Here is a 144,179-nt window from a genome sequence, read left to right on the forward strand (position 1 = left end):
TGCATCCCAGGAATGAATCCCACTTGATCATGGTGAATAATTCTTTTTATATGCTGTTGAATTCGATTTGCTAGTATCTTATTGAGAATTTTTGCATCCATATTCATCAAGGATATTGGCCTGTAGTTGTCTTTTTTTTACTGGGTCTCTGTCTGGTTTAGGAATCAAAGTAATACTGGCTTCATAGAATGAGTCTGGAAGTTTTCCTTCCCTTTCTATTTCTTGGAATAGCTTGAGAAGGATAGGTATTATCTCTGCTTTAAACGTCTGGTAGAACTCCCCTGGGAAGCCATCTGGTCCTGGACTCTTATTTGTTGGGAGATTTTTGATAACTGATTCAATTTCTTTGCAGGTTATGGGTCTATTCAAGCTTTCTATTTCCTCCTGATTGAGTTTTGGAAGAGTGTGGGTGTTCAGGAATTTGTCCATTTCTTCCAGGTTGTCCAATTTGTTGGCATATAATTTTTCATAGTAGTCCCTGATAATTGTTTGTATCTCTGAGGGATTGGTTGTAATAATTCCATTTTCATTCATGATTTTATCTATTTGGGTCATCTCCCTTTTCTTTTTGAGAAGCCTGGCTAGAGGTTTGTCAATTTTGCTTATTTTTTCAAAAAAACAACTCTTGGTTTTGTTGATCTGCTTTACATTTTTTTTAGATTCTATATTGTTTATTTCTGCTCTGATCTTTATTATTTCTCTTCTTCTGCTGGGCTTGGGGTGTCTTTGCTGTTCTGCTTCTAGTTCCTTTAGGTGTGCTGTTAGATTTTGTATTTGGGATTTTTCTTGTTTCTTGAGATAGGCCTGGATTGCAATATATTTTCCTCTCAGGACTGCCTTCGCTGCATCCCAAAGCATTTGGATTGTTGTATTTTCATTTTCGTTTGTTTCCATATATTTTTTAATTTCTTCTCTAATTGCCTGGTTGACCCACTCATTCGTTAGTAGGGTGTTCTTTAACCTCCATGCTTTTGGAGGTTTTCCAGACTTTTTTCTGTGGTTGATTTCAAGCTTCATAGCATTGTGGTCTGAAAGTATGCATGGTATAATTTCAATTCTTGTATACTTATGAAGGGCTGTTTTGTAACCCAGTATATGATCTATCTTGGAGAATGTTCCATGTGCACTCGAGAAGAAAGTATATTCTGTTGCTTTGGGATGCAGAGTTCTAAATATATCTGTCAAGTCCATCTGATCCAATGTCTCATTCAGGGTCCTTGTTTCTTTATTGACCGTGTGTCTAGATGATCTATCCATTTCTGTAAGTGGAGTGTTAAAGTCCCCTGCAATTACCACATTCTTATCAATAAGTTTGCTTATGTTTGTGAGTAATTGTTTTATATATTTGGGGGCTCCGGTATTCGGCGCATAGACATTTATAATTGTTAGCTCTTCCTGATGGATAGACCCTGTAATTATTATATAATGCCCTTCTTCATCTCTTGTTACAGCCTTTAATTTAAAGTCTAGTTTGTCTGATATAAGTATGGCTACTCCAGCTTTCTTTTGGCTTCCAGTAGCATGATAAATAGTTCTCCATCCCCTCACTCTCAATCTAAAGGTGTCCTCAGATCTAAAATGAGTTGTAGACAGCAAATAGATGGGTCTTGTTTTTTTATCCATTCTGATACCCTATGTCTTTTGGTTGGCGCATTTAATCCATTTACATTCAGTGTTATTATAGAAAGATGCGGGTTTAGAGTCATTGTGATGTCTGTATGTTTTATGCTTGTAGCGATGTCTCTGGTACTTTGTCTCACAGGATCCCCCTTAGGATCTCTTGTAGGGCTGGTTTAGTGGTGATGAATTCCTTCAGGTTTGTTTGGGAAGACCTTCATCTCTCCTTCTATTCTAAATGACAGACTTGCTGGATAAAGGATTCTCTGCTGCATATTTTTTCTGTTCAATATATTGAAGATCTCATGCCAATCCTCTCTGGCCTGCCAAGTTTCAAAAGAGAGATCAGTCACGAGTCTTATAGGTCTCCCTTTATAAGTTCGGGCACGTTTATCCCTTGCTGCTTTCAGAATTTTCTCTTTATCCTTGTATTTTGCCAGTTTGACTATGATATGTCGTGCAGAAGATCGATTCAAGTTACGTCTGAAGGGAGTTCTCTCTGTCTCTTGGATTTCAATGCCTTTTTCCTTCCCCAGTTCAGGGAAGTTCTCAGCTATTATTTCTTCAAGTACACCTTCAGCACCTTTCCCTCTCTCTTCCTCCTCTGGGATACCAATTATGCGTATATTATTTCTTTTTAGTGTGTCACTTAATTCTCTAATTTTCTCCTCATACTCCTGGATTTTTTTATCTCTCTTTTTCTCAGCTTCCTCTTTTCCATAACTTTGTCTTCTAGTTCACCTATTCTCTCCTCTGCCTCTTCAATCCGAGCCGTCGTGGTTTCCATTTTGTTTTGCATTTTGCTTAAAGCGTTTTTCAGCTCCTCCTGACTGTTCCTTAGTCCCTTGATCTCTATAGCAAGAGATTCTCTGCTGTCCTGTATACTGTTTTCAAGCCCAGCGATTAATTTTATGACTATTATTCTAAATTCACTTCTGTTATATTATTTAAATCCTTTTTGATCAGTTCATTAGCTGTTGTTATTTCCTGGAGATTCTTCTGAGGGGAATTCTTCCGTTTGATCATTTTGGATAGTCCCTGGAGTGGTGCCCACCCGCAGGCACTTCCCCTGTGCTGTGGTGTATAACTGAAGCTGGTGGGCGGAGTCGCAGTCAGACCTGATGTATGCCCCCAGCCCACCCGTGGGGCCACAGTCAGACTGGTGTGTGCCTTCTCTTCCCCTCTCCTAGGGGTGGGATTCACTGTAGGGTGGCGTGGCCCGTCTGGGCTACTTGTACACTGCCAGGCTTGTGGAGCTGGGGATCTGGCATATTAGCTGGGGTGGGTAGGCAAGGTGCACGGGGGGGGGGGGGGGGAGGGGGGGCAGGCTTAGCTTGCTTCTCCTTATGTGATCCACTGCAGGAGGGGCCCTGTGGCAGCGGGAGGGAATCAGACCCACTGCTGGAGGGGTGGCTCCGCAGAAGCACAGCATTGGGTGTTTGGGCGGACCAAGCAAGTTCCCTGGCAGGGACTGGTTCCCTTTGGGATTTTGGCTGGGGGATGGGCGAGGGAGATGGCGCTGGCGAGCGCCTTTGTTCCCCGCCAAACTGAGCTCTGTCGTCCCGGAGCTCAGCAACTCTCCCTCCCTTTGTCCTCCAGCCTTCCAGCTTTCCGAGCAGAGCTATTAACTTATGACTTCCCAGATGCTAAGCAAGTCCTGCTTGCTGCCAGAACACACTCTGTCCGGCCCCTCTGCTTTTGCCAGCGAGACTTGGGGTCTCTGCTTGGCCGGCGGGCTGCCCCTCCGCCCCTGCTCCCTCCCGCCAGTCCGTGGAGCGTGCACCGCCTCTCTGCCCTTCCTACCCTCTTCTGTGGGGCTCTTGTCTGCGCTTGGCTCCGGAGACTCTGTCCTGCTAGTTTCTGGTGGTTTTCTGGGTTAGTTAGGCAGGTGTAGGTGGAATCTAAGTGATCAGCAGGATACGCAGTGAGCCCGGCGTCCTCCTAAGCCGCCATCTTCCCAAAATCCTCTCAGTTTTAAATACGAATGCACACAATAACATACATTTAAAATAAAGTAAACAGGGGCGCCTGGGTGGCGCAGTCGGTTAAGCGTCCGACTTCAGCCAGGTCACGATCTCGCGGTCCGTGAGTTCGAGCCCCGCGGCAGGCTCTGGGCTGATGGCTCGGAGCCTGGAGCCTGTTTCCGATGCTGTGTCTCCCTCTCTCTCTGCCCTTCCCCCGTTCATGCTCTGTTTCTCTCTGTCCCAAAAATAAATAAAAAACGTTGAAAAAAAATTAAAAAAAAATAAACAATGTACTCAACTGAAAAGTGAAACAAAAAGATCCACAATCATAGGAAAAAAATTAATATACTTCACTCAATAATTGACAAGCAGAAATAATAGACCGATTTTGTGAAAAACGCAATAAAACAATCTACTAGAACTTTCAGAGCATTGTATTGAACAATGATAGAATACAAGACTTTTTCAGATAAATGCATAACTCAAAACAAAATGTCCCATAGAGTGAGTCATAAATCTCCTCTTAATTTCATTAAAGTTATCCAAAATATTTTCTATGACTAGAGTAGAAGTGGAAATTATTAACAAAATGACAAATAGAAAATCCTAACTGATGGGAGATTAGACAACATACTTGTGAGTAAAGCTTGTGAGTGAATAGCTTGTGAGTAAAGAAAAGGGAGTGAGGGGAAATTAAAACCAATTTGAGTTGATTAACATTAAGTTATGATATATCAACATCTGAGGGATGTACCCAGCAGTTTTTAGAGGAAGATGTGTTCCCTAAAGTGAATACATTAGCGAAAAAGAATGTCTAAAAGACATTCATCTAAGCATCCACTTTAAGAACCTTGAAAAAGAGGAAAATTCAACTCAAAAATAGTAGAAGAAAGGCATAAAACAAGACCAGATATCAGTGAAAACATTAGCTTCATCCCGGAATACTGGGGGACTCCTTTTTTTCATGTTTCGCATTCTCTATCAGGTTACCTGTGGAAGGTTTTCGTGTCAGTGGCTGAGAGTAAAAACAGGTAAACTCAATCAGGGAAGTGAATTTAAGTTTGTGCTTTAATCGTTTTTGCTATCATCCCATACTGTGTCTCATAGGCAAGCCAGAGCTCAAATGGAGAGATACTTAAAATTACCAGATAAGAGGGGCACCTGAGTGACTCAGTTGGTTAAGCGTCCCACTTCGGCTCAGGGCATGGTTTCACAGTTCATGAGTTCGAGCTCCGCATTGGGCTCTGTGCTGACCGCTCAGATTCTGGAGCCTGTTTCAGATTCTGTGTCTCCCTCTCTCTCTGCCCCATCCCCACTCATGCTCTGTCTCTTTCTCTGTCTTAAACATAAGTTAAAAAAAAAAATTACCAGATAAGAATGTAGATATAGGGAGAAGTAAAACATTGATGTCTTCAGGCAAAATTAACTTATAGAGTTAGATATCAATAGAATCCTTAGCAGTGGAAACGACTAGAAGAGGTATAGACTCTTCTGGAATGTTGGTAATATTCTGTTACATGACCTAGCTTTTGTTTTCATAGTTGTGTTAGTTTGTAAAAATTCAGTGAGCTGTATATTTGTTTGTATAAGACACACTTTTTTCACTTAAAAAAATCCCACAGTATTCTTAAATTCCACTTATGAGTAAATTATATGGCATTTGTCTTAAGTGTTGAATCACTAAATTGTGCACCTGAAACTAATATTACGCTGTATGTTAACTGGAACTTAAATAAAAACTTAAGGGGCGCCTGGGTGGCTCAGTCGGTTAAGCAGCCGACTGCGGCTCAGGTCATGATCTCGTAGTCCGTGGGTTTGACGCCTGGTTTGAGCCCTGGAGCCTGTTTCAGATTCTGTGTCTCCCTCTCTCTGACCCTCCCTTGTTCATGCTCTTTCTCTCCCTGTCTCAAAAATAAGTAAAACTTTAAAAAAAATTTTAAATAAATAAAAACTTTAAAAAAACCCATGGGACAGAAACTTAAAAATTGGATAAAAACTATAATTTAAAACATGATGTATTACCATGTGACCACAAGATTTATTCCTTTTAAAAATTTTAAATCATAAACCAAGTTGGTAAGGGTGTGGATGGGAAAGCTTATATGCTTCTGGTGGCTCTGTTCCCTGGTTAGAGATAAATTGTACAAATTTAGAAAGCAGATTTCTACTATCTGCTGCTATTACTGGGACATATCCCGTATGACTTTTTAACTTCATGCCTAGATATAGGCAAATGAACTTATTATATATATGCACTGAGTAATTTGTACAAGAATAGCCATGACTGAGTTACCAAGTAATAACTAAAAACTTGTAACATTGTAAATGTGCATTTAGGATCGATAAACTGTGATGTAATCCTACAGTGGCATTCTCTGTTGCAATATATGATAACAATAACAGATAATTGTAAAAACATATAAATTTACAAAGCAATTGTTTTGAAACAAAAATCCAGATCTAAAAGAGCATGTATTCTGTTGATTTCATTTCCATGAAGTTCAAAAGTCACCAAAACTAAACCAAAGTCTTAACAGATGCCTGCTGGGATGATAAAACTCTAAAGAAATGCATGGCCGTAATTACAATAAAAGTCAGCATACAGTTAACTTTGAGGGGTGACATATTGACAAAGGCCGCAAGAGGGTCTTTAATGGTGCTCGTAATATTTTCTTTTCTTGGTTGGAGGTTACATGAGTTTTACTTTGTGATACGTTGAAATTGATATTTTGAATTTTTCAATTTTCTCTATGTGTGTATTCTCTATGTGTAATTATTTCACAATTCAAATGGATAAAATAATACAAGTTGGTGATTGGCATTTTTTGGAAGAATAGGGATGCATTTGGATAGAGCTACTTGGATGACATGAAAGATACTGGTAACATTTTGTGTTCCAATATGTGTTCTGCCTCAAGGGTGTTTATTTTATTATTCTTCTCTTAAACATAAAATGTTCCTTATATACACAGGTTGGTGTGTATGATATATTTCGTAACGAAATAAAATTTAAAAGAGGATTTAGTCATGCATTTATAGGCTAAAGTATTCTTCCCTGCAAAATACTGCCATAATTCTGCAATTCCTCTGAAGTATTCAAATAATATAACCCAATCATTCAATTTATATGCAAGTTGAATAATTCTAATGGCATATATGCAAATGCAATTAAGAGTGCTCATATATGCAAATAACTGTAACTTCCAACTTGATAAATATTTCAGTAATTCCATAACAAGGGTAGCATTTTTCAGGAAATGATTGCCTATCACATCTTATTGAAATTTATTATAATTTAAAATATCACTTGTATATATATTTTGAGATGGTAAAGTTATTCAAGTTTTACTGGAGCCCTTCATACATCTTGCCACATTTATTACCCTAAAACTTGGAGGGATGGTCAGAACGATTTAGTTGTACAGTTAAATTGCTTTTCATTAGATCACAAACCTTAGCTGTACAACTCAACTCTCAGCATTTGACAAAAATCAGGTCCTGGTCTCTTCGTATCCCAATCTTTTATTTTTTTTTAAATAATACCCAGCACTTTTTAATTATGTTTTTGACTCTTTCCCATTGTTTTTGATGCACGTACTGAGACTTTAACCATTTCCTTCCTAACTTTATTTTTTCCTGTATTTCTGCTCTGTTTCTGATTTATTCATACCTGTGTTGTTTGTTTTTTCTCAAACCTTAGGCATCCTGGATATTTTTTCATGGTCCTGGATTATATATAAAACCCACGGAGTCTCTCCTTAGTGCTTTATCAGGTTTTATCTTGAGTGCTTCCAACAAAGAACAATAAGTTAGAAACAAACTTTTTACTTGCATCTTCCAATATTTAAACATAATTATGTGTCAAATTTTTAATTCTGAAAATTTTGTAATTATAACCCAGAACAAATTAATGTTCTACATTGTCAATAGGTTTTATATACCATGGGGAAAAGGAATAAGAACTAATAATAATAATAATAATAATAATAATAGAAAATGCTATGGATCAAAGTCTTTTCTGAAAATTTTAAATTGCACATTAACATAATAAAGTTTCAGAGAAATTGTTCAGCAAAGAAATCTGTTCACTTTGAACACAAGATTTTCTGAACTCATTAGACAAATTATTTGTTATTGCATAAAACTTAGTGATGTCCCAACTGATATACATTGAGTGGTAAATGCCGAGTTAAGTTTATGTACATTTTGAAGTACTTTTTTACTCTCTTGCTGATATTTCAAGTTCACAATTTGAACCATGGAATAGTGATTGTGATTCGATTAAAGCTCAGATAACTCATGTAAGGTTAAGCAACCATGTCTTTGGATCAAAGATCCTAACAGAATATAGTGAATTTTAAAATTTTTCATCAAATCTTATATTTTACAAAGTACCAAAGATTACGTTGTGTTACAGCCCAATCGCTGAGATACATACGGAGTGGCAAGAAAATCAGCTATCAGACCAGTTATGAGTATTGCTACAATCCGTTCTGTTTTGACAAATATAATAGAGAAAGAACAGGATAAGTTTTTTGACACAAATGCTAATTAACTTGCTCCACCCATAAAACCGAGTGAAAATTATAACACAAATTAAAGCAGCAATTAAACTAACACATACAATTATTCATCTTTGAAATGAACGAGGATGAAAGAGATGGGTCTTGCTCTTGATGCTCCCAGGCAAACTACTTACACGGTTTAAAAAATCAATTAAAAATAGTTAATAAAGTCTGAGTAAAATTAGAGTGTTTTTTTAAAGAAGAAATGGTCATGTACACTTGGTTTCCTTCTATGTCAATAAGTGATAAACAGCTCACCAGAAAGTGCTCTCTCTGAGGAATCAAATTAGTTTTGGCTTGCTGTTATTTCTCTAGGGTCTAGCAACGTTTTTTTGCACGGTGTAAGTGCTCAATAAAAATACAATGAATTAATGTGCATACTTGGTAGAACAAAGCAAATGACCAAATAATGTTTTAATGTTTACTTAGTATTTTGAGAGAGAGACAAACAGAGCACGAGCGGGGGAAGGGCAGAGGGAGAGGGAGACACAGAATCGGAAGCGGACTCCAGGCTGAGCTGTCAGCACAGAGCCCAATGCGGGGCTCAAATTCATGAACCATGAGATCATGACTTGAGCTGAAGTTGATGCTTAACTGACTGAGCCACCCAGGCTCCCCAGCAAATGACCAAATAAAACTACCTTGTTTCATCTATACTTATGATTCTACCATATGACACATTTATCAATAATCCTGATGAGTTACTAATAACCACAATATATGTGTGTGTGCATGAGTATACACACATACATACATATGTATACATATATAATCAACAGATTATTAAGAATATGATAAATTAATAAGCATATATGATGCATACAAATAGTAGTAAAGTTCTCTCAGGAGTGAACTGTTCTTACTCGGAGAAGGAAAATATGAAAAATTATGTAACTGATAGGAACTGGAATAGACCAAATGATCTAGTCTTACAAAACATTTTACAGTAAATTGATTAAAGATGTTAATGTGTGAACTGCAACAATGAACTTCTGTCATTCAGAAGTGTGACAGGCCAGCCTTAGAACAAAGACAGACATCACTAAAGACAGCCTTACCAGTGCCTACAGACTACACATAGATGTTCTGTCTAGTAAACACGAGTTTTGCTTCAGTGTTTCATGTTATGAAGAAGAACATAGAAACTGGCTGGCTTTTTGTTGGTTTGTTTGAATCCCATGCTCATTAATAATTGTTTGAATAGGGGCACCTGGGAGGCTCAGTTGGTTTAGTGTCTGACTCTTGATCTCGGCTCATGTCATGAGTTCAAGCCCCTCATTGGGCTTTGTGCTGCCAGCATGGAGCCTTGGGATTTTCTCTCCCTTTCTATCTGTTCCTCTCTCTCTCTCTCTCTCTCTCTCTCTCTCACTCACTCAAAATAAATAAATAAACTTAAAAAAAAGAGTTGTTTGAATAAACTGAGTTTTTGGATAGTTTGCCTTCAGGTAGACAATGCTCTCTTCAAATCAATGCAACATTTTGATCTTCATGAAATATCCATTTACAGATATCTGCATATCAGTGTTTGAAATCAGTGTTTAAATGATTTATAGCATTCTATTAATTCTAGACAGAGATAAGATTGAGTTTCAGACTACACATCTGAGAAACAGATCCTGGGATAAGATTATTGCACCAAAATAAATATTCCTGGGTATGGATTCTGACTAGACAACCAGCCAAACATCCCAAATGCCACCTCTCCTCTATCTCTGATCTCCACACTAAAGAATACTCCATCTGCTTCTGTGTATTTCTTAATCTTCCTTTTAAAAATAGGCTTTATTTTTTAGAGCAATCTTATGTACACAGACAACCTGAGCAGAAGGTACAGAGAGTTTCTATACACTCCTTACCTCCCACATAGCCTCCCCTACAAGCAACATCCTTTACCACAGGGGTACATTTGTTACAGTTAATGAAACTCCGTTGACACATCATTGTTACCTGAAAGTGCATAGTTAACATTAGGATTCACTCTTAGTGTTGTACATTTTATGGGTTTTGACTTATGTATAATGAGATGGATCTACCATTTTAGTTTCCTACCATAACGAATTGTTTCGCTGCCCTAAAAATCCTCCGTTTTCCACCTACTCAGTCCTCTTTTCCCCCAACCCCCGACCTTTCACAATCCTTAATCACTGAATCTGTCACTCTCCTCGTAGGTTTGCCTTTTCCAGAATTCCATGTAGTCGGAATCGTATAGTAGGTAGCCTTATCAAACTGACTTCTTTACTTAGTAATGTGCATTTAAGTTTCCTCCATTTTTTATGGCTTGATAACTCCTTTTTTTTCAGTCCTGAATAATATTCCATCGTGTGTATATGCCATAGTTTATTTGCCCATTTACCGCCGGAGGACATCTTGGTGCTTCCACTTTGGCGATTATGAATAAAGCTGCTGTAAACATCCATGTGTGTGTAGACGTAAGTTTTTCACTCATTGAGGTATATAACAAGGATCTCAATTGCTGAATCACGTTTAGAGTGTATTAGTTTTATTTATTTATTTATTTATTTATTTACTTTTAATTTTTTTTTTAACATTTATTTATTTTTGAGACAGAGAGAGACAGAGCATGAACAGGGGAGGGGCAGAGAGAGAGGGAGACACAGAATCTGAAACAGGCTCCAGGCTCTGAGCTGTCAGCACAGAGCCCGACGCGGGGCTCGAGCTCACGGACGTGAGATCATGACCTGAGCCGAAGTCAGATGCTTAACCGACCGAGCCATCCAGGCACCCCAAGAGTGTATTAGCTTTATAATATGTAAACATTTATTTATATCTCTAAACCTTAAAGAACTCAATAATAGTTTTCATATCACGGTTCACTAAACAAGAATCTTAAATATTATCCTATGGGTTTGACTTGGAGAAAGCAGGCTAATTTATTGCTTCATATTTTAATAATTTGTGATTTCTAATTAAGTCATAATCAGTATGGTTAGCCAGTGAAATCTATAGACATAGAATAAACTTTCTTATTATTTTTCTATGGTTCTAATTATGTTATATTCTGAGAAATCACAAATATATTTAAAAATTCTGACAAATCGTTGCCTGTCTTATAGCAACCTTCTCTCTCACCCTCCATGATAGCCCTTCCTTAAATTTCGATGGAATTATATTTAATTTTATAATTTATCAGGAACTTTACATCTTATTTGGAATTGTTGTATTTTTGAGAGAGAGAGAGAGAGAGAGAAAGAAAGAGAGAGAGGGAAAGAGAGAGAGAGAGGGAGGGAGAGAAAGAATCCCAAGCAGACTCCACACCCAGCTTGGAGTCTGATGTAGGGCTTGATCTCATGACCACAATATCATGACCTGAGCTGAAATCAAGGGTCGGCTGCTTAACTGATTGAGTCTCCTAGGTGCCCCTGGAATTATTGTATTATAATTTATTCTATTTATTCTATGTTTTCACTTAAAAAACTGTCCAGTAAAAACAAAAATTACCCAGTAATATAATGTGAATATCTTACCCTTTGCGAAAAATGCCAAAGGATTTTATGTTAATAGTCAATTGAATAAAACAGCTCAGGTAGTTATTATAGATACATACTGATATTATTGATAATTATCAACTCGCAATACGGCTGTGGCAACATTAAAAATGTACTTTTCAGATTTCCTACTCCAGGCAACACAGTTTGCTCACAGATCTCTCTGTCACCTGTTCTGGAGGCAACACTGTGGTCATACCAAAATCACGCTTGCCTAGATAGGTCTCAGGTGAGGACTGTGCAGGTCCATTTCTGCAGGATATAGAATTTCTATAGGAGGGGGGCTTTGACTAGAGGATTCCCCCATTGGTGTAGTCTTTCTTTGTACTGTACTACATAGCCTGAATATCTTCCCACCCAATCCTCCTTCCCTCTCACTCTTCTCTTAGAGATGTCAGACCTGCCTTGGGGTATGAAAGCTCTCCCTCCTACTCCTGCTTCTTTGATCTTACACTTATGCCGTATGCTGTGTTTATTACCACATTAGGCAGGGAGCAACACTCAGTCCTGATAGATTAGACAGATGCCCAGGAAATCTCCTTTAGGGAAAAAGCAATGCTTGCCAAATGGAAATAGGCTAAAGTAATAGGCAAAGTGCTTTCATTTCTAAGGTTCCAAGTTGAGGGAAGTTCCTAAGCTACAGTAAAAACTAAGGTAAGTATCTAGTGTTCTTTATGGCGCTTGATTTTTCCATATTAATATGTAATACTTCTTTATATATTTTATCTTATTGTACTTTATTTACAGTTCTGCATTAACTATTGTCACTAACATGGGTTGTTAATATCTTTCTCATATTTCTTTTACTCTCATATTTGGGGACAGTTCATGTCCTGTCTTACTGGTCAGCAGAAAACTGTAATATATGCCATCACCATTATATCATACTACATAGAATTTTAAGATTTATTATAAGTTTGAGGTCCTTTTTGAAATTTTAAATATGATATGGATTTGTAGACACTATTAGATATTTTGCATGGCTCAAGTCATAAATTCAAATTTCCTATTATTTTTCTATCAAGTTTATGAATAATTTTAACTAGAGACTTTCTTGTTTATAAGGCAAAATCTTAAAAATAACATATTGTCATTTAATTATGTATGTCAATCAGAATACAAAATAAATTACAAAAATAAATTAAATGTTGAAATGTATAAGAATCCATTAACCTCTAATTAAATCTTGGTGTGTTCATCAAAATAGTGCCTTAGTTTTAGATTAACTTATGACATAGGCTATGAATGTAACTCCTAAAATAAATGTAAAATTATGAAAGAATTTTTAGAGAATCTGTAGACTAATATGTAGATGAAACAATAAAGCTATTAAAAACTCTGATCAATTAGTGATACTGAGGAAGAGTACAGACTCCCCAAAATATACTGAGTGGTAAAGCTACTAACACAAATCTATCTCTGACAGAGCCTGGAATTCTCTATTTTTTTTTAGAACAATCTGTAAAGCCTATTGTTGAGATTTGTTACACTTTTTGGTCATAAACATGTCAATGGAAGTTATTTTGAGTATATTTTCATCTCCATGACATCTAAAATCAGAGGAGGTGTGGAAAGTGTTTGAATTCACTTCCATGTTTTTGCTTACTGTACTAATTACTAAATGTCACAATCTATTACGACAGGCTGAGGTGATAGAGGGGTGTGAGGCGGTACCTGGTGCAGGAGTAGGAGTACCTGGAGGTTGGAGAGTGTGACACAAGAAATCATTCAGGAAGAAGCTGAGGACAAATGTTTCTTATTTCAATAGTTAAGAGATTCCATTTCTCTCTTTTCTCCCTCATGTGTCTTTTGCTAAGTTTTATGTTAGATCCAGGATAGAGGAGCTCTATCAGTCATTTAGCTCAGATACAATATGGGTCAAATGGAATTTTGTGGGAAGAAACTATTAGACATAACACTGCATCGTACCTTTGAGAAAACAGGTTTAGAACCCAGCTAACATACCTATAAATAAAATTTTATAACAAAACCTGTCTACAAACTAGAAGTTGTTCACCTAACTAAAATAAATGCTGCTTTTCTTGAAGCAAGACAGGACTCTTCTAAACATTTTCCTTATATTTCTGGACTGTTTCAATATGTGTTGTGAAGCATCATAGATACCCTGAAGTATTATGAGAGAGTTATTCTCTCAGGATAATGTGGTTAGTGTGGGCTGCCATTGTGGCAAAATAAATGACACCAGAATGTACTGGCGTTTAAAACTGCAATAGCAAGGGTTTGCTTTGTAGCTATGATTCAGCCATACTGTACAAAATGAATGTCTATTCATTATAATTTCATTCAAAATAATATTTAAATGACAAAGGAAGACCACTTTCTAATGGTCTTTTCAGATTTAATCTGATGAATTTGAAATATGATTGCAAAGTAGAAGTATGAACTTTCTATTTTATTTGTAAGTTAATTTTGAGGCAGGACACACTGTCCCATTTCAATCTTTGTTTTTGAGATATAGCATCTTATATTTCAGTAGTACCATGGACTATTTCATGCCATGGGTGTGTTTAAATAAATCTCAGCTCATGAATGATTGATCTTAAAGAATTAGAAAACATCTCAAGTGTGAGCAATTAGATCTCTTTTTATTGTTGAGTTCTGGTTCAACAGGCATGAAATTCTAGGGCATGGATTATGAGTTATAGTACTCCAGGGTCCTTACTCCATTGGCAAATTCTGATGCTTTCAAAATGAAACACTAGCTTCATATTCACAATTCTCCTTTGTTCAATGATCCTTGTAATGCATTTTGATGTTTCAATCTCTCAAGTGTTGGTTGAGTCCAGGTTTAGAGAAAGCTATCAAAGTCGCCATAATTACTCCAAGAAAAAGATACCCAGTGCATTGTGCAAAGAAAGATGAAGAGGAATAGTTGATGCACAATTAGACACAATTTACATAGATAATCAACTTGCTGTTTTTAGTCAATTCTGAGTGTTATGCACACACTTTTTTTTGTCACTGAGTTTGTATATAACCATATGATTTTTTTAAAAAAATTATTTATTTATGAGACAGAGAGAGAAAGACGGAGCATGAGCAGGGGAGGGGCAGAGAGAGAGGGAGACACAGAGTCTGAAGCAGACTCCAGGCTCCAAGCTGTCAGCACAGAGCCCCACGTGGGGCTCTAACTCCCAGACCGCGAGATCATGACCTGAACTGAAGTCGGACACTTAACCGACTGAGCCACCCAGGCACCCCAGAATGTAATTATTTCTAACCAGTGATGTGGGAGAGGAAGAAATGTGTATCGCTTCTGGACCAGAGATTTTTTTTAATATTTTTTTAAGTTTATTTATTTATTATGAGAGAGAGAGCATGAGTGGGGGAAGGGCAACTAGAGAGGGAGAGAGAGAATCCAAAGCAGGCTCCACGCTGCCAGCCCAGAGCCCAATGTGGGGCTCGAACCTACAAAGCTGTGACATCATGACCTGAGAGGAAACCAAGAGTCGGGTGCTTCACCAACTGAGCCACCCAGTCGCCCCCAAGGCCAATTTTCTGGCCCTCTCTTCTCATATTACAATAATTGTGAAGCATGTGTCAGAATGAAATCTCTAAACAGCCTGATTTTGTGGTTTACAGCAATGAGCAGAGGCCTCTGCTGTCAACCCACACTAGGCATGTGGGATAATTAAGAAATAAACCTTTTTTGTTGAAGCTACTGAGCCCAGATATTAGGGTAGCAAAATTTAACCTATCCTGGCTAATTGAATGATGGGGATGGATATCTATATTATTATTAGGTAGCTATTATATAAAGAATAGTAAAATATTTCTCCCTCCAAAAATAAACGAAAAACTCTTTACTGGTTCAAATTTGTCACACCAATATTTTACACTGTCTAAAATTCACTCAACTTTTTCCTGACTGACCTGTAAGTCAGTGCAGTAGGCATTCGCATCAGGTTGAGCGTTCCTATCAGCTTATAGAAATACCAATAATTAGGTTAGATTCAGAAGAAAGTTTAACCCAAGCTCTTTATTTCACAAAGATTACTCAAGTTAAGCGATTGCCCCAGGTTACCCACAATAATCAAAATATGTGCTAAAAGCCCAAGTTTTCTGAAAACTTAGAAAACATTGGTCACATTTCTTAGAGCACATTTCCTTCATACCATCATCTAGCTGTATATGCGGAGATTGGTCAGGGAACCTTGTACAGGAAAGGGTATGTTGGCAGGTAAGAACTTTTAAAGAATGTATGTGAAGGTAGAAGAGAAAGAGCTATAGAAAAGGGAATGGTAGAACACCTCTATGTCACAACGCTTTGGAGCAATTCCCTGAATTTTTTATATGAAAATTACACAGTTATTGTTCCAAAGAGACTCAAAATGGTTGGCTATACAGTCCAGAAGTCATAGCTGTCATGAGTCACAACTTTTTTTTTTCAATCATTTAAATAGCTATTATAAGTATTAATCATATATCAAACTCAGCAGATAAATGTACACTTAAAGATCTTCAGGCAAAATTCTATTTTTCCCATTGATGATTTCTGGATGTTTGACTAATCTTTATTTAATTTTTCCCATTCAACATATCTGATGTATAACATTTTTTTTTTTTTTTACTGTGCTTCTGTTTCAGAAGAATGGATACCCTGATTCTTTCAAAATATCCTCAAAAAAATGACCTGGGACTCAATTAACATTTCTATTTTTTTTTTTTTAATTTTTTTTTCCACTTTTTTTATTTATTTTTTTGGGACAGAGAGAGACAGAGCATGAACGGGGGAGGGGCAGAGAGAGAGGGAGACACAGAATCGGAAACAGGCTCCAGGCTGGGAGCCATCAGCCCAGAGCCTGACACGGGGCTCGAACTCACAGACCGCGAGATGGTGACCTGGCTGAAGTCGGACGCTTAACCAACTGCGCCACCCAGGCGCCCCTCAATTAACATTTCTAAAAGTCACTGAGATTTTTTTAGATAAAATTCAATATAAATGCACCCAGTTAAATTTTATTATCATTTACCAGGATTGGATTACACACGGCATGGTATCTGTGCTTTGTTTATCTCTGTTTTAATAGGCATTTCATTGACATTTTGATAGACTCCTCCAGAGCTTGAGGTTATTAAATTCTGTGCTTCAAGTTATTAAAGTCAGAGCAATGCAATTAAAGTCACTCCTTTGATCGTGCATTATTCACTTATTTTTAGCTTTGGATATTACAGGGGAAAATTTTTAAAAGCCAAAGGTTCTAGATAAGTTTAAGGAGATATTTCTGAATAATAATAATAATAATAATAATAATAAATAATAATAATAAAGTCTATAATTATTTCTTTAAAACTGCTGTTTAGACATTTTGAAATGCAATTATCATTGATTGTCACCAAATTATACATATACGGGGCTGCCATTGTTCATACTTGCCTGTCTTCTTTCTGGAAAAGAGGGCAAAGTATGTGAAAAATATTGTTGAGAAATTCAGAAGTTTTATATCCTCGCAAACCTGGCAAGGATTCAACTTCAAATGAAGTTTATTTCACATTAAATTTGACTTTTATTTTATACGACAAAGATTATAGTTCATTCTGTAACAATGAAATGATGAGCTGACTCAAATTCATAACTTGTGTTAACAGCAATGATCCTAATACCTTTCATTTATCAAGAGTCTGCTCTATATCAAATTCTGTATTGTGAATTCTGTGTGTGTGTGTGTGTGTGTGTGTGTGTGTGTGTGTGTGATGCTTAAACCTAACAAGTTAAGATGCAAGTAAGATCATTTCCCCTCTATAAGTGAGGAGACTAATGCTTAAATTGGCTAAAATCATCCCACTAATAAAATGGCAGGGCCAGAATTCAAATCCAGCTTAAATTTCACTCCAGACATAGGTTATGATACTTTACTACCTTGTCTTATTTTTGCCTGTTTTAAAATTATATTTAAACATTAAAATAATAGCTAATATTTCTACAGCTATTACTTTGTGCCAGCCACTGCTTTCACTGATTCAAATGTATTAACTTATTACTTCTCACAGCATCCCTGTGTTATTTTATAGAATATGAATGATATAGAGAGGCTGTACAATTTACTAAGACAGGTAGTAAGTGATGGGGCCAGGATTCGAAAACTGATTCCTGAGTACAGGCTCTTAACCATCATATTTACTCTGGTTATCATTTTCATGAATGCAGGTGAGAGGTTCCTTCAAACATGATAATGTGCTGTATGAATATTCTATTTGTTCATCTTCTATCTTCTTGGTTTTAATCCTTCTAGACTTATTTGATCCACGTTTACCCAGCCTCTATGCTTCATCTTGCCTGCTAATTCTTCTAACACAGTGTTGACTTGAGGTCCTGTTTTAAAAACAAAAATGATTTTGAGGACACGTGACCCCTCAGTGAGTTAGTAAGAGTGTCATGAGTATGTAGCAATTTCTGCCAAGGATGCAGGAGGGTAGAGTTGTGGTTTAATTGTCACTTAATTCGTCTGATGGATATAAATCATTATCTAAATTTAAACAGAAGTGATTTAAGTAGTTCATATGTTTATCCTTGATAGTATTAGTTTAGCTCTATCTTGGCACTTCAGTTCTACATTGTAGGTGTCTACCTAGTCTTAAATATCTAGTTGGTTCCACAGTCTTTGTCAGGGTCTGCCTAACCGTCAGCCTCAGAAACTACTGTCCACTCTGAAAACCAATTCCTGTAAGAATGGAACTTTGCCTTCTCTGGACAATTCCACTGTCCTTAGCATGAAGACAATTGCCCTTCTCTATGATAACAGCTTTCCATGCTGAGGACTACTTGCTTGATCAATCCTCGATTCATTACTCTGTGTTTCACCACTCCCAAATAACATTCCTGACTTGCCAGGTTGAGTTTCCTCTGACAGCTCTGATTGTGGTCTCAATCTCATTGTTATTACAAGTGCTACTCAGATGACATAGTTTACAGTCATTTCTTCAATCTTAGCATAGGTTTTCAGACATCAGTAACTTGTCAGCGTCTGTTTTAAAACTTGCTGCTCAGACAAACTAAATATCAGTGCAGAGCCCAGTGATAATTTCTCAGTATTTCCTTGAACTTTATATTAGACTTTTATTGCTAAGACAAAAAAAAAATGGCATTAGACTTTGTAGCAGCCTATATCATTTATGGCTCATAATGAGTTTGCATTTAAACAAAATATATACAAGATTTGCTGTAGAGGCAAAAGTCCTCCCTTATGCATTTAGTTAATTAAGTTTAACACTAGATGCATATTAATACTTTCATAAATATTAAATATTAACAAATAATTATATTTGACTATTTTGATCTCATATAGTTTTTTTTAATGTGAATGTGTGAAATCTGTCAGCCACTGTATATTTGTGTGTTTCTACATTTGTGGGTTTTGCAAACGTATTGAAATTATTTTCCATTGAAATGGACAGGGCCAATTAGAGTTCTTTGGCATGACCCAAGACCCTTCCATCCAGCCTAATATTGTACTACAAATCAGTTATCTTTAAAATAAAAAAAAAAGGTTAAAGTTTATGTAGTTATTTTGAGAGAGGCAGAGTCAGCATGAGTGGGGGAGGGGCAGAGAGAAAGGGAGGGAGGGAGAATCCCAAGCAGGCTCTACACTCTCAGCATGGAGCCTAACCTGGGGCTCAAACTCACGAAACAGTGAAATCATGACCTGAGCCAAAACCAGGAGTCGGATTCAATTGATCAAACCTCCCGAGTGCCCCTCAATCAGTTATCTTTAAACACTGGTTGTCCACCAGGCCACTGGTTGCTAGTGATGTCATTAATACTAGTGAACAAGTATCCACTGAATGTTTGCAAAGGTCTCAGTCCATGAACATTCCCTCAGTTTATTTTTATTGACAAATAGATTTATTTTCTATTCAGTTACACATAATTTTCAATCTCAAGTTTCAAAACAAGAGGTCAATAACGGCCTCTTTCCTGGTTGACATGTAAATTATTTAACCTCATTTAACCACAAATGGGACAAAATGTTTTGGGACTTTTCAAAAAACATAATTGTGAGATCATTGATTAATTATATCTATCCAAATATGAAGTGAAGGAGAATGATTCTCTGTGGAATAAATCTTAAATAATTTACAATTCTTACCAGCCCCCATTAAGTAAAAGACACTTGGTGTGTGAACACATGTACAACTTATATGAAATTATTTATTACATTATATGAAAATTTATTTGAATATTCATTTTGGAGAATAGTAGCAATTCTTGTAAGATTTTCAAAACCAATGTGTCAAATAACATAACGAAGCTCTGTAAGGCTATTCCAAAAAAGCTCTCTGAATTTAGATCTTCCATTGTTTGCTAAATGCTAACATTCATATGTTATCCCATAGGATTTATTATCCTGACTATTTTCCTGACTGATTGTTGATATCACAGAGGGACATTCTATGAAATAGCTTGATGAAATTCATTATTCTAATATAGAACTTACGGTAAGACCATGTTTTTATATTTAATACATGTTATTTTTATGAGAAAGCACTAAATAAATATCTGGTAAGTCTTAAAATTTGAGTAACTGTGTTTCTCCTGGGTTAGAATGGGGTACTTGTTCGCTCTTCTTTTGTGAGTTTCCCAAATCTAACATATTTTTGCCACTTTCTTAAATGGCTGCTAGAAATCACAATTTCTAATTTTACCTATAGAAAATGTTCAGGAAGCATGGATTTCTGTCCAATTACTTCATCTTATATTTCTTCTTATCTTTTTTACAATTACATAGTCTTTCCATCACTTACTTCAGGTGCTTATGCATATTTTATCTGTGTTGCATTAAATTATTTATGGAACAAAGCAGAGTAGAAATAAATAATTAAGTAATTAGGCTAAGAAATAAATAAATGAACAAAGTGCCTATCATAGGCAAAGTATGAATCATGACGTTGGTCTGAATCAGTAATATTCAGCAAAATTTTCAGTGATTATGGAAATGTCGTATACATGGGTCTTCGAATATGGTATCCACTAGCTACACAGGACTATTTAAGTACTTGAAATGTTACTACTGCAATTGAGAAACTAGATCTTTAAGTTTTAGTAACTTAAAATTTTTATTTAAGTAGCCACATGAAGTCAGAGGCTATCATTTAGGACTTCACAGGAAGTCACAGCACTATTCATTTTACAGGACTTTAAAAATCATTTTTTGAAGCTTAAGAAAAAAATTTATTTTATTTTAGAGAGAGCATACGAAAGTGTGCATGCACGCGAGCAGGAGAGGGGCAGAGAGTGAGCCAGGGAGCGAATCCCAAGCAGGTGGCACACTCTCAGTGCAGAGCCGAATGCAGGGCTGGATCCCACGACCATTGGATCATGACCTGAGCAGAAATCAGGGGCCGGATGCTCAACCAACTGAACCACCCAGGTGCCCCTACGGAAAAATTTCTAAATAAACCAGTTTATTATATTTTTTTCAAAATATTGCGCCCCCCCAAATTAAAGGATTTGGGGGGAAAGTGTGAGTAAAAATGTGGTGTTTGTTAACTCACCTCTCTAGCAATGGATTATGTTCCTTGTCGGTCAGTTTGGCTGACTTGTTTCGTGTTATTTCAGTTTGGGGTTTGTTTGTTTTAATATTGACGGGAATACCTTCCTTCTCTATTTTTCTTGTGTTTATTCCTTCCTGGGGTTTGGTAAGATTTTCCTTTATTGTGTGGAACAAGCTCTGTCCTTCCTCTTTGTGAGGAGACTGAGACCTGGGGCTTGTCAGGAGCTAAGCATGCGCAAACACTTTTTGCCACATTTTTCCGGCCAACAACACTCTAGCCTAAGCCAGTGGCTCTCAAACTAGAGCATGCATTAGAATCACCTGGAGGGCCTGCTCCACTCCCCACCCCCCCATTCCCAGAGTTCAGATGTAGTAGGTCTGAGGCCTAAATATTAAAATTTCTTTTTTTTAACGTCTACTTATTTTTGAGAGAGAGAGAGAGAGAGAGAGAGAGAGTGTGTGTGTGTGTGTGTGTGTGTGTGTGTGTGTATGAGTGGGGCGGTGGGGAGGGCAGAGAGAGAAGAGAGGGAGACACAGAATCTGAAGCAGGCTCCAGGCTGTCAGCACAGAGCCCAACGCAGGGATTCGAACTCACGGACTGCAAGATCATGGCCTGAGCCAAAGTTGGTAGCCTCATCAACGGAGTCACCCAGGTGCCCCTAAATATTAACGTTTCTAACAAGCTCAGGTGATGCTGATACTGTAAGCTCCACTGCATTAGCTCCCTGCTTATAGATTTCACTTGCAGGCAGATCTGGCAGCCGGTCACTAATGCCATAAAGCTTTTCGAGTACAAGCAGAAAAACATTATAAACTGTGGGCTACCTGTAATCTGGTCCAAGTCTCTGTTCTCGAATTTGTACGTTATTTCTGGGAGGTGTCCCAGTAGAGTAGTATGCTTCATTTGACTGTGAGGTGTGTTACATGGAATATACAACCAATAGTAGTTACATTACAAAGCTGTGAGAGATTTGCTTGTATTTTTTTTTTTTTAGAATGTGGATTCAGTGATATCACTTAAAGGAAAATCTAATTATAATCATATTTTATTGAACATACTATTGTGTCAGGAGCTGTGTGAAGTCCTCTCTCTACGTGCATGATCATATTTAATCCAGGCAATGTTTTCTGGAAACACGTGTTTAGTATTTAGAGTTTGCCCAAGAAAAGAGCGTGAAGAGGCCATCATTTGCCTATGAGCAACAGCTGGAGGAAGCTGGGATCCAAGCTTTCGAGCCCACTTTCAGCTATGGAACAGGAGACGGATAAAGGTAAGCTTCCCAAGATCTATATAATCATTGTTGGGGTTTTTTCTTGACATATTGAAATATGACATTTAAATGCAGAGTTATTTGTGTGGACATTAAAGGTCTATGTTGACGCAGAATCAAAACTTTCCAAATATTTCCCTGAACTAGCCAGCAGTTCTTTCATAAACAAAGAGAAATACCTTAAATCGTTTGTCACTCTTAATAACTTCTCAATGTTATTAAACTGATATGTGAGTAAAAAACTCTTACTATCAAAAGAAAAATTTTTAAAAAGCCCTAGTTTTTCAACTGCTGTGTGCAAACACTCTTGCTCTGCAAGGGAATCAAATATGTAATGTGTTGAAATGTTAATTTTTTGCATCAAAAACTTATCACAAACATGTCTTGATCCCAGTTTTATCTTTATTTCTTTGGCTCCAACATGGAGAAGATCTCTAAAAAGGAGGTGTTTTTAAATTTCAGATGTTTACATTTTATTTTTTTGACTTAAAATTAGCCTTCTTAAGTAAATTAGTGGAATTTTGCTACAATATTTCTTAAAACATGTGAAATTATTTATAGTTTTATCCTTTTAATTGATGTTGCGTTACTACAACAAAATACAAAGCAGTTTTCTACATGCATCAGCTTTAAGGTAACCCTATTAAAAGTAAGATTTCATCTACATTTACACAAATATTCTGTATACTAGGTGATGAGATTATCTTCAAGGTGAATTTAGGAATGGAAATGTGGAAAAACAAAGTGGCTAATAATTCAAAATTAGCAAATGTGATTTTTCACATGCACTGTGAAGTATAATGCATAACAAATATTTGAAAGCAATTTCATGTAGGCATATCCTTAAAAAAGTAATTGAAACATTGCTTATAATATCATAAAACTGCAAACTTCATGATGCCTACCATTGGGAACCACTGGGAGTTGTTAAAATCAACGGTGAGATTTTATCAACTCATTAGGACTATTGAAGTAAATATGACTGTATATGTGATATGCAACATTGCAGTATAGTGCATATCATATGATACTTTTTGCAAAAAAAAATAGTATTCTGTAAGGTAGGTAGACAAATCTATCGTTTCTAAAATAATAGGCAGAAAATAAATATACGGTAACCTCCTAAGGAGAGAAATGGGACATGTGGGAAGAAAAAAAAACCCTTCAATTTGCATCTTTATAAATGTTGTCTTATTTCCCAGCAATTCAAAATGAATATCATGTCCATAAATACTTGACAAATCTGAGTTTTCCTCAATAAATTCCTATGATTGTAGTTCTAGGATATAAACGATACTGAGTAAAACATTCCTTAAGTGATGCTATACTGATTAAGCTACCACCAGTAAATACCTCCAAAAGAGAATTTGTCTGCACCCATAAAAAAGTTAATGTTCATTTCTTCCATTTGCTGTATGAAAAAATCTTGTATAAATGAATATGTTCATAAGTTGTGAAACTTAGGGTGGCTGAACAATTTTTCACATATCTGATTAATTTGCAGTTCTTCAGTAATTTGTCAATTTTTGAGATTGATTGAAAGAAACAATATGTTCCAAAAAGTTACGTACTAATTATATTTTGTTCTACTTAACATTTGGGAAAATGTAAAGCTTTAAAAAATTTTAACGTTTATTTATTTTTGAGAGATAGAGAAAGAGAGAGAGAGAGAGAGCAAGTGAGGGAGGAGCAGAGAGAGAGGGAGGCACAGAATCCAAAGCAGGCTCCAAGCTCTGAGCTGTCAGCACAGAGCTCGATGCAGGGCTCAAACCCACGAACTGTGAGATCATGATCTGATCTGAAGTTGGATGCTTAACTGACTAAGCCACCCAGGCATCCCTAAACCTTCTATAATGTAAAGAAGATACCTAAAACTAGGATTCTAAAAATGTATTAGTCAAAGGGATACTAAAAATAATTTACCCAAAATTCTTTGGGTTTAAGATTAGGAAAGTTATGTCCAGATAAGATGTAACAGCTCCTGGTTGTAGAAGTTGCCAACTACAAAATTAACACGAAGGCATGGCATCATGATCCATAATCTTTTGCCTGTACCAAGCTCTGTTTCTAGAATAACCATATTATCAAAAAATCTTAATCTCTAAGTAAATAGATGACAGGCTATATTGTGCATATGTCACCTTGTATTTTATTTTTGATGCCCTGAATGACTCTCTCTCTCTCTCTCCATATATATATGGAGAGAGAGAGAGAGAGAGAGAGCGAGAGAGAGAGAGAGAGAGAGAGAGAGCATATTGCGCAGGTATTACAAAGTGACATTCTCAAATGCTGAGCTTTCCTTTATCCTTTTTCTTTCTTTCTTTCTTTCTTTCTTTCTTTCTTTCTTTCTTTCTAATTAGTAGCTGAGCTGGAAAATGCAAGGTGTCAAATATGTGTTTCTTTTTTAATACTCTAAATAGAATAGCTTCATATTAATTACCTGGTAGAAACCAAGTATATGAACTGCATTTAAAAAAGCAGAACTCAAAATATTCTATATTTATTTTGAGAGACAATGGAAAGAACTAAATGAATCCAGAGTTTAGTTTGTGTATTTGCATGGAAAAGTGATACTGTGTTTTAAAATAATCTAATTTCATCTTAAATTACTGACAAGGTTTCACATTTATTCATACCAATAACAAAAGGCAGGAATATGAAAGGAGAATAAAACCCTGATAAACCAGAAGAAAACATTTTATGTTATTTGAATGGGAAATAATTGCAAGTAAGTTTAATACCCTTGAACTCTGTACTTTACATTTAATCAAGAGAAATAATATGAACAAACTTAAGCATTTGTGAGGCATCTTATAATATCAGTAGAGAGATTACTTTGGGCTTTCATCCTCTATGAGAAAATAGGTTGAATTACTTACTTGTATCTCACAATAATACAATGAAGGCAAAATTAGAGCCAGAAGGTCTTTGGTCATAACCTTGAATTGGTTCGGTGGGTTTTGCTTTGTTAACTTGGTATCTTCAGTCTTTTTCCTCACATAAAAACAATAGCTCTGTGGCCATATGCGTGTGATAACAAGGAAAAAGACTTTTTAAAAAATTACTATTAGTAGAAATTATGATACTAAAAGTACTTAATTTTGACAAAGCACAGTGCTGTGAGGCAGATATAATTATTCTCAATTTTTACATGTAGAACATGAGGTTTCAGGAGTTTGTGACTTGCCTTGTCTCAGATCCCTGGTATAAACTGAGTCAGTACTTAAATGTAGGTTTTCTCCAAATGCGTATGTCAGAGACATAATGGAAATATTTAGGTTACTTTTTTCTTTGTGAGTGGTAGGAACCCATCTTCCTAGCATATGTTAAAAATTGAGGCTTTTGTTGGCTCATAAATTGTAAGTAATAGATGAAAATTATTAGACTATAAGAAGTGCTAGAATAAATCTGAAAGTGACTCAAACACTTTTCTCTTCATTCACACACACAGAGACACATAGAAATGTGGTTTCATTCTCTTCCACTAGAAACTTTATATGGAGGAAAAAGGATAACACTGAGGATGTTTTGGGAATGAGCTTTGGTCCCAGGTTCTCAAAATCCTTCTTGTTAGTTAACAAATACTTAAGTCTAGACCCACTGCCCAGGGCATAGAAAGCACATCCCTGCCTTTACACACGTTCCTTTTCTGTCTTAGCAGCACTCAAAACTTAAGCAAAACCATTAAATAAGCATCTAGTTATGTATTAATTTTAAGAACATAAGTAAATATCTGTTCAGCGTCCTCTATGCAATCAATTCTAGGCTAAATGATTTGTATTTATAGTTCTAATTGTCATAAACACCCTGAAAATGAAGCATCTACCTTACAGATAAGAGTGGCAGGGGGTTGGGGGGGTGGGGAGAGGGGTTGAGATTTGAGCTCAATTCAATGAAAGCCCTAAGCCCATATTTCTATTTTACCTGCTAAACAGAGATTAGTGTTTACTGGGTTTATGGGTTGCTTCAAATAATCATTAGGCTAATTTTATTATTAACCGCTTCTCCACAAAGACTTTGGATTTTAAGCTTTTGAAAGAAAATGCATTGGTGTGTAAATTAATATCAAGCAAGATAATCAAGTTTTGCTGAACTCATTTATGGTATTTTTTTTTCTAACAGGTATACAAGTATATCAGAGAAGTTAGGATATTTTAGATTTTAAGATTATTTGAAAACTAAAGCATATCAATATGGTTATAGGAATTTCAGGAGGATAATTTTTTAAATTAACATTTCATGGGGCTCCTGGGTAGCTCAGTCGGTTGAGTGTCCAACTTCAGCTCAGGACATGATCTCATAGGTTGTGAGTTCGAGCCCCACATCAGGCTCTGTGCTGACAGCTCAGAGCCTGGAGCCTGCTTCAGATTCTTTGTCTCCCTCTTTTGCAGTCCCTCTCCCCCTCATGCTCTCTTTCTCTCAAAAATAAATAAACGTTTAAAAAATTAAAAAGATTCTCATGTCAGTAGGCTATATGTTCATTGTATTTTTAGCTACCATTTTTATTAATTATAGAAATATCCTTTCTAAATACAAAGTAAGAAAAATCTGTGGAGGGAAAATACACAGATGTTCAGTAACTCTAAGACAAAACATATAGGATGCAAAGATATGATTAGTATCAACATAGTTTTATAACCTCAAACACAATTGAAAAAGGAAATAGTACCTGCTGTGCCAAAAATTGTGATTCACACTTCTCATGCAGAATTTGTAATTAGATAATATTTTGTTTTGGTTGATTTTATGTTGTTGTAGAGGTAGTTTCTCCCCGTCTCCCCCCATCTCCCCCTCTCCCTTTACTTATTGGGTAAATAATCTCAAATGACACTCTTAATTTGGTTAGTGATTTTCTATTTTCCTAAATGTCTAGACCTAAGGGCAAATCTAACGAAGAGAATATAAATACTCTGTGAAATAGCATGCTTCCAATGTACTGATGGCTGTCTTCCACATGATGGGTGAACACTCAAGCCACTGGTCTGAGCCTCAGTTTCTGTGAATGAGGATGGCAATAGTTAAATTCTGTCTGGATATGTGTGCCAGGGTCCTAAATTGTGATGAAATTTTACTGGACCATGCTTTGCCTCTCTCGCTTAACTCATAACCGGCAATGTTGTAGCTAACACCTATTCCTCCCCAAATGAGCGGTAGATCATGGCAAAGTATGATAAAAAAAGATAGGCGCAAAGGGAGAGCTAGACCTTTTACCACTTTCAAACATAAAATGTTGGATTTGTCACCAATATGAATCCTGACATGTTTAGTTATGGGAAGAGAGAGTTTTTGTTTTTTTTTTTTCTGATCTATATGAATATCTTACTGAAAATGTTTGGGAAAGAGTATAGGAAGGAAGAAGGCCTCCTACTCCTATTCTGTTTCTAGTTGACTTCTTGTAAAGAAATCCTGTGGTTTTCTTATATTTTATGAGTACATTAGAGGGCTGCACAGTAGGGGCTCATGGGTGCCTTGGTCAGTTGAGTGTCAGATTCTTGATTTCTGCTCAGGTCATCATCCCAGGGTTGGAGGATTGAGCCCCGCGTGGGGCTCTGCACTGAGCGTGGAGTCTGATTGAGATTTTCACTCACTCTCTCTCCTCCCACACCCCCGACTCAGTCATTCTCTCTCTTTAAAAAAAAATGCTACACACTAATAGTAATAAATAGTAAGTTAAAACTTGAAGTCCTGAATTAAACCACTAAGAAAACCTACTCATTTGCCCTTTTGGGACAATCTTTTCATGTTTTTTTTTAAATTCACTAAAAGTACCTAATTGAAACTCAGGATTCTTCACAACCAACACAAACCCCTCAATGTGAGAAGCAGTTTATGACAGGGGACACTGTTATTTAGAAGCATCTTGAGTCCTACCCCTCCTTTTCCCCCAGCCTGCACTTTTCATGAAATGGTGGTCGTGAGATCACATATTTTTTCCCTTATTAGCTTATTTTTTGGAGGCAAAGGACTACAATTCATTTTTCCTTGATATAGGTATATATAGCTCTTGGTACACTTAATTTTTCTGCCTTGACCCAGCTAAATTCAAGAAGCATCAAGTCATATTTGTAATAATCAGCATAACCGCAGATACAGATTATGTATTACAATGTTCTTGATATTTGGGGAACTTATGTTTTAACTTAATATTGAATTCAGCTTGATATTTATGGTCTATTTTTAATCAATGCAATTTTTAAATTTAATTCATCAGCTTTGTGTCAGATTAATGAATTTCAAAGACTTACAAAGGGTCCATGACTCATAATACTTCTATTAAGTGCTTGCTTCAGGGTGATGATTCATGCTAAACAGTAGCAATTAGATTCTTTTGATTTTTGTGGAGTAAAGGTTGGAATTCATTCTCTAATAGCTACTTATATTTATTTACAGCTCTTTACAGCCATGTTTTTTACCAATCCAATTTTACAGATGAAGGATCAGTGAGGTTAAGTGCCTTGCCCAACACCACCCAGTAGGTGAATTAAAAGCTGAAATTAGAATTTCAAATTTCAGTCTCTCTGTGAGTCACTGAGCCATGCTACCTTGAAAAGCATTAAAGAATTTCTTGGAAAAAAAAATTCAAAACCTTTCAAATTTCATGATAAAATTTAAATATTTTCCAAGGAACTCCTTTATGATAACATTTAAAAGCTATAAATGTACATAATCAAATTCAGTATTAGGTGTTTTAATTAACTTATGACAGAATTGGGAGAAAAATATTAGTATAATTCTGACTATTTAGATTATAGAAACTTAATTTGTCTTTGTCTTATAAAGAAAATATGAAAAAAAAGAAAAAATATGAATTGTTCACAGTAGTCTATGAGGTTGGTAAGACTATAAATGTTCTTTATACCTAACAACTATGTTCAATTTTTATTAAATACATTTACAGTAGATTATATTATGATGAAAAGGATTCTAGGCTTGTAGACTGCTAATTTGGAGCCAATTTCCATCCATAAAATGCTAAGCATTAATAAACTGAGTTATAACCGATGACCTCTAATTAAATATAAATCATATATTATAAAGTACATGTAAAAGCTACTATGAAGTGAACTCATTTTTGTGTGAATAATTATATCCCTTAATGAATGACTTAATAACATGTAATACAATTGGGGGGAGAATTCCTACAGCACAATCATTGACTCACAGAAGATGAGCTCCAGAAGATATTAATGCCTTTTAATGGAATCTTGATTGTACAGCAGAGATAAAACATTTATTCATTCATTCATTCATTCATTCATTCAAGAGACAAGTTTTTGCCTTGATTGAGATGGCACATCATTCCTAGATAGACTGCCTCTGTTTTATTGCATTCCATGACCACACCCAATGTTCATTTGGTCCATTACACACAGAACCATATAATCTGGAACTAAGAGAAAATTTGTTTTCTGTTCTTTGTTTTCAGTGATGAACCAGAATTTCGAAGATATAGTTACCTTCTGTGATTATACAGTTAGTCTGCAGTTGTGTTATTTTCTGTAATCTGGGTCTATGTTCTGAGTGACTGCAGGGGTCATGATTCTACTAAGAGCTCACTTTTCAACTTTCTGGTCCTGTTTCTTCCAAAGAGGGAACTTGTTTTTTTTTTTTCCTTGAAGACTGTATATATGAGAGAGTGGTTTCAAACTTAGCAAGTTAATAAATTTCCAAATATGTAAGTTAGAAGAAAGAATTCCTATTTCATGGTATTGCCATAAGGATTACACGAGATGAGCAATATGAATTATCTTGCCAAAGGCTGGCTTTTTCTTAGCTCAAACTCATTAGAGCTTGGGTTTCCCATATGTTTTGTGTACTGCTGGCTTCTCATAATTTACTTTTTATTGTTATTATTAATATTATTATTAATTATTATTGAAAAAGCTGATCAGGGTCCTAAATGTCTGAAAAACTGTCAGAGTCACAGAGTTCATGTTGTTGCTTTGCCCACTACCTATAAAATATAAAAGGACTGGAGAAATAGCAGAGAATTAGTTCTTTGTTGTCACGAGAGGGTAAAAGTCCTAAATTAAAAGAATAATTAGTACTGTCTTAAAGCCTAAAAAAGATGCAGAAGAGAAACAATGTTAGATGGAGGTAAAACATTGGATATGTTTCACAAATAGTGTATTTATTTTTATACAATCAATATCAGCATACTATCAATTTTACTGGAATGGGAGAGATGTAGTATTGAATATCTTTTGAAATATACTCTAGTTATGATTGATACACGATGCATATTATGCATATACTCATGAAATCCCCACTAAAATCACTTAAGAGAATGAACATATTCATCAATCTGAAAAATTGACTCATGCCCGTTTATAATTCCAATCTTCCATTCCTCCTTGTTTCAGGAAATGACTAATCTGTTTTGTCTCTGCACATTTGTTTGCATTTTCTAGAATTTCATACACATTCAATAATTCTTCATGTATTCTTTCATTGAACATGATTATTTTGAGATTCACTGATTGTTCATGTCAGTAGGTCATTTATATTGCTGATTCATGATGGGTATTTGCATTTTCAATGTAGAATTACTAAAATTGTTTTTAATTTATCTTGTAAATAAAGTTGCTATAAACATTTTTATTTATTTATTTTTTCAACGTTTATTTATTTTTGGGACAGAGAGAAACAGAGCATGAACGGGGGAGGGTCAGAGAGAGAGGGAGACACAGAATCGGAAACAGGCTCCAGGCTCTGAGCCATCAGCCCAGAGCCCGACGTGGGGCTCGAACTCACGGACCGCGAGATCGTGACCTGGCTGAAGTCGGACGCTTAACCGACTGCGCCACCCAGGCGCCCTAAACATTTTTATACAGTCATTTTAGTGAACTTGTGTTTTAATTTCTTTGGGATAAATATTAAATAATGGAAGGACTGAATCATACGTGTATATTACCTTTTGAGGAAACTGTCAAGTAGATTTGCAAGGTAATTGTAGCATTTTTCCTTTCCACGAGCAGGTATAAGAGTTTTAGTTAGTCCACGGCTTTACCAACACTTGATGTATTGATCTTGTGAATTTTAGCTATACTAACACTCATGCAGTAGTTCAATATTTCATTATGGTTTAACTTCCATTCCTCTAATGATATTGAGCATCTTTTAATGTGTTCATTTGTTATCCATTTAGTTTCTACAGTGAAGTTTGCTCAAATCATTTGCCTATTTTCTAATGTGTTAGTAATATATTTCAAGAGTTCTCTCTGGAAATATTCTGGATATAAGGTGTTTTTTTTTAAATCATATAAATATTTTACAAATAATTTCTCACCATCTGAAGTTTGTCTTTTCTTTCACTTTATCATAGTGTTCCATTAGTAAAACATTAATTTTGATGAAGTCTCTTTTATCATTTCCTTTCTTTTATGGATCATGTTTTTGTCATGTAATGAAACCCGGCATAACACAAGGTTGCAAAGATTTTTTTCTGTGTTGTAGAAGCTTTAGAGAATTACATATTGCATTTAGGACTGTGATCTAATATGAGCTAAATTTTGAATATTGTTAGATATTTTTTGGGGGTATATGAATATCCACATGTTCTACACCATTTGTTGAAAACTCTGTCCTCTTTCTACTGAATTTTTTGCATATTTGTAAAAACTTATCTGTTCTTATATGTATAGGTCTATTTCTGGGCACTCTATTCTGTTTCATCAATATATTTAGCTCTCTTGTCCTGATAGTTATGTCTTGCAAACAAGTAATGGTTATCCTCCAGCTTTGTCTTTCTGTTTCTGAATTATCTTCGCTATTCTAGGTGAATATGATTTACATTTACATTTTAGAAATAGCCTGTCAATCTTACTATTAAAGTCATCTGGGGGTACCTGGGTAGCTCAGTCAGTTGAGTATTAGGGTCTTGATTTTTGAGTCAGGTTATGATCCCAGAGTTGTGGGATCCAGCTTTGTATCCGGGTCCACGTTTACTTAGCATGGAGCCTGCTTAAGATTCTCTCTCCCTCTTTCCTTCTGCCCCTTTGCCCCTCTCTCTTTCTGCCCTTCTCCCCAGCTTGTGTACTCTCTCTCTTTCTAAGATAAAAGAATAATTAATAATAATAGAAGTCATCCGGTTCTGGAAGGTTTTTTCTTAAGGTGTTCTTAATTACAAATTTAACTCTCTAAGAGATACCAATTTTTCACACTTGCTGTAGAGTGCTATATTAACTGAATTTGATGAATTAACTACATTAACTGATTTTTTGATTATATGTCCAGTGTTTTTCAGAGGCCACTCAATTTATTTTTGATTTCACTGTTTCCAGTAAGGAGTATGCTATTAGTTTTACTTTTTTTTTTCCATATGTAATACACTTCTTTCCTCTGGCTTCTTTTAAGTTGTTTTCTTTATCAGAGGTTCTGGTTTGATATGTTTCTTCTTTTTTTATTTAAGGAATAAATAAATATACTTATTCAGGTATTCTTTCATTTTTGTCAGCAACATTTTAAACAATTTGGTGTTCAGATAAAAAGATCTTTCACATCATTGTCAAAGTTGTCCCTAACATTTTATATTTTTATGGTATTTTAAATAATATTTTAAAATTTGAATTTATTATTATCTGCTGTTACTACAATAGAAATGCACTTGATTTCGAATATGTATCTTGTATCTTGCAACTTTGCTATACTCGCTTTTAGTTACAGTAGGTTTTTGTAGGTCTAATTGCATTTCCTACATAAATAATCATGTGGTCTGAGCATAAAGACAGATTTCATTCGCTCTTTCCAATACGGATGCATTCTTCTTGTCTGCTTTCTTGTTCAATTTAGAACCTCCAGTATAAGTTCTGTAGAAGGGATGAGAGGAGACATCCTTGTCCTGTTCCTAATCATAGGAAGAAATACTTTAAAATGTTTTCAGTACTTTCAGGACTTTAAACATGTAGGTTTACTATGTGCTATCTGTTGATGTAACTTTTTGGACATGTTTCTTGAGCTTAATAAATGTAATTTTAAATTTTTCATCAAATTTGGAAAACGTATGACCATTATTTCTTCAATTTTTTTTTTGTCTCCACTTTCACGGTTTTCCTTTGGGGACTCCAATTACACATTTACTTGCCTACTTTAATTTTCCCCAGAGTTCACTAATCTTAAGTTTTGTTTCATTTTGAGTTGTTTAGATTACTGTAGCTTCAGTTTCTTCTTTTGCAATTTTTGATCTGTTGTTTAATCTGTTGTTAATCCATAGCCACACCATGAAATAATTGAATAAAAATAAGAAAACAAACTGTAATGTAAGTGTTATTCCTTTGCCTTTTTCTATGGTTTGAAACCATGCCAAGTAATCTAAGGTTCTGTGTTTCTGCCTTTCAACAAACGCAGCCAAGTAATAACATTTAAAATGTTTTTGAAAACTATCAATGAATATATCTCAAGTAATAGATAAATATTGTTTTGGAGAGAATATGGAAAGAATATAAATTTCTACCTTTTAGTATCCACAGTAAGGTATCAATATTTGGATTATGGTAGGGAAAAGATGCCTTCAAGGTTTTCAACCCTGAGTTAAAATATTGTTTATTTTACAGCTCACAAAAAAAAGTAAGCTATATGTTCCTATCAAAAATTTACAGTAGAAAGAAGTTTTAGAACTTGCCCAATAGTACAATGAATACTATGCAATTGAAATTTAACAGGACTGAAATTCCCTAGGGAAAATAAGTTAGGGAAAATAAAGATACTTCATAATAAAAGAGATGTCGGGTTTGCTTCCATTATATGGAAGCTCAGTGTAGGGACACTAAAGTAAGAAGACAGCTTATTTTTGAGGCACAAAAAAGAAATAAAGATACAAGCCGACCAAGAGTATGTGATGGCTCCATAAAACCTATGAATTTAGTAGTCTTTTTTGTTGTTGTTGTTCTTTTGCTTCTTTTGTTTGTCTGTTTGTTTACTTCTGAGAGAGAAAGGGAGAGAGAAAATCCAAAGCAGGTTCCACATTCTCAGCACAGAGCCAGATGCTGGACATGATCTCACGAACCCTGAGATCATGACCTGAGCCAAAATCAAGAGATTGAGCCACCCAGTCACCCCTATTTTTTGCTTCTTTTTTCTCTGTTCTGATCTCTGAAAAGTAATTCAAAGTTGAAGATGACAGATGAAGATTTATTCATCAGTTCTTCATGCTAGGTAATAGGCAGGAAGAAGAGGGGGAAGGAGGAAAAGACCTCTTATGAGATTTCCTAGAAACTGATGCACAGCCTGTTCATTTATGTGCCAATGGTGAGAATTTACTAACCAGGCCACACTGCCTGCAAAGAAGGCTAGGATTTGCAGTTACAGCTAAAAAAACAGATATTCTAACACCAGAAAAGAGAACAAATATTGAAGTATGCTATAAACAGCCTCTGCAATAACATTTTTGGGGTAAAACACCATCTACACTATAGCCTTATTGTTTGTTTAGGGCATTTAACCTCAGAGGTCCTAATCCCCGGGATTATTCAAAAGAAATATGTCTTTCATTATATTAGCCTCCCTAGTAAGAGAGCTTTGTATGCTGTTTAGAGTGATGAACATCAGCCACAGTGAGGAGGCTTATTTTAAACACGAAATCTAGAACTGTTCTTTAAACTCCTTACAGATTTTAAGGATATGCTTTAAAAAACTCAATGCCATATCAATTATAAGGAAATATATGGTTATGAATAAGCAGTAAACTTTCATTATGAAATTCTACATACACATGTAATTTTCACATATACAGACATACACACAAACAAAAAAACAAGCGGGATTTTATTTTAAATCTAAGAGTTGGAGAGAGAAAATATATATTCTGTTTCTCAGCAGAAATAAAGCCTCCTAGTGATGGCCATTTATTGACCACCTGTTATACACTAAGCTAAGTGCTTCCCATACATTTATCAAATTATCGCCTTTAACAACCCTGAGAGGTAATTATGATGTTCATTTTACAAATAAGAGCAGTAAGGCAAAAAGGGATTGAACGTTTTCATAAAATAAAATGGAATGCCGTGCCTCCAAGTCAGCTGCCTCACCTATGAGTAGAAAGGACATTTTATACCTCCGAATTTTAAATTGAGTGCGTTCTAACACTTAAATATGTATTATTAAAAATAATTTGAGGACTTGACCTCAATTGGTAAAAATGTACTAGTTCCTTCAAACCATGTGAACACTAAAGGCATAGTTTAGAGGACTTTGTCTTTATTCTAGGAAATCTGAATTATGAAGATATTTCACTGAAATCTAAAAAATATATAGTATTTATTCTAGGACTTTTAACTTTCAGAAATTTTATGCTTTTTTTATTGAACTGGAAATCGAGGGGAGAAAATTCATTTACTGAGACTTACGGCAAGGCTATTTCAGAGAATGAATGAGAAGTGTGTTATGAAAATTGAAAATAAAATGCAAATGTAGCAAAAGTATACAATTTAGTTTGATTACAGTATAGGTCAGCTTGGCAGATGAGCTGCTTGAAATAGATGATCAAGATTGTGTGAGTTAATTCTGTGGCATGCTGAGACATAACTGGCACTGTTTCTAATGCCCTGCACCAGGAAGCACATAATTACTGCTGTTATTATGGAGGATGTGAATGTGGTCTCCTAGCAATATGCTAAACACCCTCTCTTTTGAGTACTTAAAGTGCTTCATCTGTTCCAATTGGTAAAGTTTTTACTTTCATCTAGAAAGCAGAAAATAAAATTTAAAAAGTAGTAAGAGTGCTATGGAAATCATATGTGTAATTAATATTTAATTCATCTATATATAATTTAATACTGATTATAAAGATTAATTCTTTATCTTATCTTTGGGTAGGGGAGTCTTCTGCTTTGTCAGTGCCTTCTATTGTGGTAGGAGTTCTAGGATGTATACTCTTAGGAAAAATGAATACTTTCATCTGGGATGAAAGTAGTCAGGAATATCTTTACATAATAATAATAATAATAATAATAAAGGTAACTGTTCCTTGTTTTTCATTTCTAAATATGTCCTACTCAAGAGGCACCTGGGTGGCTTATAGGGTTAAGCGTTAGACTCTTGATGTCCGCTCAGGTCATAAAATCACAGATTGTGAGTTTCCGCATTGTGTGGGCCTTTGCACTGACAGCATGGAACCTGCTTGGGGTTCTCAATCTCTCTCGCTGTTTCTCTCTGCCCTCCTCAGCTCTCGCTCTGTCTCTCTCAAAATAAATAAACATTTATAAGTAGATAAATAGATAAGCAATACATACATACGTACATAAATACATAAATATCTCCTAGTCAATAACACTCAAGTTAGTGTCCAAGGATCCTCTCACTGAGGCTTACTTATATAAATTACTCATGTCCTCCACATGAAAGATAGAGAAATCCCATGAAAGAACCCATGATTTAATGACTGAACTATTGCAATTATTTTAGCCTACTCAACTCAGGATTAAAAGCTGTTTCTTATTCTAATATAAAAATACTGAAAAATCATTGCGAAGACTTAATTTAAGGAGATTTTTTTCTCTGATTTCTTCTAGTTTTCTAGTTTTCAGTCTTTAATCCATTTTTTTTTATTATTTTGTTTAGAGTGTGTGACTAGGGAAGGGGTGTAGAGGGAGAGAGAGAATCTTAAGTGGGCACCACGCTCAGTGCAGTCAGATGCAGGGCTCCCTGCCACAACCCTGGGATCGTGACCTGAGCTGAAATCAAGTGTTGGATGCTCAAATGAGTGAGACACCCAGGGGCCCCTCTTTAAACCATTTTGTGTTGATTTTTGTAAGTCGTGAAAAATAGGGGTTTAGTTTCATTTTTTAAAATACACTGAATAAAAACTTGTCCCAGTGCCATTTATTGAAGATACCCAGTCTTTTCTCTAATTAATATTATTGGCTTCTTTGTCAAATATTAGTTGACCGTATATGCATGGGCTTATTTCTGCTGTCTCTATTCTGTTCTATTGGTCTATGTATCTATTTTTATGTTACTATCATACTGTTTTGATTACTATAGCTTCATAATAGAGTTTGAAATTAGAAAGTGTGATGGTTCCCACTTTGTTCTTTCTCAGGATTGCTTTGACTACTTACAGTTTATTCCATATACATTTCAGTATCTTTTTCCTATCTCTGTAAAAAATGCCATTGGAACCTTGATAGGGATTGCATAGAATTTATAAATAGATTTTTTTGTAGTTTGGATATTTTAATGTTAATTCTTCTTATCCATGAATATGGAACGTCTTTCCGTTTACATGTGTCTTCTTCAATTTTTTATCATTTTATTTCAGTGTTCAGTTTATAGATCTTTCCATTTCCTTGGTTAAATTTATTCATAAGTTTTTGTGTGTGTGTGTGATGTTCTTGTAAAGGAATTTTTTTATTTCATTTCCAAATAGTTTTGTTTGCAGTGCTTAGAAATGCAACAGAGTTTTATATCTTGATTTTGTAAATTGCAATATTACTGAGTTCATTCATTAGTTCTAAGAGTTTTGGGGGTGTCTTTTAGGATTTTCTATATGTAAAATCGTATCTGTAACAGATAATTTTACTTCTTATTTTCCAATTTTAATGGCTTTCATGTCTTTTCCTTGCCTAATTTCTCTGTATGGAATTTCCAGTAGTATGATAAAAATGTGGTGAGAGAAGACACCCTTGTGATGTTCCTATTATAGCAGGAAAACTTTCCACCTTTCACGATCAAGTATAATGTTAGTGTGGGCTTGTTATATGGCATTTATTATTTTGATCTGTGTTCCTTCTATGCCCAATTCATTTGATTTTTTATCAGAGAAGGATGTTGAATTTTGTCAAATGCTGTTTTCTCCATTTATTGAGATGATCATCTAATTTTATCTCATTCTGTTAGTGTGGTGTATCACATTTATTGATTTGTGTATAGTCAACTCTCCTTGCATCCCAGTAATAAATCTTGCTTGATCATGAATGCATGATCTTTTTAATGTGCTTTTCAGTTCTGTTTGTTAGTAGCGTGTTGAGAATTTTTGTTTCTGTATTCATCAGGGGTATTGACGTGTAGTTTTTGTCTTGTGGTGTCCTTATCTGAATTTTGCGTGAGAATAATGCTGGCCACACAAAATGAATATGGAAGTGTTTTCTCCTCTTCTATTATTTTTTTAGAAGAGCTTAAGAAAGATTGGTACTAATTCCTTAAATGTTTGGTAGTATTTAGCTGCTAAACAATCTGATTCTGGACTTTACTGTATTGGGAGGTTTTTGATGTGTGGATCAACCTCCTACAATATTTGTCTCAACTGTTCAGATTTTCTACTTCCTTATACTTGAGTCTTGGTAGTAAATTTCTTGGAGTTTTTCCATTTCTTTTAAGTTATCCAATTCGTTGTCATATATTTTTAGAAGTCTCTTATGAATCTTTATATTTCTGTGGTACCATTTAAAATGCCTCCTCTTTCATTTCTGATTTTATTTATTTGATTTTTGTCTCTTTTTTAGTCTGGCTAAAGATTGGTTAATTTTGTTGGTCTTTTCAAAAAAACAGCTCTTAGTTTTGCTGATTTTTTTTCTATTGTTTCTCTCATCTTCATTTCATTTATTTCTCCTCTAATCTTTTTTTTTTTTCTGCTGCTAACTTGGGTTTAATTCATTCTTTTTTAGCTAGTTCCTTGAAATGTAATGTTACGTTGTTTATTCAACATCTTTTTTTTCTTAAGGTAGGATTTACAGTTATAAACTTCCATCTTAGAATGCTTTTACAGCATCTCATATGTTATGTTGTATTTCCATTTTGTGTGTTTGGAGGTATTATTTTTACATTTCCAGTTTGATCTCTACTTTGACCCTTTGGTTATTCGAGAGTGTGCTGTTTAGTTTCCCCAGGCTTACGAACTTTCCAGTTTTTATCCTGTTACTGATTTCTAGGTGCATGCCTTGTGGTTGGTAAAAATATTTGGTATGATTTCATTCTTCTGTTTTGTGATCTGAGATATGATTTACTCTGGACAACATTTCATGTGTGCTTGACAAGAATATGTATTCTGCTGCTGTTGGTTGGAATGTTCTGTATATGTCTGTTCTGTCCATTTGATCTAAGTTATAGTTGAAGTTAATGCTTGTTTATTGATTTTTTTTTTATTTGGATGATATATCGATTGTTGAAAATGAGATATTAAAGTCCCCCACTATTATTGCATTTATGTCTATTCCTCCTTTCAGATCTATTATATTTGCTTAATATATTTAGGTGCTCTGACATTTGGTGCATATATAATTACAATTGTTCTTTTTAAAAATTTTTTTGACATTTATTTTTGAGCGAGAGAAAGAGAGTATGAGCGAGGGAAGAAAAGAGAGAGAGGGAGACACAGAATCCAAAGCAGGCTCCAGGCTCTAAGCCATCCACACAGAGCCCGACATGGGGCTCAAACTCACAAATCATGAGATGACCTGAGCCGAAGTCGGACACTTAACCAACTGAGCCACCCAGGAGCCCTTATAATTGTTATATCTTCTTGATGAGTCAACCCCCATGTCTTTACATAATGACCTTCTTTGCCTTATTACGGTTGTTGACTTTTCTTTCTCTTTCCACCGGTTTGAGTCGTATGTGCAAGACATCCGTGGAAACCATCTCCGGAAGACAGTGGAGCCACAAAATAGAAAGAGCTAGAATCCCTAAGTTATTGCTCAGAAGAGAGATCCAACAATACAGAAAATTCATTTTGAACTCTTAGGTACCCAGAAATAAATGCCTATTTTTTGTGAACTGAACTCCGTTGATCACAGCAGAGTTGCCCTGACTAAAGCACGTGTGCTTGTCCTACTCCTTGCCAGGGAGTCTGGGTTAGGGCTAGATGTGGGAGTCAGGCATAGATCAAGCAGTGAGAGGCATGTTTCTTGGCCACAATAATTAGGAAATTATCTGGCTCAACATTGCCCAGTTAGAACAATAGAAATTGTCTAAGAATGTATGAGATTTGGAGATAAAGAAGCCTTACAAACCAGCTCTTAGTATCAACAGCCAGCCCATCTCTTGCATGAGCAGCCAGCTCACCACTTGATGCGGTAGGAGAGCTGTCCACATGACCATGGAGTCTCTTCCCATTCGTGTCCTGAATAGTGTGCCCTCCGTGTTTCTTAGGGATTTTCCTTTATTGATTATCCTCTACCTCTTAGGCTCTTCAACATCTTTCCTTTCTCCATCACCATCTGTTAGCATTCAAATATTCCTCAAGTCTATTTTACCCTCCAAAACAACTAAAAAACTGTTTTCAACAATAAGATGATCTCTTTTGACTCAATTTTCATTTTATGTTACTCACAGAATACTCTCATACCCATTCTGTGCAACAATCCCCATTGTCACCCGTTAAGTATCGGGTTCCTAGAACTGCTCTACGGCATGGTCTGTGGCAAGGTAGAGCTTTTATTTTGAAAGCAAAATTTTCATGGAGTTCACAAGAACAAAGAAAGCCTAGATCTTTCATTCTCCCGTAATACCAGATGGAGGTGTGTTTGGGCCTGTCTTGATCTTTATCACACAAGGGTAAATACTTTGTCAGTTTGGAAATAAACTGCTTGGCAACAGGCGATGTAGATTTGGATACTAGTGTGTTAACAGGGGTTTTGTGGGAATGTATGCTGCTTAGCACCTGGAGTCCTTGAGGGCACATGAGACTTGACCTGCTTTGGCGGAGGGAAAGTTTGTTTCTATGGGAAGCTGTGTTTGGATGCAGATTATTTCCCTAGGCCAAAGGTGTGGGAGGGAAGCCTGTGCTCCATTCCAGGTAGCTCTTTATCTAGGCATCACAAAGGGAACCCCCAGGATAGGCAAGCCTATTCCTTGCATTATACTTCCAGAAGGAAGAGCCAGATAACAGTTTCACTTTTTTTTACATTTGCTTTCAGTTCCCCACAACTCCGAAACTCCTTTACCATATCATTCATACTTTCCCGTGGCTAAATCCAAATAACACTAAGTTCACATTAAACGTGCTGCTCGGATATTTTATATTGGTCCATTTAAACCCTCTTGATTTGATATCCTCCACAACCGTTAGCCTTACATATAGTTATATATTAAATATCCATGAGTCAAGTGGTCACAAAAGCATTTCATAAACCTGTCCTGGCAAGAGAAAAGTCTCAGGTCTCTGTCCTCTCAGGTGCTCTGATCACACCTTTATGAGGCAGGCACAAACATTCTAGAGCCTGATCCAGACCCACGACTGATCAGTAGCATGTTATCCGAAATGCACACCAGTGCCAGAACACAGGGCAACACAACACTTTTGTGCTGAGACGTTTTAGGATAAAGAACTGTTGGCCACTTATTCTTAATTAATGGTGAGGGAGAGTCTCTACTTAAACATAATGAAGTTTACTAATGCAAGCCCACTTCCCACATTCATCGTAATAAGAAATCACTTTTACCACTGTGTTACTTGCTTATTTGTTTTTTGAAACATCTGCTAATCAAGCTAGGGATTTCAGAAAAGTTTGCATCAGCCATCTCTGGAGCGTGACTGTCCCCTATACAATATCTGATGAGCTCCCTGGAACTTGCTTCTTGGTGTCATGACAGCCGAGTGCTCCTGGACGATGCATTCTTGATTATGCAAACAGTTCTCCCTGGAAGTCAAAGATGAAAGTAATTGACACATGCATTCTATTACATCATCGATGCTAAGTGATTTAAAGGAAATTGCAGACACAATGTCGTGCCATCCCCTGCCCCTACTTGGTCAGTTACTGAAGTCAGTAGCACACTGATCAGCTTAGCTACATCAACAAATTCATTAAATTTATTAATGATAAAACCCTTACTTAGAGAAAACCCTGCCCTATTTCTTCTGCCTCATGTTCTACCTTCTTGTATTTCTCTCCATCACCAAGCACTTCCAAAACTATAGTTAATTTTCTTTAAAAAGATGAATGCACAGGTTGTCAAAACTATATATATATAGTATATATGCTTTTTTTGTTGTGAGTTCTTAGAGAAATAACATCCTAGTTTTTAACATCCTAACTTTGTCATTAGAAACTCTTCTTTCTGATCTTTGTCCCTTTGACTCCTATTTTCTTCCTTATCAGGTTTAGTAAGTCTGATATATGTCCTTATAATGTATATACCTTTTTGTAATATAAGTGTTGCTTCATTGGTATTTTTAAATTAGTAGACATTATTTTTAGAGCAGTTTTATCTTTACAGAAAAAACTGAGAAGAGTGTACAGAGTTCACACATGCCTACCTCCAGTTTCTCCTGTTACTAACATCTTGCATTAGTGAGGGAATTTATCATAATCAATAAACCAATTTTAACATGAACTGAAGTTCGTTAATTATTCATTAAGTTAATTAATTATTAACTGAAGTCCGTAGTTTACATTAGGATTACTTTTTGGGTTGAACAGTTCAATGGGTTTTAAGAAGTATTTTATGTCAGGTATTGTACAGAATAGTTTCACTGCCCTAAAAATCCTCTGTGTTCCTTTCTACTCCTCCTCCTCCAACCACACCCCCCCACCCCCAGCCCTTCAACCCCTGGTAACCACTGATCTTTTTACTGTCTTATATTTTTGCCCTTTTGAGAATGTTACATAGTTTGATCACAGTTTGGAGCCTTTTCAGGCTACATTTAGTAATTTAGTAATATGCATTTGTTTCCCTCATGTGTTTTAGTGGCTTGATAGTTCATTTCTTCTTCTTGCTGAATAGTATTCCATTTTCTGGATGTATCACAGTTTGTGTCTATATCCACCTATGAAAGGACATTTTAGTTGCTTCCAAGCTTCGGCAATTACGAAAAAAATAGCTAAAACATCTACATGCAGGTTTTTGTGTGGACATAAGTTTTCAACCCCTTGTGTAAATACCCAGCAGTATGATCACTAGAATGCTTGAGAAGAGCATGTTTAGCTTTTTGAAGAGACACCCAGGGGTGCCTGGGTGACTCAGTCAATTGAGCGTCCCACTCTTGGTTTCGGCTCCGGTCGTGGTCTCAGGTCTCGGGTATCTGGGTTAGAGCCCCACGTCAGGCTCTGTGTTGACAGTGTGGAGCCTGCATGGGATTGTCTCTTTTCCTCTCCCTGCCCCTCCCCTGCTTGCATGCACTCTCTCTCAAAATAAATAAATAAACTTGGGAAAAAAAAAACAAACCTCCAAACTGTCTTTCAGAGTGGCCGTGCCAGTCTGCATTCCCAACAGCAATGAACGAGTTCCTGTTCCTCTCCATCCTCTCCTGCGTTTGGCATCATCAATATTCTGAATTTTGGCCATTCTAGCAGGTATGTAGTGATATCTCAAAGTTGTGTTACTTTGCAATTCTTTTGTGACATATGATGTTAAGCATCTTTTTATATGTTTTATTTTATTTTATTTTTTTTTGCCTTTTCCATATCTTCTTTGGTGAAGTTTCTCTTCAGGAACTTTGCAATTTAACTTTAACTTGACTTTTTAATTGCCGAATGTAAGAGTTCTTTGCCTATTTTGGATAATGGTCTTATCCATACTGGCTCCAATGGAGAGGTTTTGTGCCAGGAAGCTGTAATTCTCAGTATCTGCCCTGCTCTCCAGTTTTGGGGACAGAGCTTTGCCTTCTGAACTGAATTCGGTAATGGATCTAGAAGAATTAGTGGTTTTCAGTTTGTTCAGCTTTTTTCTTGTTTTGAGGATACGTGACAGTGTCCACAGAGTTTGCCTTCTGAACTCAGTTTTGTAATGGATCTAAGAAGAACTGGTGGTTTTCAGTTCAGCTTTTTTCTGGTTTTTGAGGATGTCTGACCTGAAACAGGGAGTCTGGTAGCTTTCATTCAAGTAAGTTTGCTATAAATATTCAAGATTTACTCTTGTCGCTCAAGATCATGAATCATATCAGTTTCCTAATATTTTGTACTATGTAGAGACACATATCAGTTTTTAGTCCCCTAATGATAGATATCTAAGATGCTTCCAATTTCCTATGCCAACAGTTGCCTGATGGACATACTCACACACGTTTCTTAGTGCATATTTTCTTTTGTGCTTATAATGCGCTGTGATTTCCTACATATATTACAACCATAAATTCATCTCATCCTTAAGATAATTTTGAGACAAACACTATTCATATTCTAATTCTTCAAAAGAAGAAACCGGAGCACAGAAAGGTAAATTGCTTAGTTGTAAGTAGATGTGTGAAACAAACCCAAATCATCTGACTTCAAAGGTAACATTTAACTACTATATTATACTTGGTTTTATGCTATTATATAACTTGGATTACAAAGTTATGGAGTACAATCAAGAGGAATTGTATGGATAATATCTATGTTTTCTAAATGGCAATATGTTTCCTTTTCCACCAGCAGTGGGTGATATGAGTAGCTCTCTTCTTCCCATAACAACCTCATTATTGACTAGTGTTCTGATTTTTGCACCATGCAGATAGGTAACCAGATTGATAGGTATATATATTATCTTACTGTTGTTTTAATTTAATCTGACTTGATAATTTAGTTTGTTTTGTTTAATAAGGTTGAAATAATGTGGGCTAACTCTTCAGTGAAATTTTTAGTCATTTTTTTTTTGCCATTTTAAATCTTGTTTTCAGCTTGTCCTTATTAATTTGCAATTTTCTTGTGTATTATCGATAGTAGTGGTTTATTAGTTTTAGTAGCTTATATATCTTTTCCCAAAATATTATCAGGTCTGTTATGTGCATTTATGGTGGCTTTCATAAAATCATAAATCCTGATTTTATGAATATGCCACAGGCCCTGAAGGAAATACCCAGCATTCCAGGTAGGGCCACACAAGGGAGTCAAGGCAGAGTGCCAACAGAAAGAGGCAGGATCTGGAGCATATGCCTTTTTTAGAGTCTGTGGATAGAGTGCTTTGGGGTTGCCAGGCAAAGTTCAGAGTGGTCAATTCAAACCAAAAAACAGGGATTTGGTAAGCCACAGGAGGGTCTTCTTGAAGAGGCCCATAAGGGGAAAACACCAGGAGGCAGGGAAGATCACAGGAGCTTAACATTTGCTTTTGACTGTGCAGGCTGCTATCCTTAGGCATGCACTTAGTGTCATTTTATGGTCCCTGAAATCTGCTTAGCGCAACAAAATGGATGTTAAAGCAACAATACCATGGAGCAGTTTAGCTAAACTTTTAACAAATAGAGTCAAGTCAATCAGGGGTTTGCCTTATACTCAGTTCTTTTGATATCCTACTGAGGCCTCCCTTCCTACCTTAACTCACAGTGACATTGACCTGAATTTTCCCCTTTGACTTTATGGTTTTACTACTTACATTTAGGTCTTTAAATTACCAGGATCTGTATTAGGTAAGGATTCAGCTTTTTCCTATCCACTTAGCCATCTTTCCCAGCACCGTGTACCATTGAGTTATATGGTCACCTTTTATCATATCAAACTTTGTATATGTAGGTCTATTTCTGAAATCTCTCTTCTATTCCAGAGGTCTAGGAATATCTCATAGGGTGCACCTTCTTCTTTAAAATGACTTAACTATTAGTGGATCTTTAGTCTTTGAAAAAGTTTTGAAAAGATTATCAGATTCTTGAAAAAAAATTAATTGGTATTTTTTGAATGTGTAGATTGGTGTTTGAAAAACTGCTATCTTCACAATGTTCAATCATTCCGTAAGTGAAGCAAGCATAGCATGTATTAGCTCTCTTTTTACACACTTCAAAGGAAGTTATAAAATTTCTGCATTAAAAACTATATTCATTTATCATACAAAGTGCTTTTATATCAATCACTTTAATTATAAGCATAAACTGTTCATTTGGACATGACAAAATTATTATTCTATATATTTTCTTAAAAGAAAGACTTTAGAACATTTAAAGTCTTGACTAAGGATATTTAATTTCTGTTGTACAGTGAGGCCTAGAAGCATGTCTTATCAATCCTAGTCAAGAGGTTTTATATTACTCTCTGAAAAACTGCCTTCTATAAAAAAAGAGAGGGAAATTCATACCATTTGAAAAGCAAAACTTTTGAGCTAGAAGTTTAGTGGGAAGATTGTTTCTAAACACCTTAGAGAAACATCTATTTTATTTGCCTGTCTGCATATCCATGAAGGCACTCTTGTTGGAGGGATATTTTGCTATGTCAGGGATCATTTTTCTTGCTTTGCTTGTTATAAATGGATTCATGGCATTGACATAAGCTGGAGGAATGGACCCAACTGAGATTTTAGGGAACTGTCCTAATTTTCAGCTGATAACTTACGATGACATTTCTTACGGAAAAAAAAAAAAACAATAACTTTCCTTTGGATATTTTAACATTCAATGTTAATAAATGAGATGTTTTCATGCATAATTTTCACAAACCCATCTAAATAAGAACATATGTCTCTCTTACTGCTGTAGTTATGTACGTGAATAAAATTATTTTTTCTTTGCCAGGAAATCTGTTTGGGTACACTAAACACTGAATCCATGTTTATTTTACATGTTGGATAAGTTTTCTTTTCAAGGGGAATAATTTATTTGATTCAGATTATCTTATTACTGACAGGCGTTAACCAGAAGATGAGTCAGGGCCATCTGGCATTCTTTAGGAGCTTATTTTGACACCTCACTCATTTGTTTAAATAATTCACTGATCCAGTATCAACTAACGTACCAAAATGCAAGGTACTTTCATTTCCAGGCTAACTCAGTATGCATTTACATTTTCATAGGTGCAAATGAATTAATGTGTAGAACACAACTAAGCCACTCTGGCATGTTGATTCACCAACCCCCAATCCATTCACTTTATCCAAAAACTCTTTTCCTATAATTTGCATGCTATTAGGCTGAACTAGAGACCCGGGTTTGCTGCATAAATGTCACATTGACTGACAGTATGTCAGAATTCTCCAGAAACCAGAGTAGAAGCATTATTCTCCTATTTTAATAATTGACAGATATGTACAAAGTTTTAAACTTTGTTGGATGATACGGTGGGGAGATCATATTTCTGACTTTCTACATGGATAGTGACAAACTTAATAGAGGCAATGTAATTTCTAAGTGCTGCAATCCCCCCTGGACACTTTTTCTCGGTCTCCTGACTAGCTGGTAAAGAGATTCAAAGTTACATTCTGAAAACATGGCTTCTGTTTATTTTAACTGTAATATATAATGTACTAACATCTGTGTTAGAATGCACTCTTTTTTCAGTTTGTTTGAAAAGAAAAAAAATGCCTAAGCTTCCTTCTCTGTAGTCTTTAGATAAAATAATGTAGGATAGATTTGCTTTGACTATGAACCATTCTACACTTTGTAGCACAGCGTAATGTGAAGGCCATGAACATAATTTCCTTCTCAATCATTAGAAATGGCTAGTAAAAGGGAACAAGTTTCAAGAATAATCAGATCTTTTTTTAAATACAAAAAGTACCAAAGTCTTAGTGTTTTCTCTGTTGAAATAAGAGTTAATTTCTAAATAGCTTCAAAACTCATTTTTTTTACTATTGCTCAGGTATATTTATGTTTATTATATAATACTATTTCTAATTAATAATAGTTATAGAAACAATATAATTAGTGTATTGTTGGTACTAAACTCATTCACAAGGCCTCAAGATGGAACATTTTTAAAAATATTTTGTTTTTTAATTGTGTGACAAATATTTATTTCATGATTACCTAACGAGGTGACAAGAAAGTACAGATACACATACAGACAGACACAAACACATAGACATTCCTTCAAGGAGCTTCATAATCTAGTAGAAGACATGCAAAAAATTATATGTCATGGAAAATACCTATAGCAGATACATCAATACCTTTCCCAGATTTCCTTTAAAGCTTACAATTTCCTTGCACGAGAGCCTGATTCCCATAAGCTACCTCTAATTTGTAACTTTCTGGATGCTGGAGACTAGTCCATGTGGGTGAGGGACACGTTCGAAGTGCCAGGGGATTAACAGTTTCCACCCAGGAATTAAGCTTTAATAACCCACAAAGATAACTTGAAAATTAAAATACTTTGACTCCTTTTCTTCCTTGTCTCACTATCCCAGTCTGCTACCAATATTTCCCGGGATCACCTCCCAAGTATACAACCTGCCCTTAAATCCTTGTCTGAATATCTGCTTCTGTGGGAATTCAAATAAGACTATGCAATAATAATAATAATAATAATAATAATAATAATAAAATAGTCATGTAAGCAGAGATCAAGTATGCCTTCTTCTGGAGATGATCAGGTGAGACTTTCTGGACAAGATGAATGCTGGGTTGAGTCTCAAGACAAGAATGGGCCTTACTGAGGTAAAAGGTGTAGGAATTTCATTCTAAGAAAAGTACAGCTCTCGAGAAAACACCAAGGTGAACGATATCTTGGTGGTGTTTCAAAAGAACCAGAGCAATTCTTAAACTTCAGAAAAATGACATTGGGGGGTGGAGAATGGAAGCTATCTGGTTGAAGAAATGGTAAGACTGGAGGCTGAAATTTTGGCTGATTATATGTGTTGAAGGGTAGAGGTATAAGAGAGTAAAGGATGATTATGATAGAGCAATTTGATAACCACCCATGGGATCTGAGCTAGTTTGGGATTAAACAGAGATCAGAAGAGACTCCTATACTGGGAGAAAAATGTAATATCATAGTATAAATATCTAAATAGAATTGAATAAGTGGATACGAAAAAGTGAAAAATTGGGGTGCCTGGGTGACTCTGTTAAGAGTCTGACTCCAGCTCAAGTCATAATCTCATGGTTTGTGGGTTCTAGCCCCACTTCGGGCTCTGTGCTGACAGCTGAGAGCCTGGAGACTGCTTTGGATTCTGTGTCTCCCTCTCTGTCTGCTCCCCCCCACCCCAGCTCATGCTTAGTCTCTCTCTGTGTCTCAAAAATGAATAAATGTTAAAAAAATTTAAAAAAGACAAAATGAAAAATATAGGAGGTCATGATCAGAGTTCAACACTGGTGATTATAACTGGAGAGGTGGATAGGTTCCCAATGATGATGTTGGCCAGGGTGAGGCACAAGTGTAGTGGGTGTGTAGCTGGAGAAAGGACAGAACTGTAGGACTGGTAGTGGATGGCGTGTTGATTCTGAAAGAGGGTGAGCAGTGTTGGGTACAAGGAAAGGTTTCAGTGGATAGAAGGGATAATAACCATTTGTCATCCCTCTCTTTGTTGGGTCAATGTTTTTTTTTTCTTTACATTGTTTCACTACTCCCTCATTCATAATTACAGATTTCTACCATATTTGAAGGTTTTCAGTGTATGGTTACAGCAAAAAGAGTTAGTTACAACTAAGTAATTTCAAGAAATTTTAACATCATACATTATCATACATGTTTTAAAGAGTATTTCTACATGGGTCATTTAACTTAATCGTTAATGTACCTCAAAAAATTGTTCCTCAGAGTTATAGAACCTGAAGCTCATATAAGTTATGACTTGACCTCTCAAAAACAAGGTGTGATTGTTGGTCTGCCCAAAATAAATTTATAGCCCTATCTTTTCTAAAATATCCGTTCAATTGCTCATGACGTTGTAAACAAACTAACATGAGTTCACTCCCTGCTGAGTCACAGATAGAGACTACACCCTGTGGGGGTACCTGTGTGGCCGAGTCGGTTAAACATCAGACTTGATTTCAGCTCCGGTCATGATCTCACGATTCATGAGTTTGAGTGCCGCATTGAGCTCTGCACTGACAGTGTGGAACCTGCTTTGGATTCTTTTCCCGCCCCCCCCCCCTCCCTCCCCTGCTTGTGCTTTCTTTTTCTCAAAAATAAATAAACATTTAAAAAATAAAGACTATACTGTGTGGAGTAGTCACACAAAGGAAACTTTATTTGCAGCAAGTAAGGAGGTCATGGGTAATAACTTCCAAAGCTGTGACTTCCCCAGCAAGGGTGAGTGGGTTCCTTTGATTTAGGGTCCATTGTCATATGCAGAGGCAGGTACAAGGTCATGCATACATCTTAAGGAAACACACCCATACAGTACAAACATTGTACGTTATGGAAATGAGGCTTGTGCTCCTCCTTGGACCAAGAGTTTAGTATTCTAATGAGGTAGAGGTAACTGCTGTCACTCCAGGGGTCAATGGTCACTCCATGGTCCATCTGCTCAGGCATGAGTCAGAGGTTGAACCCAAACTTGTCTGGGTGGTTTGGGTCACAGGAGCTTTTTGTCAAGGCAGTATTGCTTGAGGGGGTGGTTTCGGTTTCCATCTTGGGATGCTTTGCCCATCAGTCAGGTCTTTTGCCTGAGTTAAAAGATAAGTCAGAGGGGCGCCTGGGTGGCTCGGTCGGTTAAGCGTCCGACTTCGGCTCAGGTCACTATCTCAAGGTCCGTGAGTTTGAGCCCCGCGTCGGGCTCTGTGCTGACAGCTCAGAGCCTGGAGCCTGCTTCAGATTCTGTGTCTCCCTCTCTCTCTGCTCCTCCCCTGTTCACGCTCTGTCTGTCTCTGTCTCAAAAATAAATAAACGTTAAAAAAAAAATTAAAAAAAAAGTCAGAAAGAACTTAATGAAAATGTGAGACAAAGGTAGGTGGGTACATGCAGTTGGACACTAAACATCAGGCCTTGTTAGTGACAATGTAAGACCACTACATATGGTCTATCCTATAAAGCTAGGCTTGATTTTTTGCTCTGAGGGGCCCAAGGTAAAGCCCACACTTTGCCTGTTCCCTAAGCCTTCATAACCACCTTGGCAATATATGCATGGATAAACACATGTCTATTGCCGGAAAACTGAAGAGTGTCTTAGGGGAAGATGAGTATTTCCATTTTACCCTGTTCATCCTGAACACACATCATAGCATTATTTCTTGCAATCTGCACCTTATCTGTAGGAGAGAATAATACATATTGAAACATCTAAATGAGACTTCATTTTCCCCAAGCGTCACTAAAAAATTGAATTTGCTTCAATTTTCCCAATTACTATACTCACAGGCTTAAACAAAAAAGGAACGTACCTTCATTTTTATTTGCATGTATATTTTTTCCTCTGATGGGAGAGCTTCAAAGTACAGGAATTTTAATATTTCATTAGGATTTCTAAAGCAGTTGCTCTCAGCCACTTGTGAAGGGAATTTTATACTCAGTTAACTTATAAGTATTGTAAACAATATGCCCATGTTTACTTTGCTGAGTGTCTTAGCATTAGCACTTTCCTTTTCCTCTCTGTAACAGTGCAATGGGTAAATTATAGGGATAGTGTTTTATGAAGTAGAAAAACATACTATGTATTTAAGAAGAGACCTTTTGGGGCGCCTGGGTGGCTTGGTCGGTTAATCGTCTGACTTCGGCTCAGGTCATGATCTCACGGTCTGTGAGTTCGAGCCCTGTGTCGGGCTCTGTGCTGACAGCTCAGAGCCTGGAGCTTGTTTCAGATTCTGTGTCTCCCTCTGTCTGCTCCTCCCCTGTTCATGCTCTGTCTCTCTCTGTCTCAAAAATAAATAAACATTAAAAAAAAAAAAGAGGCCTTTTGAAGATACTATTTCAGGGCTACTCTTTAATTTTGATTTGTGTTGTCCTTAAATATCTAATGTAATTTGAACTTTTTGGAAGTTTATAGATATAAGTCAATCAGCTATAAATTTTATTAAACACGGCTAACATGTTTTGCTGCACGTTTTTAGGAGAAATTGAAAAGAAAATTATTTGTGCTTGCATGAATCCAGAGTGTGATCAATTCTTTTTTGGCACATAGATTAGTTACATTATTGTACAAAATACTTATGTTATATTAAAATAACTCAAGAATAATGACTTCATTTAAATTTGGATACAAAATATAATACAAATATAATTTTAGTAATTTTCCATATCAGAAATAATATTTAATAGGAAGAAAGATTTTAAGAAAATCATGATGGCAGGGGTCAGAGTGCTAAAATGGGAGTCATATGATGAAGTATGAATATATTTCCAGGGATATATTTTGCAGCGGATTATGGGAACAGAATAATTATGTTTTATGTGATACTGGATTGGGTCCTGGGTCCACAGAATACTTTATTGTAACATTTGGTGAAATCGAATCGGTTGTGGATTTAAAAGTAGTATTGCACAAATGTTAACTTATTACTGAAATTTGATGCTTATGCATTGATTTTTAATAAATATACCCTGAAGTGTTAAGAGATTGAATAGTATTATATCTTCAACTTGTCTTCAAGTGGTTAGAAAAGAGAGAAACTGGGTAAAGGAGCAGGGGGAGAAGGAAAAGGTGGAGGGATGTGGAGATAGAAGGTAATGCAAGAATTTGAGCATTGGTAAACTTCTCTGTAAGTTTCAAATTACTTCAAAATTAAAAAAATGTTTAAAATGTGACGGAAAGATACTAATATATTCTAGATGATTATATACAATAGGCTTAGAAGGGGATAGAGTCCTCCTGTGAAGCAGAAGACAGACATGTTTCCTGCTCAGTTAAAAAAGATACTTATCTTTTTCCTTCAGAACAAAGAGTAGGCAAGTGGAAAGCCCGTTATAAAATACTCCTCTGTTCTTAACCCAGAGTTTCTCTTCTATAATGTAACCAACTGTTTATGCATTTGTCATCTGGTCCTCCTCCTGTTACCCTCTGGGAACCAGAGCTCTGGCACAAAGCAACATAAATAATGTAGCAACTGCTATCGTTGTGTGTGATAATATACTTTGTTTCTGAGCTCAGGATTCTTGTGTCTTCTGCAAGAATATTGAAACTCTGGTAAGCTAATTTGTCAGTTTGCAAGTAGGATAAGGTCTCAGTCTTCATAGTTCTTAACAAATATACTTTTTATTAGTTAAAAATCTTCCTTAGGTCCTTCAGAAATTAAAACCAGTTTCACATGAAATTGAGACTCACCCTGAGTTAAAATTAAATTTCTCCCTCTTCAGTGAGAACTGAGATCTTTATGATACTGAGATTTTATCTCTAAGAACGTAGTATGCCTTCTATTTTATTACATGTCTCGGTGTCTCTTGATGGAATTTAAATTTTTCTTCATAAGGTTTTTGGAAATTCACTTTGAATCCTTTTTATTTTGTATTTAAAATGTGTAGGTGACTGTGTGTGTTTAAACAATATAAAATTGCGTATTCTGTTTAATAATATGTGACTTTCAGTTAAATCCTTTTATATTTAAGGTGATTATTCGTATGGTTGGCTATAAAACCCTCTTGAATGCTTGTTTTATACTTATTCTGCTTATTTGTTCTTTCTCTTCCCCTTTCTGCTTCCTTTCCAGGATTCTCTATTCTTCAATATTTCACTTTTTTCTCCCATATTGAATTTTAGCCAAACCTAATGATTGTTCTAGAGGTTACAGAGTTACCCTTAAGTTATCCTGATTTGTCTCTACATAATATTATGCTGTTTTATAAACAATGTAAGAACTTAGGTGCAATCATCTTTCTAAGGGTCTGAATTCTCCTTAAAGCCTTCCTCAGCAACGTTGGTCTTACTCACTTCTCATTCCTGTGAAAAGTTGTAGACCTCATAACCATCTCAGTTAATTTAGTAGGTACAATAGTTTATTTAGACCATTGCTTATTCCCTTTACATACATATGCCATACCTCCCATCTAGATTATAGAATCACACAGGGAAAGAAATAGTCCTAAATTTTTCATGTCTATATTAACTTGAATAGTGTTATGCAAATAGTCGATCACAGTAAATTATCATATGGTTCTTACTTTTTATGACATAAAATAATTTGAAACATTTGGTAAACATTTCTAAATAGTCCTAATAATTAGATGTTACAAGGTTGGCTGATAAAATTTTAATTTAGAAGAATATTGATAATAACATTAATAGGTCACTGATTTTTGTAGGCACTGTATTTATATGCTCAATATCATTTTTATTATTTATTCAAAACTCACATTAAATGCTTTTATTTAAATTTTATAGCTGAGAAAACTGAAGCAGAGAAAGTTTAACCATTTAACCATTAACAATTACACCACTAGAAGCAATTCCCCGAGAATATGTGAAAAAGAAAAATCGATTTTCTGTGTAGTTCACTTTTACCCAAGCTTCAAAGAATTTGTACAGATTTTTGAGAAATAAATGAACACCTCAGAGTAAAAACATCACAAAAGTTATTAATGAGGTTTTATTTTTAAGTTTTTATTTAAATTCCATTAAGCTAACATACAGTGTAATACTAGTTTGGGTATAAACTATAGTGATTCAACACTGCCACACAGCACCTGGTGCTTATCAAAACATGTAGACTCCTTAGTACCCATCACTTACTTCACCAGTTCCCCCACCCACCTCCCCTCTGGTAACCATCAGTTTGTTTTCTATAGTTAAGAGTCTGTTTCTTGGTTTGCCCCTCTCTTTTTTTCTTTCCCTTTGCTCATTTGTTTTGTGTCTTAAATTCCACATGAGTGGAATCATATGTCTTTCTCTGACTTATTTCACTTAGCAGAATACTCTATAACTCTGCCTTTGCAAATGGCAAGATTTCATTCTTTTTCATCGTCAATTAATATTCCATCATATATATTCCATTATATATATATGTGTGTGTGTGTATCTATGTATATGTATATATGTATATGTGTAAATGTATATACACACATATATACATATATATACACACAAATGTGTGTATGTATGTGTGTGTGTATGTATATATTCACGTTGGTAGGATACTCATAATATTACACACACACACACACACACACACACACACACACACAAAATCAGTTGATGGGCACTTGGTCTGTTTCCATAATTTGGCTATTGTAGATAATGCTGTCATAAACATAGGGATACATGTATCCCTTTGAATTGGTATTTTTGTATCCTTTCGGTAAACACCTAGTAGTGCAATTGCTGGATCCTAAGGTAGTTCTATTTTGAACTTTTTGAGGAACCTCCATACTGTTTTCTATAGTGGCTGCCCAGTTTGCATTCCCACCAACAGTGAAAGAGGGTTCTCCTTTCTTCACATCCTTACCAGCACCTGTTGTTTCTTGTGGTGCTGATTTAAGCCATTCTGACAAGTGTGAGGTGATATCTCATAGTTTTGATTTGTATTTCCCTGGTGACGAGTAATGCTTAACATCTTTTCTTGTGTCTGTTGACCATCTGTATGTATTATTAGGAAGAAAATGTCTATTCATGTCTTCTGCCCAATTTTAATTGGATTATTTATGTTTTGGGTGTTGAGTTTTATAGGTTATTTAAATACAGTGGATACTAACCCTTTATCAGATAAGTCATTTGCAATATCTTCTCCCATTCCAGATGTTGCCTTTATTTTTAGTTTTGAAACAAAACAGATTTCAGAATCAAAGTGAACAATTACTTATGCCAGTAACAACATAAGTTGCCTACTCCCTATTTCCCCCTTTCAGAGTGACATGATGAGATGTAGGTGGTTATTCCTTGAATGTACACCAAGGGAGGTAATAGAGGAAAGGCTCTGGGAGTGTATATAAGATAGCTCCCTCCTTAGCAGCCAAGAAAGGGAGAGAAACAGAATCTTCCTAAAAACGAACAAAAAAAAACAAATCCTATGGTGTGTTAATGATTAGCTCTGGACTCCCCCTTTTGAATGTAAATGTATGCCTTTGGGCAGGCAAGTCTTTCTGGAGGCCTGTATTTATTTAATCATATTTTCCTAGGCTTTTACTAAGGCACGGGGTTCAGTTTTCTGTGCTCAGAAAGCCTGTAACTGTGCAGAAGCATAGAATAGTCTTATTAAATCCCAAGAAGCCATAGCAAAAACAGGGAGCAGATGTGGATTTGAAAAATCCTTAAATATTCCAATTGCCAGAACCAGAATATTATAAAATATATTCTTTTAAAGTATTTCAAAAATACAATAGGAGAATAAAGTGTAAAAGAGAGATAGGCAAGAGACAATCTAGGAATTAAGATAGTGAAATGTTTGAAATCAAAAGTTAAAATAATGAGGTTAAGTAGTAGGCTAGGAAAATAGAACACAAATTTAGTCAAATAGATTTGAAAAAATTATCCAGAAAGAATCACAGGAAGAGAATGGAATGTCTGAAGGTGAGTTTAAGAGGCTTGAACAACAGACTGACGATATCTAACATATTCTAAAGTCCTTATGAAGGAAACTCTTAGGTGATTTTACCAGGGTGACCAATAAAATTGTGAAGCAAAATATAATCCCATTGATCTCCCAACTAATTCAGGACGTAGAATAAAGAGGAAAACATTTTCCAAAACTCATTTTATGGAGTTTATATAAACTCGACACCCAGATTTGAAAAAGATTACACATGAAAATCAAATCTCATTAATTTATATTAATGCCAAAATACTAAGTATAAAAGTAGGGAACATACTCCAGCAATATATAAAATGATACTATGTTTTGGCAAAGTTGAGAATGAGTTTATTCTCAGAGATAGAAGTTGTTTTAACATTAGTAAAACATTCAATAAATTCACTTTATTAATAAAGGCAAAACTTATGTGATCATATCAATAGAAGTAGAAAAAAATGATTAATATTACATCCCCAGAGAGTCCTTTCTATTAACACACAATGGTTTCATAGTACTTGGGTGGCTCAGTTAAGGGTCCGGCTTGATTTCAGTTTGGTCATAATCTCACACTTCCTGAGATCAAGCCCTTAAGTCCGGCTCCATGCTGACCGTGCAAAGCCAGCTTTGAAATTCTGTGTCCCTCTCTCTCTGCCCCTCTACTGCTCATTCTTTCTCTCAAAATCAATAAATAAACATTAAAAAAACAAAAAACAAGATCTATTAAATTCTGTTCATCCACAGATTCTCTAAGAGTGAAAAGATGATTTAAAAATTGAAATGAGATAGTCGCAGCATATAAAACCAAATTTCTATAATGCATTATGGTAATCCTTATTGAAATTACACAGTGCCCATTCAACAGACCTGATATCCAGCCAAGAGGCACCTAGATAGAGGGCTTCCCCTACTGTTTACTGTCACTATCAATTTTGATTGTTTGGTGCTCATGCCATTCATTGTTATGCATATGGAGTATTAACCCTGATGTGTAACAAAATAGATCTGTGTTGAAAAAGCTACAAAACAGAAAATAATCTCGAGGAAGACCACACAACTTACATACATTAAATCCATGTACCAAAACCAGCACTACCTAATTTGTATAACACACACGTAACCGTTCACCTATCATAACCAGATTAAAGTCCATACGTATAGAAATGAAGGGAGTAGGAATATGACGAATGGGAGAAGAAAAGAAAAATGAAAACAGAACCAAGGCTTTTCTTAGTACAAAGCAATGCAAGTAGTCGAGAAGTGGAGAGTGTGGTTAATTCAGATCTACATTTGAGTTTTTACATGTATGTGCATCAGTGTGTGTGTGTATGTGTACTGTCTGAAAACTCTTCAATTCATTAGCAATTTGGCATATCCCATTATCAAGCCAGAGAGAATTTTTTTTTTTTTAAGGCATGGAAAGTTTAATAATGGAAAACCTTCTCAAAAGGAAAAGTCCTGTTTATAAAGACAGTGTGTTGGGGCGCCTGGGTGTCTCAGTTGGTTAAGCATCGACCTTCAGCTCAGGTCATGCACAGTTCATGAGTTCGAGCCCTGTGTCGGGCTCTGTGCTGACAGCTCAGATCATGGAGTCTGATTCTGTGTCTCCCTCTTTTTATGCCCCTTCCCCCACTCATGCTCCGTCTCTTTTTCTTTGTCAAAAATACATAAACGTTAAAAAAAATGACACAATTGGGCGCCTGGGTGGCTCAGTCGGTTGAGCGTCCGACGTCAGCTCAGGTCATGATATCACGGTCTGTGAGTTCAAGCCCCGCATCAGGCTCTGTGCTGACAGCTCAGAGCCTGGAGCCTGCCTCAGATTCTGTGTCTCCCTCTCTCTCTGCCCCTCCCCTGCTCATGCTCTATCTCAAAAATAAATAAAAATATTTTTAAAAAATGACACAAATGCTTAGAGCAGCATTGTTCATAATAGCAATTTAAAAAAATTATAAAGACTGTGTATTACTATGTACTAAAATATTTTGGGGTATTTGGGTAGCTCAGCCGGTTAAGTGTCCAACTCTTCATTTTGGCTCACGTGTTGATCTCATGGTTCCTAGGATCTAGCAAGCCCTGTGTCAGGCTCTGCACTGAAAGCATGGAGCCTGGCTGGGATTCTCTCCCTTACCCCCCCCCCCCCACCCCTGCTCTCTGTACCTCCCCAGCTCACGTGTATGTGCTCTCTCTCTCCCACTCTCTCAAAATAAATTTTATATATATAGACAACTTTATGCAGGGCAACTTAGAGTTTCCAGTCTTTTTTTTTTATTTTTTTTTTTAATTTTTTTTCAACGTTTATTTATTTTTGGGACAGAGAGAGACAGAGCATGAATGGGCAAGGGGCAGAGAGAGAGGGAGACACAGAATCGGAAACAGGCTCCAGGCTCTGAGCCATCAGCCCAGAGCCCGACACGGGGCTCGAACTCACGGACCGCGAGATTGTGACCTGGCTGAAGTCGGACGCTTAACCGACTGCGCCACCCAGGCGCCCCAGAGTTTCCAGTCTTTTAATTGGATCAGTAAATACTTAAGCAGTTCCTAATAGAGAAGACAGACCAATCATTCATTTTGTTACCCTAGTGTGCATTCTTATTTTTCAAAAGCAAACTTCCAAAGTAGAGTTGTAAATTTTGAAACCGAATCCCACGATCTTAGCTTCCAACGCTTTCAGTTTGCTTGAGTTCACAGAAAGGCAACGGGTGAAGGATTTTTCCACAGGACGATCCTTCTAGTTGTGAATCTTTAGAGAAACCTATCGCTTGCTGAGAAGCAGACTTTAAAAATAGAACTCATTGCCATGCATATTAGTGGACAACCTGCTGTCCCAGACAGCCTAAAAGGAGTTATCCTGTCTTAAGCAGTAAATCAAGCCTGCATATGAGAGTGAGTGTCCTCACTTAAATCATTATTATGCTGTAAGCATTATATAAGCCATCTTGGAGCTGTGGGGCCTTGTACAACCCACACTGGGAAGCAGAGAGAATAAGTGCTGACAGCCTGCCATTCTATTTAGCTTTCATTACCCCGTGTACAGTCAGCAACATTTTTATCAGATTGAAGCCTAGCCACACGTCCCAACCGGTCACGTGACTGTGATTAACATAAGAAGGGTTTTCAGTGCTAAATCAATATGCTTTTTTCTGCTGGAAGTTCTTGTCATTTGGAAGCTAGAAATCTGGTTCTCCAGCTGAGCTCTAACTGAAATGAGTGCGTTATGATTTGCTACAAAATTGTTGTAAAATACACTAGTGACCAGAACACTAAGCTCTAATTATATCAGAGACAATTTATACGCAGTCATCTTTGTTTTTCTCAAATCCCATTAATCCTTATCTTAGCTAATTGTAGCTTTGAATTTAGCTTGAGTTTGCACATATTTTGGAGGAAAACAGAAATTATTGGGAAATTTAATGGAGACACATCGAAACCCTCTCTGAATAGAGAAAATCTGGAACTGCCAGTGCCTGATACCGCTACGTTACCACCAATCAGCGATGTGAGTTAACAATCATCTGATTCCTCTAAACTCGTGCAGATCCAGCCAGATTGCGGTAGAGCCCCTCACCAAGGAAGGTGCCGGAGGTCTTCTCAGGACGGTGGAAGGCAATGTGTGATGTGGCCCAGTCCACTCCTGTATATGTATGCAGAACTCTGACAGGCACCTGTAACTTGGGCTGTGTCCAGCCAGCCTATATGTGTCACCATATATGGGAGACAAAGAAGTAGAAATTGCGCAAAAGTCTACACCCCTCTGTGCTCAGGGTTCAGTCTTTTTGGAGTCTTAGTCCGTTTAGCCTGTGCCGGCATGAATCAAGCTGCTTTCTGGAAAGAAGGGCCTCAATGTCCTCTCTCTGTGAAAGAATCCTGCTATAATATTTCCAACTGTGATCATGGAAACAAGGCAGTTTTACCAAAAACTATAACTTGGCACTAAAATAATGTATATGCGGTGCACAGGTGTTTTCTTATTATTTTCACATGCAGGATCTAAGCTATTTAGGTTGTTATCACACTGTTTGAATATCACATATTCTAGCTAAAATAGCGTATTCGTTGATGTAATAATTAGAAGTGTGTTAAATCTATTAGCTCTAGGGGCGCCTGGGTGGCGCAGTCGGTTAAGCGTCCGACTTCAGCCAGGTCACGATCTCGCGGTCCGGGAGTTCGAGCCCCGCGTCGGGCTCTGGGCTGATGGCTCAGAGCCTGGAGCCTGTTTCCGATTCTGTGTCTCCCTCTCTCTCTGCCCCTCCCCCGTTCATGCTCTGTCTCTCTCTGTCCCAAAAATAAACATTGACAAAAAAAAATTTAAAAAAAAATTAAAAAAAAAAATAAATAAATCTATTAGCTCTAGCAGATGACTCTAAACTATATCAGGGGCGCCTGGGTGGCTCAGTAGGTTAAGCGTCCAGCTTCGGCTGAGGTCATGATCTCACGGTTCATGAGTTCAAGCCCCATGCCTGGCTCTGTGCTGACAGCGCAGAGCCTGGAGCCTGCTTCGGATTCTGTGTCTCCTCCTCTCTCTGCCCCTCCCCTGCTCATGCTCTGTCTCTATCTCTCAAGAATAATAAATAAACTTAAAAATTAAAAAAAAAACTAAATTATATCAAGCAGAATCATAGTAAAATAAATTCCATATTCTATTTGTTACTGATAGGATTTAATTATGTGTTGCCAACAACTAGAATGTGGTGGTTGGAAAAGCTTCACTTGTCTTTTGAATAAAATGATTGACTAAAGGCAAATCATAGAAGTTTCCTCTAATCCAACAAGAAATGAGCAAAGCCATATATAATATATAATTATATTTTTCTAGTATATATTTCTAATTTATATATTTCTAATATATATTTTCTTTTTTTTAATTTTTTTTTGACATTTATTTTTTAGACAGAGAGAGAGAGCATGAACAGGGGAGGGTCAGAGACAGAGGGAGACAAAGAATCTGAAACAGGCTCCAGGCTCTGAGCTGTCAGCACAGAGCCCGACGCGGGGCTCGAACTCACGGACCACGAGATCATAACCTGAGCTAAAGTCGGACGCTTAACTGACTGAGGCACCCAGGCGCCTCTCTAATATATATTTTCTAATATATATTTCTCTAATAATACTTTCTCTAATAATACATAATACATAATATATAATTATACATAATACATAATACATAATTATATAATATAATAATATATAATAATATAATTATATATAATACATAATTATATATATTTCTAATATATATTTCTAATATATATATTTCTAATATATATTTTCTAATATATATTTCTCTAATAATACTTTCTCTAATAATACATAATACTGATAGAAAAGCAACGTGTGTCTATATATGTAAATACATATCTATATATGGCATGCGTATTCACATTTTGTCAGTATTATGCTTCAAGCATTATGTAAGCCATGTGGAGGCATGGGTCCTATACAATACATACTGAGAAGTGCAGGAAAATTGTGTGTATAATACACACACACACACACAATATTAATAGAGAAGCAACATGTTTTGTGTGTCTGTGTATATGTATATATACACACCATAATTCTTAGTAAATTATGAATTGTACACATTATATATATATATATATATATATATATATATATATTATAGATACATGTAGGTTTTCTAAATACATAGACAGAGGGAGAGAGAAGCACCAGACAAGGAAAGAGAAAATGCCTAATGACTTGAACTACAAAAAACAGAACATGATATTATGAGTGTCCTACCGACATGAATGCTATTCCTTCATGATTGTTTTTACAAGGTGTTTAATAAAATTTTGCTAAAGTACCCAAGCTTAGTTTACTAATGAAGTATCAGCTCCACACAACTCCTACTTATCCCTGTCCTCTTCTAATATCTCCTTGAATACTTAGTCTCCGGAAAGTAGATGGTGCACTTTACCCAGCTCCGCAACTGCAAAGTAGCGAGAAGGCAAGCAGGTCTTAGAAAATGAGTGAAGGAGGTCTAGAACACTTCCCCTGATCTCCAGCAGTACAAACAGAAGTTCTATAATAATCCCCCTCATACGCGTAAGTGAGATGAAATAAGCAAATAATAGGAAACACCAAAACAAAATACAGAATTCAAACCATACAAAAAAATTTCAGAGGAAAGGCAGTGACAAAGGTAATAATGAAAGACCAGAAAGATAGAAAATTCTAAGAAAATGATGACCCAAGAGTATACAGATTTTAATAAGAATAATTCTCTTTCACAGAACAAAGCCAATATATTTTGAAAAGTAGTGTATTTTACTTCTGTTCTCTGTATTATTACCCGGAATCCTTTCTTATGCAAATCAGTTCTAATTTTAGAATATTATGTAATATAAAAATCTTACTTGAATTTTTAGTTTATATTTGTACTTATTTAATGTATTTTCATAGCATATTTGTGTATGCCAGCCTTTTCATTTGATTATAAATTCTTAGAGCATAAAGAAAATGTAATACTCTATCATAATTGGAGAAAATTTTGCATAATTATACATTTAATAAATGTCTGATGAGGATATGTTTGCTCAATTTCTCCCAAGCAGTTTAAAGTGTTTTACTCAGGGAATCATCTTATTTTTACTTTGCAATAAAATAAGAGTGTTTGATGGTGAACATTACACTCATTTTAAGTTTTCAAAATATTTATTATTTCCAGAAGCAATTAAGTAAAATAGTTTTTATACTGCTTATGCTGGCTCTCTGCATAGTCCAACCCCCATTAATGACCATGTTATTGTTCCCACTCCCGGGTTTATCTAAACTTAATTGCATCAAATAATGTGTTTTTATAATACTTTCCCCAGAATACTTTCCACAATAATTTTAAGGTGTAGAGTCTAGCAATTAAGCAGTGGTATGAATAATCAAATAATTCATAGATATTGGTTGTTTGTATTCAGCGGGATATCATGGACACTGAGGACCTGTTTCTAATCCAGTTTCCCCTCCCCACAATTTACAATCTTTAGAAATGAGATGCCTACAGAAAACAAGTTAAAGTCCAATTTATAACAGGATATGAGTAAAAAGATCAAAAGTGTTATTTTAGGATTAGACAGTCTTTCAGTGGTAGTGAAGGCCAGGAAGAGAGATGTGGAATTGGTCCCTGCACATTATAAATGGAGCCTTAAAAATATGTCAGGGTTTGGAGGTTAGGTGGAATAATTTGGATTTCAAAAGAAACAGCATAAACAGAAGAGAGGAAGATATTCCATCATATCTCTACTTGGTGTGTGTGTGGGGGGCGGGGAACCAAGGAGGGAGAGGCAAATGACTTGTGACCGTGACCAGACATCAGAAGCCCTTGAAAATCAAGTGAAGTGTAGACTTGTACAACCATTGGGAAACACTGTAACGTTAGGGTGAGAGGGATTTTATCCAGAACTGAAAATTTGGAATATAAATGGGACCTAGTTCTCGAATAAAATATTCTCTTAGAAAGAAAATAGCTGATATGTAAGTCTTTTTTAGTAATGCATTACAATATACCAGTTTAGGCATTTATGAATAATTTCCAAACATGGTAAAATAATCATAATAAAGGAAATAGAAATAATTGAAAATATGGCCATACTTAAACCTTCTTAAATGATTAGTTGAGAATTGCTATAGTAATCAGTTAATTCCACTCAGGAAAGGAAAACCAAAGAAATCAAATTCTACAGAGAAGCATTTGCAATATGTCAGCTGTTTGTACCTCTGCTTACAACACCTATTGTGCACATTTTCAGTGTGGAAATGGAAACGCAGGATTTTTTTTTTACTTACCAAAGACCCCACTTAAAATACTTACTGACAAATCTGTAATATTTATCAGTTGTTTACCTTCTAGAAAATCTTTAATGAAAATATTGTTTAATGAGAGTACAGCAGAAAAGAGGAAAAAGAGGAAAGTATAAACTCCAAAGACCTTAAGACATCAATTGAAAATTATCTCAGAATGTATTTTAGAAATTATCTGAACCATGAAACACCAGGAAAACACTGTAATCAAAAAGTCAAGAACAGTTAAAGCATTGGTGAGTAAGAATATGATTTATTAGATTAATGATAAAAAGAAAAATATTCTCAATTTAGAAGGTAAAATATAATCGATACTCATAAAATGATAGTTTCTCTGGACTGAAGTGTTGGAAAAGGTTTTCATCAGGCTGAAGGATTTTTTTTTTAATTCTTAAGAAAGAAAAAACAGAAAAGGGACTTTCCAACTCTGTTTTCATACACTTTCAAAAACAACCAATCAGGAAATGACCTTGTGATCATATCTAACAACTTAAATAAATATCATCTCCTAAAGACATTTTTGGGTTTAATACTTTTCCTCAACTATTTTATATTAGTTGAAATTATAATTCTAGCTTGGAAGTAAATACAATTTTTTGAAAAAAATTAAATATTTATTTTTGAGAGAGAGAGAGAGAGAGAGAGCAAGCGAGCATGAGCAGGGGAGGGGCAGAGAGAGAGAGGGAGACACCCAATCCAAAGCAGGCTCCAGGCTCTGAGCTGTCAGCACAGAGCCCAACATGGGGTTTGAACCCACGAGCGGTCAGATCATGATCTGAGCTGAAGTCAGATGCTTAACTGACTGAGCTACCCATGCGCCCCAGTAAATACAAATTTTTAACCCACTGAAGAAAATGCATATGTAAACTCTTTAATACAGGACATGTTACTATTAAATTCATGCACTCATACCTATTTATCTTCCAATTTTATGTGAGAAGATTATTCCTAATTTTAATATATATCCATTTTATATTTATTTTGCTATCTCAGACAGCCATTTTGAACTTTCTAGAGTTTATTAATAAGTCTATCTAATCTACTTTGAGTTTAAGGAGGTAATGATTGGACCAAAGCTATATCTCCAATTTCTGTGTGGAATAAATAACTTAAAGTTATCAAATGGTCACATGAAAATATGTTATTTTCACCAATAGACAACTTGAAATTTAAAACCTTTTGTCATATCATTCATCGTGTATCAGTTAGGCAAATAATTGTAAAGAACAACAGCCTAGGGATTGTAATGAAATGTTAATTATATTAAATATAGTCTTGGAAAAAAGAATTAACACATTTTTAAATAATCTTTCAATATGTATACAATTTGTATTTCACATTGAGCCAGAATTTTCACCTTGGAAGTCTGTCCCATAGAAATACTAATACAAAAGTGAACATATTTAATTAAATGCATGTCCAAATTAAAATGTGCAAGTAGTGAAATGATGCCATTAAAAATCAAATACAACAACAAATATATTCAAAGGAGGAAAGTACGATAGGGTACACACCAAACAGTTAACACTGGTATAATAAAAAGATTAGTTAGAGATGTGAAAGTACTAAATTTCTATTTATTTCTTTATTATGTTTTCATTGAATTCCTACTGTCACATTTATCTTTTTAGGGCTGATAATATAGCAGCAAAGAAAACAGAGTTATTGTCCATATTGGATTTACATTCTAGTAGAGAAAACAGATGTTATACAGAAAAAATTAAGTATATAATGTCAGATAAGTGCTTTGAGTTAAATAGGATTATTTGGAGTGGAGGTACCATTAAAATGGTATATTAATTTAGAATGAACAGTTATAAGAATATGATAGAGCAGAACAGAGCAGATATCTGAATGGAATGACTCATCTAGTGCTCATTTTCATATGCATTTTGTTATAATTTTAAAATGACCAAATAAATAAAAACAAAATAGATCAAGGATACCACAGATTTGTAACCCAGCCAGATACATTGAAAACAAATGGGACCAAGGCTGTAATAATAGGCAAATTAGTGCAATCTCTTTTCAATTACTAAAAAGAGTATAAAGGATATAAGCGTTATGTAGGCTCCAAGATCACTATTTATATTCGTCATTTGTTTTTAATGCTCTAGAATCATCACATTAAAAAAGATGAAGTCTCTATTTTGTCTTAAACATAACAATTCCTTTTCTAAAAGGTTCTAGAACTCTTTTTGGGCTCTCTGGAGCCCATTAAAGTAAACTTAATCAAATTCAAATGCCTACGCATATGGTATCTTGTTGTGCATACATTCATATGATGATCTGAAACATGACTAGTCATAGCATCATCTCACATGGAGGCAGGGGCATGGATTAAATGACTCACTTTATGTAACTCTACAGAAATAGGATTTTCTGAATGGCTTAAAAAATAAAATTTTCATGTTAATTTATGTTAGCCAAAGCTGTTGCTACTTTTTGATGAAAATCCGTAGGGGGTAGCCTAAAGAAACTTCTTTGAATATATTTTGAAATCCAATCTTTTATTCTAGCAGAAGGTTAGCTTCTTGGAACATGCTTCCAGTATTCAGGATCTCAGCAAGCCTAATATTGTTAGGCTCAGAATCTGGGTGTGTTACCTAGTAAATTGCACACTTGTAAACCATCTTACCAAACAGGACTGACTTGGAGTTCAAAGGAGATGTTTAGTGGGAATACATGAGGAAGAGTCAGATGTAAATACATGAAGTGTCAGATATATATCAGATGTTGTCTGATTTGTAAATACATGAGGAAGTGTCATGAGATGTACATGTACATTTACATGAGATGTGTAAATATATGAGGAAGAGTCCGATGTATATATAAATATATAATGGTTTATATTTATTTAGAATTATTAGAATTTATTTCCTGGATCAAATACTATTATTTTTACACAGTTTATATTTATTTAGAACTATTAGAATTTATTTCCTGGATCAAATACTATTATTTTTACACAGTAGAAATTTATTAACACTGTTAGAATATTCTTAGAATTCTCTAGATATTGTATATTACTTGAAATAATAGATTGAAAGAAAGATCACAGTCATGACCTCAGTGTACAAAACCAAACATAAATCAAGTTAACTAACTTCCTTTTTTTTGTATCTAAGCTTAAGGTTTTCAATAAAAGATGTGATACTAGGAATAGAAATAAAGATTCAGTTGTATAATATAACTTCAATTGTATGTTAAATTATGTAACAACTGACAAAATATTTCAGCTTTGAGGACCTTGCAAATATTATGTTGATGATCTCATTGATTTAAAACAGGAATCAAAGCCTATTTTCTAATTTCCTTCTTAATAATGATAGAATTGTTCAAAATATGAAAACAAAAACAAAAACAAAACACCTAGTGTTTTCTGTCTTTTCTGGAGAAGGTGAAAAAAAATGCCCTTGGAGTTTTACATTAAACAGAACTTTCTCTTTTCAGTATTTTAAGCTGTAGGTCTTAACATTCATCCAGAGCCAGGGGAAATGCCTGGGTGCCCACAGAGGCCAAATAGACTCACCTTAGATGAATATGTTTGGCACAACTAAATAGATCATTGCGATTAGGTATGAATTCAGCTTTTTACGATGCTAAAATAAAAGTATATTTAAGTTTTCCAGAAAAGTTTGTGATTACTTTGCTTTGAGAAAGGGAACAAATACTTAAATAGATGCCAGGAGGGAATACATGCATCTTAAGACTCTAGTGATTAATTCTGAGTGATAATGATTAATAGTGTTTTAACAACTGAAATATGAGGATAAAAGTCATTGAGGCTCAACCAACATGGCATTCTATTATTTGACTAAGGCGATATCAATGGATGGGATAAAGTGAGATAAAATAGAGTAAGAACTCTAACTCAAAAATACATGTGATATTAAAGTAAATCCTATTTTTGTTGGCTTAAAGTTGCTAATTTACAATAATTGTTATGCTTACTTTAAAAGATGTTTCATTTTTTTTTGGATGTAAGACCTAAATATGAGACATGAAACTATTAAAATCCTAGAGAAGAACGTAGGTAATAACCTCTTTGACGTTGGCCATCGTAATTTCTTACTAGAAATATCTCCTGAGGCAAAGGAGACAAAAGCAAAAATAAACTGTTGGGACTTAATCAACATAAAAACTTCTGCATAGCAAAGAAAACAAACAATCAAACAAAAAAGTAAAAGACAGCCTTTAGATTGGAAGAAGGTATTTGTAAATGACATACCTGATAAAGGGTTAGTATCCACAATCTATAAAGACTTATCAAACTCAACACTCAAAAAACTAACCCAATTAAGAGATGGATAGAACACATGAATAGACATTTTTCCAAAGAAGACATCCAGATGGCTAACAAATACATGAAAATATGCTCAACATCACTCATCATCAAGGAAGTACAAATCAAAACTACAAAGACATATCATCTCACACCAGTCAGAATGGCTAAAATTAACAACACAGGAAACAGCAGATACCGGTGAGGATATGGAGAAGGAGGAATCCTCTTACACTGTTGGTGGGAATGCAAACTGGTGCAACCACTCTGGAAAATAGTATGGAAGTTTCTCAGAAACTTAAAAATAGAACTACCCTGTGATCCACAAATTGTACTAGTAGGTATTCACCCAAAGGATACACAAATATTGATTCACAGGGATACATGCACCTCTATGTTTATAGCAGCATTATCAGCAATAGCCAAATTATGGAAAGAGCCCAAAAGTCCATTGACGAATGGATACAGAAGATGTGGTATATACATAAGATGAAATATTATTACTCAGCCATTAAATAAGGAATAAAAGCTTGCCATTTGCAGTGACATGGATGGAGCTAGAGTGTATTTTGCTAAGTGAAATAATCAATTGGAGAAAGATAAATACCATATGAGTTCACTCATGTGGAATTTAAGAAACACCACAGATGATCATGGTGGGGGGGTGGAGAAAAAAAAAGAGGCAAACCAGACTCGCACTTATACAGAACAAACTCAGGGTTTTGGGAGAGAAGATGGATGAGGGCATGGGTTAAGTGGATGATGGGTATTCAGCAGGGCACTCGTTTTGATGAGCACTGGTTGTTGTATATAAGTGATGAATTACTAAATTCTACACCAGAAAGTAAAATTACACTTTATGTTAACTAACTGGAATTTAATAAAAACATGAAAAAATGAAACAAAAAGTTTCATTTTTCTGTTATTTCAGGGAAAGAAGAAAAGTTAATGAATAAAGAGAGTCTTTTTGAAATTGCTCAAGGAATTGGGGCACCTGGGTGGCTCAGTTGGTTAAGCATCCAACTTCGGCTAAGGTTATAATCTTATGGTTCGTGGGTTTGAGCCCTGCATCGGGCTCTGTGCTGACAGCTCAGAGCCCGGATCCTGCTTTGGATTCTGTGTCTCTCTCCCTCTCTGCTCCCCTCCTCGTGCTCTCTCTCTCAAAAATTAATAAACATTAAAAAAAATTTAAAGAAATTACTCAAGGAATTAATAGAAATTATATAACAAATAGGCTTGCACTTATTTGATAATAATGTGAATTTTAGTTTAAAAACACAAAGGATGAAGAACTAAATAGTTTGAAAAGAGAATGTAAAAAATCAGACATTAACACCAAAAAGGTGTATTTAAATGCAAGGTGATATGCATAACTAAAATAACAGATATGCTTAAAGATGATAATTTATTTATTTATTTATTTAATATTTTTAATTTTTTTTCAACGTTTATTTATTTTTGGGACAGAGAGAGATAGAGCATGAACGGGGGAGGGGCAGAGAGAGAGGGAGACACAGAATAGGAAACAGGCTCCAGGCTCTGAGCCATCAGCCCAGAGCCCGACGCGGGGCTCAAACCCATGAACCGCGAGATGGTGACCCGGCTGAATTTGGACCCTTAACCAACTACGCCACCCAGGCGCCCAATTTATAAATATTTTAAATAGGTATATATTAATATAAGCAAATTATGATAGTAAGGCTTTCTATCACTCAAGCAACATTTTTAATAGTTTTAAGTTTTAAATTGTCTTAATGTTTTCTCTGTGATACGAAATAGCAGTTCCAAAATCCCTGTGTGTTAAGTCTGTCTGTAACTGAAGAAGAATGATTAAATTTGCCTATTATCTTTCTGCCTGTGGGTAATAATCCTGTGACCCCACACTGTGGATACTGAATTAAATTCTGACCACACAGATTCATTTAAGTCATGTATAGCCTTCATCATATTTGTTTCCACTAACAGTGTAATTGACTTTTACTTCCCCTTACTGATTTTATATTCTATAAACATTTCAAAATATCATTTGTGGTGGGAGGGAGATACAGAAATTTCTTGTTAAATAGAATATTTGAAATCGCCATTAATCCACTATATTGTCAAAGTAGAAAGGGGCTTCTTGTTATTTATTTCCAGTTTTCTGATTTTAAAGCTAGAGAGGGAAAGTCTTAGTAACATCACTAACTTCTTGTTCTCACACCACAAAAAAGAATTCAGCAAGAAGTGCTTCCTAACATATTGCATAGAAATAACATTTTATGTATGATTCATAATTTAGGAGAAACTCAAAATTTGTCACTTTCAAATATTGATGTTTGGCAATTATTGGTAATCACTTTGACAAGTTTTTATTTCAACTTTTAGCCCACATAGCTTTTATTTAAATTTACCTTCAAAATCACAAAGAATTATATTAAAAGCACTCATAAATTCTTGACTTTGAAATTTAGCTAGTGAGAACAAAATACCTGCATACTTTTGCATACTTAATTTTCTCCACTCTTGTTGTATTCTTAATTATGATTTGTCATGGATATTGTTTTGATATTGCAATTTTCCTCCTCAAACATCTAAAATGGGAAAATTAAATTTCACATTTTAATTCATTGTCATATGATAACACTTTTTTTTTAAAAGACCCCATATTTTGGAGAGAAAACTGGTCTGAAATTTATAAATAAAATTTAAGTGTATTTGTTAAAGGTTATTAGTTTAATTCTATTAATGCCAGTAACCAAAACAATTCTCTAGATATATGGGAAAGAAATAAGTGATATAAGAGTGAAAGGGATGATATAAAGGTTATAATTAGAAAACTCAATAATAATAAATTGTAACAATTAATAAAATCAACACTGCTACTACTTATTAGATTAAATATACACAGTAGAAATCAAACCAAAACTATAAGAAATAGAAAATATTTATAATTGAAACTGAAATTTTACATTATCCAGTAACTGTATTTAAAGAAAATTGTAAGACTTTCATGGAGAAAAATTTTAATAACAGAATTCCACAAAGACAGGGTCTGAAGATTTAAAGAGTTGTACAGTTTTTATGAATTAAACTACTGAAATTGTAAAACATGTCAACTCTCCCCAAATTAATTTACAAATTAAATACAGTCTTGATATTTGGACAAAATGGTTGTTCTAAAACTTATGGGACAATATAGGCCAATGAAGAAGTCAACTTTGAAGAAAAAATTGAAGAGTACTTACTCAAGACATTGAAACATGCCACAGAAATGCAGAACAGTCCCCATGTGAGAAACAATAGACTATCAGTGAAGAATAGAAAGCTCAGTAATACATCCAAGTATAGAGAGTTTGATAAAGCTGAAAAGAAATTAATACCTAATATTAATAATGTTACATATAAAGTTGAATTTTAGGTATACTAGAGCCCTAAATGTTAAACTTGAAATAATTATTTTATAACTGACTGGAAGTGAGTTTCTTAAGTAAGACTTCTAAAGTAAATTTTTATTTTTTATTTTTATTATTATTTTTTTAAGTAAGCTCCAGGCCCAGCATGAGACTTGAATTCAGATCCCTGAGATCAAGACCTGGGCTGAGATCCAGAGTTGGTTGCTTAACCGACTGAGCCACCCAGGCCCCCTGAAATAAATTTTTAAAAAAGAGCATATCGGGGTATCTGGGTGGCTCAGTCAGTTCAGTGACTGACTTCCGCTCGGGTCATGATTTCACGGTTCGTGGGTTTGAGCCCCATGTTGGGCTCTGTGCTGACAGCTTGGACCGTGGAGCCTACTTTGGATTCTGTGTCTCCATCTCTCTCTGCCCCTCCCCAACTTGGGTGCATGTTCTCGCTCTCACACAAAAATAAATAAACATTATTTTTTTAAAGAGCATATTACGGCTTCAAAATTAAGGATTTCTTTTCAGTAAAGGATACCATAGGCATGGACACCAGACAGATGACAGGCCAAGAGAAAATACTTGGTAATTTTTGAACACATAATTTCACAAAGGGAACTCTTGAGAAATCAACAATAACAAAAGCAAAAAACAAAACATCTAATTAACAGCAAGTAAACACACAAAGAATTCATAGAAAGCCAAATCAAATGAGTAACGTGTATATGAAGAGATGTTCAAAATTACTAATCAAATGGAAAATGCAGATGACAACAAAGATATAACACCTTACAAGGAGAAGATAAGCAAGAAATGAAGCAATGATTGTGATAATTGAGATTTCATGTGCTACTGGTGATAGTGTAAAATTACTATACGTTCCTGAAAGCAATCTGGAAATATTTAGTGAAATATTTCAGGCTCTGTGCTGAATGGTCTGGTAACTATAGTCCAGTTGTTCAAGTTTATATATAACCTATATATAAAAATATTTTCCTGATGAAATATATACACAGTGTGTGTGTGTATGTATACACACACATACATACATACATACATATACATATTTACTAGACAAAGTATTTGTAGATCAGAGAATAACAGACACTGTTGGTGCTCAATCCTAGAGGAAAAATAAAGAATGGTAAATGGATCTATCTACAAAACACTATGTGGAGTTTAAAAGGAAAACATTAGATGCACATATAATAATACTGACAGATCCCCAAAACACAAGTAGATAAATCGAGAAATTCCACCTCTAGCAATGCTTGAGTAGTTCTTATCAACTGGCCCTTCCATGGAAAACAACTGTAAACTCTAGGGGAAAACACTAGAAAGTGAAAAATAGACCATAGATATTGCAGGTTGTTGACACTTGGAAGGAGGAAAGAGCACGGGAAGGCATTCCCATTCTCTGGCTTAAAGGCAGGCAAATGTGGCAAAATTAGGGAGAGAACATCTGTCATTTAACGGGCTTAAAGGACTAGGTAGCTCAACCATAACAACTGAAAAGGGAGGTGGGAAATCCCATCTGGGAGGAAAGCATAGAGAAACTGTCCTATTCTGCTTATAAACTGCTCAGATCTCCCACTACGAGTGAATGTAGAAAAGTTGAAGGAGCTTGGCCACAGTTGAAAGAACTGAACTAAGATTTAGCGTTTGGAATTAAGCTCAGTCATGTTAACTTACTACTAAAGCAAAATGACTAATTCACTAGGGAGGAATGTAACTGAACCTGAACACTGGATCATTTATAACGTTAAAGATCTAATCCAAAATAACTCGGAATATATAGAAATGAAAAATGTGACTGACAGTCATGATAAAAGGCAGTTGAACCCAACCCTGGGATCATCTTGATGTTAGAATTAGCAGATGATGTTTTTAAAGCAGCTACTACAACTGTGCTCAGGGACGTAGGGCAAATTATGTTCGGAATGAATTTAAAAGACAGGAAACCACTAGAGAAATAAAACTGCAAAATAGATCAAATAAATCATACATTGTGGAATCCTAAGATCCAAAATATGAAAGAAAAAAATCAAGGGAAGAGCTTAACAGTGGTTTGGAGATTCCAAAATAAAGAGCTAAGGAATTAAAAGATTAATCAGTAGAAGTTGTCAGTTGTGAAAGACAAAACAAAACAAACAAAACAAGAAAAAACAAAGGCCTGGGGAGGCCTGTGGCATAATGTCAAAGTTTATTGTTAAATGAAAAGTTAAATGACATATAATTAAGTCAGTGAAAGAAATAAGGGATAAAATGAGTCAGGAAAATATTTGAAAGAGTAATGTTAAAAATACCTAATATTTTGGGGCGCCTGGGTGGCTCCATTGGTTAAGTAGTCAACTCTTGGTTTCAGCTCAGGTCATGATCTCACAGTTGGTAAGTTCGAGGCCCAAGTCGGGCTCCACACTGACAGTGTGGAGCCTGCTTGGGATTATCTCTCTCCCTGCCTCTCTCTGTCCCTCACCTGCTCATGCACGCTCTCAAAATAAATAAACTAAAAAAAAAAATCTAATATTTTGGGGTGCTCCGTCAGTTAAGCAACTGACTTCGGCTCAGGTCGTGATCTCACAGTTTTTGGGTTCAAGCCCCTCGTCAGGCTCTGTGCTGCAGCTCAGAGCCTGGAGACTGCTTCAGATTCTGTGTCTCCCTCTCTCTCTGCCCCTCTCCCTCCTCGTGCTCTGTCTCTCTCGTCTCTCAAAAATAAATAAACATTTAAAAAATTTTTTTACAAATCTAATATTTTGTGAAAGACAGAAATTTACAGACTCCTGGAGTTCACTGTACCTACATACAAGAATACAAAGAAAACCACTTATCTATGCATTCTATAAAAACTGATATATACTAGGGATATAGAAAAGCTCTTGAAAGCAGCTAAACAAAAGAATGCATTACATACAAAGGAACATTTATTCAAATAACCAGAAACAATGGCGGGTGGAGTAGAACAACATCTTTGAAGTGCTGAACGAAATAGAAACAAAGACATTTTCAGAAGAAACCATCTCATCACACAAAAAACTATACTCCTAAAAATGTTGAAGATAACCTTCAGGCTGAATGGAAATAATACGAAGTGGTAAGTCCCATTTTCATAAAAGAATGAGGGTCCTGGGAAATACAAACACGAGAGAAAATACAAAATACATTTTGCACTTTTCAGTATCTTTGCAGTATCTGAATTTAAAGTAAACATAGAACATTCCTCAGTTATGATGCTTGTATATTAAAGCTAGGGAGACTGAAGTTAAGGATGAATGTTCATTAACCACTAAATAATATGTAAACTAAAGCTGAAATAGCAATAGATTAATTAAAATGAAATTCTATAATATGGTCAATCCAAAAGAAGACAGGATAAGAGCAAGAGAAACCAGAGTGGATAAACTGAAACACACAGTTGAGTAAAACAGTTTAAAAAAAATACTGATTTTGCAAGTTCTGTCTTTAGTATTTTAACAGATACTTACATATAAAAACTATATTTCAAATACAAGTGAATAACTACAGAGGTACATGATATAGGGACTGAAAGGAAACTAATGAAATAAGAGAGAGAGATTGTGAAGACCAATGATTTACTTGACACATTTGAAGTTTAACAGAAAAAAAATATATATGGTTGTATAACTGAGATCTAAATAGAAACTAATTATCATAAAATTAATATAGTAATAGTTATGTAATACAAAGATACCTTAGTACAATTGGGAAAGAGTGAAAGAATGCTGGCTACATATAAAATGTGCATGTCAGTTATTACCTATTTTGGTATTTTCATGATGTATAAAACATACCTTCACTATTTGGTTAAAACAGAGTGTCTTCCAAGTCACTAGAATAGCCTAAGTAAAGCAATGCGTATCCCTGTACCAAAAGACAGAAAACAGAGTATCGGTATGAAAACCCAAAGGTGGAGATCATGAAACATTGGTGTAGTGGCACAAGTAACAGTAATAAAAATAAGTTAAAATAAGTTTCATCATTAACATTTGATATGAAAATTTAATAGACTACTTGTGTGAAAGAAAATCAAACAGGAATGCAAAATTACCATTAAAATTAATGGGTGCTGATGTATCAAACAGAAAAAAAAAGGCACTAATGGAAATATTTCTATTACAAACTGTCTTTAGGCCAGTATCATACCACATTATGCACGTAATATTTTGTTAAGAGGGTAGACCTCGCGTTAAGTGGGTTTTTTTTTTCTTTCACAAAACTAGTGACCAAAACAAAGAAAAAAACAAAAGGACACTTTTGAAGTTGATGGATATGCAGTACCCTGATTTTGATGATGGTATGACAGGTGTATGCATCCGCCCAACCTAAAATCTGTATGCATTAAGTATGTGCAGTTTTTTATATCAATGATGCTTTATTAAGCTGTTTTCAAAAGAATGTATAGTCTGTCCGTTTCTGTAAATAATCTGAATTTGGTTGCCTGGGTGTCTCAGTCCATTAAGCGTCCAACTTTGGCTGAGATCATGATCTTGCTCATGAGTTCGAGTCCCACATTGGGCTCTGTGCTGACAGTTCGGAGCCTGGAGCCTGCTCTGCCTTCTGTGTCTCCCTCTCTGCCCCTCGCCCAGTCACACTCCATCTCGCTCTCTAATAAATAAATAAATAAACAAACATAAAAAAAAGCTGAAATCCATTCGTGGATTAATGCAGGCAATGACAGAGTCAGATACCTGGACTACTTCTCACTGGAGTCCATTGGTTCATTTTGTCAGTATTGCACTTTGGCGAGAACCCATTACCTACACCGAAGGATTCAAAACATGAATGCAATGAGACTGCTGCTGTATTTACTCTTAAGAATGGTGTTTTAGGGGGCGCCTGGGTGGCGCAGTCGGTTAAGCGTCCGACTTCAGCCAGGTCACGATCTCGCGGTCTGTGAGTTCGAGCCCCGCATCAGACTCTGGGCTGATGGCTCGGAGCCTGGAGCCTGTTTCCGATTCTGTGTCTCCCTCTCTCTCTGCCCCTCACCCGTTCATGCTCTGTCTCTCTCTGTCCCAAAAATAAATAAACGTTGAAAAAAAAAATTAAAAAAAAAAAAAAAAAAAAAGAATGGTGTTTTAGGTCGCATTACATGGTTTGGGGTTTTGAGCATACAGGTAAGAAATGTTTGGCCTGGACCCAGTGAAGCTTAAGTTGCTTTTTGTTGTTCTTATGTTTTCATTATTAGAAACCCGGAACCAAATTTGGGATCTGTGTTTACCAGTTGTATAGAAATGCCTGCATTTTGATGCATTTTGTTTATGCTATCTATTCAACAGTCTACAACACTTTTCAACACCTTTTCCTGTTGGCTTTATTTTTTCTTGTTTTTTGTATTCTAAATCAAGTATCTTTTTGAACATCAGCTATGGGTCTAGTACTGTTTTATCTTGATATATGGTGTGCATCTTTGTAAGGTATCTTAAGTCTTAAGGAACAGGACAAGCTATAAATAGCCTTTAGTGCGCAACTTTTGAAGAAATACCTGAGTGAAGTAGATGATGTTGTCACCTCCATTTTTCACAAATATTTTTTTTTTCAACGTTTATTTATTTTTGGGACAGAGAGAGACAGAGCATGAATGGGGGAGGGGCAGAGAGAGAGGGAGACACAGAATCGGAAATAGGCTCCAGGCTCTGAGCCATCAGCCCAGGGCCTGACGCGGGGCTCGAACTCCCGGACCGCAAGATCGTGACCTGGCTGAAGTCGGACGCTTAACCGACTGCGCCACCCAGGCGCCCCACAAATAAATATTTTTGAGAAAGCATGTGCGTGCACATGCGTGAGCAGGGGAGAGGCAGAGGGAGAGGGAGAAAGAATCTTAAGTAGGCTCTATGCCCAGCACAGAGCCCGGTGCAGCGTTTGATCTCATGACCGTGAGCTCATGACCTGAGCCAAAATCAAGAGTTGGATGCTTAACTGACTGAGCCACCCAGGTGCCCCAACAAAAATAAATTGTAAGAAAGTTATGATTGGTAAAATCATACAGTTATGTTTTAATGGAGTGAGTGCTCAAACCAAGTTGCTGTTTCAAAGAATATATTACTATGGCCTATTCCTTATACATGCATTCAATGATGAAAATTAGAAACCAAACGAATTGGCTCAAGAAAAAATACTCCTGGAGTGGCTCAGTCGGTAGAGCATGTGACTCTTAATCTCATGAGTTCAAGCCCCACATTGGTTATAGAGCTTACTTAAAAATTAAAAAAATAAATAAATAAAAATATATTCTATTAGGCAAGTCAACATACTTTAAATCTCTGATGTTACCAAAGGTTTTATAATCTTTGAAGAAAATAAAGAGTTTATAAAGTTAACAACGGCTTATAATTTTGAGAATACCAAGATTTGAGGGTCACAGTTTTACCGGAGATTTTCTCTAATTTATTTTGGACTGTGATTTTTTTTTCTTCAGTTTGTAATGCCACATTTATACAACTGGTTGTAAGCTATTTTAAAAAGAAAGACATATTCTTTAGATATTATACATATATGATACACAAAATTCAGATAGTGGAAGCCTTCCCTTATTCTCCTCTTGAAAAAGCTCTTCTCTCTTCAATTTTTCATTATTTTCTGTGTCATTTTGTCCTGTTCAGACCACCTCTTTCCACCTCTTCTGCTATGGTATGGACAAAATCAAAACCAAGTGTCATGCTATAGTCAGATTTCAGTGAGGATACCTGCAGCCCAGCAGAGATGGGAGCAACTTGGTGCAGTGAAATAGGACTCTGACCTCTGTCTCCAGTATTGCATGAGGCTTTGAGAGGTGGGACCAACCCTATATAGATTTTGGTTCTGTTCCGCAGTTCCAGAATTCTGCCTGATCCCAATACCTTTTTCGGTAGGGGCATGTCATAGGTTTCATTTTTAGTGTGTATTTTGTTATATTCTGGTGGTTGCTGGGTTTTGTTGTTGTTACTGTCACGATAAACTTAATCTTGCTTGTATGATTTCACAAAGATTTTCTGTTAATGAAACATCCTAATTTTACATGGCCAAGGTGAAAATTACGGATCTTTGCTCTCCGGTCCCTCTGCTATGATTCCCTGGTGAATTGCAAAAGTTGAAATAATTCAAAGATGGATAAACAAGGGAGTAGGGTATTATCAGAGTCCATAATTGTATATGTGTCCTCAAATACAAATATTAACACTTGAAGTAAAATATATTTAAGAGGCGAATATAAAATATTCTATAGATTTATGTAAAGAATCACACAACACTTCTTCTGGGGAAAACGTGTGTAGAGTACACACACACACACACTCACATTCATACAGATAAGAATAAGAAAAATGAAAGGCCAAAACAAAATACAGTGAAAAAATACAGGGGGGAAAAAAACCTTAAAAATTTACTTGAGATCCAAACTAAAGTTTGCCTGGAAAGATGGAGACGTTCAAGTATAAAGCAATGCAGGATTTTTTCTGGGGGTAATAATCCTGGTACTTTTTGACCGCATAGGGCCTTAATCATGTGGAATCAATAAACACAGATTCAAAGACCTTTACTAGGATTTCAAATAAAGCTTCAAATCCTTTGCCAAGAGCAGGGAACTTTCTCACAAGATATTTTATTTTTAACCTGGCAAACTGATGTGAACCAAAAATTGCTTCATAAAAAGGATCATTATTTTAAGCTTCAGACCTAGGGGATTTTAACTTGGGATGAGAGGAGGTTTTGATAGTATATATTTCATAATAAATTAAAAACCCATCACCTAATTCATAGTAGCTCCTCAATATTTATTGAAAAAATGCACAAAAGAAAGTTAAAGAGAAACACACCTCTTTTTATTTCTAAAAACAAAACAAAACACGACTCATTAACAAAAAGACCATCAAAATGAAATAAATCAACCAAAATTGAGAAGTCATGTTTTATATAGTTAGTACTTGATTTCCCATATATATTGTATGTATATTATCAAATCATTGATTGTCTAGATATTTCATAAGATGGGGATTTTTTTTTAATTTTTTTAACGTTTATTTATTTTGAGACAGAGACAGAGCATGAACAGGGGAAGGGCAGAGAGAGAGGGAGACACAGAATCTGAAACAGGCTCCAGGCTCTGAGCAGTCAGCACAGAGCCTGACGCGGGGCTCGAACTTACGGACCGTGAGATCATGACCTGAGCCGAAGTCGGACACTTAACCGACCAAGCCACCCAGGCGCCCCAAAGATGGGGAATTTTTTAACAATTACACATATTTCTAGTTGTTGACTGGAATGTATATGTGTAATGATCCTACCTCTACAGTAAATAATTATGGACTAATCTTGTCAATTTCAGAGACTATTCAACACTTACTTAGTGTTACCCTTTTCCAAGTAGTGTTTTTACTAGAATAAGATTTAGATATCATTGTATCTAACTTTTTTTAGTTTACAGAAGAAGCAGGGTAGATCTGAAAGTTTGTGTCTGGCACCCAAATTCAGATCCCTCTCTTTTATATTTCAGCAATGTAAATTTTGCAGAAAGCCACTTAACCTTTCTGAATATCTCAGGTTATTTACTACTAAAATTGTGACTATTAGAAATAATGTATGATCAATACCTAGCAAAGTTTCTGGAGCACATTGTTTGGTTCTCAATAAACGACTGGATTATAAACTGCTTATACTCTAGACAGAAGATAGCAATGTACACAATGAATTTTAGATGATATGCTTCCAAAATCATGAATAAAGAAGTATTTGGTACTTGTACAAATAGAATTTCAAATTACCCAATGAAGTCACTTTCCTGGAAGAGGTAACTTCCTGATTACATCAGATGAAGAATTACAGCATTTATTGAACATTTACTGTGTTGATGTCACGATTGCAATTGAAGGCACAAGCAAAAATATTTCTGAATACAGGAATACACTGACATTTGTATTCACTCTTAGAGTTTTCACTGAGTGTATTATTGCTGCTGTTTACATTAAGTTTGAATGGATCAGTTTGTAACTTCCAGTGTCTCTTCACAAAATCTCTATACTTATAAAATTAAACAAGGTCATGAAAATTGAAAAAAAATTTAATGCAATCTCTTCCTATCTGATTATATATATAATACAAATTGTGTTAGTTGCTCCTGGCTGTATGAGTTATTGATATGAGGAATAAAATATTCATGACAAATATTGCATGATTTAATACAAAGATAAGGCATTTCTGAGTAAAAGTGACTCAGATCGTAGGCAGTTCAGATCTCATTAACATGGACTAAAGCATAAAACTGCCATCCGGTTAGGATGATATCCTTAAAAATGTCACATGATACCCCAAAGACACAGGTGATTGGATTTTCATGTGATCTGTTGGGTGGGGAAATGATATTAAATGATATGTGAACAGTTTTATTGAGATATAATTGACATGAAATATACTGCATGTATTTGAAATGTATACTTTAAGTGTTGACATGTATATAGAATTGTAAATCAATACCACAATCAAACCAAGAAACCTTTATCCATTACCCCCCACACAAAGTGTCCTCATGCCCCTTTATAATCCCTCTTTTCTATATATCCTTGCCTCTGTCATCCACAGCTAACTATTTACTTGATTTCTGTTGTTATAATTTGTATTTCTCTAGAATTTTAAATAGAAGTACATAGTAGGTATTTTTTTTGAGGGGGAGTTTCTGACTCACTCTGCATAATGATTTTAAGATCTATTCATGTTGTGCATGTCAATAGTTAATTTATTTTCATTGCTGAGCAGTATCCCGTTTTTGTTAATCCTTTATGTGTTTTTAGAGATTCAATTCATTTCCTGTTTGGGAGTGTTAAAAATAGAGCTTTCAATATTTGTAAAAGTCTTTGTATAGATACATGCATCATTTCTCTTCAGTAAACTAGGAGTAGAATGGTTAGATCATATGCAAGGTGTATGTTTAACTTTTTAGAAAACTGCCAAATTGTTTTCCAAAGTAGTTGAGCCATGTTGCATTCTTACTAGCATCATAAGAGAGTTTTAGTTCCTTCACATCTTCAACACTCGATATGGTCGGGATTTATGAATTTAGTCATCCTAATAGATTGTATTGGTATTTCAGTGTGGGTTTAGTTTGCATTTCCCTGATACCAAAGTTGTTGACCAGTTTTTCACGTACCGTTTGCCATCCTTGTATCTTCTTTGCTGAAGTGTCTGTCCATATTTCATCTTCTGTCCATTTTTAATTGTCTTGTTTCTTTGTTATTGAGTTTTGAGAGCTTTCCATATATTTTTGGATACAAGTTCTTATCAGATACATGAGTTGAAAGTACTATCTCCCAGTCTGTGATTTGTTTTTTTTTTCTCTGTTATCAGTGTCTTTAGAAGAGTAGAAATAATAAATTACTGCTCACAATCTGAATTTGAAGTGGTAAATTTGTTTTTAATACAGATAAGAAAACCAAATGACCTCTGGGAAGAATATCAAAGTACAGGTACACACTCTACATATATATATGTAGAGCGGATTCCAAAAGGCAGAGAAACCTTAATGATGTACAGTGAAAAGAAATATCAAGAGCTGGTGGGAAAATATTTTTATAAGTGATAATATTTGCCAAATCCGGCTATATTCTAGAATTGTCTGTAAAAGAATTCTTCAACATCTACGCTCTGCATCTCACAGTATTGGAAATTTGGTATAAATTTTTCCTTAGGAGCAATTGTGTAAATGTGTGTTGTTAAAGCTGCCTGACTAATGATTGGATTGAATGTCTTTCAATCACCCCTAGACTCTGAAACCTAAGTCACTGATCTCTTATCATTTTCCCCAATTCCAGTATCTTCAACCAAAACTTAAGTTAGGGTTTATGTTGGTAAAACTTTTATGAAACACTACCTTTTTGACAATCAGAGGAGAAGACACCTGTATCAAAGTATCTTAAAAGCACTTCATTCATGGATCATATCTCTGTGGAGTGTTCTGAATTGTAACTTCCTGGATAGGTGGAATATCATTAATAGAATGCCTTTCATAGTGGATTTTTGAAACTATATGTCTAGCAGAAATGGAATTACATGTTCGATATACCTCTTTACATCTTCCTTTTCCTTTAACCAAGGATCCTTTTTTAAAAAGAAGTATCGTTGACCTATATTTTTATTTTAGTATTAGGTGTAAAACAAAGTGATTCAACAATTATAAACATAATGAAATGCTCATCATCATAGTGTAGTTACCATCTATCACCATACAAAGTTATTATAATATTATTGACTGTCTTTCCTTTGCTGAACCGTTAATCCCCATGACATTGATTTTATAACTGGAAGTTTGTACCTCTTAATCCCCTTTACTTATTTCACCCATCCCCCTCCCTCCTTCTGGCAACCACCAGTTTGTTCTGTGTATTTATGAGCCTGTTTCTGTTTTCATTTGTCTGTTTTGTTTTTAGATTCCACATGTAAGTGAAATCGTATGATATTTGTCTTTTTCTGTCTGACTTACTTCACTTAACGTAATTCCCTCCAAGTTCATCCTTATTGTCAAAAATGGCAAGATTTCATCCTTTGTTAAGACTAATATTCCAGGGGCGCCTGGGTGGCGCAGTCGGTTAAGCGTCCAACTTCAGCCAGGTCACGATCTCGCGGTCCGTGAGTTCGAGCCCCGCGTCGGGCTCTGGGCTGATGGCTCAGAGCCTGGAGCCTGTTTCCGATTCTGTGTCTCCCTCTCTCTCTGCCCCTCCCCCGTTCATGCTCTGTCTCTCTCTGTCCCAAAAATAAATAAACGTTGAAAAAAAATAAAAAAAAAAGACTAATATTCCATTGTGTTTATATGTGTATATATGTGAACACTTGAGTTGCTTCCATTTCTATTGTAAATAACCCTGCAATAAACAGAGGGGTGCATATATCTTCGAATTGGTGTTGTTGTTTTCTTTGGGTAAATGGCCAGTATGGAATTACTACATCATATAGTATTTCTATTTTTAATTGTTTTACAAAGCCCCATACTGTTTTTAGTATATGTGCTGCCGAAGCGAGCACAGCCCCATACTGTTTTTAATAGTGGCTGCAACAGTTTATATTCCCACCAACAGTGCACAAGAGTTCCCTTTTCTTCACATCCTTGCCACTGCTTGTTGTTTCTCGTTGTTTGGATATACCCCATTCTGACAGATGTGAGGTGATATCTCTGTGGTTTTGATTTTTGTTTCCCTGATGATTAGTGATGTTGAACATCTTTTCATGTGTCTGTTGGCTGTCTAATGTCTTGTTTGGAAAAATGTCGATATTCAGATCCTCTGCACAATTTTAACTTTTTAAAAAATTTTTTATTGTTTTTTTTCTCTATTTTTTATTTGAGAGATAGAGAGAGACTGAATGTGAGCAGGGGAGGGGCAGAGAGAGAGGGAGACGCAGAATCCAAAGCAAGCTTCAGGCTCTGAGCCATCAACACAGAGCCCGATGCAGGACTCGAACCCATAAACATGAGATCATGACCTGATCTGAAGTCAGAAGCTCAACTGACTCAGCCACCCAGGCCCACAGATCCTCTGCACAATTTTAATTGGATTATGGTTTTTTGGTGTTGACTTTTATGAATTGTTTACATATTTTGAATATTAATCCTTATAGGATATGTCATTTGAAAATCTTTCCTCCCATTCAGTAAATTGACTTCTTGTTTTGTTGATGGCTTTCACTAAGAATTCTGTTAATAAAGGGTGGAAACTATTGCATTGAATAGGACCATTTTTAGATTTAGAAATATTAGACAAAGTTTAAAATAATCTTTTATTATTTGGTGGAATGAGTAGATTATAAAGTGTGTGTGTGTGTATGTGTGTGTGTGTGTGTGTGTGTACGCGTGCACCCATGTGGGTGTGTGTGAATGCCATTCCACAGGAAGGAGCAATTTAAGTTATAACTAGTTTGTGAGCCTTTTACTCTACAGTTTGAAATTTTAAATAGAGGCCGTGTGGCCTAATGACTAGAGACACAAAGCATTTATATTTTATTTATTTGTTTATTCATGTTCAGTTCAGGTTGTGGAAAGAGAGAAGCACAGAATTCATCTTTAGTGGGAAGCAAGAGTGTTTCCTATCGTCTCACGTTTTGTAGCCTGCCTTAATTTTTTGCTTCCAAGCAGTAATAATAACAGTGGTTGATATAAGTAATACTGGTTACAATGAATAAGAAATGGACATTTGAGTATTCTTCGAATCATTAAAATAAAACAAATCTCCAATGGCTTACAATCAAAAGACCAAGTATCCTATTTTGTCTAGAATAGTCCCAGTTTGCACCTTTTCTTCTGGCATAGAATTTAGTTGAGTATTTGCCATGGATTTTTTTTTGTTTTCTTAATGAAGTAATATTATCACTAGTTATAATGAAATAAGCCAGGATGAGGTTACTGAATCTACCCATTAAATCTCAATTGTCTGCCATAGTTTCAAGTAGTAAATTGTTAGACACAATCAAGGGGAATGAATATAATTCTAGATATAATACATTATTAAATTTGAGAGACAGCCTGGAGAGCCTTTTTCTCTTTTCTCTGACACATCTGAGAATTTGCAAAAGTGAGAAATAAACTTGCTGTGTTAAGCTGCTTACATATCAGGGTTTTTACTGTAGCAAATCTCATCCTATCTTACTAGTAAAATTATGTTTGAAAATCTTCATAATGAGGGTCTTTATGCAAATTTAACTACTAGAAAAGACAACAATGGACAAGTATTTATCAACTGTTACATTAATGAACCCAGATTTTGTGGTAGCAATTTCTTTTCCCTGCTTTGTGATATGACTTTGACTCCCTGCTTCAAACTGATCTTATCCACCCACCTTCAATATTTAATGGAAAATTTTCAAAATTTCTGATACATTTGTATGGTAATACACTGGGTACAGTGCCTCTTTTTGTATTGTAATATTATAAATATCTTGTTTTTAATATTCACCACTATACTCTCTTAAGAGTTCAATGTAGAATGGAGAGGCTCAGCATCATCGTGATGTCAGCACAATCAGTCGATACTTAGGAATCTGTGTCTGTTGCAAATTTACATGTATGCATGACAACTTTCAGCTTAAAGATTTGGTAAACCAGTAAAGAATTAAATTTGAAGTTTTTGCATAACTCAGAGATGAAGTACTCAGAAGCAATTAGCAGAAGAACTGGGATCTAAGAGTTCCGAAACTCTTTGTATAGTTTTCTCTGGGAGAATCAATTAGCCTTCCTGGACAATATTTCCTCTTCTGGACTATCTTTAAGGTTTTATTTGACATTAATATTTGATGTGCCTATGATACTAGTCTAACTTCAAGCTATGTCAAAAATAAGACATATTACTGGCACCATAAATTTCACTGTTTTATTTTCACAGAAGTGAAATAATAGGTGTTTTGCACCTTAAAATCAGAATGCAGTAATTTGTGCCAAATTCAGGATGAAAATTTAAAGTCTGTGATCTGGGGCACCTGGGTGGCTCAGTCGGTTAAGCGTCCAACTTTGGCTCAGGTCATGATCTCGCACTCCGTGAGTTCGAGCCCCGCGTCGGGCTCTGTGCTGACAGCTCAGAGACTGGAGCCTGTTTCAGATTCTGTGTCTCCCTCTCTCTCTGACCCTCCCCCATTCATGCTCTGCCTCTCTCTGTCTCAAAAATTAATAAACGTTAAAAAAAATTTAAAGTCTGTGATCTGAGTTGCTGTGCTGTATTAGAGAATCAAGGTTTCTATTTTTCCCCCTTTTTTGTTTAGGAATCTAAATGAAATGAGAATCAGTGTTAATACAAATGACAGTTGGAGATAACACTTTCAGTCTAAGGAATTTGCAATGTGCAGATACCTGTTTGGTGTTTTCACTCTACGCTCTCTTAAGGTCCCAGGGAGTTTCATAAGGCCAGTTCAGCTGCACCTCAGGTGGAGAATTGCCTGAAAGTTCACTTCGGGCTGTGGGGACTCCTGAGGTTTTAGGAAGAGCTGTTCTCTTGAAATTTAATAATACCTTTGCGTCTTAATTAACATAAGGAGAACTGGGAGTCAATTAACACTTGTTATATAGTTTTGTGGGCGTTGATTATGTGCTGTTCCACTTGAGGCTCCATTTAATTTGAAACACAAGGATATTTGCATACTGAGTTTAGATCATGAGGTAACAAGGGATAAATAGGACTCTTCTTTCTCATATCCTGAACACTTCTCTACTTACAGCCTGGGCCATGGGCCAGCAGCAAAGGCATCTGAGAATTAGAAATGCAGAATCTCAGGTCCCACCAAGTTAGAAAACGCATCTTAACAAGATCTGTAGGTGATTGATTTGAGTGTATACTCAAATTCAGATCTGAGAAGCATTCCTCTAAGAGCGACTCTGAGGAGCGAATTTCACTGAATGACGATGTCCTAATATCATTATACTCTCATTCTATTCTATTTACATAATTATTTGCTATCGTTTTAATTTCTTACCTTTAGTATTATCCTTTACTATTTAGGATTATAGTATTTAGTATCATTCTGTAGAATTTAAATCTATCATGATGGTTTCACAATTTTAATGGTGATTTCATCAAACTAGTTTTGTTTTTGTTTTATCTTTAAAGTATGAATTTTGCTAAGACAATGCTTAATTTGGGTTCCTGCATAGTTTTAAATAAGGATTTGATATTATTTCCAAGGTCTCTTAAGTTAAATATCTATCCTTAAATTTCATCACTATATTATTTCCTTGTTGAGGCCTTCAAATATAAGCAAGCTTAATTTTATTGGAGTAGCCATAATGGCTTAACCATTTGGCTGAGCTACTTATATGGTTCATCTTAATAAATAAAATTATAATAGTAATTGATTTTAAATGCCTTTCTGCTGATAAATAGCTAAGCAAAGCAATTCTTGGGCACAAAGGGGAAAATAATTTATAATTATTTTTATTCATTTGGAAGGATATTTTAAAAACAAAGTAGATTTATTTCAACCTTCTCTGCACACTTTTCAAAATCAACATTTATATTTTGTTACCAGTTAGGTTTTTTTTAGATAGATGCCATTAAAATCTGTGCCATTTTTAATCATATTGTCAGGGTCTCTATTTCCATAATACTCTTGATTTAGGGCCATTACTATTACTATTCTGTTTTCATATTTAGGATGACTGGGTCAGTGCAAACAATATATTGATTACGGTTTTACACAATTTGCATTATCAGTTGTGAAGGGAAATGGAAAATATTGACATGATAGCTTTAAAAGAAATGTTTTTTTTTTATAGAACAAGATGTTTGAGAAGCAACATGAGACTGTTTAATCATTTAACTACAGTTAAAGGCAGTGGGTTTTCTTTTTCCTATTTGAGATGTAATCCAAGTTAATTCTTGATCCAAATAAACTACATTTACTTTGTCTAGCTAATCATTAACTACCTTTCAACCACGTGGATGTGTATAGCAGTATTCTAAGTTTATATATCCTCCCCAGCAGAATGAAAGCAGACCGATATTGCAGGCAAATTCAGGCCAGTGGTACTTTTAGATATATGTATAGATGAGTGTGCTTTGAATAGTTAACTTATTTTTTAAACAGTGTTTTAGTTCTCTGTGACTGCTGTAACCAACAACCACAAACTCTGTGGCTTAAAAAATGGAAATTTATTCTCATAGTTCTCAGGGCCAAAAGTCTGAAATCAATACCATTAAGCCCCAAATCAATGTATTTTCTGGGCTGCACTCTCTCCAGAGATTCTAGAGGAAAATCCGTTCTTTGCCTCTTCCATCTCCTAGTGGCTGCCTTGCCAGCATTCCTTGGCTTCTGGCCACATCACTCTCATCTTTAAGGCCAGCATCTTCAAATCTCTTTGCCCTATATTCACATAGCCTTTGTGTGTGTGTGTGTGTGTGTGTGTGTGTGTGTGTGTGTGTGTGTGACATCTTCTGCCTCCCTATGATAAGCGTATTTATGATTGAGTTTAAAAGCCGTCTGGATAGTCCAGGATAATCTCCCCTGTCTTAATCCATTTGGGTTACTGTAACAAAATACCACAGACTAGCTGGCTTATAAAGAACACAACTTCATTTCTCACAGTTCTGAAAGCTAGAAAATCCAAGATCATGGCGCCAGCAGATTTGGTGTGGTAGCCAGTGAGGACTCATCTCTGGTTCACATATAGCACCTTCTCACTGTGGCTTCACATGGTGAAAGAAGCTAGGGACCTCTGTGGGATCTATTTTACCAGAATACTATTCCTATTCATGAGGGCTCTACTCTCATGACCTAAACACTGGCCAAAGGCCTCACCTCCTAATTTCATCACATTGGACATTAGGATTTCAGCATTTAAATTGGGGGGACACAAACATTTAGGCCAATAGCATCCCCATTTTCAAGATACTTAACTTTATCACATCTGCACAGACTTTGCCTTATCACAAATTTCAGGGATTAGGACACAAATAAAAAGGGGGACCATTTTTCAGGCAACCACAAATAGTGATGAAGGAAATTCTTAGAATTTCTGACTCTTTCAACTTAGACTATTACTAAACAAATGTGTTAACTTTATGATTCTGGAAAATATTGAAGATTTTTTTTTATTCTTAATGCTAGCACTCAACATAATGTCAAGATATTTCTGTAGGCTAAAAATCTTTACGTGTTAAGATATCTCAATGTCTGATTCCCTAAATATGAATTTGAAGAAAAATCCAGTCACGTAGTTCTTTCCAATAAGCAATTTGAGTTTCATAGACAGCTGGAACATTTCTAAATTTGTCCATCTTCAGAACAGAAACACTGTAACTGTTAGGTTATAAAAATTGCATCAGATTTAGAGGAAATCTCTGAGAATTATCTAACTTCAAAAATGTTGAAAATATAGCAATGTATTCTCAAATACATGTTACATAAACAACTCTACTAGAGCTGAAAGACAAATGATAAAACACTCACCATAAAGTTAGTTTTTATTTTTATTTTTTGTAAACTCCATTGACTTTTCAATGGAGGTAACTAGAAAGTCAGTATGTGCTTCGCTGGCTCACAAAAAAATGTTTTGGTGTCATACTACAAAAATATTTAAATGTCTTTAATATACAAGATTTAATTCATACACCTTATATTTTAATCTTGCAGATAAAAAATTGATGACTGTTTATGTGTTAGAGGAGAAAGATGAAGAGAGAAAACTAATATGTGTGTCATTTTGGCTGTTCATTTTTTATCTTTTTTTTTTTTTAATTTTTTTTTCAACGTTTATTTATTTTTGGGACAGAGAGAGACAGAGCATGAACGGGGGAGGGGCAGAGAGAGAGGGAGACACAGAATCGGAAACAGGCTCCAGGCTCTGAGCCATCAGCCCAGAGCCCGACGCGGGGCTCGAACTCACGGACCGCGAGATCGTGACCTGGCTGAAGTCGGACGCTTAACCGACTGCGCCACCCAGGCGCCCCTATTTTTTATCTTTTGTGAGAGTCTAAGATAAGATTTTGGTTCAGATCCTTTACCAAATCCCACAGGATTTCTTTTTTTTTTTTTTTTTCTTTTTTTGGTGTGTGTGTGTGTGTGTGTGTGTGTGTGTGCGCTCCAGTCTTTTCATTTTTTTTAAATTTATTTTCTTAATTTACATCCAATTTAGTTAACTTATAGTGCAACAATTATTTCAGGAGTAGATTCCTTAATGCCCCTTACCGATTTAGCCCATCCTCCCCCCCCCCGACAACCCCTCCAGTAATCCTCTGTTCTCCATATTTGAGTCTCTTCTGTTTTGTCCCCCTCCCTGTTTTTATATTATTTTTGCTTCCCTTCCTTTATGTTCATCTGTTTTGTATCTTAAATTCCTCATATGAGTGAAGTCAATTGATAGTTGTCTTTCTCTAATTTCACTTAGCATAATACCCTCCAGTTCCATCCACATAGTTGCAAACAACAATATTTCATTCTTGTTGATTGCCGAGTAATACCCCATTGTGTGTATATATATACCTCATCTTCTTTATCCATTGATGGACGTTTGGGCTCTTTCCATACTTTGGCTATTGTCAACAGCACTGCTATAAACAGTGGGGGGCATGTGCCCCTTCAAAAGAGCACACTTGTATCCCTTGAATAAATACCTAATAGTGCAATCGCTGGGTCATAGGTTAGTTCAATTTTAATTTTAAAACCTTCATACTGTTTTCCAGAGTGGCCACACCAGCTTGCATTGCCACCAACAATGCAAAAGAGATCCTCTTTCTCCACATCCTTGCCAAGATCTGTTGTTGCCTGAGTTGTTAATGTTAGCCATTCTGAACAGGTATGAGGTGGTATCTCATTGTGGTTTTGATTTGTATTTCCCTGATGATGAATGATGTGGAGCATTTTTTCATGTGTTGGTTGGCCATCTGTATATCTTCCTTGGAGAAGTGTCTATTCATGTCTTTTGCCCATTTCTTCACTGGATTATTTATGTTTTGGGTGTTGAGTTTGATGAGTTCTTTATAGATTTTGGATACTATCCCTTTATCTGGTATGTTGTTTGCAAATATCTTCTCCCATTCCGTTGGTTGCCTTTTAGTTTTGCTGATTGTTTCCTTCACTGTTCAGAAGCTTTTTATTTTGATGAGATCCCAATAGTTCATTTTTGCTTTTGTTTCCCTTGCCTCTGGAGACATGTTGCGTAAGAAGTTGCAGCAGCCAAGGTCAAAGCAGTTTTTGCCTGCTTTCTCCTCAAGGATTCTGAGGGCTACCTGTGTTACATTTAGGTCTTTTATCCATTTTGAGTTTATTTTTGTGTATTGTGTAAGAAAGTACATCAGGTTCATTTTTCTGCATATTGCTGTCCAGTTTTCCCAGCACCACTTGCTGAAGAGACTGTTTTTATTCCATTCGATATTCTTTCCTGCTTTGTCAAAGATTAGTTGGCCATGCATTTGTGGGTCCATTTCTGGGTTCTCTATTCTGTTGCACTGATCTGTCTGTTCTTGTGCCAGTACCATACTGTCTTGATGATTACAGCTTTGTAGTATAGCTTAAAGTCCGGGATTGTGATGCCTCCTGCTTTGGTTTTCTTTTTCAAGATTCTTTTGGCTATTCAGGGTCTTTTCTGGTTCCATACAAATTTTAGGATCATTATTCTAGCTCTGTGAAGAATGCTGGTGTTATTTTGATAGGTATTGCATTGAAAATGTAGATTGTTTTGGGTAGTATTGACATTTTAGCAATATTTGTTCTTCCTATCCAGGAATATGGATTATTTTTCCATTTTTTGTATCTTCTTCAATTTCTTTCATAAGCTTTTTATAGTTTTCAGTGTATAGATTTTTATCCTCTTTGGTTAGTTTTATTCCTAGGTATTTTATGGGTTTTGGTGCAATTGTAAATGGGATCAATTCCTTGATTTCTCTTTTTGTTACTTCATTATCGGTGTATTGGTGGTTTCTGTGCATTGATTTTTGAATCCCACTTGATTTCTGGCTTTATGGAATAGTATTCTAGTGGACGATACCCTAATAAAATTAGCAGCAGTGTGTTCGTTGCTATATTTAAATGCTTTTATAGTACCTATTTTTTAATATGTCTTGTCTTGACCCCTCCATGTTTTTATTGCATGAAACATAACACATATGGGCACAACAGTTCCCATTCAGACAGGTAAGGGCACCAAACACAATTTCTCTCTGTCCTGGCAGTATTCTTACCTTCACAAAGTTTGTAAAGTGGAAATGCTATAAAAATTAAACATGATGCTATATGCAAATCACTTGGCCTGCATTGTGTCTTACATATTGCAGATGTCAGTAAACGTTAATGTCTTTCTTGTGTTCCTCTCCTTTAAGTTTTTTAAATAATGAATTACGTGGTTTTTAAAATCACCCTTGTCTTCAGTTTCTGATGGGAAACTGAAAGAATGAAAAATATCAGTGGACAATCATACAAAAATTAACAAATCAGGTGAGCTACCTGTTGTCATAGCTTTTTTTTTTCTGAACGCATCAGAAAGATGAGCTAACTGAAATTTGGGAGAGACAGGTGCCAGCAGTGGGGGAGACATGCAAATGCCTGCTAATTTGAGATAATGCAGCTGGACTAGGCAGCCTTGGATTAGAGTAATCAAAGTGGTGGAGGCTGAGGGCAGTCTGTTCAGACAGTGTGAAAGGAAGCACGCTTTTCTGCAAACTTTTTTTTTCCCCCTAGCTGATTGTGTTCAGGGGAGACTAAACTCACGAAAAATTATCCACCAAGTGAAGGCCTGAAAGATGAGAATAGAAGCGACCGAGGGAAGGACAGAAAATTCTTCCCTGTCCCTTCCCCCATAATCTCTCTGAAGCAAAAATGTATCAGTATTTTGGGAAAATGGCAACAAAAGTTGTGGCTTTAGGGAAACTGGGAGAAAGGAACGTACCAAAAAAATTTTTTTTAAAGCCATAATCCTTTGGGAGGAGGCAGGAATACCCACCAGGTCAAGAAATAGAACTGAAGGAGGGACGGGGGCGCTTGACGAAGCCACACTCACATTAACACAGTCGTGTGTTTAAGTGGCTGCTTAAAACCCAGGCTTAGTCAGAAAATCAGAGAATACCTCTCTGGCTTCCCCCACCAGGCAGGCAAACATCAAGCAAAAGTAACGTTACAATCTGCTGTGGTAGCTGCAGCAGGACTCTGAGGCACAGCACAAAGGAAAGACACGATGCTAAGGATAGAATGGACATTGAGAAAAACCCTTGGGAAACCAGTCACCACCCTAAACCCAAGGTACTGCTTGAGGACTTTGAAGCCTGTGGTGTACTCAAGGTAAGGATAGCAGTAAAAACCTCAAAGTCAATGCCACTCCTTCGGAGAATAATGCAGCCCACACACTAAAGGGATAGCAGAAGAAAGGATGTGGTCATTTCTGAGTATAAAACTAGTCATCTCAGTTTCTACTGCCTTAAGCAAAATGTTCAGTTTTCAACAAAATATTATGAGGCTTATACAAAGGCCAAAAAAAAAAAAAAAGAAAGAAAGCAAAACATACTTCCCAAAGACAATTTAATCAACAGAATCATATTCACATATTACACAGATGTTTGAACTGATACAGCATATAACATGATAGAGCATGTAAGATTAATAAAATTAATAAATGTGTTAAAGGCTCCAATGAAAAAGGTAGACAACACATAGCAGGTGGGTAATGTCAGCACAGAGACACTGTAGGAAAGAATTAAATGGAAATACTGAGAACGAAAACACAGTTAACTCAGTAAAAGGTGGCTTCGTTGATATCTTCAAACCGTTAACCATATAATGTGGAGTCGTAGAATAGGTAAAAATAAAATGTAGGATAAGAATGATCAAATGAAGATGAGGAAAATGCAGTATACTAAATATAAGATCTCGGCACTCAAAGAAGCAGTATAATATTTTTTAAAGGTAGTGTTTAAAGGTAGTATTCTGGTGAATGCTAACTTCAGAATTATTATGGATATGCAGATAAAAATAGAGAAGGAATAAGTGAAGAACAAAAAAAAGAACATACAGAACAAACAGAAAACAGCTAACAGGGTGGTAGAGTTCAATCCAAATATAGCTATAATCACATTAAATATGAAAGATTTAAGGACACAGTGTAAAAAACATAGATTGTCAGAATGGACATACCCCCCCCCCCCCGCCATCCCGCCAGAAAGAAAGAGAAGAAAAAGTAAAGCAAGTTCAGCTACATGCTTTGTACAAGGAACCCAATTTAATTATCAAGCCATAGATTGGTTGAAAGCAAAAGGGTAGAAAAAAATATAGCATGTAACATGAACCAAAAAAGAAGTTGGAGTAGCTATATTGATACAAAATAGATTTCAGAACAAGGAAATGTTACATGAGAGAAACATGACAAAATAATAAAGGGGCTCAATTTTCCAAGAAAAACAAAATTTTTTTAACAAATATATACCTAAGAGCAGATCTGCAAATCCATTAAGCAATAACTGATAAACAGCAGGGAAATAAATCCATAATTATATTTGGAGTCTTTGACATTGCCATCTTTGTAAAAGCTATATATTAAATGACTTCATTTATGATATTCTGGGAAACAAAACTTTAAGATGAAAAACTAAACAGTCATTCCCAGGGGAGCGGTAGGGGAAAAGGTTGACCACACAGAAGTAGCACAGCACAATTGGGGGATTGATTAAAATGTTTTCTTTCATGACTGTTGAGGTAGATACATGACTATGTTTTTCAAAATTCATAGAGCTCATTAGAATTCGTAGATACACATCACAAAGAGTGAATCTCAATGCATGCGAGTTAAAAAAAAAACATGGGGGAATGAAAACAGAATTGCAGCCAATTAGAATAAATGACCCTAATTAATTGTATTAGAAATGGATAATTTATGAAGATCATGGGATAAAAGAGCTCAGTTAAATTACTTTGGAAGTTGAATTTTGACCCAAACACAAAGTGAACTGTACTTGATTTGTAGGTTTGTTTCTATAGGGTTACCAATTCTGAAGCTAGTTTATTTATATACTATAGTTTTAAAAACAATTATATTATAGATGGGAGCCATATTTCTTATTGTCAGTAAAGCAGTTACAAATAAGGGAAGAAAGGTTAGAATAAACACAGTGTTCCTGGAAGGAAGAACAGTTGTTCATGTAACCATTAGAGTTGGCTTCAAGTAATCATTAGCCATGAGTTAGCAATGTCTTTTTATAATTTTAAGACAATCCTTTGGCTGCCAAAGGTAATAGAATTTTAATATTTAGTTGTAGCCTAAGAAAGGAAAGTTTTGTTCCTTTTTAATTTTTCAATAATGAACGAATGGAACTTCATATGATATACTTAATAATGCCACAAGCAAATTGATTTTTTCAGCCTTAGGTTGGACAGCAACACAGGAAAAAAGCATCACACTGTTATCAAAACAGTCAAACTAAAGAGATACTACTGATTTTTTTCAGACTGATATTTTAAGATTGGTGTGGTGAGAAGGTAGTTTTGAAGTTGTTGATTTTCATCAAAGATCCTAATACATTGTTAACTAAGATGATATATTTTCAAATGCTTTATAATTTTTACTTTCTCTTCTTGTTGCCAAAGAAATAAAAAGGATCTGAACATTTGCATTGGGAGTTATATTTTGGTTCCATGGTTCTGTGTCCATTTCCAATAAATATTCTTTTTAACATATTTTTTTTAAACTGAATTGGTGTTAAACTTAATGATTTGTGTTACAGTATAAGAAATTAAAGAGTTTATAAGTTACAAACACGTTATTTAATTTCCCACTATTTAAACTCTTAAGAAAGTCCACATACTCACTTTCTCATATATAAAGTGATAAAATTCATAACATAAAAAAGCCTTTGGATCAATTGTTCATTGTTCACTAGTAATTGCTTTATCTGATAGATATAATTTAACATCAATCAACAGTTGTAGCATTTGCATTTGAATGTAATCCTTGAAGCGATAAATATATCCTAATCAGGGTTAATGTAATCAGGGTTAATGTAATACAATTATAAAATAAATGTTTGATTAGTACATCTAAATTTCAGTGTAATAAATAACTACCAAATTAATTAGTAAGGAAAGCGCATTTGATACACGTCTTTAGTTGAGGCAGTTTCATATTACATAGGAGAATGAGACTCATGCTGGGGGATGCTTTTTATTTAGTTCTTTGAAAAGCTCTAAAAATGGTATTAATACTTGAAAATTTGAAAGTGAATTATATGACCAAGTTACCTTGGAGAAATACTGCTTTTTTTCTTTCCAAACATGGGATTTCCAAAGCAGACAAAACGAAATCTGATGATGATCTTTCAGAAAGAGTATATATAAAAATTAGAAGAGACAACAGTGTTCATAATACTAATAGGATGCTATTAGCTGACTTAAGAGAGGGTAGCATCTGACAGTCCAGTTTAGCAAATATAAATGGTGCATAAGCATAAAGGCACAGTGGACAATGAGCAGGGGGAAAAAGGGGGAATTCTGAGAAAGTTTTCTGTTATGTGTATCAAGCTGCTGGTTTTCAGGAAACAGACTTGAACTTTTTGATTGAAATCTGACAACTCATAAGCAATAAAGGCTGTTAACAGAATCTATGAATACCAGATGGGGTAACATCGAAACGAGATTTTTTTGTATTCTGCAAATACATACCGTTCTCCAGCTACCACGCTACCTCGGTCAATATAAAGAAATTAATTAAAAAAATTTTTTTTCAACGTTTATTTATTTTTGGGACAGAGAGAGACAGAGCATGAACAGAGGGGCAGAGAGAGAGGGAGACACAGAATCGGAAACAGGCTCCAGGCTCTGAGCCATCAGCCCAGAGCCCCACGCGGGGCTCGAACTCACGGACCGCGAGATCGTGACCTGGCTGAAGTCGGACGCTTAACCAACTGCGCCACCCAGGCGCCCCAAGAAATTAATTTTAATACAAGTCTTTAGTGGAGGCATTTTAATCATTACATGGAAAAGCCAAAATCCTGCAGAAATTTTACATTCTCAAAAAAAATATGAATGTTTAATAATTTGAATTAAAAAGAAAATGCGTAGGCAATACCTTGGGGGAGTATTTTCCCCCTATCCAAATTTAGAATTTGTTAATGTAGAATAAATAATGAAACCCAATGAAACATGAAAATGTGGACCCCTTATTGAAAAACATTTAAGACTTTTTTTTTAAATTTTTTTTTTCAACGTTTACTTATTTTTGGGACAGGGAGAGGCAGAACATGAACGGGGGAGGGGCAGAGAGAGAGGGAGACACAGAATCGGAAACAGGCTCCAGGCTCTGAGCCATCAGCCCAGAGCCTGACGCGGGGCTCGAACTCGCGGACCGCGAGATCGTGACCTGGCTGAAGTCGGACGCTTAACCGACTGCGCCACCCAGGCGCCCCAAGACTTTTTTTAATGTTTGTTATTTCTGAGAGAGAGAGAGAGCGCGCGCACCCACATGAGTGGGGGAGAGGAAGAGAGAGACAGAGGATCCAAAGCATTCTCTGAGGTGTCAGCACAGAGCCGGATACAGATCTAGAACTCATGAACCATGAGATCATGACGGAGCCAAACGGAGACTTAACCCACTGAGCCACCCAGGTGCCCCCATTTAGGAATTTTAAGATGGCTGAAGGACAGCGTTATCTCAAGCTCAGGGGCACAGTGCATCTGCACAAGTGCACATGTTCATGAACCTGGCATTAGAGCCTGGGGCTTAAAATGGTGGGTAGTGTAGCTTTCTTAGGGATACCAACCATGAAGAACATGGGGCTCCAAATGAATCATTCAAAAATTATTTTCACAATTATTTGCTTGTACAAAAATCATTTAGGGAAGTAGGGAAAGCACTTCTGAAGAAATAGTGACTGAACTGAAGCAAAAAAAGTATTATTAAGTATGCGAGAAAGTTAGGAATTTCCAGGAATGCGCAATAGCCTTCATAAGGGCCCCCAAACAGGAGGATACGCAATGGGCTCAAGCAACTGAGATAGGCCACTGTGGTTGAAGTACAAAGAACATGAGGAAAGGAAGGCGTTGGGGATCCGAGCTGGAACCAGATGTGCAGGGCTTTGTTGACCGTGAGGAGAATTTTTCTCTTTTTCCAAGTGACAATAGAAAGCAGGTTTCCTGGATTGTGCTGTGGTAAGTAAGGTGGCTATACACACTGAGATGTATTCTTAGGAGAGGATAAGGTTTGAGGTAATGTTTGAGAACGTACTAGGTGTTTAATGCTGTGTCACCGATTAACACGGACCTAACTTAAAACTATCCGTATTTATTGCCTCACTGTTTCCTTGGGTCAGAAATCTGGGAACAGCCTAATTGGATTCTGTGCTCAGTGTCTCACTAGATTAACGTCCAGGTGTTGGCTTGTCTGCATTTTTATCTGGAGGCCCTCTTAGAATCCATTTATTATCAGACATATTCAGATTGGTGGCAGAATTTGTTTCCTTCTGACTGTAAGGTTGAGGGCCCAGTTCTTTGTAGTCTGCGCATTGAAGAGCCCCTAGAGGCCATGTGTACAGCTCCTCGCCATGTATATATATTTTCTGCAACTTCCTCCACATCACAGCTTACTTCATCAAGCCAACGAGGAGAGTCTCTTGCCTTGGAATAGCCTAGTCCCCCTTTTAAGAGGGCTTTCATCTAATGATGCCAGGCCCATCCAGGATAATTTACCTTTTGATTTCCCTCAAACTCATCTGATTTGGATTCTATTTTCCTTTTATAACTTTTTTTTAACTTTATTTATTTTGAGAGAGAGAGAGAGAGAAAGACCAAGTGAGCATGAGTGGGGGAGGGGCAGAGAGAGAAGGAGACAGAGAATCCCAAGCAGTCTCCATGCCTTCAGTGCAGAGCCCAACACAAGCTCAAACTCGCCAACTGTGAGTACATGACCTGAACTGAAACCAAGTCGAATGCTTCACTTACTGAGCCATCCAGGCTCCCCCTTTGTTACATTTTTGAAAGCCCTTCAGCCTTGCCATGCCCCATTGGCTAGAAACAAATCACAGGTCTGCCCACAGTGAAAAGGAGAGGGTTACACAAGAGGTGAACACCAGGAGCAGGACTCATTGGGACAACCCTAGGGTCCTTTTGCTATGGTGAATTTGCAGTTGATATCTTAAAAGTAAGGTATCTTTCAGGATTGAAGAAGGAAACTTCTTTCTTATACAACTAAAACTCAGAAAAAAAGGGTTTGAGCTAGAAATAGAAATTAAAGGCCATCTGTGAATTTTAAAAATATATATGTATATTTCCTAGGAAAAAAATAAGGACTGAAAAGATGAGAGACCTTAGAACTGAGCCTTACAATACTCAGCATTGAATGGCTGGGGAGGAAAGAGATTGAAAATGAGGCCAAGAAGGAAGAGCTCAAGAAGAGAGAAGAAAGTCAAGACAGTGCTTTAGCGTCAAGCTCTATCCCATAGGAGCAAGTTTCAAGGAAAGTAAGAGGTCTGTCGTATTAGTGCTGTGGAGAGGTCAGTAACATTAGGACTAAAATTCCTATCCCATATTGATCATTGATGACACAGTATCAAGTTATTTTAGTGTAATTATGGGGCCAGATTAGAACTGGAATGTGTTTGGGAGAAGATAGGAGGCAAGGACGTAGAGAGTTGTGCTGGCCAACTCTGGCTGTCAAATAAAGAGAGATCAGGTGATAGGTGGACAAGGATAGGGGGTTAAGGATTTCTTTTTTCCTCTTGTTTTTTTTTTTTTTTAAGATTTTTTTTTTTTCATTTTAAGAGAGAGAGAGAGCAGGGGAAGGACAGAGAGAGAGGGAGAGAGAATCCCAAGTAGCTCCGCATTGTTAGTGCAAAGCCAGACATAGGGTTTGAACTCACGAACCACTGCAGGATCATGACCTGAGCCGAAATCAAAAATTGGAGGCTTAAGTTACTGAGCCACCCAGGCACGCTTTTTTTCCCTCTTGTTCTTAATGAGAGTGTTGAGTGTGTCTAAAAGGCTCCTGTTGAGAAAAGGTTGTACAGTTGGCCATTCACAACAAGGGTTTAAAATGTTCAGGTCCACTTATACAAATATTTGTTTTGATATATACAACACAGAACTATCAATGTATTTTCTCTTCTTCATGATTTTCCTAATTACATTTTCTGTTCTCTACCTTACTTTATTGTAAAAATACAGCATATAATACATATAACATACAGAATAAGTGTTAACTGACTATTTAACTGACTGGAAAGTCTTCCAGTTAGCAGGCTATTAGAAGTTACATTTTAGGAGAGTCAAAATTTGTACTCGATTGTCAATGAGTCAATGCCCTAACCCTCACATTGTTCAAGGGTCAGCTGTATATATAAGAGAGAAAGGGGAAAGCTAGAATAAGATGGTTCTAGAAATGCCAGATGAATTGGGATTTTAAGCACAGGCAGGAGGACTGATATTACATATTAGGAGGGCCATGTCCTCTTTTGTATCTATGAAGTATGACAAGGAAGGGTACAGATGTAGGATTTTTGGATATTTTGTAGTTGGGACACTTCGAAGTTCTTATCCGATGGTTTCTTTCTTTCTTACGTCATTCTAAATTTATTCTGTGAACAAAAAACCAAGGTATTTCTTGGCAGGAAAGAAGCTGAGAAATTTGGGGAGAGTCAATACTGTTTGAAAATGTGATTGCAGAGCACAAGAACAAGAATAAACATACCAAGAGCCAGCATAGGGATCCCTTTTGAAACTGTTTCTGCTGGGACTATTATGGAACCATAATATTGGTCTACTAGGAAGGCTTCTTCCATGGTGCTCACCTTGGTATATTGGTACATATACAAAATTATTTAGATTTTTGAGAATAACTTATCAAAATGTAAAAATGAATGTGAGTGTCTCATTATTCCTGGGATTCGGTCAAGTGCTCTGTATGCTTCTGGCAACATTTGCTTCAGATAACTGGATGCATCTCAGCTTGTTGAGTAATGCTGCCTTGACAGTAAATTCTGAATTTCTACCTTTGATCTACAAGGCTTTGGACAACTTGTTTTGCGTTAATGCCCCCATCCTCATTCTCCTCTCATCTCCATGTCAGCTTTACTCCAGCATCATGCCTTTCCATTCTATCCATTTGTCAAGCTTCTTGCCTCAGGAACTTTGGATAGGTTATTATTCCTTTTTCCAACCTACTCTTCACTCCCCCTGGCTCTTCATAAGCATGTATCCTTCTGAATCTTGAGATATCAGTATAATACTCCTCAAAAACCCCTTCTGTGACTGCATTATTTAAAGTAATCATGTCTACTCCATCCTTTCAGCTGTTCTCTGTCACATCACTTTGCCTGTTTCCTTCAGAATACTCACCAAAATTGTACTTATTTATTGGATTTTGTGTGAATGTTAAATTTTTTCCACCAAAATTTAATCCCCTAGGAGGGCAATTATCTCCTTGTTTACTATTTATTGTTCCCTATCTTGCTCTTACTCTAAATAAATTTTTTCCAGACATATTTGTGTGTAGTTTCATAGGTATGATTTGTGTGGATTAGGCTCTAAAATATGCAGAAAGAATGGCGCCTGGGTGGCTCAGTCGGTTAAGCATCTGACTTTGTCTCAGGTCTTGATCTCACGGTTCCTGAGTTCAGGCCTCGTGTCAGGCTTTGTGCTCACAGCTTAGAGCCTGGAGCCTGCTTCAGTTTGTGTCTCCCTCTCTCTGCCCATCCCCTACTCGTGCTCTGTCTCTCTCTCTCTCAGAAAAAAAAAAAAAACATTAAAAATTTTTTTAAAGTAAAATATGCAGAAAGATGGACGTTACGTAGTGTCGACAATAGTATTCCACCTTAAAATTACTTGGGGCAGAGACTAACACCCTCTCTCTCAAAATCTCAACACAGCCAATTCTCCTTCAGAAAAGCATTGGATCAAATCATTGTTTCTTTATTTGAATACAAAATAAACTATGGCTTGGGCATAAAAGAAATTAGTGTGAGAAAAATGCCTTAATATACCAAAAATACACTGAACAAACATTCAGGACTGAAGTAAGATGCTTACACTATGAGAAGCACATGGAAATTAAAACAGGAAATAGCAGATTCACGAGTTCCATCTCACATGTTCATCTTCCTTAGGGGAACAGAATCATGGATTAAAAGGTGGCAGAAATCTTCAAACTAAGTTTGTTGTTCTCTTGTATATTTTACGTTTCTGCTTTTAAAGCACACATAAAGCTATGTAAAAATGTTCATTCTCCATTCCCCCAGGGCATTACATGATTATCCAATTAAACAGGTAAATAAAAGCGGCTTTAGGTACCTTTGTAGAAGGATTAATTTCTGCCATACACACTTAACTTTCCTTATGGGAACCTTGGACATCTCTTGCAGTCACTATACTCTGAGAATTGGCTCCAGTTTGTAGACTGAGCACAGGATTGTGAGTTTCATTGGAAACATTGACTGTGCCTTCTGCTCAGTGATTCTTCATCTCATTTGAGTATAGACATTAAGCAACAGCCCTGTTGCATCTGTGCTCATCTCTCTTTATCCCCAGTGGACACTAGCCACCTTCTTAGATTCCTTGAAGATCAGGTCACCCTGGACTTCATGCTGATCTTGCTGTTTTTATGGTAATGACTTCTACTCTACTTTTGATGCTTAAGTACTGCCAATTTGATGGGGAAATTAAGGCACTCTGAAGGGGAATTAGATCATTTTGCAGAGTCAAGGAAACTTCATGTTACTGGAGACTTAAAGGATGAAGAGATTATCAAGTGTTGGAAGTTTAATCAACAGGTTTCTCTGGAATAGAAACAGGTTAGTAGAGGTCACTCAGATCTTTACTAATCTTTACCGAACTTAACACCCTGTGCTTTTCATGAAAAATATGTTCATTGTATCTTCTTGTTCATTACCATGTTTTATTCTTCTCTTAAGTATTTGCATTATATTATTAACCACAAATACACTTATCTATTTATCTAGAGATAAATAAACTAGTATTTCTAGTTTCTGTGTTTAATGAATTATGTTATATTCTAATACAGGAGAAAATATCTGCCATTATTAAGTTTATTTTATAGAGATTGCCATTTTTAAATCTTTAAATAGGTGGATGTTTATACTTATGTGAAAACGATACACCAGTTGTGTGAATGTTGTGTATTTTTACTATGTTAGTCTTTAAAAGTCAAAGGTAAGAGGAATATTTTAGCAGCAGGTCATACCTGCCACAATATTTGCATTTTTTTATTATGTAGCTTTCTGAAATTTCAAGTATCAGATTGTCACTATTCAAATGTTTTCTCCATGCAAAAAAAAAAAGTCCTTATTTTTCTCTTTTATATTGCTAAGGTTTTTTCACTCCAGAGATAAAATTTCAATAGGCAGAATAAGTCTGCCAACTCAAACTTATACTAGATGTGAATCTGCATTTTAAAATATGTGTGAGTTGTTAACCAAAAGCCTATTAGATCTCTGTGGCAGTAGGAAAAAAGGGGGAAAGAAATAAGAAGGAATAAATATATACAGAGTCAAGCTTAGTCGAATAATTCATTTCTTCAGCCTAGAACTTTTTAAATATATGCCTGCCAATCTATTGAAAAACATGCATATAGTTGGTGCAGAATATTCTTAGAGTTAAGCTATTCTTTCTCACGGTGTTTTTAGAGAGTAAATGGGAGCAAATGCATGTAAAATATATTGCACATAGCATCATATACACATGTATGCATATATGATAGTCCCTTATTAAACATAAGCTTCATTTAAATTCAAATTTGACAATTTACTGTGATTTATGGTCTAGATTTCTGAGCAATTAAATCTGTATTGTCATTCATAAAATGTGCACGTACTAATAAAAAGGAAACTAAGTCTTGGAAGAAAGATAAACAGCAATTGCTAACATGGCATTTAAATTCATGAAGTGGAGAAATGGAGAAATGATTATGATTGATGATAAACTCTAAAAGCAAAAATATTATTAAACCCCAGGACTTTAATTCAAAAATTATGCAGGCGTAGTAAAGGGGAAAAAGATTTTCAAGGTTACAGTATTCCAGAGTTTTATTAAAGAAAAATGTAGTGGATTATATTACCAAAAATTATTTTTTAGATATTACAATACGATTGAAATGACTTCATACATATTTATTTTATAGTCAAATTTAAGTAGGTCATTCATAGAAAGTAGTCATATATCTGCTGCAAAGCTAGGAAAAATCAAGTGTTGCAATCTGTCAGGTCTATCAAAGAGCTAACAGAACCAGAAATTTCCAACAAGGGTGACCTACTGAGATTCTTTATGAAGAGAAAATCAAGATGGTTCCATTCTTTACATTTAATTTGTGCTTAAGGCCTCACATCATTCGGAAATCATTCTCACTGGTGGTGATGTCTTCTCTCTGGAAAGAATACGTTCCCTCATGTGTGGGAGGGTGTTACCTTCTATGAGGGAGAAAAACAAACTCTTAAGTAACAGACTCTGAGGCTCAAAAGTAGGTTTACTTCATGAATAGAGTTGAGACATCCCTCATCACAGGAAACTGGTTAAGAATAGAAGAAGAGGGCAAGGGGCTTAGGAAGAAAGCTTATTCCACAAAAGAATTCCATCATTGGACATAAAAAAAATGTTAATGTAGTCTTGTTACGAGTGGATTTTTCCAACTGCATTTTTGGGGGGTGATTTTCAGAAGAGCAACAGTAATAATAGCATTTTACCTCTGTGCTTATTTTCAAAAATTAGGCCAGTAATATTGACTATCAACCATTTGCATATCAACTTCAACATTTTTCCTTACATACTATGTCTTAATACTCCTTAATGATGTTTTAAAGTGGATTTTAAAATGACTGGCTTGTTTGCAAGTGTGGGGACTAATAAATGGGTAAGTTATAAAAAGTGTAAGAATTATTCTTACACTGCTAAAGAGATTTCTGTGTCACTAATTGGGATGTACTGGTTGGGGCACTGTCCCTTATAATTGTCTCCATTAGTCCTTGCCAGACTTCAGTCTGAGTGGTTTATAGAGAAGTAACAAAACCCATCACAAACTCTATATAGTCAAAGGAAGCCAAGAACCAAAGTATCTTGAGTTTCGTGCAATTCCCTCCTGACCACACAAGTGTTTCACTGAGCAGTTCCCTTGTCACCTAATACTAACATCTGACCCAAGGAAACAAAAATAAAATAAATGTGCCCAGGTAAGGGAGCAGTAAAGGACTTTGTTTCTCTAGTATCTTCTGAAGGAATACCTGCGTGGCCTCTCCCATTTCTGTAATTAAGATGTTAAGAATGTTTAGGTTCTGATAAAACCTGAACACCTTGACAAAGTGAAAGGGCACACATTTAAATTGTCTTTTTAGGGAGGGTCATTTGATTTCCATTCATCTTTCAAAACTTTGTAGTTTAAGTCTTTTTACTAGTAGATATCAGCTAATTGATATAAACAGTTCAACTCCTTTATTAAACCCTCCCTTGAACATAGTCTCTCTAGATTTTGGTATTCCAGTTTGCTCCAGTAAAGCTCCACGTTCTTACAGGTCTGGTGGTAACTTTATGTCAGCTTCTGGGTAAGTCTATTAGAGTCCTTGGGCTTTTTTGACTTTTTAGTATTTACTTTCAATTCCAGTGCTTGTTGGATGCTCACAACAGCAGAAAAGCTTTCCTACTGAAGATATTGATCTAAATATTTAAACATTTATTGAATGTCTTGTGTTGCTGTTGAGGTTACAAACAGACTTATTAAATACTAACAATTTCTTCTTGTTAAAAAGGTTAATTTTTCACAATTGTTTCCAAGAAAAGCAATCTTAAGTAAAAGCTTTTATATTTAGGAGAAGTTCTATGGATAGCTATCCCTCTATTAAGAAAACAGAATTCATAGCTCTCCATTGTCTTCTCCATATCTATGTGTCTGAGTCATGGGCTGCTGAAAATTGCCTTGTCATTTAAGGAAGAAGGAAGGTATAGAAGAAAGGTTATACGTTTGAAACCAAAATGAGAACCAAAACTTATGTGTCAAGGCCATTTAGATAAGATTGTAGACCATGTGGGTCAACCTCATTTAGTTGTTTTTTTCCAATAAATCTTTGCCAGAGAAAGGTAGAATTATCTATCTTTAATTTTTAATGAATAATTTCGCTGGTTTAAAAAATTCTTACAGATAAATTTGTGTGAGACAAAAATTTACTCAATAGGGCCAATGGTATGTTCTTTACACAATAATTTACTTCCCAAGACTCACAATCAAGACCCTCATATCTCTGTTTCCACCAATTCTAAGCCATTATACCAGGAACCTTGCCTTCTGTCATACTGTTTCCTAGATATTGCTAAGACTCTCTCAAAGTGGTATTCTCCTTATTCCAGGAACTTCTTTAGATATGGTTTGTTAACAGGTTGTCTGATAGTATTTGGGGGAATGCAAACAAACAAACCAATACCAAATCTAAAAAGCAAAACTGTGTTTAAGTTCTAGCTTACTGTTATGGACTGAATGTATTCCCTCAAATTCATATACTTTGAAGCCATAACCCCAAATGTGACTGTATTTACAGGTAGGGTCTTACTCATGGTAGTAATTGAGATTAAATGAAGTCAAAGGGGCTAGGGACCTGATCTGGAAAGATTAGCATTCTTACCAGAATAGCAACCAGAGAGCTCTCTCTCTCTCTCCCTTCACACAGGAAGGTGACCATCTGCAAGCCAGAAAGAGAGATCTCACCAGACCCCAACGATGCTGGTACCCTGATTTCACACTTCTAGCCTCTAGAACTGTGAGGAAATACACTTCTGTTGTTTAAGCCACACTAGTTTGTGGTACTTTGTAATGGTAGCCCATGCTGACTGAGGCATTTCTTAAGTAGCTAAATAGATAATCATTGGCAGTTTGTTTAATCTCTTAAATCACAGCTTCTTCATTTATAATTTATAGATGAGTCAACTGCATATTCTCCAAAAATCGAGCGGGCATTAAGTGGCAACGTATTTTAAAAAGGTTGTCAGAAAGGATTGCACTTTGTGTTACTGGTTACGCTGTTCCTCATTGTTTTTCATTCCGGTTGTGATTGTAGCTATCAGAATGGACTAATCTGGTTTCCACGTTTAGTAGAAAAATAATTGTCTCTTTTTCCTTTGTTTTGGAAAATTCGGTTTGCTCAAAGGCAAATTAAGAAAGAGGGAAACACTGGGGCGCCTGGGTGGCGCAGTCGGTTAAGCGTCCGACTTCAGCCAGGTCACGATCTCGCGGTCTGTGAGTTTGAGCCCCGCGTCGGGCTCTGGGCTGATGGCTCAGAGCCTGGAGCCTGTTTCCGATTCTGTGTCTCCCTCTCTCTCTGCCCCTCCCCCGTTCATGCTCTGTCTCTCTCTGTCCCAAAAATAAATAAACGTTGAAAAAAAAATTAAAAAAAAAAAGAGACAAACACAATTTTGGGAGACAGCTCTTCATGAATATTTTCATATTTCTGCAGGGTTAAGGCCTTGTGAGCACAGAGCACTGGCAGCGTTGGTTAAAGAGATGGACAGGTGATAAACACGCATTGGAAGCTAGAGTTGGGGCATGCCTTAGAGCTTTCCCACCCCCAAGAGTTTTTTTGCTTTACATCCTAGCAGAGAAGCTAGAGACCTTCCTTGCTCCTCCCCAGAGGAGAGTTGTTTACATTCCAGAGTCAAAGTCTCTCTCTCTCCAGAGGGGACTAAGAGTGAATAGGCTCCACCTCTCATAATTTGCATATACAGTGTAACACCAGGCTCTTACCACATGGCACTCCCGGGACTCGGCCTGGGGAACTGCCAACCGGGAAACTCTGGGAGTCGGTGTTACACATGGGTCTGTGATCCAGGGGTTCTTATCCGAATACACATACACAAACACACATACATGAAAACACACAGTTGCTGCTTTGCACCATGATTTAGATATACACAAATTTCATTTTACTAGTTTTATTAAATAACACCAGTCTCCCAACAACATGGTTCAAGTTGCAGTTAGTATGGAATAGTAACTATGAATATTTTTACACAGTCATTCCCTGCTGGCTCTTCGTTTCACAAATCAGTATGTAAATTAGTTGCCTGTCATCATTAGTGACCGATCACTTCCCTTCGTTCAAAGTCTGCCAGGAATTGGTCGCTGTGTATTTGCTACTCAGCTCACAGACAGCAAAGCACGTAATTACGTACGTTGCCTCCTACATATTAGTGATAGAATCATGTGATGTTTTACAAAAATAATCAGAAGAAGGAATCAGCTTACTCAAGTTCAGCAAGGAAATTAAAAGTGCTGATGTTAGATGTGAAAGTCTAATTGGATAAAGACGGAGTTACAGGAGAAACAGCTAACCGTGGGGATAATACTAGATCCACAGCCGGAAGAGCCAGAGAAGAAAAATGGCCCAGACGAAGAGACACTGGTGGAGAAGACAACAAAAAACCTTTACATTAAAAGAACTCTAAGAAATATTTCATGACATTAAAAAATACTAAGGATAAAGTACAAGGATCTGATCCCAAGTTAGAAAGGAGTATGACAATTTGTCAAGGCATAGAAAAGTTGCGCATTTCATACCGTATGTTACAGGACTGCTTACAGTCCCACACTACAGTGCAAAGCGAAGACTGCCTGTGTAAGAATGTAACAGATGAAATCCTATAAACAAGGTGCATGAAACATAAGACTGCTTCTACGCTGACAGTCACAATTTAGAACTCTCCCGTCATGTAATGTTCCAAGTGGGAACTGAGATTTGTTTCACTGTCACAATTTATAACTCAGTATTTTTTTTTTCTGCACTATAAGAGCTTATAAGATCTTATAAGAGCTAAACTTCCACTGTTCTCATGCTCTTTCAAAAATCTCAATAATCCCCTTGTTGACTTTCTAAGCAATTACTAACCCTGGGTTCTAGGTTTATTTCTTTTTCAGACAGGAACACATAGAACCCAAATATCTCATTTATATCTCTCATTGCTAGAGGATTGCAAAATTTCCCTTGCATAATTTCAACAATAAGGTTTACACTGCTCACTTACCTTTAATATTTAGTAAATACAACATGCATATTTTAAGGGGTGTTTTTCATTCAGATATTGAACTTGCCTGTTATTTTAAGTGCTTTTTGGATTTTGAGGATTCTGCGTATTTGATAGCTTGTATTGGCTATTTTAAGATAACTGTGTTTCTGAAAAATAGTTCTGAGGCAAAATGAGTTATTGCAGAGCTAAAAGGTATACCCCTAGTTACTGTATTTCAGATAGGGCCACAACTTCGCACTATGCTCTCTTTTAAGAAATCTCTTATAATTTCTTCTTGCACTGTAAACTGTCGAGCTGTCATGATTCTTCTGTAAGTGGCTGAAGGAGCCACTGGAGAATATAAAAAAAAAAGAGGAAATAAAGTATGTCATGGTCACGGGAAGCCATTGTGCTGTGGCTTCTGTTTATCTGGAGTTAGCCAAGGATTTCAGTCATAATCTCCTACTGACTTGATTCGTGACCCTGTCGAAGTCTCCAAATATGTCTGGGAATAGCTTCCTCTTACGTAAAAATGAAGGTGTTCAACTGAATGGCCTCAAATTCATATATAGCATTATAAGCATCATAACCACTACAAGTTATAGCAAACACATGAGAAGGCTTCTGAAGTCGAAAAGAAAAGAAAATACAAAATGCTGGCATTATAGAAAAACTTTCTTGTTATTTTTCAAAAAGCGAAGTGCAGTACTTATTTGCTTAACATGTTGACAGCTCCTCAAATATTTGAACAAACGAGACTGCATACCTTCCCTGGCCCTACAAACTAAATGGTGCCACAGGTTATCCAGGGTCAAGGTAACATCTTTGCTTGCTTAATATTTCTTTGTGCATGGGACCTGGACTAGAACCACACGTACTTTATCAGCTTGCATGCTGTTCTTAACAGATTTTTCTGTGCTTGTTCGCTAGATAAATTAGTAAGTACAGATTGTGCCCTGGGCTCTTTTTTCTTTTCTTTTCTTCCTTTTTTGGATGTATCTCTACCACATCTTGCCCAGGGCTATAAATAATTTGATAAATCAAGTCCAATCATACCACTAGCCCCTCCCCCACAGAAATATATATGAAGTTTTACTTCTGTGAGCTTGTCAGTTATTCTCATTGCCTAGAATTATAAACTGTTTCCATTCAAATACTGCCCATCCTTGAAGACTCAATGCAGAACCATGTGATTTAAGATATACTTGTTTGCATGCACCTACACATCCCTTCACTGCATTAATATTCTGCTACACTCTCAAAATTATAAACATTTTTCTAGTCTGATATAAAGTGATGTCTCATTTGTTCTAACTTGCATCATTCTTTTCACCTAAGTTTTCCATCAATAAACTTCCTAATTCATAGTATTTGTTCAATTTATAATGGATTTCATTACCTTTTCCTAATTGGTTTGAAAGAATTATACTTTTTCTTTTATATTCTAGTCACTTGTATACATTACAAATATTACTACACATTTATCTTTGAACACTGTTCAAAGTGTACTTAATTAAGCAGACATCCTTTAATTTTATATATATATATATATATATATACATACATATATATATATATATCTGTTTTTTCCTACCCATATATAACACAAACATTATTCTCTTTTATATTGATAATTTTATCTTTGATCTTTAACCATGGCCCTATGTGAAATTTTTATATGCAGGCATAAATTGATAGTCATTTTTATTTTTCATATGACAAATCAGTTTTCTGCGCACTATTTTCCAAATAATTCAGCTTTTCCAGTGATTTTCTGCTTGTTGTTAAATCTTTATTATAAAATTTCTAAACAAACAAAGAATACCACGGTAGATTTTTTTGTACCCATCACTTAGCTTCAACAATTGTCAATATGTGGATAATCATTTATATATACCACCCTCAATTACTCAAAGGCCTCATATTACACAATGCCTCATATTCTCCAGATCTAAGGGTAAATCCTAGACCTTATGTCATGTTTCAAAAAACAATTTTTTTTAACATTCATTTGTTTTTTAGAGAGAGAGAGAAAGTGCGAGCAGGGGAGGAGGGGCAGAGAGAAGGGCAGACACAGAATCTGTCAGCATAGAGCCCAACGTGGGGCTCAAACTCACGAACCGGGAGATCATGACCTGAGGCGAAGTCGGATGCTTAACCAACTGAGCAACTGAGCCACCCAGGCGCCCCTAGACCTTATGTCATTTTATCCATAGTAAGTTAGTATTTATAAATATATACCTTTAGGAGATAAGTTTAAAAATCTCATTATAATACCATTATTATATCCAGTATTAACTCCTATTAAGGCATTATTCATATTTTTTCAAATGTCTCACACATTTTTTGTAATTTACATTTAGTTTGTTTAAACTAAGGTTTGAAAAAAGTCCCCGCATCTTACACTTTGTTGATATTTTGTTTAACTCCTTTAATAGCTATAGCATATTTTCTGAAGAAATCACGTCATTGACTCAGTAGATTTTCCTTATTCTGGATCTTGCTTTATGTATCACCATTTAATGTGTCCATCTCTTCCTTGTATTTTCTATAAGCTAGTAGTTAAAATTGAAATCTTTGTTATATATAGGTTCAGTTTCGGCAAGAATATTGTCTGTGTTGTGATGTATATCTCCTATTGAATATCACCAGCAGGCAAAATATGCCTTTTTATAATGTCAAGATCAATCACTGTGGTGACCCTGTTCCATGCATTATGAAATTCTTTATTTTAACATGTTTCTTTAATGGAACAGTGAAAATAGAATCAAAGTGTGGCTTTTTCAGACCCAGTGAGGATACACGTAAGAGGTAGAAAGAAAGAGAAGGCAATGAAGAAAGATGAGGAGAAAAGATTTTAAAAGTCGATTAACAATATAATCAATAGATATGATTAGGCTAACAAGAAAAAGTAACAAAAATTATGATTAAGTATGCAGCACTAACTGGGTTGCCTAATCATATTGATACCCACTTACATAAGATTGATAATTTTCAGTATCAATGATTATGCACAAATCAGACACTGGGTACAAGATCGAAACCTGCAAGAAGTTTTCTGTTATGATATTGAAATCTTTGTCTTAAAAACAATCCTGCTAATTCAAATTATAACAATGGTTATATTAATGAAATAAGTAATAATACTTGTTTCATTGCTAATTCTTTACCAGAAATCGTGCCAAGAATGTTCCCTTTATTATTAAATTCTCTGGTATATTTATTGTTGTCACACCTGAAAAATAATTGGACTAAATATGTATAATAGAATCTCCTTTATTAAACCAGAGCCAACCCAAGTATGGATGCTTCTAAATGCTTAGTTAAGTGACTAGAAGGATTTATTCTCAACTGCAATGAGGCATTTTGGTGATAGGTGGGGGATTGGGTGAGTTAAAAGGGTGTTATTGCTTACTTCTTTACAAACTTCTGTATCACTTTGATTTTTGAGTATGTGTTACTTTTAAGATAGAGAAGCTATGACAAGATAAATACGATTTTCACAATGTAAGTTAAGGTTTCTATAATTTAAGTCATTAACTCTAAAATAAAGAGACAACTTTACTTACTTCCATTTCTTTTAAGAGCTGGCTAATATCAAGGATTCATAGAAATGTGACAAAAGATTAGTAACTATTTGAAAGCTGAGAGGAGGAGCAGTTGAGGAGAAGTTAATCGATTTTGTAGGACATCATGGACATTCATATTGTGTGGGAACCTGGGGTGGGGGGCTGGTATGAGGATATATACTTTGGGTCTTGCCAGTTTACTTATAGGAAGGGAAGCAAAAATAAGATGAAAACAGAGAGGGAGGCAAACCATAAGAGACTGTTAAATACAGAGAACAGACTGAGGGTGGCTTGAGGGATATTGGATGGGGGCATGGGCTAAATGGGTGACGGGCATTGGGGAAGGCACTTGGGATGCGTACTGAGTATTGTGTGAAGGTGACGGATCACTGAATTCTATTCCTGAAATCATTATTGCACGGCGTGTTAACTAACTTGGATTTAAATTTAAAACTACAAAAAAAAATAAATTTAATGAGAAAAAAAGATTAGGAGTTAGTGCATCATAATAAATTAAAATTTTAGACTTAAAAAAAAGAATGATTTTAGTAACACAGTGTTAACAAAATTAAAGAATAAATATTCACCTATTATTGAATACTTACTATATACAAAGCAGTCTTTAAAGAATTTTGTATTAGTACCTCTCAAACCATTTTAGACGAAGGGGTTCTTTTTTTGTTTTTGTTCTTGTTAACGTGGAATACATCATAGGCCAATACTTTAATAAAATGCAGAAAATGAATTACTAGAAAGTGGGGGAACAAAAGACCAAATACAAGCACTACAGTTTGCAGACAAGCACTACGAGTATTACAGTTATGCAGAGCACTCTCTGGGTCATACAGGTTCATTTTCTTAAACCGTCGAGTCCTTACATTGTGTCAGTGAGGTAGTCTATAATGTCTGCATCACAGCGGAGAAACTAAAATACAGTGAGGTGTGAAGTAGCCTGTACAAATCACGCAACTCTCAAGTGGCGGAATAGGGACTCAAACTGGAGTAGCCTGGTTTAAGAGTCTGTACTTTCACCGCTAGGACGCAGTAAAACCTTGGTTTGCGAGCATCATTGATTCCAGAAACATGCTTGTAATCTAAAACACTCCTACATCAAAGCGGATCTCATAAACCATTGACTCAATTGTGACCATGTGATGTTAGGCGTCACGTACTACTCACATTCCGAGACATCGCTCATTATTCAAGTTAAAATTTATTAGAAATCGTTGCTGGCCTGGCGGGACATTCGCAGAACAAGTTACTTGCAATCCAGGGTTTACTGTATGCTGCTAGTGCCAGAAGAACCCAGAGATATGCTTTTATCAGAGTTTTTTTTTAATGCCCTTTTACTCTGTTTGCCGTACATATTTATATAGTATCTCATATCATTACATTCTGCTTAGGAAAAAATAGCAATGTTGACCACATAATTTTCAAAATCATTCTGCAGAATAGGAATAAACTTCAGCACTTGCAAAAACTCTCCCTACCTCTTCATTTGATCTTATCTGCATAGCTTATTCCTCAGACTGATGATTGAAAACACCACGAAGAAAACTGGTCTCGGGCCAAGATGCTCACACTGTTCCCATAAACATGAAGGTTTTAATTCAAAGCGAAAAGTAATTTGAAAAGTAGAATCTCATTTCTTAGTTGTACCCAGAAATAAGCCAAATCACACATTTGTAACAAACTGACAAAAGTGAAGCAGTTTATATTAATGGCTAAAGCCACAAAGATTGCAAAATTCTCGAAATGAAAAACATAGTGGTAATAGCAGTTTTTTACATATCTATGTAGATGATAACTAATCCATCTAAAACTTTTGATAAACATTACAGAGTCTTTGCTTCCTTAATTCTTGTTATTTTTCCCCCAACCCACATCAAATTCCTTTAAATCTGAAGGGTCATAAACTTTCCTGTATAAACAATAGTGCTTGTATTCATTGAAATATCAGAATACTTAATAATTAACATACTAGATTATAATAATTTATGGTTTGGTCATTATTGTTATCTGATTTGAAACAAGTCCTAGATTTCAAATTAGTAAATCATTCATCCATGGATAAAGTGGCTGCCAATTTTTCTTGTCACAAAGTTGTTGAAAAGAAAACTAACACACAGGGCTCCAGGACTAGGGCAGAGTAAAGATTTTCATTGCCAGTAGATACATTGTGAGAAATAGTGTGTGTGTGTGTGTGTGTGTGTGTGTGTGTGTGTGTGTATACATACATATATATATATATACATACATATAAATATATGTATGTATATATATATGACTTGATATTTCACTGCTCAAAAATGTGTTTGATCCTCCACTAAAAAAGTTTTATTTTTCTTATTCACTTCAAAAGAATTCAGTGACCAACTTTCCTTTTTAGACTTGCTTAAAGATACATTCTGAACTTCCTAATTTATAATAACATAATATTAATCACTCATAATCACAGGGTTTGTTTTATGTGTCAAATCAGTTTTTTTCATTCAAAACATTTTTATTGAGAACAACATCCTTATCATGGACTTGCTTTCCAGGTTTCTTTCAGATTTTGATCAGATTAATAGGGGTGCCTGGGTGGCTCAGTTGGTTAGGTGTCCTACTCTTGGTTTCAGCTCAGGTCATGATCTCATGGTTTATGAGTTCGAGCCCAGCCTGCTTAGGATTCTCTCTCTCTCTCCTTCTTTCTCTGCCCCTCCCAGCTCGCTCGCTCTCTCACAAATAGATAAACAAACAAACAAAAAAAGAATTTGGTCAGATAAATACTGTTTTGCACTTAAGCACAGGCTAAACTCCCTCCCCTCACTCTCTGCCAGAATTGCCTTGTAGTCAGCAGGGAGCAGGCTTCAAGGGGGACAGCAACATTTGAAATCTGTGCTTAGACTATGCAGTTGGAGAGTGTTACAATTATTTTCCAGTGGAAAACTAAACATGTATAATTTTTTTGAGATTTTTCCCTCTTATTGACACCATGGGTTGTCCTGTTACAAAGCTGATATTTTTAAATAATTATATTACTTGAACCTCTTCTCTCTCCTTAAAAAAATAATGAATACAGTAACTGAAGCTGTAATATAATTTCTACTTGCCTAAGTAGAAAAGCTCTTTTGTGACCACTTTAAAAGAACACATATAGCAATATATTTTAGGGACTATCAGATTAAATTAATGCACATTCAGATTCTACTGGTAAGAATACAGGTACAACATTTTATCTTCCTTTGGCGTTATTTGTTGTTTACCTCTAATTCCTACTCTATTTTATAGTATAGAGTATATAGCTAAAGATCTGAAGGCTGAATTCAGCAGAGGACAATGTGTCCTATTTCCCTCAAAAAAAATAACAATTCATATTGCCTTTAAAATATGTGGGACTATATTTAAGTCTTTAAATGAAGAGAATAATTTCTCTATAGAAACATGAGGAAACCAAAATTAACAGGAAAAGCTTAGAATACCTGCAAAGCAATAACAATAACAGAAATCCTTTTGCTCTTTAAATCACCCCAGAATGTACAGAAAGAAGAGACTCCCTCTATGTTTCTTCAATTAAACACATATTTTAACTTTTCATCTTGAAATAATCATGGGTTTCCATCGTCAATTTACAAGTCAAGTCCAATTTTGTAGTCATGGGTTTTTGAAGATGAATTTTGAAACCTTTTTTTTTACATTATATATGAGAAAATGAGATAAAGATAAGTCCCCTTTTTATCTAAAGATATATATTACATATATGTGTGTGTGTGATGAGAGAGGAAGGGGGAAAGGGATTCACTTTCTTATTTAGTAAAAAATCCAGAAAACATGATTGATGTTATACTGTTTCGCCCTGAACTGACAAAAGAAGAGATTTTAATCTTGGCAGAGCTTGTATTGAGTTGCTGACAATATTCTTGCCTATATTTGATAATACTGAAAACCTCAGAATGGTCTCACCCAATATCAGTTGGCAGTGTATACATTTCCTATTCCTTTTACAGCCTTCTTTGTTAATCAAGTGAAGTAAATAGGATTTAAAGCGAAAGAAAGCCCATTTGAAAACCTCAGAAGATAAGCTGACCAAGTCCCCAAAGTTGTGTATTATTTTTGCATTCCGGCTACCGCTAGTTCTAGAATGCAGAACATTTGATTTGTGTGCACTTAGTCAAGAAAATCCGCTCTTAAATTTATTTTTGCTGACTTCTTGTCAAATGTGGGATCTTGCTTTTTTTTTTTTTCGTATAATAAAACAGCTGCTTGCTGACTATTTAAGAAAAGAAACATACATAAAAACATCAAACACATACTTCAATTCTTCTATCCGCTTTAGTTTTAGGTTTGCTGATTCTCGGAGCTGCAATCAGCACCATTTATTGTTTTCATTGTATTCTCCTCAGTGCCTGCCAGGTTGGCTAAATTGGTTCTACTGGTATTGCTATCAACTTCTTTAAAAGGATTTATAAGATTCTGTGAATAGGAGATTATACTTTCCAATTCCAAATTGTAATTGAAAACCCCATCTGCTCCCTTGCTTTTGTGTGGCACCACATTTACCAACGTTGTCATCTTATTATTTCCTCCTGATTGGATGAACACAGAGCTCATTAACCAGTATGTGATGTGCTAAGCAAAACATTTAAAAGTAGGTACCTGCCTCTCCTTCACCCCCCCCCCAACCCTCCCCATCTCTTGGCTATCATCTCCCAGACAGCAGTTCCCAAGGTTTTGTGGGACCTATTTCCTTGAAGTATCAGTACACCCAATTTCAAATACATATTTAGATACAAAATGGGAAGACATCTCTTTAGAGTGAGAGCAAGAATGATAACAACTTAATAATTTACAAAAGCTGGCCCATTGCACAATCATTATATTGAGAAGACTTTTCCAGGGTCTCTTGCAGTCTTGGAAAGGGCTCTAGAGTGAGAGCTCTTGAAGCTTCAGTTTTGCATGACGTTCACACTCAGCCTCTGCTCTCACCAGGCCTCCCAGCTCACCCTGGGCTAGAGCTGCTCTGGCTCTTTGGTATTCCTGGAGGTCTCCAGAAACATGCGAGCCTCAGTGTCTTGCAGCTGTCACTCCCTTTCTTTGGGGAATGCTCCTCAGGGTCTCCCTCCCTCTTCCTGTCTACTTTTTCACTTCTTTGTTCTGGCATCACCTTCTCCAGGAGGAGTTCCCCAGATACCATATTCAGAATTACAGCCACATCACCTGCTAGCATTCTCTAGCTTTTCTCTATTTTCCTTCCTAGCATTCATCCCACCTTAAATAGACATTGCACTGAAGTATTGGCCTGTTGTTTGTTTCTCCTCATTAAGATGTACAATTCCATGATGGAAGACATTTTTGCCCTTTTTCTTGAAGTATCTGTCGGTCCCCAGTGCCTGAAAACAGAACCTCGTATATAATATGTCCAATGAATATGTGTTGAATAAACGGAAGTGCCAGAGGAGGTTCAAATTTGTCTGACAAAGTGCACTATAATCAAAATACAATGAACAAATATAGTTTGGCCACGTGGAGAAGCCAAGAGAGGAGAAAAAGCATAAATACATGACTTGAAAAGAAAATTAGAATCAGTAACCTATGATTAAAAAATAAAAGACTGGGAAGACTTGACTCAACCTTCTTGGTATTCTTGGTTTCTAAGAGTCAGCACTTGAAATCTTACTTACTTTGTTGCTTTGGTCTTATGTAAAGACAGTTTATAGAGAAGAAAAAAAAAATCTCTCCGTGTGGGGAGCACTTGGCTTAAACATGAGGGCAAATAGATGCTTGAAAGTAAAATAGGTTTCAATAGCAATTTAAGGAATTTAACTTTGGGTTAATGATTATTGTACTTGAAATATGATTTGTAGAAAAGCAAGAGATGCCCTTTTTACAATATTGATAAGACAACACTTGTGTGTGCTTTATTAACATCTTGAGTGAGATCTGACTTATGAAACCGTGAACTTTTTTACAGTTCCGTTTCTCCTATTACAATATTTTGGGAGATTTTCAAGAAGAAACCACTAAACACAATTCACAAAAGTTACAGTACAGTTACATTTATTTATAAACACTCCATGTGTATTAATGATGCATGTGTTAAATACGCACCGCACTGTTCCTTTGAAAAGTAAAGGGCAAAGAGATAATAGTAATGTATATTTAATTTTAATCTTTTTCCTGCCTACCATATTAGTTTTCTATCGATATGCCAACAATTGACCACAAAGGTAGTGGCTTGAAATAATGCAAATTTATTGTCTCATAGTTGTGTAGTTGAGTCGCCTGACATGGGAGTCACTGGGATAAAATCAGTGTCACAAGCCTGTGTTCCTTCTAGGAGACACTAGGGGGAAAATCGCCCACCTTGCCCTCTCCACCTGTCCTCTGAAGGCCTTGCACATTCCCTGGCTCGTGGACCCCTTCCTCCAGCTGCTGGTTACTTTTAAGGTTTTTCCTGTGATTAGATTGAACCTTCTTAATTATCTCTGAAAAGTCCCCTTTGCTGTTTATGGTAGCATATTTACTGGTTCTGGTCTTAATTTAAACTATTTTTAGGCAAGAGTATTTAAAGTCAACATCAGTACCCAGTGTATCTCATGCTATTAAAATCTGGATACATTAAAACACACACATACACAAAAACATCCTTTTATCCCTAAGAAATTATAATTAGCCTATTAGCATTTCTTACTCTGACCTGAGTAATTTGAGTATGTAAAAATTTATCAAATAGGATCCATTCTCACATGATAGATATAAATATTTTCAAGGATTAAATTATCATTTTGAGCACATAAAATAATCCTTTAATCTGCCACTTTTAAATCAGTTTATATACAGTTGAGGTAGAAATAGAGCAACTCTGGCAAAGAAAGAAGATAACATTGAACAAATAAGATAATGTGCAAATTCCCCTGGGAAAATAAGGAAAGAAATAATGATTTAGATGGTTGTGTTCTGCTATTATTTTATTTAAGTGTTGCAACTATAATATTTAATTTGTAATCAACTTCTTATAAAATTACAAGACCACTACTTTAATGTGAACTTTGCATGGCATCATCTTTTAACAGTTATTGGGAATAGCACAAATAGTTAATCATCTCTAATAATATATTAAAAAAGTATCCTAGTTTGAAAAATCTGCACATGCAAGATTTTTTAAATCCTATATAATTATAATAATTGTGGAATCCTATATATCAGTTGTTCTAAACTTGTGCTCAAATAGCAGCCGCCTGGGGAGTTTTTGCCAGGCCCATAAATTGATTAAATTTGATTAAATCAGAATGTCTAAGGTTGGAGCCCTAACATCAGTATTTTCAACACATTTCCAGATGAACGTAGCGAACCAATGCATATACGACTCATAACAATTTAAGAATACTATTTTCACTTCAAAGTAATTCTGGTTACCTGCTGGTATATTCTACAAGCTTTGTAACTTGGTTCTGATTCATAAAGGTAATGGGGGTTATTTTTGCAACGTGTTAAAAAAGTCTAGAGTTTAATACTTAAGTTACTGCTACTATACAATGTCACATTTTAAAAATTTCCTTGCAAAAACTGTTTAGCAAAGTATTAAAAAGAATGTATAGATAGCGTATTAAATAGAACGAATTTACATGGAAATCTTATGCCTTTTTAGTTATCAAGGTATTTTTCTTACAGATGTTCTGCCTCTGGCTGTATTAAATGCGTTGTAGCCTAACAGGTTTAAATTGATTACGTGAATTCAACCCCATAATATTACACAGGGTATTTACTTCTCTTTTAACAAAAAGTAGGTGCTCTTATTTCTTGTCTTAAAATTGTACAGTGTCGCCCCGCTACTTATAAAATAAAGATGAGGCTTCCCATTTTTGGGAGCTCTTACTTCTCCCAACTTCTCTGCCACTCCAATATTGATTCTGTGCACAAATAAGTCATCCTAAATGTTCAGTTTTCGTTTATTCCTCTATGAGAACTGGCCTGTCTTCTCTGAATCTTCTTGGCACAATAGGCTTTCACCACTCGTTGTAGGTACCTACATTCAGTTGAGATAAAATAATGAACTAAATGGTCAAACCAGACTGACACGAATCAGGGATCTTACCTAGAATCAAACTTTACTAAATAATCCAAGTGACTTGGGGCACCTGGGTGGCTCAGTTGGTGAAGCACCAACTGTAGCTCAGGTCATGATCTCACAGTCTGTGGATTCAAGTCCTGCGTCAGGCTCTGTGCTGAAAGTTCAGAGTCTGAAGCCCGTTTCATATTCTGTGTCTGCGTCGCTCTCTGCCCCTGTCTCTGTCTCTCTCTCAATTTGTGCTCTGTCTCTCTCTCTCTCTCTCTCTCTCTCTCAAAAATAAATGAACATTATTTTTTTTTAATGATCCAAAATGATTCAATTGACTTTAAGGCATAAGAAGGAAAGAATGAATGAATGAATGAATGAATGAATGAATGAATGAAAGAAAGAAAGAAAGAAAGAAAGAAAGAAAGAAAGAAAGAAAGAAAGAAAGAGAAAAGAAAAGGTCCTCCCTTGCCATATTGTTACCACAATGTGCCTGGACCAAGATTTCACGTGTGTAGTTCTCTGTAACCTAAGTGGTCTCCCTTACACTGTACTCATGAAACAGCTTCATTGTAACACATACTTACCCAGGTGACACTAATGTTTTCCAGTGGGCCGTGTTCCATAAGTCCACGATACCAGATTCGTTACGTTCGGTAAAGAAGACACAGCAGTTACCTTCTTTTCTTCTAACTCCTCCCCCTTCTTCAGCACCGGTGAGAAGTTCAAACTACATGCAGGAATCTTCCCCCTGGCCTTACCGCTTCACCACCATAAAAGTGACAAGCCAGTCTCTTTTTACTGCTCTCTCAAGCCATTTTCAGACCTGCTTGAGAACCACGCTGTTCTGCCAGAACGCCTCATTATGTGAGCAATAAAACTTGCCATACCCTCTTGGCACGTATACATGGTGTCATCACTGTCAACATCCAAACCAAATTTGGCATTGGAATCCAGCCTGCTTTTATGGGTGGCCCCAATGATGCTCCTACCTGTTGTCACCTCCAAACTTATATGTCCCCCTCCATTTAAAGCAAAAATGGCATTCTTAAAGAGTTAATATCCTTAAAGACTTAAGACCACTTTAATTGGATGTCCTCATTCCCTATCTTAAAATGAAATGCCCAGCCATAGTCTAAAAGCCCTGTGTGACATGAGCCTTTGTCTCTTTTCTGATCTCACATGGCACTCTATTCTCACAGAAATACCAAGCTCTGGATATTATAATCTTTTCTGAGTTTCTCGAATATTCCATTTTCTTTTAATTTACCGCAAGACCTTTGAGCATGCTCTTATCTCTGGTTGGATGCTCTTCCTTTTCCTTGTTCTCTTCACCTTTGAATGGTAAATCCTTTTTATTTTGTTTTTAATTTTAGCTTAAATGATGCTTCTTTAGAGAGGTGTTTACTATCTACTCTGCCTGCCTAAAGAAGGAACAGTTGTCCAGTTTCAATCCCAGTCTATAATTTGATTCCTTCAAAGTTTCACAAAAGCACAGATTTTTTTTTTTTTTTGGTTACTTTTTATAACTAAAGCCCAGTAGAATATCTACCATATGATAAATATTAAATTAATGAATATTGCTGACTCACTGACCAAGTGATTCAGAAATGAAGCCCTTAATTTCTGATAAAGACATAAGAAAGGTGATTTCAACAACTGTCAAGATGAAACTCACCCAACTGAGTAACATGGAAATAGTCAAACACAAACAAGCAAGCAATAGACAAAAACTGCCAGCTTGGGATAAATAGAATGCTAAAAACCATAAGCATTTTCTCCCTATTTATGCTAACTAGAAAGCAAACAGATGGATCTAAAAATTCAAAAAGAATTTTTATTCCTCCCTAAGGTTGGGAAGGTAGAAATGCAGTGAGTATGATGAAGGCAGCTGTTTCATTTCTCAGAAGGATAATGAAAATAGAGAAACAGATTATCTCTTTTATGAAAGTGAAAGCCACAGCATATTCCTACTTAGTTTCTCCAGAATGCAAACACTCCTTTCATTGGAGCATTATATATTAACATTCTTTACTTAATGTATTAACATATTTTACTTAATATAGACAAGTTAACAGCAAAAGAATGAGTATATCAAATGAACAACAAAAACTTGTTTGGCTATATTTATTGATTTTATATACACTTGTATATAAATATTAAATTTGAGGAAGTCTTTTTTTTTTTCACTCCTGGGCAGGAAAGCAGGACATTGATCTATTGAATCTGACTCACATGCAATTAAGAAATTATTACCAACACTCCTAATAAGATAAGAAGTTAATAATGGAGTTAAACAATACTGTTGTTAAATAAAACAAGGTCTGGGATAGGCATTAATAAAACTAAGTGAAAAAGCAATTCATAGAGTTAATAAGTGTTTTAGAACAGTCTCATCCAAAGAAGCTATGACAGATATAAAAAAAGAAATTGGAAAGAAAAGGAAACATCAATAAAAACAAATTGTTCTGGTTAGTGAGTTTTTGTTTAGAATGTGAAGTAAATGTAGAGATAAATTTGACATGACTTGAAATAGCCACAAAAATTGAAATGTTTTATATATAATTATTGCAAGTGATATTCCTCAATCCTCTAATTATTCAAATATATAATTCTTTATAAATCTAGCTTGATTTTTGAGCTTTTTCTTGTTTCCCCTGCATAACTTTTCTTCTATTTTGCCAAATCTCAAAGAAAAATATTTATATTTAAGAAAATATGTTCCCCTTTCACAAACCAGTAGAATATTTTAATCAACATAGCAAGTAAAAAAAGTCATTATTTCTATTATAAATAATAATAGTGAATGTTAATTACCTTTGTTTCATTCTATTACTTATGATAAACATAAAAGGATTGTAAAGTTCTTTTATGGCCTGGAAACAAAATTTAGAAACATATAATTTTGAGTATATTACTTTTTTCTTTAAAATGCATATAATAGAGTTAAAGGAGATTTGAGTGATTAAAAATAAAGAATGATGCAGAGTCCTTCATAATAAAATAAAAAAAGAATGTTTATTTTCAAACATAATAAAATGTTTAGTTTATTATGAAGGGAATCAGTAGGCTTTTTTTTTTTAACTTTAATGTTTATTTATTTTTGAGAGAGAGAGAGAGAGAGAGAGCGAGAGAGCACAAGCATGGGAGGAGCAGATAAAGAGGGAGACATAGAATCTGAAGCAGGCTCCAGGCTCTGAGCTGTCAGCTCTGAGACTGACACGGGGCTCAAACCCACAAGCCGTGAGATCATGATATAAGCCGAAGTTGGACACTTAACCAACTGAGCCACCCAGGAGCCTCCACTATGCTTTCTTATAAACTGGTTCAGTGTCTTCTCTGCACATGGTAGCCTGTTGGGCATGGTGGTCCAGCCATAATCCTGGTATTTTTTATATGAGTAAATTTTATGAGTTGTAGATATCAATTTCCTTGAAAACTTCTCTCACACTTTGAAGTAACCTTGGTTTTGATTCTTTTTTTTTTAACATTTTTTTATTTATTTTTGAGACAGGGAGAGACAGAGCATGAACAGGGGAGGGTCAGAGAGAGGGAGACACAGAATCTGAAACAGGCTCCAGGCTCTGAGCCGTCAGCCCAGAGCCCGACGTGGGGCTGGAACTCACGGACTGCGAGATCGTCACCTGAGCCGAAGTCGGCCACTCAACCGACTGAGCCACCCAGGCGCCCCTGATTTTTAACTTAAATATGTTTAATAATTTACATCTCATCTACGTTCACCGAAATGTGCAATTTATCATACCATGCCAACTATTTCCTTATAATTCATTGATTAAACCTCATTAATTTTTGTGTACCAGTGAGACTTGAAGATTAGTCGATTTGTAGTGTCTCTATGTCTGCCGTGTTCAATTATTTTTGAGATGTTTTGTGCACAAGCCAGTAGATCTGAGAAATAAAGTGTTTCCCTGTGGCCATTAAGAGAGAAAATCATTGGAGTCTGTATTTGGCTTTGCTGAACCTTTGTTGTGAGCACCTTTGGCTGCTGTGAATATCTTTTCTTTATTGCCCTTGCTCTGTATTGTATCTTTTTATTTCACTAAACCATGGAATCGTAAGTATTGACATTTTGAGTTCTGTGAATCTTCTTTATCGTTTGAACCCTGTTTGACTACCACCATTATCACCATTCTCCAGTCAGTTATCTTGAGTTTTCTAACAACTCAGGCATATCATCTCCAAAATCAATTTTATTAACCCATCTTTACAATTTTTATATTTCTGAAATCTTTATTTTTCTGATGTATAGTGGTCAGCACATTTTGAAAAAATATTAAGCATATACATCCTAATTTAGTGAGAATGTATCCAATATTTTCTTAGTATTTTGTGAATATTTAAAAATTAATATTGCTTGAGTTGATCTATATATATTTCCTGTTTTGCAAACTTTGGATATTTTTAAATAAAAATAAGTTAAAAAAATTCTCTTCTTTTAAATATATTCTGGATACTCTTAAGCAGAATTTTCCTTTTCTGTATTTTAAAAATTTAGTTTTGGTAGAATTCCGTTATAGAGTCATCTGGGTTCATTGTTTCTAGGGGGAGTAGTGCTTTTGGCAAAATTCTATATTCCTTCTATAGTAATAACTTTCTCTTGTCTTTATAATTTGGGAGAATGATATTTTAATAAAATAGTCAAGGAGTCTAGTTTTTCCTTTCCCCATTTTAACTGCATGGAATTGAGCAAATTGTAAGTCAATTTTTAATTTCTGTCATATGTATGTAATAAAATTCTAATTTTAAGCATTTTTTAAATTTTTTGACATTTATTTATTTTTGAGAGAAGCAGAGAGAGGGAGACACAGAACCCAAAGCAGGCTCCAGGCTCTACACTATCAGCACAGAGCCCAATACAGGGCTCAAACTCACAAACAACAAGATCATGACGGGAGATGAAGTCGGATGCTTAACTCGCTGAGCTACCTAGGCACCCCAGTAAAATTGTAATTTTAAATTGTCCTTTTTTTCTACCATAATGTTTTCTGATATTCGTTAAATAACGCTAGAAATTTATTACAAAATAGGAAAAAAATGTACTGTCTTGATATTGAATAAATAGGAGATCACACTAACCTACGAAAAGGAAACATCAAAATCAAATTACAAAGTAGTTCACAAATTCTCATGATATACATTAATACATATTGAATGCATCATGAAACAGTGTCTAGAGAAAAGTTTGGACCTCATTGTCTGCATCATTAAATCATGTAGTTAAAAAATAACCTTTAAACTTTGAACAATAAATGGTTTAAGAAATAAAATAAGGCTAAAAATGCAGAAATGATTCTAAATTAGTAATTTCAAAAAAATTTAAAAAATTAGAACTAAATAAATTCAAAAGCTAGATGCAAATAGTAGTCAACTAAGGAAACAGCTAGCCAGATGAATAATTTTAAGTCAGATATATCAGAAAAATGCCTAAGGGACGCCTGGGTGGCTCTGTCAGTTAAGGCATCTGACCTCGTTTCAGGTCATGATCTCGTGGTTTGTTGTTTGAACCTCATCAGGCTCCGTGCTGACAGCTCAGAGCCTGGAGCCTGCTTCAGATGCTGTGTCTCCCTCTTTCTGCCCCACCCCTGCTTGATCGCTCTGTCTGTCTCTTTCTCTGTCTCTCTCTCTCTCAAAAATAAATAAATGTCAAAATTTTAATTTCTAAAAAAATAAAAGAAAAATCCCTAAAAAGAGCAATAATAAAAAGGCAAACAATATTCATAAATACCAATGACTGTGAAGGCCTGATACATTTCATTAGCAATCAGCCACCTACTAAAAGTCACAAATTACCATCTTCTTTCCCTCAGATTTGCAAACAATGATGAAAAGCATATGTCAAGCTGTTTGATCACATGATAAGTGACAAATGAGATCACAGTCAGTTTGTTGAGAGCTTTGAATGGGGATTTTATGTTTCTGTTTGTGTTTACTTTTTTTAAGCAGGCAGATATGCATTGTTTAATAACACCAAATTTCATTGCAACTGGAGACAAAGAAGTACTATTGTAGTCACAGACAATAGGCTGCATCTTTGACAACTCTACATTCCTGAACTTACATAGAGCAAAATCAGCAGCCCTGATCTGCAGTGGGAAGTCAGAGAGGCTGTGTGGTTGGCATGTTTTCTTCCCTTGGGGGCATTGCTGCTCAGTGGGGTCACTGGCTGACAAAGCTCCACTAAGGATCATGCCATTTCACTTGAGGAAATTGGCTACGTTCCTGTTTGTTCTGAACTGAGATAATCCTTCTTCCTTCCTTTCATCCTGCACTAGCCGATTTCTGAGATTTCGACACCTGAAGCATGAGGGAGAACAGGAGGTTAATTCAGCAATTCTGTAAATAGTTCAGTACCAGAAGTGTTTGCCAAAGAACAAAGCTGCTGCTTCCCCCAGGGACACAGAAGTGAAGACATTATTTTTTAGAAGCATGAAGTGCAGTGTGACGAGGATGGTGTTGGCATCTGGCCAACCGTGAGCTCCACAAAGACCATGGGGCTAGGGCTGCTTGTGGCTTTCTTTATGGCTCTAGTTCTCTAGAATAAATTGTATCAGGCCATCACCTCAAGAGTCTTAAGCGTGTCCCTGTCTTTCAGTCCTGTAGTCCTTTTTCTGGAGAGCTAGCTTAGGAAACAAATGACAGTCATCAGCCTATAACTAAAAGTGAGTTTCAGCAGGACAACCACAGTAGTTAGTTCAGGGTGAAAGAGTAAAAGTTGACACATCACCAGCTAAACTGGCTCCTGGAACATCTCTGGAAATCCAGAACAAACCAAATAAGGCCACAGTGAGTGAAATGACAGACTGGAGAGACTGACGGGTAGAGACTCGAGTGTGCCATCTCCAACCCCAGAGAAGCAGCTGTGTGGCAATGCACCAGATTGAAGAAGTCTACAATGCCTCCTAGTGAGAGCCCCGGTGAAAAGTCAACCTCTCAAAAAACTGGGATGCTTTTTCTCGAAAAGGGAGAAGGTTGGTGGCTACAGGCTCATTTAGGGCTCTGATCTTGCTTACCAAAGCAGCCAAAAGGCTGTGAAGCCTTGATGCCCCTGAGAAGCTGGGCCAACCAGGATTTGGGACCACTGGTACACTGCTGAGTGCCTAAAACTCTCAAGAGGACAGCCACTGCTACAGCATGGGGCTATGAAAGGGACAAGAGGCACTAGAATCATAATTAGAATATTCTCCAGAGACGTTTCAAAGATTGCCATCATGGAAGCCAGAGATATGTTGCTATTAGGCATGTCTTACTTTGAGGTTTTGTATGTGGGCTCAGTTTATATATAACTGGGATTCTTATGCCGAGCTTATAACTGCCCACAATAAGCCAGGAAAAACGACTTTGTCTTCTAATTTCCAGTCAGAATGATGATATGCCTACCATCTGCTAATGCATTTTAAAATATGGTTTGCCCGAGTAGGCTTTACCTTTTTTTTTTTGTATGTCCCCTTGAAGAATAATAAAAAAAAACAGTATACTCTCTCTTGTTAATTATAGATGTTATTAGTATATAATAATATCAGCATGTATACCATATATTACATAATTTTAGAAATAATCATAGAAAAATATTAAAATTAAAAAGAAATTAAATGTTATTGGAAATCTCTTAATGATCTGAATAGAGTTAAGGTTTTTAAAAATTCATTCATCTGCATACACATAAATAAAATGTATTCCTAGAATGAGACAGAATTAAGCATTATTTCTAGTCCTGCATTTTTGTTCTTATAGTTGTAAATTCTAAGTAAATATGAAGATGGAAATGAAAGAGTTTAGTGATAGCAACATCATATGGCATTTCTCAATTTTATTGAAGTTATTTTCCAAAAGTATCTAGTGATCTATAAAAGTTATTTTCAAGGGCAAAAGCAAAATGAAAGAATGGAAAAAAAAACACCTGTCTCGTAATGATGTGTTACTCATTCGCTTTGACAATTTTGGACACTTATCAAATGAATATAAATAATTTCTGCTTTTTTTTTCCTTCAATTTGAGGTACAATGTTTACCATTGTACTCAGAAAGAGTATAAAAGGAAATATTAATTTAAATCCATTCACCAAGAAACTATTTTCCTCAGGTTTACTTAGGTGAATTGACAACTAAAATGTATATATCTAGTATGCACCAAGTAATATTTCCATGGACAGTTACATTGTGAAAATATTACCACAATGAAGCTAATTAACATATTCATTATCTCACATTCTTACCATTTGTGCCTGTGTATGTGTGTGTGTGGTTAGAACACAAGTTTTCTCTCAGCAAATTTCCAGTACACAGTAGTGTATTATTATAAGTCACCGTGCTGTAAAGTAGATCTTCAGGGATGATTTATCTTGCACAACTGAAGCTTTGTGCCCTTTCACCCAATCTCCTCATTTCCCTCACCCATCATCCCCTGGCAACTACCATGCATCTCTGTGTTTTTATGATTTTGACTTTTTTAGAACCCACATAGAAGTAAGACCATGCAGTATCTGTTCTTCTGTGTCTGATTTCTTTCATTTAACATAATGTCCTCAGGTTCATCCATGTTGTTATAAATGGAAGACTTTCCTTCTTCTGTAAGGCTGAATGATACTCCACTGTGTGTATATGCCACACTTTATTAATCCATTCATCCACAGATGGGCACTTAATGAGATTTCTATATCTTGGTTTTTGTGAATAATGCTGCAATGAACATGGGAGTGCAGATACCTCTTTAATATACTGATTTCATTTCCTTTGTACATACACCCAAAAATGAGATTGCTAGATCATATGGTAGTTCTATTTTTAATTTTTTGAGGAAACTCTATCCAGTTTTCCACAGTGGCTGTAATAATTTACATTCTCACCAGCAATGCACAAGTGTTCCCTTTTCTCCATATTCTCTCCAATGTTTGTTATCTTTTTTTTTTTGAAATAATAGTCATTCTAAGTGGTGTGAGGGGATATCTCATTATAGTTTTGATTTTTATTTCTTTGATGAGTAGTGATATTGAGCATCTTCATATACCTGTTAGTACTTGTATGTCTTCTTTGTTTTTCGGCTGTTGACTTGTAGGAGTCCCTTATTATTTAGGATATTAGCCCCTGATTTAGTATATGGTTTGCAAACATCTTCTCCCATTCCATAGTTGTCTCATAATTCCGTTGATTGTTTCCTTTGCTGTGCAGGAATTTTTTAGTTTTATGAAATCTCATTTGTCTATTTTTGCTTTTGTTGTGTGTGTTTTGGGGTCATAGCCAGAAAATAAATGCTGAGACCAATGTCAAGAGACTTCTTCTCTATGCATTTTTCTAGCAGTTTTACAGTTTTAGATATAATGTTTATGTCTCTGAATCATTTTGATTTTATTTCTGTATATCGTATACCTAGTAAGGTCCCATTTTCTGTGAATATCCACTATTTCCATTACCATTTATTAAAGAGACTATTCTTTCCCAACAGTGTTTTCTTGGCATCCTTATGAAAGATGAGTTGACCATGCATGAGTGGATATATTTTTGAATTTTCTCCTGTGTTTCATTGGCTTATATGTCTTTATGCCAGTCCATAATTGTTTAATTACTACGGTTTTGTAATATATTTTGAAATTAAAAAGTATTGCGTAACTTTCAGATTTGTTCTTTCTCAAGAATACTTTGACTATTTGGGGTCCTTTGTGGTTCCCTGTGAATTTTAGGACTATTTTTCTTTGGTAAAAAATGCCATCAGAATTTTGGTAAGGATTATATTGAAACTACAAAGTTGATTTGAGTGGTATGGGCATTTTAATATGAATTTTCCAATCCATGAACAAAGGATGAATTTGCATTTATTTGGTTGTCCTCAATTTCCTTCATCAATATTTTATAGTTTTCAGTTTACAGATCTTTCACCTCCTTGATTTAATTTATTCCTAAGTATTTTATTTTATTTCCTGTGATTGTAAATGGGATTGTATTCTAATTTCTTTCTTTCTTTTTTTTTTTTTTGATAACTCATTAGAGAATAAAGGGCAACTGATTTTTGTGTGTGTGTGTGTGTGTGTGTGTGTGTGTGTGTGTGTGTGTGTGTGTTTGGAGTTCATTTCCTTATTTTGAGAGAGAGAGAGAAAGAGAGAGAAAGACAGCAGGGGAGGGGCAAAGAGAGAGGGGGAGAAAGAATCCTAGCAGGCTCTGTGCTGACAATGCAGAGCCCAACTTGGGGCTCAGTCTCACAAACTGTGACAACATGACCTGAGCAAAACCAAGAGTTGGATGCTTAATCCAGGTGCCACCCAGGTGCCCTGCAACTGATTTTTGTATGTTGATTTTGCTTTTTTATTTGTTTTTATTTTTTTTAATGTTTATTTATTTATGATACAGAGAGAGACAGAGCATGAACGGGGGAGGGTCAGAGAGAGAGGGAGGGAAACACAGAACCGGAAACAGGCTCCAGGCTCTGAGCCGTCAGCACAGAGCCTGACACGGGGCTTGAACTCACGAACCGCAAGATCATGACCTGAGCCGAAGTCAGACGCTTAACCAACTAAGCCACCCAGGCACCCCAGATTTTGCTTTTTGATTTACCATTCCCACAAAGGTCCTCTCATCTCTGTGGAATTGTCAAAATCAGTGTTTCAGTGAGTGCTGGAAACTCCTTTCCACTATCTTACTCATGTCACTCTCTATCAATAAACTATTTTTAACAAATTTTTTATCATGATTTTACGAGCCCAATAAAATCAGATTTTATTTAAAGCTATTTTAAAACAATTGGTTAAGTCAAAGTTATTTTCTGTCATAAATTCCGGCTTTAGTTTTTCATTCAAATAAATATGTATTTTGAGAAATATTATTAATAAAACACTGAGCAATGGACATTTAAAGCAACATATAAGAAATATCACTAAATTCAAATAAATATTATAATTATATAAACTTAATGTTATAAAAATAATCCATCTCTGTATTATTTCTTTTTTATATACTTTTATTTATGTATTTGCCAATGACATTTATTTATTATTTTAATTTCAATCCCAGTGTAGTTAGGATACAGTGTTATATTAGTGACAGGGTACCCTAGTGATTCAACTAGTGATTCAATAATTCTGTGCACTTTTCAGTGTTCATCTTGATAAGAGTACTCTTAATTCCTTTCACATATTTCACTCACCTCCCCACCCACCTTCCCTCTGGTAACCATCAGTTTGTTCTCTGTAGTTAAGAGTCTGTTACTTCACGGGGGCGCCTGGGTGGCACAGTCGGTTAAGCGTCCGACTTCAGCCAGGTCACGATCTCACGGTCCGTGAGTTCGAGCCCTGTGTCAGGCTCTGGGCTGATGGCTCAGAGCCTGGAGCCGTTTCCGATTCCGTGTCTCCCTCTCTCTCTGCCCCTACCCCGTTCATGCTCTGTCTCTCTCTGTCCCAAAAATAAATAAACGTTGAAAAAAATTTTTTAAAAAAAGAGTCTGTTACTTCATTTATCTCTTTTTGTTTGTTTGTTCATTTTTTTTTTAATTCCACACATAAATGACCTCAAATGGTATTTGTCTTTCTCTGGCTGACTTAGTTTCTTTAGCATTACAGTCTCTCTCTGGCTCCATATGTATTGTTGCAAATATGAATATTTCATTCTTTTTTATGGCTGAGTAATACTCCATTGTGTGTGTGTGTGTGTGTGTGTGTGTGTGTGTGTGTGTGTACACACACACATGGCATCTTCTTTATCCATTCATCTATTGATGGACACCTGGGCTTCCATAATTTGGCTATTATAAATAATGCTGTTATTAACATAAAGGCAGAATATCTTTTTAATATAGTGTTTTCACTTTTTTAAGGTAAATACCCACTATTAGAATTATCGGATCATATGGTATTCTATCTTTACTTTCTGAGGAACTTCCATACTCTCTTCCAGAGTGGCTTTACCAGTCAACATTCCAACCAACAGTCCATGGGAGTTCCTTCTCCATGTCCTCACCAACACGTGTTTCTTGTCTTTTTGATTTTAGCTATTCTGAAGAGATATCTCATGATGGTTTTTTGATTTGCATTTCCTTATTATTAGTGATGTTGACCATCTTTACATGTGTCTGTTGACCATCTGTATGTCTTCTTTGAAGAAATGTCTGTTCATGTCTTTCACCCATTTTTAAACTGGATTATTTATTTTTTTGGTGTTGACTTATACAAGTTATTTATATATTTTGGATACTAACACTTTATAGGGTATTGTCATTTGCATTTCTCCAATTCAGTAGGTTGTTTTTAGTTCTGTTGATAGTTTTATTTGCTGTGCAAATAGTTTTTAATTTAATGTAATCTCAATAGTTTATTTTTGCATCTTCTCTTGCCTTAGACCACATATCTAGAAAAGTGTTGTTATGGCTAACATCAGAGAAATTACTGCCTCTGCTCACTTCTAGGATTTTTGAGTTTATTATTGTTTATTGTGTAAGAAATTTGTCCAGTTTTATTCTTTTGTATGTTGCTGTCCAATATTCCCAACACCATTTGTTGAAGAGACTGTCATCTCTTTCTCATAGCATATTTTTGCCTGCTTTGTCAAAGATTAGTTGACCACATAATTTTGGGTTTATTTCTGGGCTCTCTATTTTGTTCTATTGATCTATGAATCCATTTTGGTGCCAGTACCATACTGGGTTGATTACTACAACTTTGTAGCATATCTTGAAATCTTGAAATGTGATACCTTCAATTTTATTTCAACATTTTCAAAATTGCTTTGGCTATTTGGGGTCTTTTGTGGTTCCATAAAAAATTTCAGATTATTCTTTAAAAATTCTGTTGGTATTTTGATAAGGATTACATTAAATCTGTAGACTGCATTGGGTAGTATAGACATTTTAACAATATTTGTTCTCCAAACCCATGAGCATGGAATATCTTGCCATGTGTTTGTGTTGTCTTCAATTTCTTTCATCAATGTTTTATAATTTTCAGAGTACAGGTATTATACCTTAATGGATAAATTTGGTCATAAGAATTTTATTATTTTTGGTGATGCTGTAAATGGGAATGTTTTCTGAATTTCTCTTTCTGCCACTTCACTTTTAGTGCATAAAAATGCAATAGATTTTTGTATATGGTTTGTGTGCTGAGGCCTTAGTGAATTCATTTTTCAGTTCTAGTAATTTATTGGTGGAGACAGTAAGGTTTTTTATTTCTATATATAGTTCCATGTCATCAGCAAATAAAGTTTTAATTTCTTCCTTACTGATTTAGATGCCTTTTATTTCTTCTTGTTGGATTGTTGTGGCTAAGACTCACAATACTATCTTGAATAAAAGTCGCGAGAGTGAACATGCTTGTCTTGTTCTTGATCCTAGGAGGGAAGCTCTTAGTTTTTCCTCATTAAGTATGGCATTAGCCGTGGACTATTCATATAACGCCTTTATTATGTTGAGATATGTTCCTTTAAGCCTATTGTGTTGAGGGTTTTTATCATGAATGGAAATTGTACTTTGTCAAATGCTTTTTCTGCATTTGTTGAAATGATCTTACGGTTTTTATTCTTTCTCTTGTTGATGTAATGTATTATATTGATTGATTTGCAAATGTTGGATCACCCTTTCATCTCAGGAATAAATCCTGCTTGATTGTGGTGAATGATTTTTTTAAGTATTGTTGAATTTGGTTTGCTAATATTTTTTTGAGGATCTTTGCATCTATGTTCATAAGAGATATTGACCTGTAATGTGTGTGTGTGTGTGTGTGTGTGTGTGTGTTGTTTTGTTTTGTTTTGTTTTGTTATGTTTTGTTTTTGTAGTGTCTTTATCTGGCTTTGGTATCAGAGTGGCACTGGCCTCATAAAATGAATTTGAAAGCTTTCCTTCCTGTTCTCTTTTATGGAACGTTTGAGAAGAATATGTATTACCTTTTCTTTATGATTCTATACTGTCCTTTTTTGTTTCTTGTCTCAGCCTGTGTTTTAATATCTGTTTTGTCTGATATAAGTATCAGTACCCCAGCTTTCTTTTCACTTCCATTTGTGTGATTAATGTTTTTCTGTTCCTTTACTTTCAATCTGTATGTGTCTTTAGGACTGAAATGAGTTTCTTCTAGGCGGCAAAGAAATTATTGATGGTTAAGTACTTATTGCCATTTTGTTACTTGTTTTATGGTTGCTTTTATAGTTTTTGTCTGTTCCTTTCTTCTCTTACTCTCTTCTCTCAAGGTTTACTGGCTTTCTTTACTTATGTACATGGGTTCCTTTCCCTTTATTTTTTTTTTATTTATTTTTATTTTTGCATATCTATCACTGTGATTTGTAGTGATCATTAGGTTTATATAAAACATCTGACAAACTATATTTGGTTGATGGTTACTTAAGGTTGAACCCATTCTAAAATCACCAAATTTTACTCCTTCCCCTTCCTCACATTTTAGGTTTAATGTCATAGTTTACATCCTTTTATTTTGTGAATCCCTTGACTTACTTTTATAGATTTACTTCATTTTACTCCTTTTGTGCTTCCTGATTTTCTTACGCCTACTTATGCTGTTTACTTTCCACTTAACAAATCCCCTTTAATGTTTCTTGTAGAGCTAGTGTAATGATCATGAATTCCTTTAACTTTTGTTGGTTTGAGGTACTCTTTATTTATCCCTCTATTCTGAATGATAGCCTTGCTGGATAAGGTATTCTTGGTTGCAGGTACTTCCCCTGCCCCTACCTCAGTATCTTGAATGTATCCTGCCACTCCTTTCTGGCCTGAAGAGTTTTTGTTGAAAAATCAGCTGGTAGACTGATTTTTCTACATCATATCTGTTTCCTTTTGCTGCTTTTAAAATCTCTTTTTATCACTACTTTTTTTTTGCCATCTTAATTACTATGAGTCTTGGTGTGGACCTTCTTGGGTTGATTTTGTTGGGGGACTCTCTGCCTCTCTTTTCTTCCCCAGAATTGAGAGTTTTTCAGCTATTATTTCTTCAAATTTCCTACCCATTTTTCTCTATCTTCTCCTTCTGGGATCTCTATAATGTGGATATTGTTATACTTGATCGTGTCACTGAAATCTATCATTTTTAATTTTTATTTTGTATTCATTTATTTCTCCTATTTAGGTTTGATTGCTTTCCATGGTCTCTGATCTATTCTTTTGCTTCCTCTAGTCTACTATTTATTCCATCTAGTGTATTTTTAATTTCAGTTATTGAGTTCTTTATCACTCAGTGGTTTTTATGTTTTATATATCTTTGTTGAGGGTTTCACTGAGGTCATTCACTCTTAAATCCAGTGATTTATAACCATTAGGTTAAAGTCTCACTTACCTCACTTACTGTGATTTTGTCTTCTTCTTTCATATGGTATATATTTCTGTGTCTCCTCATTTTGTCTAACTCTTTCTGTATGTTTCTATGTGTTAGGAAAGTCAGCCCATCTCCTCCTCTCATAAGTAGTGGCCTTATGAAGAAAAGGTCCTGTAGTGCCCTGCAGTGCCAAGTCCCCTGTTCGCCAGAACCTGGATCTTCTGGGATGACTTCTATGGGTGTTGCGTGTGCTCTAATGTTGTGGCTGAGCTGCTTTTGCCTTCAATCCAGTCGTCTTCAATGGCTCTTTTCCTGTTGTGGACAGGGTTTGTGTTTTAGTGTGCTGGCTGGGGCCACCTTGGCTTGAGTTGAGTCAGACAAGGTGGTTGCCAGAGATGTGGTCGCACCAAACTGCTGGGTACGTGCCTTGTGTTGTACCTTGAGAAGCTTTTTCAGTGGATGAGGCCTGCAGTCAGAGCAGATGTCTGCCCCCAGCTTACTGCTGGGACTGCAGTTGGACTCGTGTGTGTCGTTATTTTCCCTTCTCCCTGGGACAAAAGTAATTTTGAAATGCGGGTTTATGTTTGGGACGCCTGAACACTGCCAGGCTTTTGGCACCACTTTGGATGGGCTCTAGCCACAGGCAAACTGGAAAGAGCAGGTGTGCAAGAAAAGATGGTTGTGGGACATATGATGGCAGCATGGTTTATGCAGAGCTACTGTGGGCAGGGACTTGCAGTGGTCTGAGACCAAAGCTGGCCATATTGAAGGGGGGTAGATCTGCTGAAGAGCATGGAGGTGGGGGACTTGGTGTTGGCAGAGTTTGCACAGATCTTCTTTGGGAAGAGACCTGAAGCTGAGGCCTTGCTGGAAGGGCTGTGTCCACAGGAGAATGTGAGGGTGGAACATGCTGTTAGCAAGCTAAGTGGAAAGTGTGAGTGCTGTGTTGGTTCCTGCACATGACCCTGTGCCAGGCTGGAAAGTGGATGAGGGAAATAGCACCCATGGGCTCCTTTGTTCCTCGAAAAGTCTTGTAAAGATCCATACACTCAGTACACACTCTGAGATTAGTAAATAAATCTTCTATAGCCTAGGTTTTTTTCAAACTGATGCTTTTGTGCTGTATCTACATGGGGTTATTTGTTTTACTGTCTCTCTAAGGAGGGGAACTCTGCCTTCATGGCTCTCCTAGAGCCAAAACTAATATTGTTAAGGTTTTATTTAAATTCCAGTTAGTTAACATACAGCGTAATATTAGTTTCAGGTATACAATGTCGTGATTCAACATTTCCACAATTAGCACACTTCCTTGTGCTAAGTTTGAGGTGGTAAGCCCCAGTGAATGTTAGACCCATCTGGTTTTCAAAGCCAAATGTTAAAGGGATTTGTCTTCCCCATGTGGGTTTTCTGTGCCTGGGATGCCTGGAGTGGGGTCTGGTCCTCTCCCCTTTTCACACCCATAGTGTCCTTCCCTTCCACAGACGATCCTATGGGTTGTTTGGCTCCTGACCACATTCCTGCCCTTCTTACCCTCTTTGATGTGGCCTCTCCTCTACAGTTAGCTGTGGAGAGTCTAGTCTGTTCTGCCAGACTTTGGGCCATTTTCTGAGTTATTTACACTGATGTGGATGTTATCGAGTTGTATCTGTGGGATGAGGTGAACTTAGGATCTTCCTACTCTGCCATCTTTTTCTGTTATTTCTTAATTTGTATTAATACAACACAATATGTACTATCATGGGTTTCATATGAAATGACAAGTGTAATAAAATATATGGTGTTCCTTTTTTCAGGAAATGTATGTGTATCAGTATATTAGGATTTTGCATTCAGCTTTTGAGAATAATTAAATGAAAAGTATCCGTAAATTTAATAATTTACATACTGTTGATTTTCTTAGATATTATGGCCAAGTTCTCCCAATGTTTTAATAAAAGGTGTATTCTGATAAAATTAACCAAAACAGCAGCTAGGCTAAGCATTTCACTGTTTTAAAAGGGTTGGAAAAATTATTAAAAATGTATAGGATAGGGGTGCCTGGGTGGCTCAGTCAGTTAAGCATCTGGCTCTTGATTTAGGCTCAGGTCATGATCTTGCAGTTTGTGAGATCAAGCCCCACTCTGGCTCTGTGTTGATAGCATTAAGCCTGATTGGGATTCTCTCCCTCTCTCTTACTGCCCCTCCCGCACCTACATGTGTGCACACTCTCTCTCAAAATAAACAAATGAACTTAAAAATATTTTTTAAATGGGGCTCTTGGGTGACCCGGTTGAGTGTCCAGCTTTGGCTCAGGTCGTGATCTTGTGGTTCACGGATTTGAGCCCCACATCAGCTCTGTGCTAATAGCTCAGAGCCTGGAGCCTGCTTCAGATTCTGTGTCTTCCTCTGCCTCTGCCCCTTCCTTGCTCACTTCTCTCTCTCTATTTTTCTCTCTCTCTCAAAAATAATAAATAAACATTAATTTTTAAAAAAAAATTTAAAATGTATAGAATGAACTAATATGAGATTATAATTTCATAAAATATAACTTAAGGACATTTAGATGTCCACCTAATCTAAAAATGTCACATAACATTTTACGATGAATTTTACCATTATAACATACAAATACTGCTAATTTCAGAAAACATTCCAGTTTCACCTGTAGAATCAACATGATTTCTTCTGATTAAAGGTGCTTTGCTTTCCAGCTAATGACAAGTCCTAATGAATTTTGTAAGAGTTGATACGGATTACTTACGTTTTAACACAGGGAAAAACCAGACTTAAAATCTCTCTTATGAATCTTTTAGCAAAGTCTCCCTTGCCAGCCTGTCCCTCAAGAGTTGTACTTTCTTGGGGTGTCTGGGTGACTCTGTCGGTTAAGTGTCTGATTTTGGCTCAGGTCACATCTCACAGTTCGTGGGTTTGAGCCCTGCATTGGGCTCTGTGCTGACAGCTCAGAGCCTGGAGACTGCTTCAGATTGTGTGTCTCCCTGTCTCTCTCTACCCCTCCCCTGCTCATGCCCTGTCTTTCTCTGTCTCTCAAAACAAAACAAAACAAAACAAAACAAAATAGAATAGAATGAAAACATTAATTTTTTTAAAATAAAAGAGTTGTACTTTCTTTCACACTAGTCAAGAAACAGAAGCGAGGTGTTTCAAATAAAATTGCTACTTGTCCCAATGCCTTTATTCTATGATGTATTTCATTTAAGTCCTTCCCCAGTATTTGCTAAAATGTCCATTCTTGTGACGTGTTTCAAGCTTATCATGTGTATTTAATAACATAGAAGACCGGAGGTTTTGTGTTGGTATTACAGTGCTCTGATTACTCACCAAAGGAGTCTTTACCCATCCCAATAGTTTATAGAAAGGGAGGATTCACCCAAAGGGGCATGTAATATTGTAAGATTTGGTGGGAACCTAGGAGGCTCAGTTGGATAACCAGCTCTTGGTTTCCTCTCAGGTCATGATTTCACGGTTTGTGAGATTAAGCCCCTCATCAGGCTCTGCACCAATGCAAGCCTGCTTGAGATTCTCTCTCTCCCTTACTCTGTGTCCTTCCCTTGCTTGCTCTCTAAATACATAAATAAATAAATAAATAAATAAATAACAAATAAATAAATAAATAAATAAATAAATAAATAAATAATTTAAAACCTATATTGTAAGATTTAGGATGAAAGAGCTATTCTTTCTGTCTGTAAAGTTAAAGAGGGTTGGCGTGAAAGGGAAAATGGGGAAAGAGAACAAAATAATAATCTTAGAAGAGAGTCCATAGAGAAGCAGAAGATCTGCCAATGTGTTCCCCTAAAACTGACAGTATCCAGTGCTTTCTGGAAAGTAGCCCAGTTAAATCACACTTGATGTAGGGGTTCAGAAATTGGTAAAACTGGACTCTTGTAGTGATAATATAAATTAAAAATGGAAAATTCTTCTAAAAGCCAATGAAAATTCTGCAGGTACTGAATCTTGTGATTGCAGAAGTAAAAGGAGGAATTTTTGTTGATCAAAAATAAAAGAAGTTTACTGTGTAACTCACAGCTAAGATTCTGGGGTGGTTTTGACAAACTATAAATGTTAATGTGATTAAACATAGCCCAAGACTTGTGGACCTTGCAGAAAGCAATGAAAAGAGCTCTGGTCTCCATTCCAGGGATCATCTGCAGTAGTAGTTTTCAATCCAGATTGCATGTTTGAATGAGATTCTTCTCCAGGGTTTTAAAAACTACCAGTGCCTAAGACTCACCCAAGACCAATTCAGTTAGAATCCTTGTGGTTGGAATCTAAAAATTGAGGTATTTGAAAAGTTCCCCAGGTATTCCAGTGTTCAGCATAGATGGAGAGCCAATGTGTTTGTTTGTTTGTGTTTTAAGATAAATTTGATCTAGGAGAATTGTGCACTTAAACAAGATTTGACAAAATAGAAAAAAAGAGACTGCTGGTGATTTAGACGTGCTAGAAAATGGAAATTATAATAACCATTGTCATGGACAAGACTGATTCTTGCCTCACCCTCCTTCTTAAAATTTGAGAGAGAAATTAGTAAAGATTAAATTTTCTTTTGGGGTTATGTTTCTAGAGCAAGAAAGGGACTCAAGAGCAGGGCAGGAGTCATATTTTATATAAAGGCTATTTCAAAAATGTAGGCAAATACTTATGCTAAAACATGTTTATGAAAAAATTATAGAAAAATATGTGCTACAACACAACAATGGTTGCAATGTCACTTCCATATAATGGAATATAATGCTGTTATTAAAATAATTTCACATGATATTCAATGTGTTCCCTGAAACATGAATGATTTTAAGGCACTAGGTAATACTATACATAAAACATTTGTGTGTATGTATGTGCATGCATTATACAAATAAGTGTGTGTTGTATATACGTGTGAAATTTTCTAAACATTAACAGAAGCTATTGATTGGCTTATTTTGTTTCCTTACTGTGTTTTTTCTTCATTTTTCTTTTTAAAGAAGACAAGAAGAATATATTATGTTTAACATCTAAATGTTTAAAAATTTTTTAAAGACTGTATAGGCATGACATTAATCACATTCTGGCGACTCATTAAGTGATATAAGCTTGGAATATTTTAAAATAAATCTGCCAAGATAAAGACTGCTCAAATGCTAAAATGTATGCAATTCTCCTAAACACACATATCTCTTCCTAAGATAATATTCCTTGAAAGCAATGTGTGCATGTGTGTAATAATTTTAATAGACATTTATTGGGTTCATACCTGTACTAGCTTTTATGACTCAAATTTTGCTGATTGTTTTCTAAGAATATTGTAACTTAAGCATGTGTAATTCCTGAGAGAAGTATTTTAGGGTGCAGTGTATCATTTTTATTTAAATACTATTTGACCATTATTAGTCATTTTTAAATTTAGGTAACAGAAGTGTGATAGAAAAATTTAGAAGGCTTATAGAAGAGTTTTTAAAAAGCTGAAATGGCAAAAAGATAACTCCTTTTTTGTATATTTCTTAAAATTCATTCTAGAAATTTTATTAAAGTATAGTTTGCATAAATAAAATTCACCAAATATGTGTAGGGTTTATAACATATAAAAAGTGTATACAGTTGAGAGGAAGATGGTGTTGGAGTAGGAGGCTCATCTTGTCCCAAAACACAACTCGGTAACTATCAAATTATCCTAAATACTCCACAAATCAACCTGAAAACTGACAGAACGAACATCACAACCAAAGGGAGAGATGAAGCGAAAATGAAGAAGGTAGGAAGTGAAGAGATGTTGTTTAGAGGAGAAAGAGATTATAGGTTTTATGGAGGGGAGAGAGCTGTGGTTATGGAGAAGAGAAGGAGGACACAGGGGACTGCACAAGGAGAATGTTTCCTTAAATCCATTGGCTTGGAAAATGAGAGGGGCTGAATTTCTTGAGCTCTTGCAACCAGTGGGGCCTTACAACTTGGAGTTTCAAAGGTCAGTGGGCTTGGCCGGGGTAGAGTCCAGATGGCACTCCTGGAGAGAAGGCAGGCAAACAACCAGGGGCAGACAGTGCAGAAATAGTGATCTGAAGAATGCCTGGGACACACAATGGGGATTATTTGTTCTTTTTAGAGCATGTCCCTGAGAGGTAACTTTCCCAGAAAGGTATCTCTGGGAACAAAGGGGCTGAATGACACCTCAGAAGAAACACAGAGAGTCACCTGTAGGAAGCAGTGCAGTACCAACACTGGCTGCCTAACTTGCTTACACCAAGTCCCACAAACCTACATTGTGGCAGGACTACCCTTCTCAGTCAAGTTTGCCTTAATCCCAACATAGTAGGCTCTTTCCCCAGAAGACAGTAGGAACCCCCCCCACCACCACCACCACACCACGTCTCCCAAACAGAAAGTTCTTCAGGACTTTGGTTCTGGTAGAGGTGGTGTTAGGTGTCATTTCACAAGCAGATCAGAGCACATCTCATTAAAAATTGCCACATTTAGGTCTAGGACCAAACACTGCCTACAGTAGACAAGGAGAACCTCTGCAGATGACCTCTATGCTTGAAGAATAGAACAGCCAAAAACACAATGGGAGAGTACACACAAGAGCAGAGCAGTGCCAAGCCCTGGGCAATACATAGCCTCTTCTTTTGGCCATTACTTTCAGGAGCATAAGACATAACTGGCTTTTCTGATACAGAGAGGAAGGCAGAGGCTTAGACAAAATACAAAGACAGAGAAATGTATCCCAAATGAAAGAACAAGATAAGGCCATGGCCAGAAATCTAAGCAAAACAGATATAAGTAACATACCTGATGGAGACTTTAAAGTAACATTCATAAGGATACTCACTGGGCTTGAGAAAAGAAGAGATCAGTGAGAACCTTACCACAGAGATAAAAGAATTAAAAAATAATCAGAGATGAAGAATGTGACAAGATTGGAAAGGTTGTATGCAATGAAGAGCAGGCTGGAAGAAACAGAAGAATGAATTAGTGATCTAGAAGACAAAATAATAGAAAATATCAAAGCTGAAAAAAATAAAGAATTATGCAAGACAAGAATAGATTTAAGTATTTCACTGGCTCCAACAAACATAATAGCATTCACATTATAGGAGTCCCAGAAAAGAGAGAGAGAGAAAAGGGGGAAGAAATTTTATGTGAAGAAATAATAAATGAAAACTTTCCTCATCTAGGGAAGGAAAGAGACCAGGGGACACAGAGAACTCCCATAAAAATAACAAAAGCAGACCAACACCAACACACATTGTAATTAAGTTTACAAAATATAGTGATAAATATTCTTAAAAGCATCAACACAAAAGAAGTCCTTAATGTAAACAGGAAAATGCATAGGGCTAGCTGCAGAAGAAGGAAGGAAATAATGAAAAATTAGAGCAGAAATAAATATATAAACTAAAAAAAAAGAACAGATCAATGAAACATGGAGCTGTTTCTTTAAAAAAATAAAATTTATCAATGTCTAGTCAGAATTATCACAAAGAGAAATACCCATATAAATAAAATCACAAGAGAGGAGATATAACAGCCAACACCACAGGAATTCAAACAATTATAAGAGAATATTATGAAAAACTATATGCCAACAAATCAGACAGCCAGAGGAAATGGATAAATTCTTAGAAACAAACCACCAAAACTGAAACAGGAAGAAATAGAAAATGTGAACAGACTGATAACCAGCAATGAAATTGGATCAGTAATCACAAAACTCCTAATAAGCAGAAGTCCAGGACCAGATGGCTGCACAGGTGAATTCTACCAAACATTTAAAGAAGAATTAATACCTATTTCTTTCAAAGTATTCCAAAAAATGGAAAAGGAAATAAAACTTCAAAATTCATTCTATGATCTTAGCATTACACTGATACCAAAACTAGATAAATACTGAAAGAGAATGGCAGGCCAACAACCCAGATGAATATGGAAAAATTCTTGGTAAAATACTAGCAAAACAAATCTTATGATAGATTTAAAAAGTCATTCATCACGATCCAGTGGGGTATTCCTAGGTTGCAAGGGTGGTTCAATGTTCACATATCAATCAATGCAATATGCCACACTAATAAATGAAAGGGACAAAACCATATGATCATTTCAATAGATGCAGAAAAAGC

Source organism: Prionailurus viverrinus, chromosome C2, assembly GCF_022837055.1.
Source record: "Prionailurus viverrinus isolate Anna chromosome C2, UM_Priviv_1.0, whole genome shotgun sequence".
NCBI lineage: Eukaryota > Metazoa > Chordata > Mammalia > Carnivora > Felidae > Prionailurus > Prionailurus viverrinus.